Source organism: Melospiza melodia, chromosome 26 (assembly GCF_035770615.1).
Source record: "Melospiza melodia melodia isolate bMelMel2 chromosome 26, bMelMel2.pri, whole genome shotgun sequence".
Lineage (NCBI taxonomy): Eukaryota > Metazoa > Chordata > Aves > Passeriformes > Passerellidae > Melospiza > Melospiza melodia.
This window is the reverse complement of record NC_086219.1, coordinates 7,745,520-7,849,722: the sequence shown is the minus strand read 5'-3', so window position 1 is coordinate 7,849,722 and position 104,203 is coordinate 7,745,520. Positions and strand designations below refer to the sequence as shown.

At 53.4% G+C, this 104,203-nt stretch overlaps 1 protein-coding gene across 2 annotated transcripts; it reads left to right on the top strand.

Annotated features, from left to right (window-relative positions):
• Nucleotides 1-35,917: 35,917 nt before the first annotated feature.
• EPHA8 (EPH receptor A8) lies at nucleotides 35,918-91,757 on the top strand. Of its 2 annotated transcripts, none has more exons than XM_063176897.1 (17): nucleotides 35,918-36,073; nucleotides 49,219-49,283; nucleotides 58,717-59,380; nucleotides 72,086-72,241; nucleotides 74,622-74,957; nucleotides 78,650-78,774; nucleotides 78,899-79,061; nucleotides 80,174-80,270; nucleotides 80,912-80,979; nucleotides 81,450-81,575; nucleotides 82,323-82,508; nucleotides 83,117-83,178; nucleotides 83,540-83,749; nucleotides 85,710-85,859; nucleotides 87,585-87,775; nucleotides 88,754-88,909; nucleotides 90,203-91,757. In XM_063176897.1, exons 1-17 carry the CDS (start codon nucleotides 35,989-35,991, stop codon nucleotides 90,315-90,317), a joined length of 2,955 nt encoding a protein of 984 aa, XP_063032967.1. In that variant the 5' UTR covers nucleotides 35,918-35,988; the 3' UTR covers nucleotides 90,318-91,757. The 2 variants fall into 2 exon arrangements, with proteins under 2 accessions (XP_063032967.1, XP_063032966.1); XM_063176896.1 differs by having other exon boundaries at nucleotides 81,399-81,575.
• Nucleotides 91,758-104,203: the final 12,446 nt, after the last annotated feature.

Genomic DNA, 104,203 nt, shown 5'->3' with positions numbered 1-104,203 from the left:
TGGACTCTTGAGTTTTTTATAAGCCCTACTGCCCATAATCAGATTATGAAACCTTTGACTCAAATTAATGCAAACAAACGGATCATGCAGAGAGCCATAAAAATAAAGTATCATAATAAAAACCCTAAATTGAGAGCATCTTCTGTAAACAGAGCACTGTAAATACAGTGATTTGTCTCTCTGCAATGATATTTGGTGAGGTATGAAAGAGCCCCAAGAGATGGCAGGAAAACGCAGCTGTTCTCTCCTTGCAGGAGGTGAGGAAGGAGAGGAGGGATGGGAATGCAGCACAGCTCCGATGGCTCCAGGGTCAGCACAGGCTCCACTGCGCTCCTGGAATGGGAAGAGGGATCCTCCAGGATGGGTCAGATTGGAGGATCTACAGTGGGTCACTGGTGCCCCCTCCCTGCTTCAGCAGGGCCATCCCAGAGCACAGGGCGTAGGATTATGTTCACACAGCTCTGGAATGTCCCCAGGGAGGAGACTCCACAGCCTCTGCGGGCTCTACTCAGGGCTCGGCACTGCACAGAGAAGAAGTTGTGCCTCCTGTGCAGGGGGAATTCCTGGGCTCAGGCCCTGCCCGTGGCTCTGGTGCCACTGCTGGGCCTGGAGCCGAGCCTGGGCCTGCTCTGCCCCTCCCTGCACACAGGGACAGCCAGGCCTGAGGGCCCCTCTCAGCTGGGGCTCCTCTCCAGCCTGAGCAGCCCCAGCTCCCTCAGCCTTTCCTGGGCACCGAGGTGCTCCAGGCCTTCCTCATCCTCACAGCCTGAGCTGGCCCTGCTCCAGGAGCTGCTGTCCCTGCTGTGCTGAGGAGCCGGAGCTGGACACAGCACCCCAGAGGTACCTCCCAGGGCTGGGCAGAGTGGCAGGATCACTGGCTGGCCTGCTGGGAATGCTCTTCCTGATGGTCCCAGGATCCCATTGGCTCTTTGTACCCAGGTCGCTCTGCTGGGCAGAGACACCTTGTTCTCCCTGGGTCCTTCTCCACAGAGCTGCTCCAGCAGGTCCCCCCCAGCCTGGGGTGGTTGTTTCTCCCCAGGTGCAGGACCTGTATTTCCCTGTTCTCTACTTCCAGACAGTTCTTCTCTGCCCATCAACATATTAAGGTCCTTAGTTCCCCATGCTTTCCTTCCATTTTGCTCTGGCTCATTCCTCTCTCCACAATCCGATGCAGAGTGTTTAAACCAACACTGGGCCCTGATTCCCAGCTCTCTGGAGTCAGCACCTCTTCCTGGTGCCACGGAATTGTTTGCATTATTTGCAGATTTGGATGAACGTCTGAGTGACTTCTATGTGGAAAAAGGGATTTTGGTGATTACTGAATTCCCAGGCAGGGAATCTTCTGGAGATAAGAGGATGAAATGGTGCCAAACATCCTGGGAAGGCTTGTTCTGCACAGGGAACACAAAAGTTCAACATTTGTAAGGAATATGAACAGCATTTCCATGGAAGGAGATGAGGTGGAGCAACTGGAAATTTCTCTCTGGAAAAGGATGGAAGAGGGTGACAATGTCAGCTGGAAGACAATGTCAGTCCAGGGAGTCTCCTGCATTTCCCGCTGCTCATCCCCAGTCACAAATTGCCATTTAGAGCAGAGGGAACCATCCATTTCCAGCACTCCTGAGTGGACTTTCAAATCCAGGATTTTGACAATTGAACCTTCAAAAGTTGGGATTGGGTCAATTCATGGAGAGCTTCTCCCTGAGCCAAATTCCTGCTATAAAAAATGTTCACTTTTCCTGGTCTGTTGTTACTATTCCTGCTCTTGAACTTCCCTGGAAAAGCAGTTTCCCACCTAGGAAGGTGTCTTAGGTTAGAAGACGTAGCTGAGGGTGTCCATTCTATCACCATCTGTTAGAGCTGGGGCAGTTCTCTGCTGTTCATTGGGCAGTTTTAATTTATCTCTTCCACAACCAACCCTCCCTCCAGGAGATCTCTGCTGTCCGTGGCCACTGAGTGTCCTTGCATGGCTGAACAAATTCAATCATCCCATGGGGAGATGCTCTGCCCAGGGGAGGAGCCAAGCATTCCTACCTGGATCCAATCTGAGCTTTGGGACACCAGGGCAGCCTTTGCCCACTGCATTCCCAGGGGAGCAGCTTTGTGCTGCCCTGCATGGCCAGAGGAGCCCAGGCCCATCTGCAGCAGCCCTGGAGCTGCAGAGGAAAACTCCCCCCTTGTGCAGGATCCCTGCTGCAGCAGAGCCACAGCTGGCACTGCAGGAGGGCTGAGCCCCCCTGGCATGGGCTGGGACACCCCCTGACACACAGGGGGTCAAGTCCTATTCTGACTCTGTCAGTGTTGTTTTATATTATTGCATTTTTAATTTTATTTTTATTTTCTTCCCTAATAAAGAGCTCTTATTCCTACTCCCGTATCTTTGCCTGAAAGCCCCTTAATTTCAAAATTATAATAATCTGGACAGAGGGGGTTTACATTTTGAACTTCAGGGGAGGATCCTGCTTTCCTTAGCAGACACCTGTCTTTTCAAACCAAGACAGATTGGCTTTACAAGTCCTACTAAATAGTAATAAATAAAATTAGTAATAAACTTATTACTAATTTCTAATAATATAAAAATAAGAAACTTTTCAAACAATGACAAGGATGAAGTTTAAAATTATTTACATTTTTCCTCCTGAAAACTCATGTATTGATTTTTAAAAATTCTGGCTTGGGAAATTTTCGGAAAGATTTTGAACCCTTTCTCCCAGTTCTTTGAGAAGGCTCCAATCTGTGAAGGAGGATGAGGAGCATTGGGTTTCCAGCTGGGTTCCCAGAGGGAAGGGAGCTAAGGGGCTGCAGCTGCAGCCAGGGATGGCATTCTAGGGGGAAACAATGGAATTTATCCACTTATCCAGCTCTTCTGGTGGTCCATGAAGATTCAAGGCAGGTTGGACAGTCATGAAGATGTTCAAGGAGGTGTCCAAGGTCAGGTGAGACAGGGCTTGAAGCAACCTGGGATAGTGGAAGGCGGGGGTGGAAGAGGATGAGCTTTAAGGTCCCTTCCCACCCAAACCATCCCATGATTCCATAACTGAAGCATCCCAATTTCTCCTATCTTCAAGGGCAGCTCAGGAAAAAGGAGCAAATGATGCCCACAGAAACTTTGCAGCCGTGGGCTGTGAGAAGGGACCAGCACAGACTGGCATGGGAGGCATGATCTGAGAATGATTGATTCGGGAAAGGAAGGTTTGTGAAAAGAATTTCTGGTTTGGAATGATTTGGGAAGGGATGATCTTGGAAGGGAATGTTTGAGTTAGGAGGATTTGGGAAGGAATTATTAGGAAAGAAATTATTTGAGTGGGGGTGATGGTTGGGATGATTTGGGAAAGGAAGGTTTGGGAAGGGATGATTTAAGTGGGGATGGTTTGGGAAGCTTTGGCAGGGGATGATTTAGGTGGGGAGGATCTCGAAAGAAATGTTTTGGGAAGGGAAGGTTTGGACAGGGAGGATTTGAAAAAGGGATGACTTGGGTGGAAATTACTTCAGAAAGGAATAATTTGGGAAGGGAAGTTTTGGGTGGGGAGGATTTGGGAAAGGAACATTTGGGAATGGAATGTTTCTGTAGGGAGGCTGTGGGAAGGGATGATTTGGGAAGAGAATATTTCAGAAAGGGATTATTTGGGTGGCAATGATCAGGGAAGGGAAGTTTTTCATGGGGAGATTTGGGAATAAAAGGTTAGGGAATGGAATGTTTGGAAAGAGAAGATTTGAGAAGAGATTATATGGGTGGGGAGGTTTGGGAAGGCAGTGTTTGGGAAAGGGATGATATGGGTGGGAATGATTTGGGAGAGGTATGGTTTGGTAATGGAAGGTTTTGGTAGGAAGAGTGTGAGAAGGAAAGGGCTGATTTGGGCAGGTGTGGTTTGGGTGGGGATTGTTTGGGAAAGGAAGATCTGGGTAGGGATGATGTGAATAGGGATGATTTGGGTGGGAATGAGTTCAGAAGGGAGAGGTTGGAATGAAATATTTCCATAGGGAAGGTGTGGGAAGGGATGATTTGGGTGGGGATGATTTGGGAAGGCAATGTCTAGGTGTGGGGGGGGGGGGGGGTTGGGATTTAGGTGGAAATTATTTGGGAAGGGAAGTGTTTGGTAGGGAGCACTTTGGAATGGAAGGTTAGCAAATGGAATGTTTGGAAAGGGATGATTTGGGCGGGGATGATATGGATGGGGAAGTTTTGGGAGGGGAGGATTTGGGAAAGGAACATTTAGGAATGGAATGTTTCTGTAGGGAAGCTGTGGGAAGGGATGATTTGGGTGGCCAGGTTTTGGTAGGGAAGGCTTGGGAAAGAGATGATTTGGGAAGGGAATATTTCAGAAAGGGATTATTTGGGTGGGAATGATTAGGGAAGGGAAGTTTTGGGTGGGGAGGATTTGGAAATGGGAGGTTAGGGAAGGGAATGTTTGGAAAGGGATGATTTGTGTGGGGATAATATGGGTGGAGAGATTTGGGAAGGGAATGTTTGTGTCAGGAGGGTTTGGAAAAGGGAAGATTTGGGAATGGGTGGTTTTGGTAGAGAGGGTGTGGGAAGGCGTGATTTGGGAGCAGATGATCTGGGAAGGAATGGTTTGCATAGGGAGCTTTTGGGAAAGGAAGGTTTGGGAAGGGCTGATTTGGGCAGGTGTGGTTTGAGGGAATGTGGTTTGTAAAAGGAAGATCTGGGTGGGGAGGATTTGGGAAAGGTTTGTGAGAAGTTTTGGGTGGGGTGGGTTGGTGAATGGAAGTTTGGGGAATGGAATGTTTTGGTACGGAGGGTTTGGGAAAGGAATAATTTGGGTAGGAATTATTTGGAAAGTAATGATTTGGGAAGTTTTGCGTGGGGGAGGATTTGGGAAAGGAAGGTTAGGGAATGGAATGTTTGGAAAGGGATTATTTGGGTGGAGATCATATCAGTGGGGGAGGTTTGGGAAGAGATTTTTTGGGGCAGGGAGGGTTTGAGAAAGGGATGAGTTGGGTGGGAATGATTTTGGAAGGGATGACTTGGGAAGGGATGTTTTCAGGGGGGAGTATTTGGGAATAGAAGGTTTGGGAATGGAATGTTTGGAAAGGGATGATTTGGGTGAGGTGTTTTGGGAAAAGGATGATTTGGGTGGGAATTATTTGGGAAGGAAAGTTTTAGGTGGGGAGGATTTGGGAAAGGAACATTTGGGAATGGAATGTTTTGGTAGGGAGGGTATGGGCAGGGAGGATTTGGGAATGGAAGGTTTGGGAAGGGATGATCTGAGTGGGGATGATATGGGTGGGGAGGTTTGGGAAGGCCCCATGATTTCCTTTCCCACAGCCCTGGGCTGCGCACGTGTGGCAGGATGTGACCCCAGGGCCTGATCCCACATGCACAGGGCACCTGCTGCTGTACACAGCACGGCTGGGATGTGAGTGTGGGTGGCACAGCAGGGTAGGAGCCAGTCACACTGTCCCTAATCCATCCTGCTGCCTCCCTGCTTGGCAGAGAGGGCTGGCAGAGCTGTCGCTGCCTGCCAGGATGGCTGTGCTGGTTGGCCCTGTCCTCATGTGAGGGACGTGTGGTGAGAGCAGCCTCTGGCATTAGCAGGCTACTTCCAGGGCCACCGTGGTCCCCATCCCTGCAGGTGCAGTGAGGACAGGGCTGATGGCCTCACTCAGCAGTGCCAACTCCAGAACACAACGCCCTCAGCAGTGCAGGAGTGGGAAGGAGAAGTCCAAGGTACTGTTGTGTCCTGGGCTTCAGGAAATGAGGAGACGCTTGATGACACATCTGGCATTGGCACATGGTACTGGTGTGGAAGCTTCTACCTCAGGCTTTGTGTCTGCTGGATTTGATAGTGTCTTTAGAGGGATCAAGGATGCAGGGGGGTGACTGGAGCTGGACAGTTTGGAGGTTTTTCCACAGAAAATGCTGTTTTGCTAGTCTCAAAGACATTTTAAATTATCTTGGGAAAAAATACTTCTTTAGAAAGAATGTGGGATTCAGGAGGTTCCAGATTTCTAACATGAACCATTTGGAAGCCATAAGATTGGAGAAGATCAGAATCTCTTTGTTCAGACCTGGTCTGTGCTTCAAAAAGTAAAACTGATTCCTCTGCTCCTGCCTGGAGATGCAAAACTCCTTCACAGTCATTCACGTGCCTGTGGGCACTGTGGTGTTTGCTGGGCCCTTTGCAGATGTTGTTTCTGTTTCTGGAAGGAGAACAGTGACCCAGTTCCAGTGAGAAGAGTTGGGGTGTTCTGCACCAGCCTGTCTGTGCAGCACCAGAGTCTGCACCAGTGTTTCCAAACTCTGCTCCAGCCTCTCCAAACTCTGCTCACTCACATTTGTGTGTTGTTTATCTCTTGAATGGAAAAAGAAGATATATGTAGTTTTCTTTTTTATGTGCCCCCTCATTAAGATAATGCTGAGCAGGAGAGCAGACCCTGCAGTGCTGTCAGCCTTCCTCACAGGGACCCAGCCCAAAGAACGTGCAGCTCTGGAAGCTTGCTGCGAGGCCATCCATCACCCACACCCAACTGTCCCATGCAGACAAAGCGCCAGAGCCCAGCAGAAAGAGGAGAGAGGGGTTCCCTCAGCCCATCACAGACCGAGCCACTCCTACCATTAATCCTTCCAGAGTGTGGCTCCTTTCTCTCATAAGGGCCTTGAATTGAATCAGGGCAGATTTAGAATAAATACAAGGGAGGAGCTCCTGGCTGTGAGGGTGGTGAGGCCTTGCCTCAGGTTGCCCAGAGAAACTGTGGCTGCCCTGGATCCCTGGAATGTCCAAGGCCAGGATGGACAGGGCTGGGAGCACCTGGGACGGTGGAAGGTGTCCCTGCCATGGCAGGGATGGGACTGATGAGCCTTAAGGTTCCTTCTGAGGTTCCTGTGATTCTTGGGCAGCATTGAAAAGATCTTGGTTTCCTACTTACCTGTCTGCATTCATGGGCAGTGACTCATTTTCTGTCTCCCCATCTGCCTCAGTGGACCCTGGATTATTCACCACCAGGCACAAAGGCAGATGACAAAACAAAAGGATGATAAAGCTGTTCATGAGCACTTGAAACTGTGTTTGCCTCTCTGACAGATCTTTCTTTGGGCAAGACATTGAGGGGATGCTCTGCAGTTTGTGTGTGTTGGTGCGAATGTCCCCTTGGAGCAGCAGATAATCTCCACCAGCCTGCAGAAATTCAGATTAGTTCTTCCTTCCCCACAGGACTAAGACCAGATCCCTGCCCTGAAAACAGCTCATGACCTGGAGTTCTCCCCCTGTATCCATCCTGCACAACAGCCTTTGTGCCCTGCCCCTGGGGACAGCCAGCAGCAGAGGCCCAGTTGGCAAAGACCTCTGGCAGTGGCTTTGGCCATGCAGAATGAGGACACAACGACCAACACAACAGGCAGTGACTGGGGCCATGGTCTGTAAGGTGGGATAAGCAAGATCCCGAGGTGAGACATTACCCTGGAATCCCCACTGCTTCCCAAAGGGTGTTAAAGCCAGTTTGTTGTCACTTCTGCTGGGGCTGGTACATTGACCAACATCCCATGTCCCTTCTGTCACACACAAGGGCTTCTGCTCATGCCACTTGGACACTGCTAGGTGCCGAGGGCAAGTGGAAAGGTTCATGCTGGAAATGGCATTAAATAAATCCTTTTCCCAATGCAGTCTCCAACTGAAGTTTTACATCACTTTTGATCTTACCAAAAGGTAAAACAAGCAGGTTTAAAAGGGGAAGCGTCAAGATGACTTCAGATGGGAGCCCTGTTGGATGTTGTCATGCAGGTCCCTGGACTGATATGTGTCTGTGTCTGGGACATGAGTTCTCCACTCCCCTCCTCCAGCTCACTTCTCCTGTGATCCCATGGGAAACAATCCTGTCCATCTTAGGGGCTTTTCAAAACCCCTCAGGAAATACCCCAAGAAGAGCCTCTCACCACACACAAGGCTCTCTGGGCTCAGAAAAGGGATATTTTGGGAGCTGATGCCCAGGCTGGTGGGACCCTGTCGGCTCTTGCAATGCCCACAGGCTGGAAACCTGACCAGGGCTTGAGACTCAAGGACTGCTCTGTGTGTCACCGCCTCTTGGTTTGTTACAGCAGAAAATGGTGACATTTAAAGCCTTTCTCCCTAAGAGGAAGAGGAGCACACAACGAGAAGTTGATGAGGCCGGCCGTGCCCTGCAGGCTCTGGGCTCTGCCCTTCCCTGCCATCCTCTCTGCTCCCCATCCACACCACACCTGCACGGCTGGGCTGGGGCTGTTGGCCTGCACAGGAGCAGCGGGGCAGCAGCTGCTGCTCTGGGGGCAGGGAGCAGCTGGAAGGAACGATCCCCCATCCTCCCGGTCCTCCCAATCCTGCCGATCCTCCCAGTACTCTCCATCCTCCCAGTGTCGCAAACATTTCTTCACAGAAATCCTTTCTTTCGGATTTCTGTGTCTTCTGGAGGCCAGAGGCCTCAGAAGAGAATGTAAACAATTATTATCAGCTGCTGTGGAATGTAACAGGGGTTTTCTTGATTGGCTCATTTTCTATGTTTATAATTAAGGGGCAATCACAAAGTGTATGCCAGGGACTCAGTCCTTGGGCACAACTTTGTTGTGGATTCTTTCTAGCTATTCTTAGCTGGCCTAGCAGCTCTGCAAACCTCTCTATATTCTATTTAGCATAGTTATAATGTATTCTATATCATATATAATAAATTCAGCCTTATGATTCAAGAAACAAGATTCACCGTCTCTCTCTCACCACCAGCGACCCACTCAGGCGCAGTAATACTCCCAGTGCTCCCGATCTTCCTGATCCTCCCGATCCTCTTCATCCTCCCCATCCTCCCGATCCCCCCGGTCCTCCCGTGGCTGGGGCAGATCCCCTGTGCTCCCTTCTCCCCTCCCACTGCAGCCACGCTCCGAGCCAAGCGCTGCAGGGGTAGCAGAGAGGAGCTCAGCAGGTCCTGATGGGGTTTGGTGCTGCCGTGAGCAATGGAGGTATCAGCCCAGGTGGGCAGGAGGCTGCTGCCCTTTCCCCAGGCACACTCTTGGTGGCCTTGCTGGTGCCTGTGGAGGGATGAAGAGCTGCTGGGGTGAAAGCAAAGCAGTTGGAGCCTACAGTAATCCAGATTCTGGCATTTTAGAGAGGGCAATTAACAGTCCAGAGCTGAAGAAGTTTTGTTTCTGTCATGGCTTTCTGGCCATCCTACTACTCCTCCTGATAGCTGAGTGGCAGGATTTCTGGGGAAATGCAAGGGGTTGAGATGAGATCCTGAAAACCAGGATTGGAGGTTTGAATTTCCAGCTCAGGCAGTACCCTGCAGGAGGTGACAGGGATGTGATCCCACCAGTTGCAGACCAACTGGCCACCTGCTTATCAAAGCTAGGGAGGCTTAGGCTGGATATCAGGAAAAGGCTCTTCCCCCAGATGGTGGTCAGGCACTGCCCAGGCTCCCCAAGGAATGGTCACAGCCCCAAGGCTGCCAGAGCTCCAGAAACATTGGACAATGCTCTCAGGGACAGGGTGGGTTTGTTGGGGAGTCTGTGGAGGACCAGGGGTTTGACTTTGATGGTGCTGGTGGGTCCCTTCCAGCTCAGGATATTCTATGATTCCATAATTCTGTGACACTATGAGAAGCAGCCATGGTGGATGTTCCCAGTGATCCCTGGGCACTGCTGTTCCTTCCAAGTTGGAGGTTGGTGACCTTGGCCAAACTGCAGTTGCTGCTTCAAGCCTCCCGCCATGCAGGGGATTTGGGGCTGCATGTCAGAAACACACACTCAGAACCCTGGCACTGGCTTCCCTGCGTGCCTGGGATGCTGGAATGCTGGGCTATGTCACAGCATAGGCTGCATGACCTTCAGAGTCCCCATCCCACCCAACACTTCAGTGTTCAGCCCAGTCAAGGCTGGGAAATGCGGTTAAATGCCATAAACTAGCCAAGGTGTTGGAGAAAAACTTTCTCACTCTGCACCCTAATGGTGTATTTGCTAGATTGGATCTGTGCCTCCTTGTGCCTCTTTGTCAGAAATCCAGGGAAAATCACAGTAAGGAGCTAACAATTTGGAGGACAGGCTTAGCCATGGACTGTGTGACCTTTCTGAAAAACCCTCAGCAAAAGCCCCTGCTCAGCCTGTGCCAAGTGAGCTGGTGACAGCAGGAGCTCCTCCGCCTGGGGGTTGGTGCAATTTGCATTGGCTCAGGAAAATGTCACAGGTTACATGCTCTGGGGCAAGTTCTGTTCTGTCTCCGGCAGTTCAGGGGGGAATTGGCCACACTCTCCACCTCTGACCTGCTCCCAACCCATCTCAGAGCCCTGTGAAATCTGCAGCCAATAGCTCTTGGCTCGAAGACATTCTGTGTCAAGACACCAGAGTGTGACTAGTGCCACTCTAAATCCCATCACATCAGCCTGGGAATGAAAGAAGCTGCTCTATCCAACAGCAACTGTCTGCCTAAGGATTCAGAGTGATGGGGAAACCTCTGCTCAGAGATTCAGGGCAGGCAAAGGAAACGATATGTTCTGGGCTGGTGGAGCTGGGGAAAGAAGGAGCAGTGGCTGGCTGCCTCCTGAAGAGAAAGAATGCTGTGGGAGGGGAGAGTGGTGTGGTGCAGGGCCCGGGAAATGAGAAGGGGGCTGGTACTCATCCTAAAAATCAGTATTTCTGGGCAAATCCTTGTTGGACTGGGTTGGAGCAGGTTGACAGACCAATTTTGTCTGTGTTGGAAAAAATCTGCTAATGGCAGCTGTTCTTGGAGCCACTGCCCACCATCCCACTGTATCCAGTTCACTGGTTTCCCATGTCTCAGGGGAGTCCCACCACAATCTGTGGCTCACAAGGGCCATGAATGCCTGCACTCACCTCCAACAGGCGCCTTTGGGGTGCAAGGCACCTGGGGTTCAGGTGAGGAGCAGCCACTGCTGGGACTGATCCTCTTTTTCAGGGCCAGGTTATCTGAGGAGGTCTGCCTGGAGCTCCTGCTGGTGCTGGTGCAGCTTCCCAAGCGTGGCCTGGGGTTCTCCAGAGCCCTTCCTTGGGGTTCAGCTACCTCTGGGACAGCAGGATGCTGGCTCCAGTCTGTCTGGAAGGTGCTGGAATAAAGCACAGTGTAGAAGAAGCCTGGGGAGGGAACTGTCCCTGCTTTGTGGGACTGATCGCGGCCCTGCGTCCCCTGTGATGAGCTGCAGGTCCTGAGCCCCACATCAGCTCTGGCCAACGCCAGGCCCTGCTCTGGGGCTGGAGAGGAGCCCTGTGCCCTGGGTGTCAGTTTGGCTCCTCTAACGAGGCAGCTCTCCCTGGCATGGTGCTGTGCTGTGGGGCTGGGAGGGCACAGACACGGGGACAGAGCTGACCTGGCTTCTGTAAGCACCAGCCTGGCCCCTGAATGGCAGCTGTGAAAGACTGGCTCATTTACACTAATGCAGTAAGAGCCCCGTCTGAGTGCGGGCTTTGTGTGGGAGCAAACTGCCTCTGCTCCCTGGAAAGGCAGCATTATGCTGCTCTCTCACTCCAATATGCTAATACACCAACTCCCTGCAATTTCATTTTCAACAGGGACTAATTTAAAAGAAATGACCAGCCTGACAGTGGACTTCAAAGATATCTTTTGATGAGTTTTAGCAGCTTCAGCAAAACTCTAATTTGAATTTCAGTGGCTGCCATGTGATTTTCTCTGTGACAGTTAAGAGAGATGATAGTGCCAGCTCCATCTGTCATTGGAGCCTCTTCTCTTCCCTCTTTTCACTGATTTGTTACAGAGTGGGGGAAAGGAGAGAGGGGAAAAGTTGAAAGAGAGGGTGGCTAAATTCTGGTGCTCTTATGCAGAGGCATACAAAGGGGAGATGTGGAACCGGTGCTGAGAAGTGATGGGAGCAGCTGGGCAGCATCACTGACACCACAGACAGGACCCCAGCACAGGTAACACCCCAGCACAGGCAGCACCCTGCTTGCACAGGCAGTCTGCAGCTCCAGGGTTTGACAAGAGGGTGCACTGGCTCAGGCATTCTGGGTAAAACTGATAATGGAACAGGAATACTTTCACAAGGAAATTAGCAAGTGTTTTCTGTCCTAGCTGGGCACTCGGGCTGGCAGCCCAGTCAAGGTGAAGCCCCCTGGGTGCTGCAATCCCCTTTGTGTTAAATACATTTCATTCAGGGTTGCAGCATTGGACAGCAGCTGGAATCATGGCCGGGACTGGGACAACGTGTCACCCAGTCCCTGTGCTGTGAGACAGGACAGAGCATCACCAGGCAATGGGGGCCGTGCAGGGCCTGTCCCCATCTCCTCCTGTGTCAGTCCTGCACCCCAGCACCATGCACCACCAGCTAAAATCATGGCTGTGCCTCCCGGGTGGATGCAGCACAGCTCCTGCTCCCCCTCGCATGTCTGGAGCTGCCTGTTATGGTTGTCACCTGTGATTTCATGCTGCCTTTTACATCTTTAGCTTCCCTTGTCAGAGACAGCTTCATTGCTGGCTGCCCTGGGACCTGGGGAGTCCTCTCACGCTGAGCTGGCAGCTCTGGGGGCAGAGGCACCGCAGCCTTTTGTTCCCTGGGACCCGCATTTGCATCCCCCTTGTGATGCCTGTGCACAGAGCCAAGGCCGGGCATGTTCAGGGCCACTCCCAGCGTTTGAGCTCGCCCTTCTCTCACAGGGAAGCCCTGGCCCGGATGACAGGAGCCACCTGGGGCAACTCTGGCTGCCCAGGGCATGCGGGCAGCATGGGAGTGGCTGTCAATCCCACTGTAAGCCCCAGGCAAGCGGCAGGACCTGCTCAGCTCATGTAAAATCTGGGATTAGAGACCTCTGCAAGTGCCCCTGTTCCCAGTTACAGCTGCTCCCAGAGACCTAGGCCAGGAGTCACGCTAGCAAAGCCTTGTTTTTCTCTGGTGCCCTGCATTGTTGGCTGGTCCCTGGGAATGGGATGATCACAGCCTGGGTTTCTCAGTGCTCACTGGTGACACCCTGAAGCCAGGCTGGGTCCCTGCCCTGCAGAAGAGCCTGGAGAAGGAAAGGATCCCCATGCACCCATCCCATCAGTGTATTGCCCATGCACTCTGGAGCAGTGCATTCCCACACCTCTGGGAGCCCAGCACCACAGGGGTCAGTGCTGGGAGATGTCTGTGTGAGACATGGTTTGCTGCCAGGGTGGGCAGGAGGACCCTGAAAGCTGGAGATAGTAACTCTCTGCAGACCCTGGATGCAAAAGGCGCTGGAGATGTGATGAGAATAATAGAATCATGGAATATTCTGAGGTGGAACGGACCCAGAAAGATCACTGAGTCCAAATCCTGGTCCTGTATGAAAACCCCAAGAATCCCACCCTTGCCTGAGAGCATTGTCCAAATGCTCCTGGAGCTCTGGCAGCCTTGGGGCCATGACCATTCCCTGGGGAGCCTGGGCAGTGCCCAACCACCCTTGACTGGGGTCAGCTGCACGAGTGCCATGCCAACTTCGAGGGGTGTTTGCATCGTGTGGGAACATGACACAGCAAGGAATGAGACAGAAGCAACAAGGAAACCCTGCAAAAAGGAGGTGTCCTGAATGGCACCTTCAAGGCCAATAAAGGGCTGTATCCTGCCCCTGCCAAACCTGGGAGTGTTTGGACCAGGACTGCCAGTCCCAATGATGGAGGCAATGGCATTCCCCTGTGTTTCTGAGCATTCCCTCTTTTGGCATAGTAGAGCTACTCCTGCTGACGATAGCTCATGGATACAGCGCTCACCCATTGCCACCCTCGGGCAGTACCCCAGGAGGACACGCAGGTGGGGACCCCTACAGCATATCCCTGCTGCTCCCACTGTGCCCTGCTGCACAGAGCTGGGGCCAGTTGCCATCTGAGCCCGTGTGACAGTGCTGCCAAGGCTCCCTGGTGGGGACCCAGCTCTCAGAGTTAGCCTCTGCTCTGAAAGCCTCTGTGAAATCACTCCGACGTTAGGCACTTCCTAATAAAGCTGTCACAGACACCCCCATTATCTCCCGGCTCAGCCCCCTGCCCTCTGTTTAACCAGATAATCTGCTTTTTAAAAATACCTTTTCCTCTGGCTCAGTGGAAGCTCAGGTCTGTCCCAGTTCCTTGTCACTGAGGCGCACTGAGGAATTATCAGCACGCAGAGCTTTTATTTTCCTTTGTCATTGTGTGATACTGAAAAGTCTATTTTGTGGCTAATTATGCTGGCATCTGCGTGCCTCCCTTGGCGTGCATCTGAGCCTGTCCCTGCTGCAGTGGAACAGCCTGTGTGGGGAGGCTTCTCTTCCATTAGACATGCAGAGATCAGACCTGAAATTTGTCCCAGACCTATGCACAATGCTGATGCTCCAGCCTTACACATCCTTTTGTCCTCGACCCTTGGAAATCCCAATTTCTCTCCCACAGCCTGGAGGATGAGTGGGTTTTCTCTCAAGCAGCAAGGTCTGCCACCAGACGGTGGCTCTGGGATGTGTCAGGATGTGAGAACGTTCCTGGGATCAGGTTGCAAATGTCACTGCAGCATCTTGGTCATTCTGTCCTGTCCGCCATCCTGGCCGTGTCCCCGGCTGTCCCCACCAGCAGCCAGTGCCTAGGAGGCCTTGGGGGTCTGGGCAGAGCCAGTGTGGCCCCACTCCAGTTGCCCAGGGTCTCAAGCTGGTACCCAAGTGGGACAGTGCTGCTGCAGATGCCTCTGCAGATGTCACTGTCCCTTAGGCTCACCCCAAGGGCCATAGTGAGACTCTGTTCCCCTTCCCCACTGTGCCCAGCCCAGATAACTTGCCCATGATGATTGCAGCCTCAGACATCGAGGACAGCTGGGGACAAACAGCACAAAGGCTGTTCCCACCTTGTGGAGGAGCACCAGGCTCTCTGATCACCTGTGAAGTGCCAGGACGCTGCCCACTGTAAGGTCTGCCCTTCAGAAAGGCTCCCTCATCCCAGCAAGCCCTCGGCCAGGGAGGCCCCTCCCTGGGCTGTCCTCAAGGCTGGCAATTCCTCTGTGTGTTGGACAGTTGGTGGTGGCCTTTCCTTGCCTGGCCTGGCTCTACAGGAAATGGGCTGGGTGGAAAGGCTTCACCTGTGCTTTCAGTCTTGAATTTTGCTGAGAGTAGGGCAGTGGAAGGAGAAGCCACCCTGAGCCACACCATTCCAGGCTCTGCTGGTGGTGCTGGTCAGACTCGGTGTGACACCTGGTCATCATCTGGAAACCACACATAAAAACCACTTGGCCACGAATGGGCAGATTGCAAAGCCCAGCTGCCATTGCTAATGCCTTGGTTAGTCACAGGGGAACTGGTGTAAAGCATTTCATGACACCCTAGGGGCCAGGAAAATGATGTATCAGCCTGGAGAAGAGGCTGATTTCTATTCCAGGACTGAGCTCCCCTCTCCTGGGAGGATGATGTCTCTAATCCAGCTCACCTTGCTGAGACAGAGCACCTGTAACACCCATGGCCCTCCCAGAGCTGGGGGCAGCCCCAGCTGTAATTACCCAAGTTCACACCAACGTGTCTGGGGTTAAATTGCTGCTTTGGAGAGCTACTGGGGCAACACCAGGATTTGTGTCAGATAAGAAGTGTGACATTGTTTTGCAGAATAAAAAAGAGCCTTATCAGGAGTGTACCAGCCCAAGTGTTGTTCAGCTCTCTGAGCAGCTGGCTCTGGGAGTGGGCAGTGGCTGCAAGGGCTGGATGGGCTGGATGCTGGGTCCCAGCTGGCAGAGGCCCTGCCTGCACTGGGTCCCTGCTCTGCTCTCTTGGCTATGAGGGAGAGGCTGAGCCATGCAGTGAGAGCCTGGCCTGTTGTTTGCATGGGGCTGGCAGCTCTGTGATGGCTGGGACAGGACCACAGCACACATGACCCACAGCTGGAAATGCCTCCAAGCCACTGCATCCCTCTGAAGGATGGCCATAGTGCCATGCTCCTGATATCCAGGAGCAAACTGGTCAGGAATCATGGGGAGGTACATGGGGCATCTTCCTATAGCACCATGAGAGGATGAAAAGAAGGAAGTTAAAGACAGCAGTGCAACAGCTGAGAGGAAGATCATCTGAAGCTGGGAACAGGACCCTCAGATGTGTTTCCAATGCCCCTGCACTGAGACAGGGCCTGGGAACAGAGAGCAATGAGCTCTCACCAGGGGACTGTATCGCCACTAAAAGGGAAGAAATGAGTTTTTCCACATGCATTAAGACAAGACACACCATCGTGAGGGCAGATGTTCCACACACTCAGAAATGCACAGAGAACTGCGGCGTCTTCGTGTCTCATCACAGTGGATACAGCAGAAAGTGAAATCATGAAAATGATAATGGGTGGAGAGCGATTTCCACATGAGAAGAGAGGAGAAAGGAGCTATTTAGTTTGAGAAGGGACGAATGAAAGGGTGAGATGGATAGAATAATGAATGGGACAGGGGAGATGCATCCACCAGCCACTCTCAACAAGGCAAGAGGTGCCTGGGGAGCTGAAAGGGCCCTTCTTGCAAATGGATGCAGGAAGGAGCTTTCTCCAGGTTCAAGCGATCTGTCTGTGCAATCTGGGGCTGCAGGGTTCAAGTGACCTGTGGGATCCAAGGCAGCAGGAAGCAGAGGACAAAGTACCAGCTCATTTCTGCCTGCAGTGTCTCCATGTCTTTCTACCTTCTCACCAGCACTGAGCAAGGCAGGATCTCTGTTCTGCTCTGTCTCCTTCCCCAAATGGCAGAGATGCCCAGCAGCTCCCAGTGTGGTGTTTCCCTCTAGTGTCACAGCAAGCAGATTGTGGCTGTGGCCACTCATAGGCACAAAGAATGTGGTGGTGACCACAGGGCCCTGGCACACTGCAAATGAGTCAGCCAGGCATGAAATCCAGTGCTGGGCACCAAATGAGTTATGAAATGACTGTGTACTGCAGACACAGTGGGCACACCCATGGGGATTGGAGTGCCCGTGTCCCAGCTGCAGTATTGCCAGGTGCTGCACCCCAAGGCAGGGAGTACAAGTTGAGGCAAGCTCAAAGACAATTCCCTGCTGAGTCCTGGCCACTCAGTGCATGTATGACTGGGCAAGGAGCTCTGGAAACTGGGAAATGCTGCCTGAGATGTAGCTGGGCACTCCAGAGTAAAGGTGGGGGCAGAGGGGGAGATGGCTGTGGGGGAGCTGCATTGCACAGAGTCTCAGAGGTGCGTGTGATGTGGAAATTGGTATTCAGAGGATCCCTGTAGTATTTAGGAACAGTCAGAAGGGAGTTTTCCAGCCAGAATGAATGAGGAAGGAAAGCAGCATTAATACTGTCTTTTCTATGCTGCTTTTGTCCCCTTTCTCCAGGGTCAGACAGCAATGTGCCTTCTGCGGCTTCCCATGGATGAAGAGTTGCTCTGTCCTTTTCCTGTGGAGATGGGAGCTGCTGCTCCCTGTGTCCTGTCCCTGGGCACTGCTCTGCCAGGCACACTGGGCACACTGGGAGCTGGCGGAGGAGCCACTCACAGCCCTGTGCTCCTGACCCTGCCAGCTGACAGTGACAGCAGAAGGGGGATGCTGGGGACAGTGACATGGTGCATGTTGCTCCCACAGAGCTGTGTTAGGATCATTTGGGGTGTTTTTCCTGGGTCTGCTGACGTGACAGTCCAAAAGGCTCTGCTGCCACCACAAGGTTCTTTCCACACTGCTTCCATCCCAGTCGGTGTTCCCTGCTGGAGACCACCTGTGTCCCAGCCTCACCATCCCTGTTTGGGCCAGATGGAGCAGGTGGGGAAGGAAAAGACCCCAAGGCTCCTCACTGCATCCACATGGCACCCCAAAGGTCTTCAGAGCCACACTCTAGCAATCAGCACTGCCCTGTCTCACCTCTGTGCCAAGCATCTGCCCTGCCCCACGGTCTGGCTGTGTGGGGATGACAGGCTGGGCAGCTGCAGGTGGTGGCAGGGGCAGGTTCCCACCAGCAGCCCTCCAGCAGCTGGGAATGATGCTGGCACAGGGTCTGGAGTGAGCTGTGGAGAAGCCTGCTGCTGCTGCTGCCTTCAGAGCTGTGTCCTCCCAGGATGTGGTGGCTGGGTCAGAGTTCAGCTTTGCTGCCAAGTCTGGGAATAGCACCTTTAAATCAACACCTGGAACCAGTCCAGAATGATACTGGCTTCTTTCTCTCTTCTTTTTTTTTTTCTCTTTCTCTCCTTCAGCATTTCTCACAAAGCAGAAAGACAGAAAAAGCATCTGTAAGGGTTAAAAAAGGTGTGGATGTGGTGCTTAGGGACATGGGTTAGTGTTGGATCTGGCAGTGCTGGGTTAACAGCTGGACTTGATGATCTTAGAGAGCTTTCCCAACCCCAGTGATTGTATTATTCTGTGACTGTAAGTTGGTTTTGGGGTGAATTGAGTGATTTTTGCTGTTTCAGCATGCAGCAGATCTTGGGCTCATACGCCTGAGGAGAAAGGAAACATAGGCATGGATCTGATTGAGTTTTAAAAGTCATGGACTTTGCAGACGCCTTGCAGAGGCAGGACACAGCCAGGAAGTGGCACACAGCTCACAAGGGGATCCATCTCATCACCAGGGATCCATTGCACCATCAGGGATGCGCGGCCTTCCCAGCCCCAGCCCGCAGCAGGTTACCCGAGGGGATCTGTGCTGGTGCTCCTCACTGGTGACCCCCGCGTGCTCCTCTGGATCCACCAAGCCCAGCCAGTGTGCAGGACTCCTGCCAGACCCTGTTCTGCAGGGTCAGCTGGGAGGGCAGCGTCCAGCACATCCCTGCACTTTCCATCTGGGAGTGCCTGCGCTTCCCCATGCTGACAGGGTAATTGCAATATTGTCATGACATGTAGCAGATCAAAGACTTGGTGCAGGGGAGGTGGCAATGGTGGTAAGAATGACATGCAGTTTGCATTTAGAAAGCACTTAAAAGGCAATTATCCAGAGCTGGGAGCCCTGGCCAGAGAGTGTGGCTCATGTATTTTAATGTGGATTTCAAAGAGATGAAGATTGGTGCCCAGCAGGAGGCCTGGCAGTGCAGGCAGCTGTGTGCAGCTTGCTGCAGGCCAGGCTGCACTGCAGTGGCCTGGCAGGGAGCTGCAGGCACCGGCAGCTGCGCTGAGCCTGCTCCTGATGCTCTGCTGCAACCACACATCCCTCCTCTTCCTCTCCCTGCAGGGCCATCCTGCAGCTGAGAGAACAGGACGTGAGGAGGAGGAGGGACTCTGGCATTGATGCCAGGCATCACTGCTTTGGAACAGCTCCTTGTTCGTGGAGAGGGAGGTAGGGCTGTCTGTGCAGGGCCAGGAGATTTCCACGATCCTTGTGGACTCCTCCCACTTCAGGATATTCTATTCTATTCTATTCTATTCTATTCTATTCTATTCTATTCTATTCTATTCTATTCTATTCTATTCTATTCTATTCTATTCTATTCTATTCTATTCTATTCTATTCTATTCCATTCTATTCCATTCCATTCCATTCTATTCTATTCTATTCTATTCTATTCTATTCTATTCTATTCTATTCTATTCTATTCTATTCTATTCTATTCTATTCCATTCCATTCCATTCCATTCCATTCCATTCCTATTTTTATTTCTATTTCTGTTCTGTTCATTTCCATTCTAGATGGGCTCTGGTTGCTACAGCCAGCTACATCAATACTGGCTTTCCTGCTCTGGCCCAGGGGCCCAGGGCCTCCCTTGTGCCAGCCACTGACCATGCTGCTGATCAGGGGGGTCTCAGCCTCTCCTCTTTGCTAATCCAAGGCAGCTGCAGCTTTGATAAGCTGAGCATATAAAAAGGAGGAAATGAGAATTTTTGCACAGGCAGTCAGTGACAGAACATGTGTGTGTGTGTGTGTGTGTGTGTGTGTGTGTGTGTGTGTGTGTACACAGTTTTAAACTAATTGAGGACTTGTTTTGATTGGGTGTTAGGAGGAAATTCCTCCCTGTGAGGGTGGTGAGGCCCTGGCACGGGTTACCCAGAGAAGGTGTAACCACACTCCTGGCAGTGCCCAAGGCCAGGCTGGACCGTGCTAGGAGCAACCTGGGATAGTGGAAGGTGTCCCTGCCCATGGCAGGGGGTGGAATGAGATGAGATTTAAGGTCCTTTCCAACCCAAACCATTCTGGGGTTCTCTGATCCCTCCCCAATGGATGAGGTGCCTCCCATGCCTCTCTGTGATGCACAGTCCTGCTGAGGGCTGCCCTGAGCCAGCCAGACTCCCTCGCTCCTTCCCAGGCCCTCATTCCTGCCCCACTGGGCTGGGAGGGAAGGGCCCCTGCAGCTCCATCCCTGCTTAGCAGTGGGCATTGCTGATGGAAAAGAGAGACCTCCCAGGGCACGCAGCTGGTTCCCTGTTTTCTATTTAGAATCATAGAATCATTTAGGTTGGAAAAGACCTTTAAGATCATTGAGTCCAACCCGCACCACCAGGTTTACCATTAAACCATATCCTCAAATGCCCCATCAATATGTTATTTAACAATTCCATGGATGGTGATTCCACCTTTGCCATGGCAGCCTGTTCCAATATCTGAACACCCTCTCAGTGAAGAAACTTTTCCTAATATCCAATCTAAACCTCCCCTTGCACAGCTTGAGCCACTTCATCCTGTTCTGTCCCTGTTCCCTGGGAGCAGAGCCCACCCCCCCGGCTGTCCCCTCCTGTCAGGAGCTGTGCAGAGCCACAAGGGCCCCCTGAGCCTCCTTTTCTCCAGGAGCTCCCTCAGCTGCTCCTGGTGTCCCAGGCCCTTCCCCAGCTCCGTTCCCTTCTCTGGACACACTCCAGCCCCTCAGGGTCTTTCCTGTGATGAGGAGCCCAGAACTGACTCCAGGATTTGAGGTGGGGCCTCACCAGTGCCCAGCACAGGGGACAGTCACTGCCCTGGTCCTGCTTTGCCTTGGCCCCTTGCCCACCTGGGCACACACTGGCTCATGTTGGGCACCCCCAGGTCCTTTTCTGCCCAGCAGCTTTCCAGACTTTTCTGCATGCCTGGAGCACTGCCTGGGTTTGGTGTGACCCGAGTTCAGGACCTGGCACTTGGCCTTGTGCAGTTGGCCTCGGCCCATCACTGCAGCCTGTCCTGATACCTCTGCAGAGCCTTCCTGCCCTCCAGCAGATCCTACTCCTCTTGGTGTTGTGAGTAAACTTATAGAGGGTACACTCAATCTTCTCATCCAAATCATTGGTAAAGATGTTAGACAGGACTGGACCCACTACTGAGCCCTGGGGAACACCACTTTGGGACAGCTGGGATCTCCCATCTGCTGACAAATGATGGAATGTGGCTTGATAAGCACTTCCACCAGATCCCTCACATTGCATCTGACTCCACAGACATGTGTGTGAATCTCTCTGGTGTGGTTTGCTGACCATTAACCCTTTTATAATGGTGGGTGTCATTCTGCTCCCTGGCCCTGTCTTCTAGCTCAGGGGGAACAGGCTTAGACAGAGTAAACAGGTAAAGCAGCAATCAATAAATTATCACTTCTAATTATCATAGAACTCCAGAATGGTTTGGGTTGGAAATGGAAGGGACCTAAAAGCCCATCCAGTTCCATCCCTTGCCATGTGCAGGGACAATTTCCACTGTCCCAGGCTGCTCCAAGCCCCATCCAACCTGGCCTTGGACATTTCCAGGGATCCAGGGGCAGCCACAGCTGCTCTGGGCACCCTGTGCCAGGGCCTCACTACCCTCACATGGAATGATTTCTTCCCATTATCTAATATAACCCTTCCCTCTCTCAGTTTAACCAAGTTGAACTTCTTCATTGCTGGGTGGAGCAGCAAAAAGCACAAGGAACATCCCCTAAGCCAAGCTGGAGACCTGTCATAGTGCAGGGAGCACTCCACCAAGGCTCCCAGCCCCTGGGCCACCCCAAGGGTGGGCAGACAGCAGTTCCCCAGAGCAAACCTGTCAGTGGTGAGTGCTGAGCTGGACTTCAGCATCTGCATGTGAGGAGGCAAAGGACAGGACGAGGGCGAGCGGGTGCAGGCGGCATCGCAGCACGGCTCGGTTCGGGCTGGCACCTTTGGGCAGGTGCCTCATCCCTCTGCAGGGCCAGATGGAACTTCACTGAGTGCAGGAATATCCGGGCGTGTCTGCCGGCATCAGCCGGGCCCGTGCTGCAGCCTGATGTGCTGCTGACAGCGCTGCCCTCACTGCGGGCTCTGTCCGTCTGTCCGCCAGCCCATCCCCGGGCTCTGCCTTTGACAGGTCTGCCAGGGAAGGTCTGACAGCCATTCCAGGGCAAGGGGCCGTCTCCCTGCGGTGCTTGGAACCCCTGCCAGGTGCCCCACCTGGCTGAGTGTGTGCCCTGCTGAGAGCTGAGCTCCAGCACCCCGAGAGCCCGAGCACACCCAGCGGCGGCGACCGCCCAGCATCGGGTCCTCCAGCATCAGCTCCCCCAGCATCAGCTCCCCCAGCATGGGCTTCCCCAGCATGGGCTCCCCCAGCATGGGCTCCCCCAGCATGGGCTCCCCAGCATCAGCTCCCCCAGCATCAGCTCCCCCAGCATCAGCTCCCCCAACATCACCTCCCCAGCATCAGCTTCCCCAGCATGGGCTCCCCCAGCATTGCCTCCCCCAACATGGGCTCCCCCAGCATGGGCTCCCCCAGCATGGGCTCCCCAGCATCACCTCCCCAGCATGGGCTCCCCCAGCATCAGCTCCCCCAACATCAGCTCCCCCAGCATGGGCTCCCCCAGCATGGGCTCCCCAGCATGGGCTCCCCCAGCATGGGCTCCCCCAGCATCAGCTCCCCCAGCATGGGCTCCCCCAGCATGGGCTCCCCAGCATGGGCTGCCCCAGCATCAGCTCCCCCAACATCACCTCCCCAGCATCACCTCCCCAGCATCAGCTCCCCCAACATCACCTCCCCAGCATCAGCTCCCCAGCATGGGCTCCCCCAGCATCAGCTCCCCCAGCATGGGCTCCCCCAGCATCGGCTCCCCCAGCATCGGCTCCTCCGCCCTCTGGAAACGCTGCTCTGAGCTGCGGGGGTGCTGCTCGGCCTCCCCAGGCTTGGACAATCTGGCAGTTGTCTGCAAAGAGCCCCAGCAGCCCCTGTCCTGGCTGCCCAGCACCTGCTGGAGCAGGCAATGCCTTGAGGGAAGTTCAACGGCTTTGTGCCAGAGTGGGACGGGCTGAAGATACAACAGCTACAGGGATATTAATTCTGATTTCAGATCACAATTCTGACTCCAGTTTAAGCTGTTTGCTCTGTGTTGCTGTTCCCATGAACAGTAGTACCTACTGCAGTGCCCTCACACTGCCCTGGGATGATAACTGGGACATCAGCTCTCCTGCAGGGAAGGAGATGTGGTTAGTGGATCCAGCAGAGTCATGTAGAGAGTACCTGGCCCGGTCCTTAACTTCACCCATTGATTTTGGAAACTTTTCCTTGGTGGTGTGTATGTCTTATCCACATTCACCAAACTATTTAGGCAGGAGAAGTGTTCTAGCTTAAGTTTAGGTTTGTCTCCTCACAGACGTCCACTGAAGAAATTGTTCCCTCTGTGGGAGACCCTGAGACCCTGGTGCCAGGCTGGAGCCCATCCTTTAGGACATTTATGCCACTCCTGGATGTAGGTTTTCCTCATCTCCTCATTTCTGCTGCATGGGAAGTACTCACAGTGTCTTGGGAGTGGATAAAATAATTTTCCAACCCTATGGGGCAGGACAAGGGCATTCCATGTAATGTGTATGTGGAAAATCTTGAGACAGGACATCTGCTGGGCTTTAAGACAAGGCAAGGCAAGACTTGGGGAGTAAACCTGCAAGCAAAGGAGAGAACAGGACCCAGGTCTCTATCTGCTGTGCAAAGGCAGTTCTGTCCTCTCTGTACCCTTCTCTCCTCTTCAGTCATTTTATTTAATAACTTCTGGAACAACAGCCTTTTCTTGTGGGTAGAGGAAAAATATGGTCTGGAAATCTTCAACATTGATCATGTTATGGATGGTCTGCTGTGCAAGACTGAGCTTCCCAGTCAAGCAGGAAGATAAGGTTTTTATTTGGCTGGTTAGAGTGTGGTACAGTTCACTCTCGTGTGCCTCAGCTCTGGAAGCAACATTTTGAATGGGATTTTGGCCCCACAAACCCAGCTTGATTGGTGCAATCCACCTTCCCAGTTCAAGGCACCTGCAATACTGCCAAGATGGGCCGGTGTCTTCTGGAACTTGGGAAAAGCAGAGAAGCCACAAATTCTACTCTTTCTAAGGTGTGATCCTAACTCCAGAGTGGTCTTCTGCGTTTGGTTTCCACATCTGACCCTCCAGGGACCTTGTTGGGACAAAATCTATCTCTCCAAGCCCTGCAGAAGGATGAGCTGCTGCACGAGGCTCTGTGTTCAAGGCTCACATCTGCCCAAGGGGTCCAGCCATGCACCATCTGTGAAGGGCTGGAGCACAGTCTGGAGATGCTGAGGGTGGGGGTTGCATCCTCTTGGGCAGAGGGAGGTGTGACTCTTGTGTCCCCCAGCACTGGTGAGTTTGCTGGTCACTATGCCTGCAGTGTTTGTTCTCCTGACCTGCTGCTGTGTCCTGGGCTCCATGGGAGGATGCTGCAGTTCCCTGGCATGGGAAGAGAGCTTCAAGCAGCTTTCTCACAGCTACTGGAAGTAGAAGGTTGTGGTGAAAACAAAGGTGTCAAGGCCTTATTTTTGACACTGGCTGGTTCTGAAGCATTTGATTTCTCTGGTAGCATTCATCTGACTGAGGCTGAGGAAGCTAATTACAGGAGTGTGGCACAGAAACCCGAGGCATGTGGGAACACCATGGGAAAAAATGAAACATATAAAAGACATGCTTTAATCAAAGAGGACTGAAAGAGAGGGAAATCTCAGAAGAGCCGGTGACTGATGTGTGGCTGGAGAACTGGCAACTGAGAGGGAGGCAGAGGCAGTGAGCAAGGTGTGGTTGCAGAGCTAAAGCTGGGGCACAGCAATTAGAATTTTCCAGGCAGAAGTCACCCTGTCCAGAGTGACACCTTTGAAGGGTGAGCAGTGTGGAACCTTCATAAACCGCTGAAAACACTTGACACCACCAGAGTGACCCGTGGCGGAGATGAGAGCAGATCTGAGAGCAGGGATGAAGCCAGCACAGCCCCTGAAGGCTGCATGGGCTCTGATAAGCACCCAAAGCAAAGCACCTGCACCTGGGAGAGGCAGCCAATGCAAGAGCCTGTGAGCACCAGCAGATGCACAGGGAGGATAAAGACGAAATTGCCCATGCTATTAGCTCAGATGAGTTCTTCAAAGCAGTGAGGGAAAGAGCTGCTGCAGAAGGCAAACGGACTCTAAATATCCAGGTCAAGGCAACTGGCTTTACTTTGAATACAGATATTTGAGAGCTAAACAGAAAGTACCTCTACAAAAGGAGCCACTCTGAGAGTGGTGAAGAGACTCGTCTCTGCTGTGTGTGAACATCACCTGAGTGTGCCACTGACCAGATAAGAACCTATTTCTGCTAACATCAGCATCTGAGTGCTGTAACTGGAGGACCAAAGGAATTGAATGTGTTAGGGACTGTCCTCCTGCATAGCCAGGTGACGGAAACACGGGGCATGGAGTCTACTGCAAAGCTCTCAGTGGCTGGATTGGGATGAGAGACCCTCAGGGCACGACACGGTCAGAAGTGCAACTGACAGCAGAGCTGCCTTCAAAGGGAGCCTATTGCTAAATTAGGGCACCTCAAGACCCCCGGACACGGTGGGAAGGAGAATTACTATGCTGTTGAGAAATATTTTCAATGAGAGCTTAGAAAGAAGGCATGGGCCTAGGGGTGCTGCCTTGGTGCACTGAGTGCCTAAGCAGGAGACAGTCTTGCCTTGTGGGCAGACCAAAGCCTTGGATGGCTCTGGCCAGTGCCTGGTGCCCCATGGGACCTCACACAGCACAACAGGGCCTGTGCCAGGGTTGCCGCCAGTGAGTGAGGAGGTTTGCTGCAGTGTGCTTGGGATGGGGTACTGGAGAGGAGAACAGCCATGTGGAAAGCTGGAGTGACTAAATCAACTCTGGAGCTCTGTTCATTTTGCCTTATGGAGCGACTGTTTCCAAAGATAGAATGGGAAAAAATGTATATATTTAAAAGTTAGAGACAGCTTGCTGTCAGTCAGAGCAAGAGGAAGATGACTAGGGAGTGTCTGTCCTTCTTATTCCTGGGCATTTCATCTCAGGCCTTGCAATATCTGGAGTTTTAAGACATTCTTATCTGAAGTCACTTGACTTCTATTTAGCCCAAATTCCCCAAACCAGGGGAGAAATAAACTTCCCCCATGCTGCAGGCTAGGAAAATCTCACAATGTTTGAAAACATGGCATGGGGAAAAGTGCTGCCAGAATCTGGCATTGTGACCCCTTGCTTCTGACTTGGCTGCTGCTCCAAACGCCTTCAGCTGAGCAGGCAGCAATACAACACAGTTTGGTGGAGCCCTTGAAGTGTGTCCAGGGGCAGAGCTGGTCTCTGATGCTGGAGCTGTGGTGTGACCCAGCAGTGGTGGCAGGTTTGGTGCTGAGGAGGCCGTGGGGTGGCAGGTTTGGTGCTCAGGAGGCCATGGGGTGGCAGGTTTGGGGGTGAGGGGGCAGTGGGGTGGCAGGTTTGGACTGAGGAGGCCGTGGGGTGGCAGGTTTGGGGGTGAGGAGGCCGTGGGGTGGCAGGTTTGGTGCTGAGGGGCCCGTGGGGTGGCAGATTTGGGGTGAGGAGGCTGTGGGGTGGCAGGTTTGGTGCTCAGGAGGCCGTGGGGTGGCAGGTTTGGGGGTGAGGGGGCAGTGGGGTGGCAGGTTTGGTGCTCAGGAGGCCGTGGGGTGGCAGGTTTGGGGGTGAGGAGGCCGTGGGGTGGCAGATTTGGGGTGAGGGGGCAGTGGGGTGGCAGATTTGGGTGTGAGGAGGCCGTGGGGTGGCAGATTTGGGGTGAGAAGGCTGTGGGGTGGCAGATTTGGGTGTGAGGAGTCTGTGGGGTGGCAGGTTTGGTGCTGAGGAGGCCATGGGGTGGCAGGTTTGGTGCTGAGGAGTCTGTGGGGTGGCAGGTTTGGTGCTGAGGAGGCCGTGGGGTGGCAGGTTTGGGGGTGAGGAGGCTGTGGGGTGGCAGGTTTGGGGGTGAGGAGGCCGTGGGGTGGCAGGTTTGGTGCTGAGGAGTCTGTGGGGTGGCAGGTTTGGTGCTGAGGAGGCCATGGGGTGGCAGGTTTGGGGGTGAGGAGGCCGTGGGGTGCAGCTGGTGGTGCCAGATGCTGCCAGCCTTGGTTCCTGTGGCTGCTCAGCTGCTCCTGGCTCCCCAGTGCAGCTGGGGCTGCTTGCACTGACCCCTGGGAGCAGCAAGCAGCTTCCTGCTGGCCTGAGCAGCGAGATCCAGAGGAGACTGTGGCCTCTGCCCTGCCCTGGTCACACTCGGTGCTTCTGGGGGGCAGCAGGGGCTCAGCTCCAGGCTGAAGGCTGGGCTTTGTCCACATCTGAGTCCCAGACCTGAGTCCTCACAGTGTGAAATACAGGTGTCCTCCCTTACCCTTTTCCACCTTCTGTTAAAACACAGGTTATATTCTGGACAATTTCCAAGTGAGTCTGTTAATTATTTCCTGAGACAGTATTAATCGAACACACTTTCTTTCTGAAAGTTCAATTTGTTTTTTCATCTTCTTCTTGAACTGATGAAGGGCTTTTCACTGACCCCTCACACCCCACAGGGAGTTAAATCTCAGTGACATGAGGTGGAGGGGTGGATGTTTGAAGAAATTAGGCTGCAATTCTGAAAGGTTACCCAAGGTAACCTGGTTATTTATAACTGCAATAGCCAGGGCTGGGTGCATAGCTCCAGTTCTTCCTAAGTATTCCTGCATCCAACATCCTACAAGAGGAAATGCTACTGGGCAGGAGGCTGGCTTCACACTGCATACACAGAGACCTGTGCTGGGTAATAAACAGGCCCAGGTGGTGCCATGGTCCCTGCTACACCTGAACTTTGTCATTGGACAGAGCAAATATTAAACCTAAGGCTGCAGCTGGGGATCCCAGGATGTGTAACCAAAACTGGAGGGGAAAATTGTGGTTTTGGACTGTCCTTTACCATTGCCAGCCCCACCTTTGCATGCTGGTGGCCTCTTCCCAAATCCTCTGAAGTAGCAGACAGCACAGACAGAGCTCTGGGAAAGCACAGCCCAGGTAAGCAGGACCTGGGTACCACTCTGTAGGAGCAGCTCCTGCCTGACCAATACCTCCCTCTGCACAGGGAAACCCTGCCTGGGCTCTGAAGTGGCTGTGGGTGTTCCCATATGTTTTGCTATTGTTTCCCCATTACTCATCCCATTTTAAATGCAGCTTTGTTTGGTTATTTTTGTAGCATCCAAATTATTTTTGGACAGCATCTCATTGTCAGCTTTCAAAAGGATTATGTCTGGGTCTACCCAGCTCTGTAATTAAGTCTCTTTGAAATTTCCACTTCCAGCAGAAACAATGTGCTTGAAGTGAAGCTGACAGTTTCAACAGCATCAGAGCATTCTCTTGGCTATGCAAGGGTCGCCCGAGATGGGGCTGGAGGTATTTTCTGCCTGTCTTGTGTCTTTCCCCCTCAGTACCAGTGATTTGGGGCCAGAGTTCTTTAGCTTGGGATTGCAGAGACTGGGAATGCCAGAGGGTGACTCTGTCTATAATGTACTTCCAACGCAGGGCTGCAGGACTCTAGAGGTGGCTGGTGCTGTTGTCCTGCTTTCCTTTCCATCTCATGACAGTGTCTGAAGAATTTTGGTCAAGAAACCAGAAGAAGAAGCAACTTTGGGAGTGCCCCGTTTGATCCTGTGGAGGATTTGTATCCCATGGCACAAATATCAGGAGTTTTGGGTGCCTTGGAGAACATTTGTCTCATTGCTGCTGGAAGGAGCCTGATGGTGCAGGCAGGGTGAGCTTGAGCTGGGAGCAAAGCAACCTCTGAGCAACTCAGTCTAGGGGAAGGTGTCCCTGCCCATGGCAGGGGATTGGAACAAGATGAGCTTTAAGGTCCCTCCCAACCCAAACTGCTCTGGGATTCTCTGGAAGCAGTGGCCAGCTCTGTGAACAGAGGGGGCGGCGATGGGTGGCAGGGGATGGGGATGGAGGTGCCACAGCCATCTGGCAGGCACAAAGCTGTTCATCTGTCCATGTGGGATAAAGCCTCAGAGACAGGACAGAACAAACCATGCACATGAAAAGAAAGAGCAAGGACAGAAGGGAGTGAAGATAAGTGTGGAATAAATTGGGAGAAAAGACACACAAGCTGGGTCCAAAGATGCAAGAGGGATGGCCCAGAGCAGGGTGATGCCAGGGTCCTGTGTGGGAGGGGTAGTGAGCTGGGTTGCAGATTCCAGCTGTCCTGCAGGGACCCTGTGTTTTCCCAAAGCCTGAGCATTTCAAACCACCTGCTTAGCCCACAAAGCCATTCCCTTTGGCAATGTCGGAGCTGCTGGGCTCTGGAGACTGGGGTTAAACACATGCCTGGGCTTGTGGCAGCCCCTGTTTTATTAGCTCCAGCTGATTTCTGTTTGTTTGTACCAGCCCTTCTCTGGAGAGCTCTGGGGCTGTCCCTGTGTCCCTTTCTTTTCCAAATGCATGTACACTGGATGGGGGTTGCCTGCCTTCTTCCACAGCTGCTGTCTCTCACAAATGCCATGGGCAGCCTTGTTATTTTCAGGTGCTGTCAAGCCCCAGCTCCTGGAGGCCTGTGGTTATAGCAGCAGAGCCTTTGGCCTCTATGACCATTCAGAGCAGAGCCAGGGGCATGCCAAGGTTAGAAACTGGAAGGCAAAGAAAAGATATTAAGAGTGCTGAGGTGTACTTGTGGCACTTGTGCCATTTTAGCACCTAATTCATGGCCTTTGTTTTGTGATGTGTCTTTGAAGTGGTTGGACTTGATTGTGTTGTCCCTCTGCTCCTTCAGCCAGCAAAGCATCATTGGGCTGTTGGCAGAGAAATCCAGAGGCTGTCGCAGCCCTGCCTGGGTGTCAGAGCTGCAGTTTTGGCTGGAGCTCCTGCAAGTGCTCAGCTGGCCATGCCAGCATTGCAGACAGGCTTGAGACCCTCTGCAGAGCACCCCAGCCCCTCTGCTGTGGCCCTGTGTGCCCCAGCCCTGCTGCTGACCCGTGCTGTAGCGCAGCGTGCTGCCGTGGCTCCCTCCAACATTCCCATGGCAATGTCCCCATTTGGGAAGCTGAGGGATGGTCTCTGGGGTCATTACAGCACTGTGTGTCCCCAGAGTGGGGCAGAGGTGCTCCCCAGGCCTCCCTTCAGGCACGACACAGAAGCATTTTTCTCCCTGCTTGGAATGTCTGGGGATCACCAGGACTCAATGCCAGATACATTTCAAGGGTGCAGCCCATTCCCTCACCATGCCTCAGGTGATGCTTCCACCTTGGGCCTGGGGCTGTTGGGGCGATTTCACTTGGTTTAAACTTCTGACTGCTCATCCCCATCTCCTCTCAGGACCAGACTGCCTTGCCAAGGCATGAGCTAACATCTCCTTTTGGGCAATAGGAACACGGTGGGACTGGGATGTGCAGGGACCCAACCCATGATCCCTGGGAGACTCTTGCTGTGCATCTCTGTACAGCCTCAGTCCCTAACAGCTCCAAAGCCACTGTGTGCCCATGTTAGACAGCAGAGACTTAGCTCCACTTCAGCCAGACACAGAATAGGCAAGAAGGCAAGTGCAACCCTGGTGCTCTTGGATAAAAGGACTAATGCTGTTAATATCCAGCAATCAGAATTTCTTAGAGAGAGAACAGTGCTGCATCACCTTCCCTCCTGCTCATCCTCTGCTTGTTTAATGAAAATCAGAGACAGCCCTTAAAGAGCTGCTTAGCATTTCAATACATTTAATATCCTCACTGATAAGGGAACGATGGATATTACCAAAAGACCTTTCTTAAACTCTCCCCTTCTGCAGCTGGTTCTCCTGGCTTGTGTTTGTCTCAATTCCAGTTCCAAACTGTCTCTTTCAATGAGGAAAAAATTATGATGAAATTATTTTTTTTTAATATAAAGGATATTAATGCACAGCATTTCTGATAATGACAAGGAGAGGCATGCCCAGCCTCCCCAGCCTTGACCTGAATTAATTGTGTGCTGATTGCTCAGCTGGCCAGTGGTTCCCACAGTCGTACCTCATCACGAGTGATGCCAAGGGCTGGCCCTCTCTGCTGGCATTAATGGAACAACTTGGGCACCTGCTTGTGATAATGAGGAGGGAGCAGCACCCTCCACCTGGCTGTGCAGAAGGACTGGAGGCGATCTTCAGCCATGGATCTCATGAAAGGTCCTGGCTGAATGGCTGCTCCCCCGGGTAGGAGGCCAGGCAATGATGGGAATACCCGTGAACCCCAGGGAGGACTGGGCAAGCAGGGAAGGCACCTGGCTGAAAAAGGATCTTGGCACATTAGGAAAAGTACAACCCCAAGGCACTGGAAAGGGAAAAAAGCCTGAGTCTGCCCAGGAGGCAGGGAGGAGGTGAGACATGGTCCCTGTGATCCTCACCTCAGCCTTGCAGCTGAGCAATCTGTCCCAGCCCTGACACAGCACAAGGAATTACAGTGATTTAGCACCCAGATTGCTTCAGGTGAATTGTTACATGCACGTAGAGAACTTGTCAGCATGTTTGTGCAGCAGATGCCAGTTTAAAGGGTTGTCCACTGGCATCCTAACATGGGGCACACTGGAGCTCCCTGAGAATTCCTGCTGACAGCTCAGGCTGAGGCAGCAAATGTAAACTGGGGGATGCTACAGCCACCAGAAGTGCAGAGGGGGATGTCCCACCTGCATGGGGCCAGCACCCCCCTTCTGTCCTGGGACCTCTGGGGCTCTGCTGTGGAGCCAGAATGGAGGGCTCAGGATAGGGGGGGAGGCAGTATGAATCTGACTTCTTAAACCTCAGGTTTTAAAGTTCCTTGGATTCAGGGCTGTTGCCTGGTCAAGACATGGATGGAGCATACTTTAAGGCTATTTGGGTGGAGAAAGTCCCCCAGGAGTCCTGTCCCCCTACTGACAACAATCAGTGCTTTTCTGGGAAGATCCTGGACCTCTGTGCAGTGTTGTTACTGCTCAGGGACATACACAGCTCGTCCTGGTCCTTCTGCAGACACTGATGAGCGGGAAGAGCACTGGGTCTGGGTGAGGGCACCATGTCCCATCCTGTCTCCTCCTCCTCAGGAAGGGATGTACAGCTGGGGACAGATGGATGAAGAGGTGTCAGGGGTTATGGAGACCTGCACCACAGCTCTGTCTCTGCCCTGAGCATCTCCTTCTCTTGCAGGGCTTGGAGTCCTGGCTCTGCTGGTGTCCCAGCACAGAGTGACATGGGTGTGGAGATGGCCCTGTTCCCTCGATGACTGCCAGTAGTGCCTCCACCAGCCTTAACCCTAAGGCACGTGGTCCTGCACATGCTACAGGAGAGCACAAGTGCCTGGACATGCTGGAACACCACAGGCAGGGCTGCCCTCCTCAGTCCAGGCACAGATTTGCTCTTTCAAGGCTGCAATGGGGAATCTCTGGGTACAAAGCTGGATGCAAAGGGCAGCAACCACTCAGGTTAGAGCTACCGAGTTACCCAGGAGGCTGTGGCCTCGCTGGTGAATGCACAGTGACGTGGGAGCTGCTGAAAGGGGGTGAATCCAGGCCTGCTTCCCTCCCTTGCTGATCTGTCTGTCTGAGCTGCACTCTCCTCTCTCTGCTGCATCTATAAATATCCTCCCCATCTCAGTGACAGCCAGGTGCAGGACCATGGCTGAGGGACGTGGCCAGAGACTCATCAAGGAGAGGAGGCAGCAGCACTCAGCAAGAAGGGGGAGGCAGCTGGGCTCAGGCCAGAGGTAGCTGAATGGGAGCCTGGGGACAGCTGCAGGTGGGGACAGGGATCCTGGTGTGATGCCCTCCATGCTTCTGTTCCCTGCTCTCTTTGGGGTTCCTGGGACGCCTTGTGACCACCCCTTGTGGCTGCACATGGATCCTGGCGTGGAAGGGGTCTGCATTCCCAGCCAGGAGCATCCCAAAAGTGTTTGATCCTGTACCAGCTCCAGCACCCCTGACAGTGCCCAGCCTCGATGCACATGCACTGATTACGCACTCAAGGCACATCCTGACCACGAAACCAAGTGTCCAGGGAAAGCAGAACGTCTGTCCCTACCCCCACAGCCCTTGTGTGCCCAGTTTGTGTGCACTGTGTTGTGGTACAGACCTCACACTGACTGCACCCACTTCTGCTTGCAGGCATCCCACAACACCCATCCCCTCTCCCCAGAGCTGACAGTGTAGCTGAGAGGCCTCCCATGCCCTCGCAGGGATTTCAGGGCATTTCTGGCTCCTGCAAAGCTGCTCTACAGTGTGTGACAGCCAGCACAGCTTCTCTGCAGTGCTGGAGCACAGCAAACCCACACCTGGGGGGACATGCAACAGCTGCTGGCTCTTGGCCCCTCTGCAAGTCCCAGAGGACCCACAGTCCTGTCACACGTGGGGCTGGGAGGGCACAGGGGACTGGAGAGCCCATGTGGGCAGCTGGGATGTGCTGAAGGTCTGCAGGGTTGGGGGAATGGCACTGGGAGTGGAATCACTCAGTGCTGGAAGGCCAAAGCTGGCTTCTGCCTCCCCAGAGCTTTATCCAGAGTTTGGGACTGAGATCACAGAATCATAGAATTGTTTGTCTTGGAAGGGACCTTAAAGACCATCTCATTCCACCCCATATCCAACAGACCACGTTGCTCCAAGCCCTACCCAGCCTGGCCTTGAACATTCCCAGGGATGGGACAGCCACAGCTGCTCTGGGCACCCTGTGCCAAGGCCTCACCACACTCACAGGGAGGAATTTCTTCCCAATACCCCATCCATCCCTGCCCTGTATGAGTGTGAAGCCATTTCCCATTATCACTCCATCCCTTGTCCAAAGTCCATTTTCTGGAGCCCCTTTAGGCCCTGGAAGGGGCTATAAGGACTCCCCAGAACTTTCTCTTCTCCAGATGAGCACCAGAGCTGGAGGTAGATCTCCAGGGGGGTTTCAAAAGAGCCAGGCAGATGGTGGCAGTGTGAATATCATCCCTCTGGAATGCCTGGCTCTGCTTGGGCACTCTGGGACAGGGAGCTGAATGATCCAGCACTGAGCTGTGACAAGCCCTTTCAGCAAATGGAAATGTCTGGGTCAGAGTAGCAATGTGATAGCTGGCACAAAATTTGCTTTCCCACCAGCTGCAGGGGTGCACCTACTGTGGCATCCTGGGGGGCTTCGTGGTGGCTTGCTGTGATTTGGAGGCCATCAGCCCTGACCTTTGCTCTGAGGTCCACTGCAAAGTGCCCTGTGTAGCTGTACCTGTCACCTGAGAGCCCCCTCGGCCTCTGCCAGCTGCCCTGGCAGTGTCTGGTGTCCCCTGAGGCACGGCTGTGTCCCTGCCTGAGCACTCTGCGAGCCCATCCTGTGATCCTGCTGATGACAGGATCTCTCCAGCACTGTCTCTGCACTGCCTGCTTCCCAGGCAGGCAGGGTACACAGCCTGGAGGGACCCGAGGTTCTGTGCTGTTCCCAGCTCCTGGTGATGAGTGGTGCAGACACATCCCCACAGGTACAGCCCTCATCCATTCTGAGTGAGAAATCACTGCCATTACACACTGGGAGGCGGGCAGGGAGCTCCCCTCACTCCTCCATGCAGAAAGCTGCACCATGGGGTGCCCCAGCATGGGCTCTAGCATCGCCAGGGAACATACAGGGTGCACAGAGTGGCATGGAGGGTGTGCAGCACCCCTCTCCTTCCCTGTCCCCACTGGGCAAATCTCTGTTTCCCGTGACAGGCGACAGAAGAGATGCCTATGCTGCCCTGTGTGCCTTGCCCAGGGGTGGCTCCTGGGGCAGGGTAGAGCTGCAGTCACAATGCACTGGCCACGAGTGCATGAAGGAGCAAATGAGTCACTGCACGTGGCGTGGATGGGAGTCAGCATCTGTGGTTACCACGGGCAGGTATTAATGATTGTTCAGCATTTAGGTGGGGAAGCAGTGGTGGCTGTAGGGGGTCTGTTGACAGATGTCGAGTGTTTAATGCTGAGAAAGGTACTCACCTGGCTTGGCAATTCTGGTGGCTCCAAGCAAGAGGGATGCAGAGGCTGTGGGAAGGATGCTTTGTGTTCCTTAGGTAATCCCAGGAGCCTGTCCCAGGACACCCTTGCTCAGTGCCCAGCCTTTCTGCCTTGGCACAATTGCTGTGTCTTCCTAAACTGCTTCGGAGAGGGTTGACCCTCCGTCAGGTGACAGCAAAGAGTGCATTGTGAGCCCCGTGTGCTGTCCCCTGCTCCCAGTGCCACAGGTCAATTGCGAGCAGAGTGTCTGTCCCACAAGGATGTGGCACGGAAAGCATCGGGATGGGGGTGAAGGGCAGCAGTTACAAGGGGTTTTCCTCTCCTTGCACACCGAGACGGACGGGTAACCCCATCCCCTTCACACCTGACCCCGGCCGAGCGCAGGGCTCCCCTCAGCGCCGCAAGTTTGTGTCTGGCGGCGGCGGGTGAGGAGAGCGGAGCGGGACGGGGGCACACGGGGCAGGGGGGGCTGTGGGAGCAGAGCGAGGCCGGGGAGATGCGGGACAGCGGGGGCTGTAGGAGCTGCCCGAGGCCGGGGGACACACGGGGCAGCGGGGGCTATGGGAGATGCGGGGCAGCGGGGGCTGTGGGAGCAGCCCGAGGCCGGGGGGCACACGGGGCAGCGGGGGCTGTGGGAGATGCGGGACAGCGGGGGCTGTGGGAGCTGCCCGAGGCCGGGGAGATGCGAGACAGCGGGGGCTCTCGGAGCTGCCCGAGGCCGGGGATGCGGGACAGCGGGGGCTGTGGGAGCTGCCCGAGGCCGGGGGTGCGGGACAGCGGGCAGCGGGAGCCCGGGCCAGCCCGGCTCCGGGCACAGAGCGCGTGTGGCGTGGGAAGGGGGGCTCGCTGCAGAGCCCACCCAGCCCATTGGCTTGCGAGCGGTGACGGGCAGGCTGCTCCCTCCCTGCCGCCCGCCCGTGTGGCTGCGAGCAATGTGCGCAAAGTGCCTTTGCATTGCCGGCCACTGCCGGAGCTCCGGGCAGAGGCAGCTCGCTCGCAGAGGTGCTGGGACAACCGAGGTGGCCCTGCGCTGGTGGCCCCCGCCGGACCATGGCATGGGCACAGGGGGATCTGACATCCTCGCTCTCCATCGTCATAACCTTGGCTGCCTGCCTCTCGGCCACCACCAGCGAAGGTAGGAACCGGGGTGGCCCTGGAGTGACGGGGCAGTGTTAGGGGCACCCGCGGGATCGCTGTGGCTGTTCGGATGAGCCCACATGGGCTCAGCCCTGCCGGGCTTTGCTTCTCTGTGCTCCCAGGGGAGTGCAGCTCCAGGTTCTTCCTGCCTGCCTGAGTTTGCTAATCCTGGAGCTTTTGCATCAGAGGAAAAACTTCGGAGCCGGTCAGGAGAACCTGACTCTGCAGCAATGCCGGCAGCCCTGCCTTCCTCCTGTGCCCGGGCTCTGCTGCAGCATGCAGGGGTGGCTGCAGAGAGGACAGGGACACCGGCTCCAGCTCAGCCATGGCGATCCCCATCCCTGGAGCTGGCAGCAGCGGGGCTGGGCGCGTTGGCCGAGCAGCGTGGGCTGTGATGGAGCGGGTGGGTGGGCACAGGAAGGTGTGCGGAGGATGAGGGGAGCTGGAAAGAGCATTCAGGTGGGAAACTTCTCGTGAGAGAAAGGGCTGGAAACTTCTGAAGTAGGAAGCAGGGATGCAGCTGAGGATCCTCTCCCGACATCTTGGAGTCAGCCACGTCAGGCCTGCTCTCTCCAGCCGGCCACTTTACCCAGCTGCCGGCTGCCCTCATCCCCGGGCCTCGTCCGTGTCCCTTCTCCAGTATTCCAGGCCCCTCTGGCTTTCGGCAGTGCTGCTCCTGCCACCCACCCGCTTGCCTGTCTCCCTCTGTGCTGGCAGCGGCGGCACGGCTGCTTCCCAGGTCTGCTGATCTTCATCGCCAGGGATCTGCTGTTCCCGCTCCCGAGCGTGTCCTTGGCACCGGCAGCAGCATCCTTCCTGCCTTCTGCTGTGCTTGAGAACCACGGCCAGCACGGCACAGGCTCTGCAGCGAGCCCCGGGGCCGGTGTCCCTGCCCCATGGAGGTGGTGGCATCTCTCCCTTCTCCTGCCCCAGCATCTCTGCCATCCTTCCAGCACACTGGGGCCCAAGGGCTGCCACCCCTGTGCCTCGTGCACTTTGAAGAACCCTGCTGGGTTGGGTCCTTGTGCTTACTGCCATCATCCAACACCCACCAGCATTTTCCTCACTTTTCCCCAATTTCCAGCTATTTGCTGGTCCTAGCTCTGTTTTCTGCCAAATGCCTACTTCCTGGCCTTCTTCCTGCTCCTTTTCCCATCTGCTTTGCTGCCCACACAGGGGGATGCATTAGGGTCTCACTGCTGGGGATGGGCTGTGACGGTGCAGAATGGGGCCCCAGCACCCCGACACTCCCAGCCCTTGCTTGGTCTTTGCTCTGGGATGCAGCAGCTGCCCTCTGCCCCATGCCCCGGGCAGGGAGTGGTGCAGGATGCTGCCTGTGCAGTGCCAGGCTCTCAGTGCTGCAGCCCCGCAAAGCCAAACAGCCCTGCCCGGACTTGGCACACGCTGGGCTCTGACAAGTGAGGCAAGGGCCTCCTTGCTGTACTCTACGGAGGAGATCCTGGATGCTGAGTTGGGCTTTGTGGTGTCTGCATGGATGGCCAGGCTCTGCACTGCTGTCTGCCTGTCGCCAGCTGGGACAGACCTGGCTTTCCCACAAGATTCGTTGGAAAAGAAGGCTATCCTCAATCACAGCCTTGGTCAGGAGGTTGCACAGGGCTGGGGATGTGCTGGGCTCTGGGGCAGACCGAGCAGTCTGGATCTCAATTAGACCAGACAGGAGGCACTGAATGGCATCAAGAAAAGGTGTGGGAGCCTGCAGAAAGCTGGTGGTGCTCCATCCACCACCACGATGATGCTCATGGATCCTGGGGCTCTGCTGTGCCCTGGCATGGAGCACTCAGTGCCAGCCAGGTCCGCAGCACAAGCACTGGAGCTGGGCTGTGGCTGTGGCTCTGCCGGTCCCCAGTGCGCCAGGGTTGGGCTGGGAGCCGCGTCCGCGCTGGATCAGCTGTGGTGGCGGTCGTTGAGCACCCCGGCGTGGGATGGGACTGGAAATGTGGGAGACGCCGCAGAGCAGAGCCCAGCCTTGGTGCATGCCACCCTCCAATTGTGCCAGGCTTGGCTGCCCCGTCCCAGAGCGTGTGGCGGCTACGGGCACGGCGTGAGGGTGTAGCCTGTTTGCCCATGAGCTCTGCCTGCTCCCACAGCCTCTCCGTGCCCTGCATTTCTGGCTGTGCTGCCGAGCAAACCCGGTGCTGGTTTGGGAACCACAAGGTAGAAAATTACAACCACAAAGCAAATTTCAGGCCACGGTGTGCTACACTCTGCATGCATGTATTGGGAGGCAGTTGGTGCATAAAAACATGTATTAACCTGTTTAAAAAAACAGCTTCAACCCTAGGTTTTTTTCCTTGCCAAGAGCTCCCAGTGCCTTTCTCTTTCCTGAAATATTTGTTCCAAGAAGTTTTAAGCTTATATTTTTTATTCCTTTCAGCCTTGTGTACAGGCGTGTGTGAGAAATAAGAGGAAAAGGGAATCGCTATTCCATGGGAAATCCCCCATTTCAGCACAGCAGCCATTGCGAAATGCATTGAAAGCCAAAACTCAGATTTTGTTTTAAAGAGGGGTAAAAATTTGCAGGATGTGGAAGATTTTTATTTGGAGTACTGAAAAAAGAATTGTCTGAAATTATTAAATTGCTTTAGAGCAGGGAGGTAGAAAAATTATTTTCAATATATATGATATTTCAATATAAGATATATCAATAATATGAAGTATGAGAGACTAAAAATATTTACACTATTGCAGACTGAGTTGCATAGGTGAAAATATTAAAGCAGGTATTTTATATTATAGCACAAATTGAAGTCAAACAATAAAATACAAAATATCTTTGTTAAATTGGAAGAAAATCAGACAAGCAGAAATCACCACATTTGGAACTTGGGTGGGGGGTAACAAAATTGTATTTTCTGTCAAAAAATGGCACTTCAAATGCTGCTGCTGGGGGTTTGCTCCCTCCCAGGTGGTGCCCCCAGCTCAGCTCTGCCCTCCTTCCATGAGACGGGTGACCTTCCTCCCCATCACAACATGGACCCCGTGGCCCGCGGGAGAGCTTGGAGAGCTCCATGTGGGGACCTGGTGAAGCAGGGGAGGGGGATTTGGGGACATTTCCCCCAGCTTTTGGGGGCACATCGCGCTGGCTGAGGCAAACAGCAGGTGATGGGGACGGGGTGATGTACAGGGGAGGACGCTGAGCCGAGGAGAGGATGCTCATCTTTTCCTTGTACCACAGTGATGGGGTTTTGTTCCTCCACTCAACAGGGATGGGGTGCGGGAAGGCACCAGAATCCTTGGGAAAACCCAGCCGCTCACTGCGCTGCTGAAACGGGGGCCACAGGAAGGGTTCATGGGGGTCTCCCCCGCTAATCTCTCTTTGTAATCTCATTAATTGCCCCTCTGCTCAAACAGAAAAAAAGGTAAAAACTAATCTGCATGTTTATTCAATGCTTCTTTCCTACTTCTCTGCAGCAATGCCAAAGTCGGGGCTGCGGGAAAAGCAAGACATTGAAAGGGAGAGGAAATCGCCTTTTCCGTTTTAAAAAGGCTGTGGGGGTCTGTGCTCCTCTCTGAGGATAGGAAACAAGAGTGTTTAAGCTTATAGACTTTTGATGATGGGGGATGGAGAAGCATTGGTTTAAAACAGGGAGCTGGTTTAGGCTACATTAGTGAAAAAAAAAATCTGGGGGTGTTTAATTTTTTGATTGCTCCCAAAATGCTGATATAAAGCAAATATTTGTATAATTTTAGGTAGGCTTACAGGGATATGTTTCTGGTGCCATCTTCATTTCCATCCCTCTTGTATTAATAGCTTATAAAACTTCTGGAAAATCAACCTCCAAAATTTGCAGAAAAATAACACACCTGTGTACGAAACACACCTACTTTGGCAGGTTTTTCATTCTCCTTGAATTCTCGTTTCCTGAAATTGCAAGGGGTTGTTTCCAGTGACAATAAATGAGCACCCATTTTGGTGATGGTGGAAATGGATCTGATAAAGCCAAATTTAAGTACAACTGAAAACCTGATGAATTGCTTCGGAGAGGAAAGAATTCCTTATTTTTTCGATTGCTGAAAGGTGGTTAGCAAAATATTTTGCTCAAAAAAAAAAACCTCAACAAGCCAAAAGATGCTCGGGAAGAGTGGAAGCTCATCCCACACATGCCAGGTCAGTGCTGGGTGCCGGCGGCAGGGCTCGGGGAGCACAGGTTTTCTGGAGACATCCCGCCACCTCCGCTCTTTGTTCTGCTCGGGTCCTGTGTTCTGCCTGTCCCTGCTGGCCTCGCTGGCAGTCTTCGGTGCTGCCTTTATCTCCAGGGGCACATCCATTCATATGATAACTCTATTCATACCCTGACAGTTTTTGATAGTTCATTCTTCTAACCCAGCCTGTTTGCGTGGCCAACACTCAAAATGATTCCTCTGTCACAGAGGCGATTAACCCCTTCAGCCTTACCAGTCCCAAAGGCAGTAGTCAGATAATGCACTTGTATTACCTTCAAAATAAACAAAACCCCCCGTCCTGCCCGTGTCGGTGCGCGATACTCGGTGTCATAAATAACTGTGTAAAGGATGGAACTCCTTGATGGATCAGATGCAGGCACACCAATAAAGCCTAAGGATGGAACTCCTTGATGGATCAGATCCAGGCACACCAATAAAGCCTAATGAAGTGTATTTGGCCCAGGGATAGCGGCCAGAAGAGTATTCACCGTTTATCTGAAAACATCGGCAAAGGCAGTGCTGCTTTTAATAATCCCTTCCAAGGGCTTGTCAGCCCCAGCCTTTAAAAATCAGGCCCCTCATTCCCTAATACAAATTTCCCTGGCTTCACCTTCCAGCCGTTTGTTCTTGTTGGGTTTTCCTGCAGGATTAGAGAGCCCGTCTTTTTCAGCGGTGAAAGTGGTAAACTCAACCCATGCACCTCGCAGCCCTTGTGGGCACGAACAGATTGGGCTCTGCAGGTTCCCTTCTGTGATTTTTCTTTACCTCCAGCCCTGGTTATCATAGTTTTGCCTACGGTATCTTCTGCTCTATGTCCAGTTTCTCCTATTTAAAATGCTTGTTTACCACATTAGTGAGTGACAACAGTGCTGGCTGCAGCTGGATAGATGAATCCATCCCAGCTCCATCCCAGCATCAACGATGCCGCAAGTTCCTGGGTCTTTCCTTGGATGAAATACCTTCTGTATTATGCACCTTCCATGCAATTATTAAAGACTTTTGTGATATTTAATTACCAGTGGTATGAGATATTCAGCCTGTCCTCTCAAAGGTAGTTAGTATTGGTATTTTTGTCTGTGAAAATGTTCCATTTTAGAAAGCTATTTTTAAGAGAGCAAAGGCAAAAGCCTTTAAAAGAAATTATCTTGCTTTTAAAATGTCATTGGGGTACAAACAGCTCAGCACAGTTTAGGGTGGCCAACTGGTGCGAGAGCAAAGATGTCCTCAGAGAAATTAGGGAAAAAGCATACGACAGCCTGAAAAACTGCCATGCAAAGCCCCTCCAGATAATCCAGATAAGCGAGCACATTTGTAAAACCCACGTTTCCCTAATGAGGATTCCAGAGAGGATAACACTCAAAGCTTTACCAGAACTGCAGGGACACAGGGATCGGTGGGAAGGGCAGAATGGCATTTTCAGGGTGCTGCAAGGTTTGCCCTGGCTCTGATATGGGCACAGATCTCCAGTGCCAGGTTTGCCTGGGTGGCATGGGAAGAAGTGGCAGTATGGAATAAGAAATCTTCCAGATCCCAAACAGGCAGGAGATAACTGAGGGGGCACGCAGCTTATGTGTGGGGAGTGAGATAGTCTGGGAAAAGGACTTGGGACAGTGTTAGCAGCATACGTGGCATGAGCTTCAATGTCCAAAAAATGCAGCAGAGGTTGGAAAACTTGGTGATTAAAGCTGAAAATGCATTTGTGTCTATTTTATTATACCAAACGGATGTGAGAAAAGAGAAGAAGGAGTCAGGACTAGTGTGAGGACACTGGGACAAACCCCTCTGGACACAACTCCCCTCTCTTGGACTCTGTACCACAGAGGTATTTCTGACTGCAAGCAGAAGACGTTTATCTTGTGTTAGAAAACTCCTGTGTAATTTTTAAAGGCTGTCACAATATTGCATTACTGGTACCATGAGGTGTTCAGGCTGTCCCTGTACCTGAACTGCAGCTCAGAGGGAGGGCACAGGTCCATTACCAGTTCCTCAAGCTTCTGGCTTTGGTCAAGGATGCCAGGAGCCACTCTCTGGTGGTGTGGGAGTTGAATAGATCTGTTCTCACAGGGCTTTAGCCAGATGAGATATCAAGGGGTGGCTGTGCCTGGCATGGGCTCCTCTCTGCTCAGGGACAGGGCCGTGTCGTTGTGCTGTCCCTCAGGCTGGGGACGTTGTGGAAGGAAAGACACGTGTGACTCCCAGATGGCCAAATCCAGACCTGGGGGCACCAGCTGTGCCTCCTCCAGGGCCACAGGGACCCCAGTTCTCCATCCCCAGCCTCACTGCAGTCTTGCTTCTTCCCCTGTTCACTTTGGTTGTTTCCATGGAATTTCTTGAATCCCTGACCTTTCTCACACCCCTATCCCCAGGGCCTTCCCACCTCTTCCTCTGGCTTCTGCCCTGAGTTACAGCGAGCCCAGTCACCCCTAGAGCCTGAAATAGTTCCTTTCCCACCAGCTGCAGGACCAGGGACATGGGAGTGTGGGGTCACCCTCACTCAGAGCCCTGTCCAGCCCCACATGCTCATCCTCGAGCGCTGGGACAGCCCGGGGTGTCCTGACATTTCCAGTTTCAGCTTGCACTGGAACCAGTGAATGCCACAGTGCCAGGCTGTACACCTGTACTGGGGCTGGGTACACACCTGAACTGGGGCTGGGTACACACCTGAACTGGGGCTGCACACCTGAACTGGAGATGGGTACACACCTGTACTGGGGCTGCACACCTGAACTGGGGCTGCACACCTGAACTGGAGATGGGTACACACCTGAACTGGGGCTGGGTACACACCTGTACTGGGGCTGCACACCTGAACTGGGGCTGGGTACACACCTGAACTGGAGATGGGTACACACCTGTACTGGGGATGGCTGCACACCTGTACTGGGGCTGGGTACACACCTGTACTGGGGCTGCACACCTGAACTGGGGCTGGGTACACACCTGAACTGGAGATGGGTACACACCTGTACTGGGGATGGCTGCACACCTGTACTGGGGCTGGGTACACACCTGTACTGGGGCTGCACACCTGAACTGGGGATGGGTACACAGCTGTACTGGGGATGGCTGCACACCTGTACTGGGGCTGGGTACACACCTGTACTGGGGCTGGGTACACACCTGTACCAGGGGTGCACACCTGTACTGGGGATGGCTGCACACCTGTACTGCGATGCACACCAGTACTGTAACACCCTGCCCAGTGGTGGGGAGTGTGTTTAATTTGGGTCTCCTACACCAGCACGCCCAGTTCTCCCTGTCTGTCCCCCTGCACACAAGCATTGGGAGTCTCTAAGCCAGGAGGATACATGACCATTTTACATCTCTATTTTCTCACCTGTAGTTTTGAGAGGGAACATCTTTTTGTTGTTCGGCTTTTGATGTGCCTTTTTCTTTTTTTTTTTCTGGGAAGAAAAAATCTGCCCTATAATTTCAAGGGTTTTAGCCTTAGAAATACTTTATTCAGGGTGTTTTGTTTGGTTTCATTTTTTGCATTATTTCACAACACCTCAGTCCTACCACGGGTAGGTAAGGTGCTCTTGCACTGCACATTATCTTACATGATATCATGCAGGGGCTGGAAGGATCAGGTTGATAATTTTATTTTTAAAACCTGAACTGAGGCTTTTTGTTAGCACTGATTGAACAAACAAGCTTTCTTCCTACATCAAAGTATCTCCTGCTCTGGGTATAGTGAAAAGGGGTGACCCTCTGGGCAGTCCTTATGGGCATTGCCGCTCCTGATGCATTACAAAATGATATAAAATTAAATGCAGAAAGTTCACAGCAACAATCTGGAGGTCTGAGAAGAAATCCTGAAATGGGAATTAGGGCACAGCCAAAAAGCAGCACTGCTTTCATTTGAAAATGTTTCTTTTTAGCTTGATGGGTTGGTTTTTGGTGTTTCTTTTTGGTGTTTATTTTTTATTTCTTTGGTTTGTTTGGTATTTTTCTTCTCTGGTTTTTTTTTTCCTTTCCTTTCCTTTCCTTTCATTTCATTTTATTTTATTTTATTTTATTTTATTTTATTTTATTTTATTTTATTTTATTTTATTTTATTTTGCTTTGTTTTATTATGTTTTCCAGCCTGATTCTGGCATTTCCAGAAGTGTGGAAATCCAAAATTCCTGCCAGATTTGATGATATTTCCTGGATCTACCCGCACTGCTTTTCTAAACTCCTTCTCTGGGCAGCCGAGGCCGGTGGGTGCCGAGGGCAGCCCCATCCCCGCTGTGTCCTGAGTATGTGCAGCCTTGTGGATGAGCAGCTGCCTGCAGGAAAATCCTGCCTGAATCCGGCTGCTGGTCTGGCAGAGCAGCAACCCAGTGCTGGCCAGGATCTGTGGGGAGCATCCCTGCACAAGCTCCCGAAAGGAGGGATCTGATCTGCCCTCCAGGCAGGCTGCTCCTCCCTCTGAGCCCTCCCCGTTGGGGAATAAATGGCTATTTTTCATTCCTTAAAGATAAATACTGTCCCAGGGATCAGGAGGCTGAAAGCAAAGCTTCCCATCTTGTCCTCTCACCATGTTCCAAGGCCAGTAAGACTTGACTTTGTGTCTCAGCTTTGCCTCCTGATTTGGAAAGGTCACAGCTGCCTGTTCAGCTGGCCCCTGCATTAAGTGGTGGGACACAAACAGCTGACCCACCCTGGCCCCACCAAGTTCTGCCCCAGATTACAAGGAATGAATGCCACTGGCTCTTGTTCCCCTCCTCTCAGGAAGCCTTTTGCTGCCTCTCTTCCCCCTGTGGATAACCATCCCTGTGTCATTCCCCCATGAAGAGGGGCTGGGGCTGTGGGGCTGCTGCGGGCTGTGCAGAGTTGTGGAGCTGAGCCTGCTGGTCTTTGGGTAGTGGGGAGCAGCCAAGCTGTGCTGGTAAGAGTTTAATTATCGATGCAAAAGGCATTGTTGCATGGCGGGGGGGGGAGCCTTGCTGTGAATCTTGGGAGGCCTTTGAAGTTGTGATGGAGAGGAACTGAAGCCCAAGGGAACAGGGCTGCTCCCAGTGACCCTTCCTCCCCACGCCTGCGCTACAAAGCCCCTGCCTAAGAGGGAGATGGTGGAGTAATTAGAGGGAGGACCACAGTGAGTTAACAATTAGTGAGGGTGCTCAGAGCCCTCTTTGGTCCCCCACTGTTTTTCCAGAGGCTGGGACTCAGCACATCCACCAGTGTGTCACCCCCAGGCTTGTTCCACCACCCCACCATGAACCCGGGGTGGGCTGAGGATGCACAAGCTCCCCTAGGTACCAGAAGCCCATTCCTGAGCCCAGGATGCTTGGATGTGAGATTCCAGTGTGCCCCCACATCTGTTTGTAGGGATGCAATACATCCCTGCAGGAGCTGTGGCCAGCAGTGAAAGTGTTGGGAAGGGTATGTAAGCACTCACTCTTTATAGATGATATAGATATATATGATACAGATATAAACATAAATATTGATATAAATATAGAGATAAGCTAGAGATATACAGATGATATAGATGTAGATATAAATATAGATATGGATATAAATGTATAGATAAGAGAGAAATGTACAGATGACATTGATATAGATATAGATGATATAGGCATATATGATACAGATATAAATATAGATATTGGTATAAATATATAGATAAGATAGAGATATACAGATGATATATAGATATAGATGATATAGATATAGATATAGATGATATAGATATAGATATAGATATAGATATAGATATAGATATAGATATAGATATAGATATAGATATAGATATAGATATAGATATAGATATAGATATAGATATAGATATAGATAGATATAGAAATAGATATAGATACAGATATATGGCAAGAGATACATGGTCCCAAGTAAAACTCACATCCTCTGCATGCTAGTCCCACTCTCAGGTCCCTCACTTATCCCAGGCAGGATATAGGATTTGGTAGATACGGGTATGGAAATGGATACAGATATAGATCCAACAGCAGAGATATAGGTATAAATACAATATATACATAGATCATATACTGATTTGCACACTTTGACTCCTGCCTAGTCTGCCTAGGCTGCAATGTCCACTGCTCATGCACCATTGCACGATGCAACTTTATGCAGCATGAGGGTCCGCCCTACGTGAGCCTCTGTCTGCAGACCCCAGTTGTGCTGGGAAACGACCTGCTCTCTCCTAGGTGCTTACATTTGAATGGGCAATCAGGCTTGACAGCTTTTCCACCAGGGCGAGAATTTCCCCTGACACCTCCTGGTGTTTTGGCTCAATACCCGAGGCAAGGCCAAGGCACAGAATGGGGAAATGACAAAATGGTGCTGAGAAAAACAAAATGGAGCTCACGGTTTGAGACTGATACGTGCAGACAGTCCATAGCATCAAAGAGAATTGCCCAGCTGTAGGAGAGAGGTCTCCCAAACCAGCACATTTTCTGAAAAAATGTTTGAGCTGAAAGGGGTCCTTTGTGGTGGCCTTGCTCACTCTGCGGCTTCGCAGGGGGCTCAGAGCATCGGCCCCGAGGGGCAGCGCGGCCGGGGGCTCGCTGCACGGGGCACAGCGGGCACTGGGGGTGGCAGCTGCCCTTGGAGCTGGGCCGTAACCTGGGCTGGAACCTGGGCTGGAACCAGCTGGGTTTTGGGAGAGCGTTGGTGTCCTCATATAGGAGCGTGTCACGGTGCTGCTGGATGGACACTGGGATCCAGTGGGTGGGCTCTCCATGAGTTAACAGGAGCTCTAGGACACACAGTGCCTTTGTGTTTGTGCAGTGCTTGCTGTGTGGGCTTAAAATGCAGGGCTCTGAGCACTTGGCTGAAGTGAGGGAGTAAAAGAAACTTATCCCTCTTCCTGCAAAGAGGAATCTGACGATGGGTGGGATGCAAGCTGGCATAGGTTGTCTGGGAACCAAAGCAACTGAAAGGAGAAGACTCCTTCAGGTCATGACAACATCTCTGTGAGACTGGGTGATGACCATATGGTCAGGGTGGTGGGATGAGGTGTAGCAAGCTGGCTCCAGGTCCCACAGGCTGTTGGCAGACAAGTCTGGGGTACACCCACTGTATGCTCTCAGCATCATTCCTCACAATGCGATGATCCCGCTGGACCCCAGCTCATGCAGGCTCCTCCTGCTGCTTGCAGAGCAGGGGGAGGCAGCCACATCCATTGCTGAGCATCCCAGCGTGGGAAAGAGGGTGCAGAGACCACGGTGGGGGGGAGAGAGGGTCTGCCAAAGCTGTCCCCTCCGTGCAACCTGCCTGCTGAGGGTCACCAGGACTGTGGTCCTGCACTGTGAACAGGGAAACTCCCAAGCCTGGGCTCCTGCTGGGTGAATTACCCAGGGAAAATAGGCAGAAAATCTTCAGATTAACAATAACAAATAAAAATGGATTTGAGATCTCTGAGGTAATTACTCTGTGCTGAGGGCAAGGGGCCTCTTTAGCAGTGGGAGCAGTGCTGCGCAGGGAGTGGAGGGGCTTGGCCTGCTGTTGGGCCAATGGAACCACACAAGAAACCCTGGAAATTCTTTCAAATTGTTCTGCTAACATTAATAAATGCCTCAAAAGCTCCTAATCTGCTCTGTCAGGAGCATGACGTCCGGGTGTTTCACAGCCAGCTCACGTCTCTGCTCCTCTCTCCTCCCCTCTCCTTCCCTGCCTGGTAATAGTAAATGAAAGTGGCACCCGTTCCTCAGGCTACAGAGAGCAGCCTCATGCTGAGTCCAGGCTCTGCAGGGACTGGAGCCACTGTCCTGATATGCCCTGTCCCTGCTGTGACGAGCTGGTCCTGGCAACAAGAGCACCATCCCTCCTGAGCCCGGGGCCAGCCCAGCCCTGGTGCTGCAGAGGGATGCTGTGACCAGGTGCCTCCAGGTCCACTTTGGTGCTCCTCAAGGGTGAGGAAAGGCAGCCAGCAAGGATGAAGCTTCCTGTGGCATTGACCTCACTGGGTGGCTCCAGGATAAAGGGAATGGGGAAAGCTGGAGGCACTGGGGGTCCCTGTGGGAGTCTGGTGCTCTTGGGGGGTGTTGAGGCATCAGGGTCCTGGTGCCCACTGCTCCAAGGGTCAAGGCACCTTGCTGGCAGCCTCCCCCAAGCCTCCATCCCTCTGGGTCTGCACCATGGAGCTGGGGCTCCTTCCCCAGGTGCTGAGCAACTCGAGCTTATCAGGCAAGGCAAGGCTGTCCTCTGCTTGATGCTGTGGGGTCTGACCATGGGGCTCAGATGGCTCAGAGGCAGCAGTTCCATGGCACCCTGCTTTCCTCCACTGCTGCCACTGCACAGGTTTCCACAGGAAGCTTCTGAGCACACTGGAAGGCATCCTCACCTCTCCTACCACGCAATCTGCTCCCCTCTTCCTGCAGTTTGCCTCTGTCTCCTCTTTAAGTCGGGCTCCTGGTGGTGGCAGGGATTTGGAGGGGCCGGCTTTGATGGACTTCTCCAGTGGGGTGTCAGCCAGGACCATGGGGAGTCTCTTTGTGCTGGAGCTGGGCACTGCAGTGTGCAATTACAGCAGCTGCTGGAGTGCAGACTTCAAACCAGGGATGCTGAGAGGGAGCTGTGCCTAAAGGGCTTCCAGAGGAGAAGGGTCCAGCTGAGAAATGATGCTCCAGTTGCATCAGTCTTGGCCCACGGTGGGACTGGTGGACAACCTCATGCTGGGAGTTTGTTTCCACAACCCTTCCTTGCTCTGCATTCCCTCCAGCCTGCTCTTTGCAGCTTCCTCTCCCCCAAAGGTCACACTGCTCTCAGTGCTGGGGCCAGGACTCAACTCTATCCTGAACCACCAGCTCTGGGGAGCATCCCTTATTGCCATCCCCAAGCTCCATACCTGCCTCATATCCAGCCAGGTTATCCCTGAAGGAAGATTGATGGATGGGGGGCATTTTCAAGGAAATGGCGAGTGAAGAGGGCTTCTTCATGGTGGCTCTGTTCCTTGGGGATGGGGACAAAGCTTTCTAACACAGCTTTTACTCCTGTGTTTTCCAGTGAACTTGCTAGACACATCAACAATCCTGGGAGACTGGGGCTGGATGACTTATCCCTCACATGGGGTAAGTATGAAGAGACTGTTGGCAGGGGGACCCCAGTGGGCTGGGTCACCATGGGTCACTGTGGCAGGAGTTAGGGGATGAGTAGGGAATGGACATCTCAGCCCCAAGTCAGTGCTGATGAGGCAAACAGACCATGTCTGTTGGGAAAATGCCAGCCTGATAGACTGGCAGAGGGATACAGCTGTTTGGGAAATGCCATTTCACCTTCCGTGTGCCCTGGTAAGGACCAGGCCGTCACCAGGTCCTGAACTCTGAAGGGACTCAAGAGCTGGGACATGCTAAGAAGTGTCTCATTCCTCACTGCACTGTGAGCATCAGGGGGAACAGCCCCAAATGACCAGGAAGGTCCCAACCAGCCGGAATCCAAGGAGTTTCTGTGAGCACTGGGCAAGAGGGGCAGGGCAGCCTCCCCTGTGGATGGCATCCTACAGCAGTGGGGGTGCAGAGGAGGGATGGTGGCTGGTGACCTCACCCCCAGCCTGCCATCTCCACCAGCTGGATCCTTCCCACACTCTCCCTTCATTTGCATTTCCATGCCCAGGTTTTCCTGACACAGTAGCTTTCTGGAAATAGTAAGTTCCAGATGTCAGGGTGACCTGGCTGGAAGGATTTTTCTCATTCATTTAGTGAACAGAAACAATCCCATAAATACCCACAGGACCAACTGCAAGGCACAGTGGGGCTTTCTGCAGGCACAAAACGTGCAAAATTGGGGTGCCTACCTGGCTGTTGCTGCTGTGTTGATTTTTCATGTCCATTCTTTTTATCCTCTCTCTGAACTAAATGGTCCTAATCTTTTCAATTCCACCTCCCACAGAAATCTTCCCAGGTCTCTAATAATTTTCATTGATCTGTTGCTTGAGACTTTCAGTCCCTGCACTGCTTGAGCAGGAGTGATCAGAACAGTGAATTCATAATAATACCAATGATCAGATTTCTATCAGACTTTATCATATATGTAAATATATTAAATTGTTAACTCAAGTCTAATTTTAGCAGTTAGTTGTTGCAATGATGAGTATCCTGGGAATGTAAGAGATTGAGAGGTACAAGGTCAGAGGGGACTGTGGAACTAATGTGATGTGATCTCCTGCATAAATACGGGCCTTCAGACCTGTCAATTCATTCAGCTCTGAGAGCAGCACAGCTTTGAGGAAAAAACATCCTTGGCTGCAAAATTGCTGGTGCTGGTAAATGCTGCGGGTCCTGTGGCGAGGCTGTTAACGTGCCCCCGTTAAAAGCGATTGCTGCGAGGGTTTGCCTGCCCCTGGTCTGCAGCCAGGGGACTTTCCTCTGCCTCTGCCTGCATGAGGCAGATGCTGTCCTGCTCATGGCTGCCCTTGGCTGTCACTGCTGTCCTGTCACTAATCAGCTGTCATCTCATCCCAGCCCCGCTGCCAGATTGTGGCATCCTGGAGGAGCTTGACACACATTCGGGGCTTCCTCTGCTCTCCTGCAAGGGAGAATGTTTTTGGGATTTTCTGGGAAACAGGGCTGTTTTCCATTGTCCACATCTGTCCTTAACCCCTGCCCATGGTCAGGCCACAGCTGCCTGCAGACTGCCCAGGATTGTCCTTCTGGGTGCCCAGCCCTTGGTCCCGGTCAGGAGTGCAGGTGGAATCCATTGCATCACCGAGGTGCCTTGGTGAGGGTGAATCCCCTGGGCTGGCTGTGCTGGGCAGGGCCTTGCACTCCCAAAGCAGACAAAAGGATTGAGCCTACGGGAGCCTCATTCTCAGCGCACCAGGGACTTCCTTGGCCAGCTAAGGTGCAGTATCCTGTGCAGGACACTGACAAATCCAGCGATGAATCCAGAGCCCCACCCCATTTGGACTGTCAGCTGTGACTGCACGGTGACCACAGGGGCTGGGGCTGAGTCTCAGGGCTCTCTGCAGCAGATGCCCAGCAGTCCTTCACCAGCAGCTCTTGAACACCAGTACATCTGAGTTCTCCGCCTTATTGGTGATGTTTATTAAAAATAAATAATAATATAATGAATAATCTATATAATAAATTAAATGATATGTAATAAATTAAACAGTAAGGAAATTTTAAAAAGAGTAAATAAATATAACAAAGAATAAAACAAAATTATAGTACTGGATGCCAAAAAAGTAAAAGAAAACCGAAAAGGCTCACAACATTAAATGCTGTGTACCACCCAACACCAGAGCCACCTCTTGGCCATGCTGCTGAGTCCTACAGGACCTTAGTCAGGCGTGGGGTAACTCCACTGTGCACTTACCCTGTGCTTATGCCCAAATTTTGGCCCTGTTACCGACAGGATGACCACATACCTATGTGGAAACTGTCTTGAACACCCTCAACTTTTCATATATTTTTCCAGCTGGATGTTTTAATGGCTCCTCTAAACACCGGTCTGGACCATGGTTTTTCCTCCATGGGCCATTGTATCACTAATCTCTGGAAACCCCATCTCACTCCTTTCCCTCCCTGCTGGTCCTTCACCTCCAGGCCCTTTCTGAGTAGGAAATTTGCTCTGGGATCTGTTTGCTGTCACCAGGAGCTGCATTGGGGTGCTGGTGTCTCAGGGGAGCTGGGGTAGGATCCCTGCTGGCAGTGCCAATGCTTTGGCTCTGAGCAGATGCAGCCCCCACAGTGCAGTTCAGGCTTAGGTGGGAGAGATCTGGTGTGATCCCTGCACTAAGGAAGGAACTCCCTTTGCTGGTCACCATCTGTGCCCAGTGCTTTGGGTGTCCCTGGGGCTGTCCCTGTCCCTGCCCCGTGCTGTAGCTTTGGGCTGGGGTTGTATAGAGGCATTGTACTGTGAAGCCAGATTTTCGTGGAGGTTTATTTTTACTGCCATTTCCTTAATTTAGATAGTCTAGCTGAAAGATTGATGGCAGTGGCCCCCCATTCCTGCTGCCTCCCAGCTGTCCTGCCTGAGCCACGGTGCAGGATTTCCCCACAGTGTGTCAGCTCCGTCCGTGGGCAGACACAGACAGCATCCTCTGCCAAGGGTCCAGCACTGCTGGCTGGAGTCATGTTCCTTGTGCTGTACCCACACCTCCATTCCACCAGGGCCACCACATGGGTGTGACAGACAGTAGCAGGTGGGTAGCTCTGCCTGGGTCTTCTCATGGCACTAAGCAGCACAGAGCCTTGGTCCCCAGCCTGAGGAACTTCTGAAGAAGATTTGTGTCTGCTGTTTCACTGCCTAGTGCCCTATGGCTCGCCCTGTGGCACCTGCAGGTCCTGTCACACCTGGGGATCCAGAGGAAAGGCAGCAGCTTCAGAGGCTTCATCCTCTGGCCGGGAGATCCCAGAGCCACCTGCACAGCCAAGGCAAAACCAGACGGGCACCATTCATCACACCTGTGGGCAAGGTGAACTTCTTCCCTCACTGGAAGGTTCCTTCCCTGTCTGGCTTTGCCAGGGCCAGCAAGAGCAGAGGAGCAGGAGCTGGGAGCAGTGGGCACAGTGAGGGTCAGCAGTGCCGTGGGCCCTGGGGAATGTCAGGCCATCAGGGAGCCGTGCCTGGCCTGTTTTGACATTTTCTCTTGACAGACAATTAACTGAGGGGTAATTGGCTGTAATTGCTGCTCAGGGGTTTAATTGCATCCCCCCCCTCACCTCCACCCCAGAGACACGTGCAGGAAGCAGAGGGGTCACCGGGAGCATCCCTGTCCCGCAGGCTGCGGCTCCTCTCAATTATAACTTCAAAGGGCTCCCAGGAGCTTTGCAGCTCGCTCCTTTCCCAGAACAATTCCCTTTGCATTGAAAATTAAACTCTTATCGGTGTGGTCAACCCCTTCCCTTGCCATGCCTCCTGTATCCCAGTTCTCCCCAGCCAAACGCCCCAGTGCCCCAGTGCCCTTCTCTCCCTTCTCCTGGCTGGGCACGTGACCTGCTGGATCAGAGGGAGCTGATCGGCCCTGCTGCAAATTGCCTTTCTACTGACTAATTAAAACACTGATGAGATAAGTCAACATATTATTAATAATTATTGTATCGTCTACTTTGATTTACAAAGTCAAACAGGAAATTATTTTGTTCAGACACAGGGCATCTAAGGAGCTTGAATGATGCCTTGCAAAAGCTAATTAGAATGGGAGCACCTTGAGTGCTGGAGGAAGGCCCCCCACGCTGCCCATGACCTCCCCATCCACTCCCACCAGCACCTTCTGTGGTGGCCCCACAGTTTCCCTCTTGCAGCAGGGGCTGGGGTCAGCCCAGAGAGCTGCTGGGCATTGCCACCCAGGCAGCTGCCCCAACATCTGTCACAGAGTCATGGACTGTCCTGAGCTGGGAGAAGCCACAAGGGTCATCAAGTCCAACTCCTGGCCCTGTACAGTCCCACCTGGCATGCTCCATGTTGGCTTTGTTGATGGGAATGAGGAAAGAACTTCAGAGGGCTTTGGATCTCCCCATCCCTGCTCCTTTGCTCCTCAGAAAGGGATGCATCCTGAAGCCCCTGGGCACAGTCAGCCAAGGGTGCTCCTCCTTCATCCTACATACCCAGAGAGAACCCTGTCAGAAACGCACCAGATCTGCTGAAACCCCCAGCTGAAAGCACAGACACTCCCAGCAGTATTTGTGCATTAAGAATGGGGATTTCAGCCCTGGGACTGAGCTATTTGCAGAGCCATGCCTACACACCAGGAGACTTTTTTTTTGCCTGGGTCTGATCCTGCAGCCAGCAGCCAGTTCATGGCTGGGATGATCCTCATGTGTCGTGAAGCAAGGTCTCCCTTTGCCCCAAGCTCACTCTGTAAAATCCCATCCCCCGTGTGAGCTGTGCTGTGTCCTTGCTATCCCACCCCCCTTCAGGTTCATCTCTTCTCAGACCACCAAGAGATATTGGGGCTCTCCCGTGTGCCTAGGCCATGTCTCTGCTCTCCTTCACTTTGATGTCCCTGTTGTATTTCTTGGGTTTCTCTTCCAAGCTGGAGCCTCTACCTGGGTCCAAAGTACCAGCAAGTTACAGCTCAGGCTATGGTGAAATTAATTTTCTTTGGGGAAAAAAAAAAGTGTAGGAAAGGAACATTAGAAAATAAAGATTTAGACTGGTAATTGAGATAAAAGCTCATCTCCCAGTGCTTGTTCAGTAAATCCTGGGTTATTGCTAATTCCCCAGATGCTGGTCACTAGCAGTAGTTAATCACCTGCAGTGAAGCTCAGGGTAGTTAACTGCCTGACAAATCCCTCCTTAGGCACAGCAGTGACTGATTTCATGGGGATTATCTCCATTAAGGCCTCCCATCTAATGATTTATAGCTTCAATAACAGCCTTCTCTTTTTTTCCTCTCCCAGTGACAATGGTGTGAGAAGGTGCCATGGCGTGCTGGGAAGGAAAGTGCTGGATGTCTCAGTGGCCACAAAAGCTTTGCTATGCCAGGCAGACCTGGCATCCCTCCTGGAAGCTGTCCCAGGGCTGGGGACACTCATTCCTTTGCACTCTGAGGATGGTGGGAGGCTGAGCTGCTGCCAGGGGGACACAGCCTCTCCTCTGCTCCTCCTTCTTCTCCTCTGCTGTGCCACACAGGCCCTGGGAGACTTATAAGACCTTACTCAGCTGCCCAGATATCTGGTGTTTGGATCTCTTGCCTTTCATAATCTGGCAAATATTTTATAACTGGTGTTGACTTTAATTTAAACGATTAGGCAAACTCCTGAATGCAGATGCAATCGCATCCTCCCCAGCGCGCGCGCTCACCGCGTTAATTATGATGTCCTCATTTCCATCTCGCTGGGGGATCTTATCACAATGGTGGGGCCCAGCTGATCTTTGGTTCAAAAAACCATCTCAGCCCATGAACGGAGAGCCAGCAGTGCCTGGGGTGTGCATGCTGCCTGCGTTCCTGAACCAGCGGTGCCCAGTGTCACGGAGGTCCCCTCCTGCCCACAGAGCCTGGAACTAAGGTGAGACAGAAAAACCCCTCCAGTCATGGGCATTCCTGAAGCAGGTCCTTTCATCTCCCTTCCGGTACCTAAAAGGGCCTACAGGAGGGTTGGAGAGGGACTTTTTGCGAGGCTAAGCAGTGATGGCTTTAAGCTGAGGGAAGGTATATTTAGAATGGAAATTGGAAAAAAATTCTTCCCTGTGAGGGTGGGCAGGCCCTGGCACAGGGTGCCCAGAGCAGCTGTGGCTGCCCCATCCCTGGAAGTGTCTAAGGCCAGGCTGGGCAGGGCTTGGAGCAGCCTGGGATAGTGGAAGGTGTCCCTGCCATGGCAGGGGGTTGGAACAAGATGATCACTTCCAATCCAAATAATTTCTTGGATTCTGTGATCCCAAAGGCCCTGTAACTCCTGGGACCTGGTAGGGCCTATGGGACCTTGGTTGAGCTGTGACATGCTGGGAGATGAACCTGTGGCATGTGAACCACGAGCTCAGGTAGCCTGCCTGCCCCATTCTTAGTGCACTTTCCCTGCAGGCCAGGTGTGGCATTTTGGCTGGTCTCAGACTGGGATCCCAAGGGACCGTGGGACAGAACTGACAGTGCAGCTGCTGTGCAAAACAGCACAAAGTTTGAAACAGTGATGGTGCATGTGCAAACTCTCCAAATTCACCCCAGAGGCTGGAGGTGTGGCTGACACTGACTGTTGCTGGTACTTGGAGGTGAGCATTTATCTCCTGCTCTGTCAACAGGGAGGATGCTGCCTGCTCTGGGACTGCCACATGGGGACTGCCATGTGGGGACGTGGCATAGGGAGCTCCATCTCCTCTGCCAGATTTAGGAGAGAATGTCTGGAGACCAAAACCAACCAGATGAGCTGGATCCAGAGCATTTTGGTGCTCACAATGACCTCATCTTTCCCTTGCCAGACCCTCGCAGAGAGCCCTGCCCGCCCGGGCAGTGCCGAAGGGGGATGGCTGTGCATTGTGGGGACATCCCTGCTCACCCCCACAGCTCTGCCCTCACACTGTGTGGCTCCTCCCGTGCACAGCTCTGCTTCCCTTCCCCCGGGGAACTCAGCAGGGAAAAGACAGGAAACAGATGTTGTGTTAATTTGTGCTCAATTAATTTCGACAGCGGCTTCCACCCCCTCGGAAGCGCCGCAGCAGCAGCCGGAGCGCCCCTGGGAGTGGGACTGGGGCTGCTCTGCTCTGCAGCACTGCCAGGGCTGGCACACACTGCCAGGGGCTGGCACACACTGCCAGGGCCCCTGTGCAGCAGGGCAGGGTCCTGGGTGGCACAGCACCTTTGACAGGCTCATCCCTGGGCTGCTGCCCTCCTCCCTCTGGCCAAGCTGACCTGTAGCCTGGCCCTTTTCCACGTTGTCCACCTGAGTACTGGAGTGCAGGGCATATTCCCAGTGATCCCAGGACAAACCCGGGCTTTTCTGGGAATTCAGAAGGCAATTTTTTTAAATGTATCACAAAACATTTTTTTTCCCTGGGATTTGATTTTGACCCCCTTTGCCAGCATATTCCCCTTAAAATGAGCTTCCATTGTAGTTTGCCCCTGGAGCTGCTGCCTTTTCCATGTTACTTTAGGCTCTTTAGGACAGAGAAGCAGGGTTTTCTCCTAAATGCAGGAGAGAACTGAAGATGCTGGAGAAAACTGGAGATGTACATGAGTGCAGTGAGTGCTCTGATCACCCTCACACGAGCAGAAGGCATGACAACACGTCCCCAGGATTGCAGGTCAGGGAGGTCAAACAGGGAAGGACATTCCCATCTGAGAGGGGAGAAGGGAGTGGACTGCTTTACAGGTATCACTGATACCTCTTTCCTGTATCTCTTATGTTCTGGAGGTGTGCTGCCCTCTCCTAGCTGTGCCCTGTCCCTGCACTGCTGGCAGCACCCAGCGAGGCTGGCGGGTGCAGGTCCCAGGGATCTGCATCCTTGTCAGCTCCCACACCACCAGGGAGAAGGCTGCAGCTCACCTTCTTGGAGCAGAGCATCCTTCTCTCGGGACTGCTGGTTTGTGTCTAATGAAACACAAGTCACCACTCGCATAAGAAAACACCATTTTTGCCCTGTCAGAGCAAGCCTAGAGGTTTAATTTAAAGTACTTAAAATCCTGCCTAAAAGATTTGTTTTCCTGCTCTGTGCAGCATGGCTGGGGATTTACCTGACTCCCCCAGCTCCCACAGACAGCTCGGTACACACAGGTGCCCAGGTGGGGCTGCTCCCTGCCAGCTTCCAGGCACAGCCAGGACCCCGGGAAGGTGCTGCAGGGGGATGCTGAGGCTGGGGGTAGAAAGGTGATGATCATTTGGAAGGCAAAGGAGCAGGAGTGCCAGAGCCTTCCCCACTTTCTGCAGCATTGCCTCTGAGACTGTCCCTTACGGCTGAGCTTGGGCATAGGGGTGGGACTTCAAAGCCTGTTTCTAAGTTTGGGGAAAAGCCACATGGTTTGAAGTTCTCCTCTGCTCCTCTTTCTCCTCTCTTTCTCTCCTAAGAATTCAGGGGTCCCTGGCCCATCCATGGGGGTATGATTGGAGTACCTGGTTTGAGCAGAAATGTGAGCTAAAGAGGTGGTGAGAAGCCCCCAGTGCAGTGTGTCCTGGTGAGGCATGTGGGGAGAGTGGAGAGGGAGACACCAGGCAAGACTGAGCCTCCAGAAGTGTCATGTAGCTCTCAACAGCTAAGTTCTACTTGTTCCTCGCCTCTGGAACTCATATCCAAAATGTCACTACTTCTTCTCACTTCCTATCACTTAAACCCATGTAGCATCCCTCCCTTGTGTGACGCCCATGTCCCTGTCCCTCTAAACTCATCCAGACCACCCTCCATTGCAATCCTGCTTGCTGCAACCTGCTTTTGCCAGTATCCCTTCCCCAGGTTTGCCCTGCAGCCACAAGTATATGGAATTTTCACCCTGGAGCTGTCAAGCCATGAACATTCTGGTTCCCAGAGCCAGCCCTGATCCAGCCTCTCAGCTGTGGGCACTGTGGGCTCACACTGAGGAGCCACACTGGCACCACCTTGCAGGGAAGAAGAGACCTCTGAGCCCCCATGACTCCACATTTCTTGCTGACAGTGCTGTGCTCAGTACAGGCTTCCCCTTCACCCTCTGGTATCCACCCAGAAACTCCTTCTCCAGATGGAAAGCACCCAGTTTAGTTTGTGCATGGGCAGTGCACGAGCCAGTGGAGATGCAGGTGAGCACAAGGCAGGTGGTTCCTGCTGCTGCTGGGAATGACAGGCTGAGCACCAAGGAAAGGTGCTCGCAGACATGACCTGGAGGGTTTGAGCCCTCCCAAACACACATTGCCATCAGCTTCTGCCAGGACCTCAGGTAGTGTTCCTTTCTCCAAGCAGGGCTGCACCTCCCACAGTGCTACACCTGGGTGTCACTGCCCAGATTAGTGCAGCTAATGAGTACTCCTCATTTCCCTTTGCTCTGGCAGCAGTGACCTCCCATCCAGACACAGCAGCAGAGATGGCACACACCCCTGCATGCTGCCTGCTCCCCCAGGGGTTGGGAGCGTCTGGAATGACCCGTTTTTCTCTGTCCTGCAGTGGGATTCAATCAATGAAATGGATGAGTTTTTCAGCCCCATCCACACCTACCAGGTGTGTAACGTCATGACCCCCAACCAGAACAACTGGCTCCGGACCAACTGGGTACAGCGGGACGGGGCGCGGCGCGTGTACGCAGAGATCAAATTCACGCTGAGGGACTGCAACAGCATGCCAGGCGTGCTGGGCACCTGCAAGGAGACCTTCAACCTCTACTACATGGAGTCCGACCGGGACCTGGGCACCAGCACCCGCGAGAGCCAGTTCCTCAAGATCGACACCATCGCTGCAGACGAGAGCTTCACCAACGTGGACCTGGGCGTGCGGCGCCTGAAGCTCAACACGGAGGTGCGGGGCGTGGGGCCGCTGAGCAAGAGGGGCTTCTACCTGGCCTTCCAGGACATCGGCGCCTGCATCGCCATCGTCTCGGTGCGCGTGTACTACAAGAAGTGCCCAGCCACCGTGAGGAACCTGGCGTCCTTCTCCGAGGCCGTGACCGGGGCAGACTCGTCCTCCCTGGTGGAAGTGCGGGGAGAGTGCGTGGGCCATTCCGAGGAGAGGGACACCCCCAAGATGTACTGCAGTGCCGAGGGAGAGTGGCTGGTGCCCATCGGGAAGTGTGTGTGCAGCGCTGGCTATGAGGAGCAGCGTGATTCCTGCATGGGTGAGTGCCTGCAAGGGAAGGGGTGCCTGCAAGGGGCTCTTGCCTCTTTGGGGAAGGGCTGACGACAGAAGCCTGCTCACAGAAACTGGGACAGCCAGTCTCTGTGGAGGCCCAGGGCTGTCCATGCCTTTGCTGGCTGGCTTCATGCTTCCAAGTATGTGGCTGGTATGACTGACAAACTCCCTGGGAGTTCCTGTGGCTCTGACAGGTCCTGGTGCACAGGGCAGGGCTTTGGGATGGGGACTGGCTGGCAGCAGACAGGGGCTGCTCTGGTTCCATCTTTCTGTACCATCGAGCACTGGCCCAGAGATCCCAGCTCAGTGCCCCCAGCAGCTCTGACTGGTGCTGAGATCTCTGGTGTGCTCCAGCAAGGCACTACTTGGCCTCTCCAAAACACCCACTGCTGGAATGGGTTTAAAAGCGAGAAAAGCAAAAAGGAAAACACTGAGCTTTCATGGAGCAAGGTCGTTGCCTCCATCTCTCACCTCCCAGGGCTGCTGCAGAGCCCCTCATGCAGGGTGTGGGGAGCCTTCCCAGGGGCCCTCAGTGCCACTGGGCAGCTTTGAGCTGCCAACTGAACAAACTGTGATAAGGAACTGGGGTGACCAGCAGCAGCACAGGGATGTGTGCATACAGAGCACGGGCTCCCCAGGAGAGCCCTCCACACAGATTTGTTTGCTCTCTGTTTCTTCATGGGATGTGTGGAGGGGGAGCAGCACAAATATGAGTGCGGGGCCTTTGTTTGAGTTTCGTGGTAACGTCAAGTTAGGGAGGCTTGGCTCAAGGTCAGGACGTCCAACACCAGGCTGGAATGGATCCAGGGGCTGCTGGGACCCACGCTGGCTCCTGCAGGTCTCCAGTTACAGAGTGGGAAGGATGGGCAGAATAAATGCTTTTATTTGAAACTCCTTCTGTCTGTGACAGTCGATTTGAAAGTTGTCCTGGGATAGATCTAATAACTCAGGAAAGGTCTTCCATCATGTTAAAGAGTGGGTGCAAGATGTATGTGGGGCCGTGTACTGAGAGTCCTATGTATTGGATAAGTGGGTCCTAGCTATTCTAAATGAGTTACAGCTGCAAAGTCCTTAGTTGGGCAGCAGCTGTGGCTCATTTAGAATAGCTAGGACCCACTTATCCAATACATAGGACTCTCACTACAGGGCCAGGCGTGTGCTGCTGCAGGATGAGACACTGGCGTGGGCCTCCTGGTTGGCTGTGCCAGCCCCACCACTACAAGGAGCTGCACGTTGGCTCAGACAGACAAAGCAGCCCTTCCTGCTGCTCCGTTCCAGCAGGGCTGTGCTGCACACTCTGCCCCGGGACATCCCCGCCCCAAAGGCAGGAGGCTGAGCAAGGCTGTGGCATTGGTGCTGGGCTCTGCCTGCCTCATTTTCATGTGATTCCTTGGATAGGTTTGCTCTCTCCTGCAGAGCCCCTTCTCTGCCCTCCTGCCTGTTTCTGGTGGGATTGCTCCTACCACGGGCATGGCACCGGAGGAAGTGTGGTCCAGCAGGTGACCCCAGGTGGCTCCACAGACGGACTCAGACCCAGTAATGCTCTCTGGTAAAACTCTCCAAGCCTTGTGGCATCAGAAACAGGACAGAAATGTCACTGGGCTTTCTCTGACATGGGTGTTGTCTCACTCTCCTGCCTTCCCTGTACCATTTTTCTGGCTCCAGCACAGTTTGATGACCCAACATCAAGTGAACAGGGGCTCCTTTGCTGCATCTCCTTTGCTGGGGCAGCAGGACGTGTATTTACACATGAAGGCAAACAGATGCAAATCTCTGATCTTGTGCCTGATTGGGGCAGAGTTCATTTTTCAGGCTGAAAAGTGCCCTTTGGGGATGATTTATAAGCCCAGCAGATCTGTTGGAGTTGGAAATTAGCCGTTTTAATTGTCAGGCGGATAAAAGCAGGATTCCAGTGGCTGTCGCCCCAGCAATTTTTCATTCTCGGTCACAGGGATGAGATGGTATAAATCACTCCTTGTGGCCCTAATAATCTTTCTATAAATATCAGGGAAATTCATTTTTTGCTTGGGGAGAGGAGGTGTGGAGGGGGAGAAATTAGAGAAGATACTTTGCCTCTATGGCAGTGTTTAAAATATGATTCCAAATTAATTTCCTTCTGCCTTTCACAGCCAGACGCCTTATTTGTCAAAGCTAAAGATATTTGAACAGTGGAGGTTTCTTCCCCTCCTCTTTAACATTCATTTTCCTAAGGGCCTGCCAGAGTGATGGAAGACAGCTCAGGAAACCAGACCACAGCCAGGGCTGTTCCCAGCCCTTCAGAGGAGAAGTAAGGCAGTGCCCCAGACCTGGGAGGGAAGGGGTGAGGTGGGACATGGTGAATGATGTGTAGGAACATTGGGAACTTCTTTGCCTTTCACCCCCATTACAGAGTTGTAGAATCCCAGACTTGTTTGGGTTGAACGAGATCTTAAAGCTTATCCTGTTCCACCATCTGCCATGGGCAGGGACATCTTCCACTTGACCAGGTTGCTCCAAGCCCTGTCCAGCCTGGCCTTGTAGGGATGGGGCTTGGCTGTCATCTATCATGTTGGATCCTTCTGCCCTTTTTTGGGGCAGGGGGATGGTGGCTGGGGTCTCTTGTTCCTGCACTCATCCCAGCAGGATCCACATTTTGCCTTGCTCTGATGTCCTGCTGTTTGCAATAAGGATGTGAGGGGCAGTTTCCATGGGATTGAGGGGGGCAGATCTCAGCCCAGGGGCACTGGGATTGTCTGAGGATGCCAGCTGGCTTGGCATTGAATCACAGCCCCCAGAATCAGACACACCAGACATTTGTCCCCAGATCTGTGCCTAATGCCTCTGCCAGATTCCTCTCCAGAGAACCCCCTTCCCCAGCTGGGACTGGGCACATGTGCTACAGCACCTTACTGGACAGAAATGGGATTTGAGCTGGAATTCCTACATCTGTTGATGACATCCTGGGGTCTGCCAGCTCCTAACATTCCCAACATTTAGCCCCACAGTATCTTGTGCCACAGCCACCCCAAGGATAAAACTCCTCCTGGCACAGCACAGCCCGCTTGTTTTTCCCTCTCTTTTCAAGGTTCTGAAGGACTTTTCTTCCCTCGCCCCCTAACCCACAGCCTCGGGCTGCTCTTTCCTCCTTGAAATGCCACAGTCCACACACAACACATTAACACCTCTTACACACAGCAAATAGCAACTGCTCTGCCTAAACAGCAGAATAAGCAAGAGCAGGAGGGAAAGGGATCTGTCCCAGCAATTTATCAGATAAGGAGACAATCAGCATAATTCGCCTTATTGATATGCAACTGCTGTGCAGGACACATAGATACCCATTTCAATAAGGTCAGTGCGATTGGAGGGATGGGAAAGGGGAGCCTGTTTGTGCTTCTGTGGCCCGGGAAAGGCACATAATCCACCTCCCCAAAGGCTGAGAGCTGGGCCATTGGTACCCTGTCCTGTGTGTGGATGGATGGATGGATGGATGGATGGATGGATGGATGGATGGATGGATGGATGGATGGATGGATACGGAGGGTCAGGCAGGTGAGGGCAGTGGCTCTTCAGCCACAGCCCTCTACCAGCCTTGGTCAGCCCCTCTTGGGGAGGGCTGTCAGGCTCCTGAGCCACCAAGACCTTGGGTTTTGGTGGTGGTCCTTGGTGGATAGACCTTGGTCCTTGGACCATGTAAATCCATGGTCCTTGCATCACAGTCCCCCTTTTGAGTTAAGTCCCAGTTATTTCTTGGGCTGTATCTCTCGCCAGCTATCAGTGAGCAAAACTTCAAGTTGGGCTAAAATCTGTTGAGCTGCTCACAGGTTGTACATGCAGAGGGAGTTTGTTTGCAGCAGCAGCAGCAGCAGCAGCAGTGCCATGGCCACAGATCATGGTGCTGCTCTCTGGGAGCTGACACAAACCCATCCAGCATCCAGTCATGGGGGACCCCCAGGAGCACAGAATCTCCCAGGAAGGGTTTTTGTTAATAATCAAGTGGAACAGAGGGCAGGCCCCCTTTCCTGTTGTCAGAGTGGGTGGATGAGCCTTTGGCAGAAATGCCACTCCCAAAGAGCTTCTTTGTTGAATATCCATGGCTTTCAGGAGCTGTTCAGACATTTCTGCCTGAAGTTTGGAAACAGACATCTTATCCTCTGGGTGTTCTGGTTGCTCTGGCTGCTTTCCCTCTGTTCTTGGGACCTTCCGTTTGGAAAATGGTGATGAGGGAGCAGGAACTGAGCAATTCCTAATTCCTGCTCCAGCAGCCTGTTTGTACACGAGGATGGGTGTTTGCAGCCTGAGTGAGAACAGCCACCAAACACAGGTCTGATGTGTGTGGCTGAACGAGGATCTGGCCCTGGGTTAGACTGTACCCAGCTCTGCTTCAGCAAGAAAATGGCCTTTTTCCTCTGGGCAAAGGAGAGGGACACTGCCACTGCTGGGACCCTTCCCCTCCAGCCCCCAAAATGAAGGAGAGGTGGGAACAGACGAAGGACTGCTGAGCTCTCTCGTGCCTCCTGTGATACACAGCTGGTGGAAATGGATCTGGAGAGTCTGGTTAGCAATCTGGAAGCCAGTTAATTTTTTCCAGTTGGTGGGATTCATGCTGATGAACCAATCAGCAGATTTAATGTACCTTAAAACTTCCTTGTGGGCAACTTTAATCGAGCAATTAAAGCACCACGGCATTGCTAATTAAGAGGAGAAAATACCCAGCTTGGTAATCATGTGCTTGTGAATACAGTTTTGTATCCTTGGACATTTATGAAGGAAGTCCCACAGCTGGTGGGGCAAGGGGGGTGCAGAGCTGTGTGAAAGGAGGGGAAACCCTTTCCAGCTGCACCCCAAAGCCTGGGACAGGGGCAGGGAAAGCCCTGGAAACACCTGAGGAGAAGCGTGCCAGGAGAAGGCACTGGATGGGGATTGGAGCAGCCTGGTCTACTGGAAGGTGTCCCAGCCATAGGTGGAATGAGATGGGCTTTAAGGTCCCTTCCAATCCAAACCATTTGGTGATTCCATGATTCTATGAGAATATCCCGTTATGGCAGTTCCAAGCAAACATCTTGGATGATGTTTCAGTTTTCTTGGTGTGGATTTCAAGAGGAATTTCTGTGCAAGTCCCAGCACACACATGGCAGGCCCAAGCCACAGCCTTACCTGCCTGCAGCATCCTCTGCCTGCTGTACCTGGTACCCAGAGCTGGTGGCACCAATGCCCCAGGTGTCCCACACAGAGGGGCTCTGCCATGAGTGTACCAAGACAAAGCTTCCAAGGCCAGGAGCAGAAACAGTTCCAAAGTGGTGCTGTGGGAGTTATGCAAAAGTCCTTTCTGTGATGCCAGACAACACAATCAAAAAAAGTTGGTGACTCACAAGATTTTTATTGTGGTTTGCAAGGCCATCAGCTGCTCTGTAAAATACAGGGAATACTTACTGGTGAGATCATGTCACCTCCTGGTTATCCCAAAGCGAAGGAAGGAAGGAAGGAAGGAAGGAAGGAAGGAAGGAAGGAAGGAAGGAAGGAAGGAAGGAAGGAAGGAAGGAAGGAAGGAAGGAAGGAAGGAAGGAAGGAAGGAAGGAAGGAAGGAAGGAAGGAAGGAAGGAAGGAAGGAAGGAAGGAAGGAAGGAAGGAAGGAAGGAAGGAAGGAAGGAAGGAAGGAAGGAAGGAAGGAAGGAAGGAAGGAAGGAAGGAAGGAAGGAAGGAAGGAAGGAAGGAAGGAAGGAAGGAAGGAAGGAAGGAAGGAAGGAAGGAAGGAAGGAGCCAGTTTGTCTTCCAAGACACATAAGCTGTGACTATCTAGGAGCACAGAATCATGGAAAGGTTTGGGGGCTGGAAGGGACCTTAAAACTCATCTCCTTCCAAGCCCCTGCCATGGCAGGGACACCTTCCACTGTCCCAGGTGCTCCCAACCCTGTCCAACCCAGCCTTGGGCACTGCCAGGGATCCAGGGGCTGCCCCAGCTGCTCTGGGAAATCTGTGCCAGGGCCTGCCCACCCTCACAGGGAACAATTTCTCCCAATATGCCATCTAAACCTGCTCTCTTTCTTTTTTTCATTAAGAAAGACTTCTTCCTGTAGAGGCTTATCCAGCCTCGGGGGGACCCTTGGGTTCACACTTGTCTCATACCAGGAGCTCCAGCTCACTGTCACAGAGCCCAGGGGTGCTGGGCTGTGTGTGTGGCTAATTCAGCCCAGTGAGATCTCTGGAGAAGGCAGGAGGCAGGACAGAGTGATCCCAGGATCCCCAGCATCACTCCCACCTCTAAAATGCAGTGGCTAATTGCATTTGCTTGGAAAACAAAACAAAGCAGAACCCCAACATCCCTTTACTTATTTCTCTGCTAAGGAACAAACAAAAAGGATGGAGCTGCCTGCAGAGCACCACTGTATTTCACCAACACAACAATATAGGGTTTGTCCTTGGCTGAATATTTTGTGTGCCACTTTTCCTCTGAGTTTTCTGTGTTTCGGTGCTGACAGAAATGAAGTGTGAGAATGATAGTGAGCTGGAGTTCAGGGTAGTGATGGGGATTAATCAAATTTTATTTGTGCTTAGCAGGTCTCTGTGTCCCTCTGAGAAGTGGTGAGGAGCAGCTGGGCTATGATGGATGAGGACATTCACCAGTTTGGGAATGTGGATTTTCAGGGGATTTTTATTTTGAACTCTTCCATAAAACTTGGCTGCCTTTGGGTGATGAACACAGGCTGTTCCTCTGGATTTCCAGTGTGCAGGTTCCTGGGAAGCTGTTGTTGGGGAGTTAGGACACAGAACACAAGAAAGACCTGGAATTTTGCACCAGTCCTTGCACTGGGGATAGTGTAACACACTGAGGGGCAGGAATCTCAAATTCTCCACCAGCAAGTTCAGAGGCTTGGTGAGACTGCCTTGCATGGAGAAGATTCTCCTCATCCCACAGAGCAGGAGGGCCCTGCCAGAAACTTGTTCTGCCCTTGGCAGGAGCTCCAGATGCCACTTATGTCACTGTTTGTGTCAGGGCTTCTTCCCCTTCTGAAAACTGCTGCTGCTGCTGCCACTTCTGCAGGAAGGAGAAAGATCCCGAGGCTGGTGGAGCCCAGCAGAGGAGTGAGGGCTGTGCTGGCCCTGCAGGTCTGGGCACCCTCATCTCACAGCTCAGCCCCTCGACACATCCACAGCCATGGGGATGCCATGCCGTGCCCCCCAAACTGCCCTGCAGCTCCTGCCAGGGATGGGATGGAGCTCTTGGTGTCCTCTGTGTCCTTTCCTCTTCCTTGCCTTGCCATGGACACAGAGTTAGCTCCAGCACTGTCACCTGCAGGTGTGACACCCCTTCCTCTCGACTGTGCTTTCTGCGTTTGCTTCTGGCCTGGTGAAATCCGTGGGGTTTTTCAGAAGCTTTGGATACTTCTGCCTAAAACTCTTTGACAAGACTGACTTTGGGAAACAGCTTTCCTCTAATTCTGGCACTAGGCTGCCTGTTTCCATGCTACTCCAGCAAGCTGTAGCCTTTCCCTGGATAAGCTTTATAAAAAAGCCTTTGCTCTGAGCATGTCAGGGTGTCTCACCTACACAAATCTTCACAGCCTCACCTCCACTCCCACAGGAGATGTCTGCACCAGGCAGCAGAGCAGCACTCAGAGCAAACTGGGACTTGGGTGTTTCCTGCTTTTATTTTGCTTTTTTTTTTTTTAAGATGTGGGAAAGAGAAGAGTGTAAGGTGTGTGCCCAACAGTACTAAAATCAGGCTGAATGGGCGTGTGAGCAGTCTGTGTAGCAGAAGGTGGAAGGGGAGCTGGATGATCTTTGAGGTCCCTTCCAAACCAAACCTCTCTGGGATTCTGGAATTCTGTGCTAGAGGTGTGGCTCTGAGTGATTCTGTGACTCTGAGACCTGCTGATTTTTCTATGGCAGCATCATGTAGATTTCCAGTTTGGGATGCAACCAGTCTGTACAACTGCAGTTCCAGTTTTCCCAGCACTACAAGTGCAATTACTCCACTTGGAAGACCAGGACCCTCCTAAATACAGCTTGTTCTGGTGGCAGTGAAATCCGGGTATCACCAAGAAGGATGCAGGGTGTCCCTTGCTGTGTGTGCCATTTGCTGGGAGCCCCAAGCACAGGGTCCTTCTGGCTTTGCAAAGCTTTCATGGGTAAAAAATTCCTCCTGTTTCCCCCTCTGAAAGACTCAGGGGTACAGTGGAGTGTGAAGTGGGTTAATTGTGGGAAGGAGGGCCAAGAAGTGGGGAAGTGATGTGAGGTGGAGTCTGGGGCAGCAGGAGACAAGTTCAGGGGTGTGTGGTGGTGAGATGGGTTGTGTTGGGGATGGGAAGATCTGTGAGCAGTGCAAAGGGGCTCCAGGGTGGGAGTGGGGCTGTGGACAGGCCAGTGTGGTGCTCAGGGCTGAGGCAGAGTGGAGACAAGCAGCACAAGGAGGGTCTGTGAGCCCCAGCAGGCCCTGGGGCCAGGCATGACCTCTGCTCCAGGAGATCACTGAGAGCTCCAGCCCAGCCAGGCCCCCAAACTCCCTGCAGGCCACAGAGCCTGGGCTGACCTGGATTGCAGGGAAACAGGAGCACAGCCCTGCTAAAACAGAAGATTTTGGGCAGTGAGGCAAATGTGTCATTTTAAGACATGACTGAGAATAACTGGCTTCTGTTTCAGTGTCTGTGTCATATGGGAGCTGAGATTTGAGGCATCATGCTGAAACTGGATTGAAAGGAGGCTGGGATTTTCTGTGCTGGCTTGTGCAGCCTGGGGGGCTCTGGGACTGGTGCCTGTCTCTGGCTGTCACAGTGGCTGTGACACCTTTATTTCCATCTCTATCTCTTCTCAGCATGGCCAAAGGGAGACACATGGCTGCTCTTCTGCTGCTTGCAGATGCCCAGATCTGTTGAAGGGTCAGGAAGGGTGGCACCAGTGTCACAGGGCTGCCCCATGTCACCCTCAGCCATGCCCTCACCGTGCCCAGAGCTCCTGGGCAGAGGACAGAGCCAGGAGAGGCTGACATGAGGGCAGTGCTGGCATTTGCAGCCCTGCTGGAGCAGCCCTTGGTGGTCCCACCAGGGCCACCTGCAGAACTCTGCTTCCAGGCAGCACTTGAGAGGGAGAGGAGCAGCTCATTCCCTGCTAGCGGATCCCTGACAGCTCCATCCATCACCTCTGAGCTCTGCCAGCTCATTAGCAGATGTTGTCCTGTCCCCAGAGGATGGAGGGGGAGTGAAACAAATGGACCGAACTCCAGATGGCTGGCAGGGCCCTCCACGTTCCCTGTTCCTGAGACAAACCTGCTGCTGCGGGGTCCTTTGGGCCGGTGACACATGCCAGTGGGGCTGGTGGGCTGGGCAGACAGGCAAGGTGGGCAGGGCAGGGCAGGGAATCAGTGCAAGCCCCATGGGATAGACCCAGACGGGTCTGCAGTGATCACGGGGGACTCACCTGTGCAGTACAGGGCTGGAGATGTGCTCTGCCCACGTTCAGCACCGGGTTTGTCGGCTCTGCTGGTGACACCAGGATCACCCAGGGGTCTGGGCTGCAGGGAGAATGCAGGTGTACAAGTCCTGGGCTGAGTGGCAGGTGAAGGGCTGCTCCTGTCCCACTGTGCATGTGAGACCAAACTGCAGGGACAGGCAGCTGGGGCTGGCACCGGGACATGGCAGCACTTCTGGTGGCTCACAAAGAGGCAGGACCTGAGATCCTCAGATTCAGAGCAAGGATGTCAACTCCATAAAATAATAGGAGTAAAAGATACCCTCACCTTCCCCAGGGCTCCAGGGAGGGCACTTCTGGCAGGTGGCCATCGTTGGCTGCCGTGAAAGCAGCAGAACAACCACTCTGCACCTCTCTGCTGGCTGGCTGCAGACTTGGGAGGCTTCTGTGTGTGCCACAACCACGGCTGTGGAGCCCAGTGTGTTTCAGACCTGGTGCATTTGATTGAATTTTTCCTACTGGTCACGGCTCTGCTGTTTGCTCTTCCCAGAGCTAACCTGGGACGTCCTGGCCTTCCACAAGTCACTGGCATGGCATGAGAGAGCTCAGTCCAGAGCAGGACATGCCTGGCATCCTGTACTGAAGGTGTCTCATACTGTGTGCAGGCTGGAGCTGGTGCCCTCTCCTGTGAAGGCTTTGCACATGTCCTGCTCCCCTCAGAGGTGGGCACTGACCCCCTGAGCAGTGCCTGTCCCAGCACCAGGTGCTCCCCAGCCCTCCCTGCCTGCTCACGCTGTCCATGTGCTGGGAACTGGCTCCTGATGGCTCTGCCCTGGTGCACAAATTCACCTGTAATTTGTCATTTAGTATAATTTTCCCCTTGAGTGCATCTAAAATAATTGTGACTCGTTGCTACAGGTAATTAATGGGTTTTTTACAGCATTAAATGCTAAGTGATTACAATTGCTCTGTGCAAATCTGCTGTGCTTCGTGTTCCCATCCTTCCTGCTGCCTGCCTTTTCCTGCCTGAGGTAGCACTGATTTCTCTGCCCTTAATTAAATAGTGGTGGAGGGAAGCACTCCAGTGCCTCTGGAGCCACAAGTGGCTGCTTGCTGCATGGGTGGAGGTGATGGTTTGCAGGTCTAAGGGACATTCACAAGTTAAAGGCAGCAGTTCCTGTCCTGCACCTGCCCAGCACCAGCTGGGGCTGTCCCATTGCTCAGCTCCCATCTGTGCTCATGCAGTGTTTTCATCCTTTCCCACACGGGAAAACTGGGAAATTTTCTTTCTTATGATTTATTTTGGGAGTTTGGTGGGGTTTTTCCCACCACTTGCTGCCTCCCAGCCTTGTCCCCACATGAGAACAGGATGTATCCATGCTCACATAATGCAGACTGGAGGTGCTGCATCAGGGGGCACTTGGCAAGGGCAGAGTCCCTGAATCTCTTGGCATCCTCGGGACCAGTCAGCACCAGAGCCTGCCAAATGTCTCGGGCTGTCCTTGGGAGGACATGAAATCCCCTGAAAATCTGCATCCCCCGTGTTGTCTCCTCTCCTGATGCCCTTGAGGGGGTGAAAGGTGCCAGAAGAGCTGGGGAACAAAACCAGCCCTAAGCTGCTGCAATTTGACATCTGCCTTCCCTTGCATCCCCAGTTTTGGGCATTTCTGCTCCTTGCCCTGATGCCCTTTGGGGAGTGCAGAAGCAGAAATTTAGGAACAAAGTCTGGAACTGCTGGCCTTTGCTGTACCAAGGTGTGACACCAGCCTGTGCCACCACCTCTGGCACATGCAGCACGTGTCCGTCCTGCCAGTGGTATCACTCCTGAGCATTTGGTGTGAAAGTGCCACAGAAACTGCAGACAGAGCCCAGAGAGGGACCAGCAAGTGCTCCCCACACCAGGGATACATGACTGGAGCACTGCCTTCAGCTGCCATTGCTAGAGTGGCTCAGTTATAAAAAGGCCCTTGTGTCACTGGACGGTGTGTGAGAGGTGGAATGTGCTGGTAGCATCAGTCCAGGGAGATCTGAGGCAAGGAAAGGAGTGCTATTAATAAGAAAACAAATCAGCACCTTGAAACAGAACAAACAGCATGGAGGGACACAGCCCACTGAGGATGCTGGATCGCAAAAAAAAAAACCCTTTTGCATGGCTGAAAGCAAAGATTGAGGCTTGTATGCAAATCTGGCCGCTGGAGGTAAAGATGAGAAAATGAAGGTATTACTACCTCAGTGGGAAAAAACCGAGATGAGTCAGAGTCAGGAATAATCCTTGAATCACTAGAACTGGTCCTAAAAGTGCCTCATGAGTACAGGGACCCAGACGGAGCCTGCTTTCCCTTATTTGCAATCTGAGTCTGCAGGAGAGGGCAGATCCTTCCACCCCCAGACAGATACCTGACATGCCACATGTCGCTCTTGAAGAAATCGATTTTTAACGAGAGACAAGCTGTTTGTTTGTGTGACAGATGATCTACCTGAGGGGCTGCTGGGAGAAGGGGTAGGATGAAGCAGAGCAATGGGTGTGGGATGAGCTCCTGCGTCAGGAGGAGGCAGAGGAACTGCAGGCAGGTTGTACTGTCAGAAAAAAAACTTTTTTCCAAGGCTGTCTCATTGGGCCTGAGTGTCCCTCTGCCTCCAGAGGGAGGGCAGCAGGCGTGCAGTGCCTTTTTGCTGTGCTATGCAACAAGAGAGGCTCTTTCCCCATCCTTTTGTGTAAGAAAACTCATTGCTCTGTGTGGCAGCTCCCCAGGGTCTTGCAGAGGAACATGTAACATGTCCCAGTTGTGGAGATTTAATTTCTGAAACTTCCCACATAGATGCTTTTGGGAACCTGGGCATAGCCAGTGTTTGTGGCAACCCTCATGAAGTGTGGACTGTGTTGTAAATTTGCCCCATAAATGGTATTTTGGAGTGGTTGCCAATAGATTTCCAGTGCTTCCATGGTTTGATCCTTGCAATGGTCTCTGTCCTGAGGGCAGACAGTGTGGACAGCAGGCACAGGGGCAACAATACTTGGAGCTTTGCAGGCAGCTCCTGAACAGCAGAGGCACCCAAGTTTGCTTGTGAAGCAGTGGGGAACGGGTGTTGGGATGGCAGTAAGTGCAGCTGGGGGAACAGAAGCTTCCACAGAGCCGAGTTTCCAGACGAGCAGCTGGAGGGGACTCGCCCAGGTGCAGGGGAGAAAGGCTGGTTTGCTGTGCACTGCGTGAGAGCAGAGCTGAGCTTTGTGCTGCTGGGATCGGCTGAGCCGTGGGATGCTCCTCATCCAGGCACATCCCTGTGACCTGTGCCCCTCTCCCTGCAGCCTGCCAGCTGGGATTTTACAAATCAGCCCCTGGGGACCAGCTGTGCGCCAAATGTCCCCTGCACAGCCACTCGGAGAGCCGGGCAGCTCGTGTGTGCCACTGTGACAGCAGCTTCTACCGCGCCGTGCAGGACCCGCCCTCGGCCGCCTGCACACGTGAGTACCCCTGAGTATCGCCTGAGTATCGCCTGAGTACCCCCTGAGTATCCCCTGAGTACCTCCCGAGTATCCCCTGAGTATCCCGAGTATCGCCTGAGTATCGCCTGAGTATCGCCTGAGTATCCCCTGAGTACCCCCTGAGTACCTCCCGAGTATCCCCTGAGTATCCCCTGAGTACCCCCTGAGTATCCCCTGAGTATCCCCTGAGTACCCCCTGAGTATCCCCTGAGTACCTCCTGAGTATCCCCTGAGTACCCCCTGAGTATCTCCTGAGTACCTCCCGAGTATCCCCTGAGTACCCCCTGAGTATCTCCTGAGTATCCCCTGAGTACCCCCTGAGTATCCCCTGAGTATCACCTGAGTATCCCCCGAGTACCCCCTGAGTATCACCTGAGTATTCCCTGAGTACTCCCTGAACACCCCGAGTATCCCCCGAGTACCCCCTGAGTATCACCTGAGTATTCCCTGAGTACCCCCTGAGTACCCCCTGAACACCCCGAGTATCCCCCGAGTAGCCCCCTGAGTATCCCCTGAACACCCCTGGCTGTCCTGTGCCCACTGTGCTGCCCTGGGGCAGTGTCACATCCTCGGCTGGTGCTCCTGCCTGAGCCCCCTTGTACCTGCTGCCCAAGGTGCTCCACCAGCCCTACAACCCCGAGCATCTCTGTGGCGTGTGAGCTGAGAGCCCTCCTTAGCTGCACTCCCTCGCTGCCTCTGTGCCAGCCCTCTCCTGCTGCTCTCCAAACGCAGCTGGCCAGGCTCAGAGAGTCACACAATCATTAAGGTTGGAAAAGCCTCTGTGTGTGTCAAGTCCATCCATCAGCCCAGCACCACCACCATGCTCACCCCTAAACCGTGCCCCCAAGGGCCACATCCACACATTTTTTTGAACACTTCCAGGGATGGTAACTCCACCTTTTCCCTGGACAGCGTGTTCCAATGCCTGACCATCCTTTCTAGAAGGCAATTTTCCTTTCTAGAAGGCAATACCCAATCTAACCCTCTTGCGGCACAGCCTGAGGCCATTTCCTCCTATCCTGTCACTTCTTACCTGGGAGAAGTGATTGACCCCACCCCAGCTTTCCCTTCCCAGAAGTGCACGGGGTGGTCAGACACCCCTGGGAAGCCGTGGGGTCCGTGCAAGTGTTGCTGTGCTCTCCTCCTCTGTGGGTGACACCAGGGTTTGTCATACTCAGCTTTGCAATATGCTGCTTTGAGGGGCCCAGTGCTATTAAAAGGGGACAAGGACATCCCAGGGGGGGGTTGTCCTTTCTGCAGTTGGCCCAGAAGGACAGACAGGTGTGGCATTGCTAGCTGAGGCCAGGGTGAAGGAGGGATAAGCAGCACCTGACTTGTGTTTCCCTAAGGAATATCCACCCAAGTTTATTAATCTGCCAAGGAAATGTGAGTTCACCTTTCCCTTTAGGTGAGCATATCCAGCTCATCAACTGTGGCTCTCCCCAAAAAACTTCATGCCTCACCATTGCTTCCTGCTTCCCCCAGAGCTAACAGCAGCTCTTACTGTCTGGCATTTGGCATCCTGATCCTGACTCTTTTACCTCCAGGGCATTTCACCCTGTGCCCTGCCTGTTTCTTTGCTGTCTTGTGTCCAGCACATTCGCTGCTCTGGGCAGTTCTCTGTCCCTTGCAGCAGTGTTTGTGAGCTCAGGTCCTGCTGCCCAAGGCACATCTCCATTTGACGGGGTCTCTGGTGCTGAGATGACCCCGAGGTGTCATAAAGTCTCTTTTTCCCAGCCCTGAGAACAAAGAAGAAGACAGGATTCCTTGGCTCTCGTTCTCAAGGTTGTTTTTTTTCCTTATCTATAACATTCCTTCTCTGACCTGCTGAAGACTGTCTGGCAGGTTGGGTTGAGGCACACTGACTGCCCTCAGGCCGGTGTTATCTTTTTATCCAAAAAACTACATGTACTTTATTTACAATAATTTTCCAATACCTATCACCTATGTTAGACAGTCTGTCTCTACTCTAAACCAATCAAAAAGTGTCACCATCACAGCAGAAGATGGAGGCTAGGAAGAAGAAAGAAAAAGACAGAACACGCCCAGATTCCTCCATCTTGCCTCTTGAACTCCATTTCTAAAACCCCAAAATTCTACTTTTCCACCCTGTGGTAAATTCACTATCATTCTACTCAAACTCTTGTGGCTTGTACATCTTCATACAAAGTTGGGAGTTTTTTCCATGTGCTAGAATACAAGGCACAGGTGCCAAGGTCTCTGAGCACCTGCCAGGGTCTGGAGTCCTCCAGGGCAGCCAGAGGAATGTCCTGGGTTCCGAAATCCATTGGTCCCACGCTCCACCGTTTCCAATGCTCCAGCAGCCCTCGCCCTGCCTGAATCCCTGCCTGTCTTGCAGGGCCGCCCTCAGCTCCGGTGAACCTGATCTCCAGCGTGAATGGCACCTCGGTGACGCTGGAGTGGGGCCCGCCGCTGGACAAGGGCGGCCGCGCGGACGTGGTGTACAACGTGCGCTGCCGGCGCTGCGCGGGCGCCGCGGGGCCGTGCGAGGCCTGCGGCAGCAGCATCCGCTTCGTGCCGCAGCAGATGCGCCTGGTGCAGGGAGCGCTCACCGTCACCAACCTGCTGGCGCACACCAACTACTCCTTCTGGGTGGAGGCCGTCAACGGCGTCTCCGACCTCAGCCTGGAGTCCAGGAGAGCCGCGGTGGCCAACATCACGACAAACCAGGCAGGTAGGAGGAGCAGACCCACCCCCAGACCCGGCCTGCGCGGGCGATGCTGATGTTTCTCCAGCATTGCTCCAGGCAGTGTCTGCAGGAGCCAGAACCTGCTCCAGCAGCGAAGGGCTGGTTTGGTGATGGGCTTGGGACAGCCGAGAAATGGGACCCATGTCCTTTATGCTGCTGGAGGTGGGTTCAGGGAACTGGAATGGGCTGGGGATAAATTGCTGCCCAAGGTAACTCTTTACCCTTCTCTGCTTCTGCTTCATGGGATCCTTTTCCCTTCTCCATTCCCCTCACTTCAGCTTGCAGACACTGTTGGTGGCTCCATTTCTGCAAGAGACAGGATACACAGAGAACACTTGTTTATTGACAGGAACACTAAGGGGAGTATGACTGTTTCAGGCTGATCCTCCAGCCTTTTGTCCCTTCCCAAAGGGCCAGGCAGCAGTTCATACTTTGCTCTTATCTTACACCAATGCCATGCATGTCTCACCTTTGCAAATCCCTCACTGCAAAATGATCTTTCCTCAGGAAATTCCTCTGAGCAGTGCTGTAGCCCAGGTAAGACAGGACTTTGTTCCGTGGCATTTTTCCATGGAGCACACTGTCAGCAGAAAGATCAGGGCAGGGACTGACCCTCCTTGTCAGTCCTCCCAGTTTGAAATGAGCCCACAAGAACTTCCCGTGATGCTGAGCCCCTTCTGGTCTCATGGCAGGGGTATCAGTGGGAGAAACTTGGGAGCCTTGCTGGTTAGTTCATGGCTGGCATGAGAACAGGTCCCTTTGTCACTAATGCCAGCCTGTAGCACTTCTGCAGCATGTGGAAATGGCTCAGTCCTGCTGGCTTGATCCCTCACAATCCCTCCAAGTGCTGATGAGCTGCCTCAGCCTGATGTCTCAGACGGATATGCTCTCAGGAAGTGCTGAGTATTCCTATTTTGACCATTCAGCTGCAAAATGGATTCTGAGCAGGTGCTGTGAAAGCAGCGGGGTTGGGAATTCAGTAGTTCAGCTTCTGTGCTCCAGCTGCTGCATGTGACAGAGCCCCCTGCCCTCCAGGTGGCTGAGGGACCCCAACACTGCACGAGGGAACCTCCTGGCTGCTGTTACCCTTGCCCCCAGCCCCAATGGCTGAGGCAGTGCAGCACAGATTCCCTGGGCTGTTTGGAGGAAAGGCATTGCCCATGCTCCTGCAGTTTAACTGATTCGCACCACTCCACCCTGTCCCATCTCCCCATCTGGTACAGGGTGCTCTGTACCAGCAGCATTTTCTGCTTCTCAGAGGAGCCTTCCCCAATGAGCTAAAATTGCTGCTGCAGTCCCTGTGGCCTCTTTTGGTCTCTGTGCTGCTCTGGTGACACCCCTGCACTGCAGCCATGGCCACTGCAGCTCTGTCTTCCCCAGAGCTGCCACATCCCATTTTTCACCTGACAACGAAGCTCACAAGTGGGGCCCGAAACCTTCCCATGAGTCAGACCCTATGGCTGCACCCGGCCATCACAGCACCCACCACACTCTGGGGAACTCCCAGTGGTTATTTTCCCAGTAGGAAAAGAGGCTGGTGAGTTGGTTCCTTCAACTGTGACAGCTACAGTTCAGGCATGCCTACAGGTACAAGAACAGAGTCACAGGCTCCCAGCTCAGGACTGGGAAGATGACAAATATCTCAGGGCAGCAGAGCACCCCCAGGCACTTTTAGACTGCTGCTCAGACCCTGACCACACTTAGCATTTTCCCTTTCCCTCTTCCTCTGCCCTTCTCTCTTTACCACAGGTAGAACAAGAGGGGACTGTGCAGTAGGGATCTCCTGTTGTGAGCCGCTGGCCCGTTGCCAGTGGCGCGAGAGGCAGCGGTGCCCGACCTTCCAGAAAGGTCTCCAGTAATGGAGCTGCTCGCTCGGTGGCACAGGCACACACACACAACACAGTCACAGGCACACACACACACTGAGTCACTCCAGCACACACACACATCGTCACAGGCACAGTCACACACACACAACCGTTGCAGCACACACACAGTCCCTCCAGCACACACACACAATCACTCCAGCACACAAACACCATCACTGCAGCACACACACAGTCCCTCCAGCACACACACACAATCACTCCAGCACACAAACACCATCAATGCAGCACACACACAGTCACTCCAGCACGCACACACACACAATCATTGCAGCACACATGCAGTCACTCCAGCACACACACACAGTCACAGGCACATGCACACACAGTCCCTCCAGCGCACACACACAATCACTGCAGCACACACGCAGTCACTCCAGCACACACACACACACAATCATTGCAGCACACACACAGTCACTGCAGCACACACACCATCACAGGCACAGTCACACAAGCATTGCAGCACGCACACACAGTCACAGGCACACACACACACACTGAGTCACTCCAGCACACACACACACACACACACACACACTGTCACATCACAGGCACAGTCACACAAACAGTCACTGCAGCACACACACAGAGTCACAGGCACACGCACACACAGTCCCTCCAGCACGCACACACCATCACTGCAGCACACACACACACAATCACTCCAGCACACACACACAGAGTCACGCCAGCACACGTGTGCACGCACACACGCACACACGCGCACACACACACACACACACACACACACACAGTCACACCATCACAGGCACACTCACACACCATCACTGCAGCACACACACACACAATCACTCCAGCACACACACATAGAGTCACGCCAGCACACATGCGCACGCACACACGCACACACACCCACACACACACACACACAGTCACACCATCACAGGCACAGTCACACACCATCACTGCAGCACACACACACACAGTCACTGCAGCACACACTTCAGGTAGCTCTTGTAGAATCACCAATGACAAAGAAGTGGAAAGGGTCTTTGTATAGAGCTCTGAGGAGGAGATTTATTCCAGCCATGCATGAAAGGGTCCAGGGACAAAGATAAAAGAACAGTGAAGGGTCCAGGTTTAAATATGAGGGAGGCCGAGCAGAGCATCAGGGCCAATGGGCTGAGGGCTCAGGGCAGTACGGAGGCAGGACAAGGGGTAGCAGCCAATAGGGTAAAGGGGGCAGGACACTGTGGCCATAGGGGGTCAATGGGTCAGCAGGGAAGGGAGAACACTCTAGGGCATATGCATATAAGGAAAAAGGGGTGGAGAGGCCAACCAGGGAGGTAGAACTGGGGCATATTTGCATACACAGCAAAGCATCCTGGGAGAGGCTTTGCTCAGTTGCCTTGAACAGAGATTTTTCTGACTTAGGGTCTCTCCACCCAAGGACCTGTAATGGACCCTTTTTGTGTAGGCCCAGCAGCCTCCACACTCTCCATGACCTGCAACCACACTGGTCCTTCTCCTTTCTGGCTCCAGATGACAACAAATCACCCATGTCCCCTCCTGCCTGTGCTGGGACAATTCCATCCTCTCCCATCTTCTCAGAGCTGCCTTACTCCATGGGAAAGAGACTGATGCAGCCAAAACAAGGAAAAGCCTGTTTGCAATCCCCATCACAGCCCTCATCTCCACATGGCTTTAATTAAACCAGAAACCTGGTTTAAGCCTGGGGTCCTGCCTGGGGCTCTGGTTCCACCCTTCTCTGTTGCTGTCTCCTGCTGCCCCTCTCAGCAGGCACCTAACCCCCTGTCTGGTCCCCAGCCCCATCACAGGTGGTGGTGGTGCATCAGGAGAGCACAGGCCAGAACAGTGTCACCTTGCTGTGGCAAGAGCCGGACCAGCCCAACGGCATCATCCTGGAGTATGAGATCAAGTACTATGAGAAGGTAACACTGAGCTTGTTTCTCAGGGAGCCCCCTGCTATCAGCCAGCCTTGCACAAGGGCTTCTTTGGAAGACCACGTGGTTGCCGTGCTAATGCAGAGAAGGTTTTGTTGTTGATTTTCTCCAGGACAAGGAAATGCAGAGCTACTCAACTCTGAAATCCAAGAGCACCACTGCCACCATCTCTGGGCTCAAGCCTGCAACCCGCTACATTTTCCAGGTGCGGGCTCGCACCTCTGCTGGCTGCGGGAGGTTCAGTCAGACTGTGGAGGTGGAAACAGGGAAGCCAGGTGAGTGTGCGGACATGTGGGGTGTGGGAAGTGTGGGGCAGGGAGCCTGGGGCCTGTTGATGCCTTTCCCTGTTGTATTTATATTTCTAGACTCCCAGCTCTTGGCTGTCCTGTCTTCTATCATGTCGGGGTCACCACTTGTTGTATTCATATTTCTAGAGTCCCATACCTTCTCTGGCTGGTTTTCTCACACACAACTCTTCACAGCAGTGTTGTTGTTGCTTTTCAGCCAGGGCTCCTCTCCAGCTCTCCCTGGCTGACCCACCCCCTTTTATCCCAGCTACCTCCATGGGCTACAGCTGCCGCCCAATTAAGGACATCACACCTGCAGCCCATTTACAATAACTAGAATTGGGGAAGGGTCACTTATACAATACAGAGATCTTTTACTGCAATACATACATTTACTCAGGCCCCTATACTTCTCCATGGCCACTGTTCCTCTGCCACACAGGGAGGGGACCTGAAGGCACATCCCCCCAGTGTTTCAGCTTGCAGGGATTGCTACAGGTTACATTCCTGACATGTTTGGAACAAGAGGAAACAGACTCAAGTTGAAACGGGGTTCAGGTTGGACAATAGGAAATATTTCTTCACTGAAAGAAGATACTGGAGCAGGCTGCCCAGGACAGTGGTAGAGTCACCATGCCTGGAAGTGCTCACTCAATCTGTTGATATGGCACCTGGGGACATGTTTAAGTGATGGCCTTGGCCATGCTGGGTTAATGGTTGCACTCAATGATCCTAGAGGTCTTTTCCAACCTTAATGATTCTGTGATTCTATGCTTATACATCAGAAAGTAGAGGGAGGAAGGATGGAACAGTTAGGGCAGGGAAGACCTGGAGAGGTCCTGAGGCTCCAGTCTCCTCTCTGTACTGTTTTGCTGTGTCACCATGGCTTTCTCAGATCTCTCCTTGATTTCCCCATATGTAAACAGTCCCTGTACACTGGGAGAGGCTCAAAACTGGGAATAGGTGGGACAGTGCTTCATCTTTGAAGACCATTACCGCAATGCCAGCCCAAGGCTTGTCTTTGACGACCATGGGGTGGGTATGTGCCTGAGCTCAGCAGTGAATTCCAGCCCAGTCCCTTCCTACCCTGCTTTTTCCAGTGTCTCTCCGGTACGACACGATGACGATTGTCTGGATCTGTCTGTCACTCATCACTGGCCTTGTCACCTTGCTGCTGGTTCTGATCTGCAAGAAGAGGTAAGAGTTTTGTTGAGGCTAGTGAGGCTTCCTGGAGGTCTCCAGCAGGGACAGGAGGGAGGGGAGAACTTGGGCACAACTTTTCTCCTTTCAGTTTGTCCAGAGCATCTATAGGTCCAGGGTTAATAAGCAGCCAAGAGACTTCTTTTAAGGGTCACCACTTTCCCTGAGGCAGAGCCAGTCTTCAGATCTTCTCCTCATGCCAGCAGGCTGAATAGTAATAAATCAGTGTGTACATTATAATGTATGATATACGGAATGTCAGTAGCACGAGCAATAGCAATACCAGTACCAGAACCACTACCAGTACAAGAGCTGACTGGATGGACTGGTGGGTAGGTCAGGGGTGGAGAGATCTTTTCTACAGCAGACAGATCCAAGGGAGACTGTGTGCTTTGTATGAGCATGCTGAGCCAGGCACATGAAGCACACTTGCTTTTAGCACTGCCAAGCCTTGGAGAGCACCTGGAGAGCGCCCAAGTGTCCGTGTAGTGAGATGCAGGGATGCAGCTGGTGGATGGCCAAGTGTTTTCTCTGCCTGCCCACAGCCCCAGCATGCACTGCCTTCCACCCTGCTTTTGGAATGCTTGTGGGGGTGACGGATGGGGGCTTCTCTTCTGACCCTTGTCCTCCTGTGGCAGGCACTGTGGGTACAGCAAGGCTTTCCAGGACTCTGATGAGGAGAAGATGCATTATCAGAATGGGCAAGGTAGGGCACTCTCTGGGAAGAACTCCAGCCCCATGGATGGACAGAGATGGACTGTTACCCCCTGACAGAGCTGTGGTTTCCAGGGGGAAGGGTTTTGTATCTTGCCTCCTTCTGGGAACCTGTCTTAGGAGACTTGAGTGATCTGATCCCAGGGGCATCCTGGTAATGGGGTTTGAAATGTTGACCATTGTGCACTGAGTGTGCAGCAGGATCATCCCAGAGAGCAGCAGGCCAGGGGCAGGAGTGGGGGAGTGGGACAATCATGTGGAGAACACCTGGGCAGCCAGGCCCTGAACTGCTCTGGGGACCCTGCCGCACCAAAGCGTGACTTAGGGTTCCTTGTGCTGCATCTCCATGGCTCCTCAGCCTGCCCTGCCCCTGCCCACCCTCTGCCCTGTGGCTGGTGTCCCTCCTCCCAGCAGGGCTGCCTGAGAGTGCTGATCTCCTCTCTCCACTTTGCAACCCGGCAGTGAAGTTCCCCGAGTCCAAGTTCTATGTGGACCCCCACACATACGAGGACCCCTGCCAAGCTGTGCATGAGTTCACCCGTGAAATAGAGGCCTCCCGGATCAAGATTGAGAAGGTCATCGGGTCTGGTGAGTGCTGGTGCCCAGCTGCCCCTTTGCTTGGCGTCTGCTCAGGGAAATCCATGCTCTGAGGCTGAGCTGTGCTCCTGGCCCACTGGGATCAGAGCCGTGCTCAGCAGGGCTTCATCTGCTCCTGAGCCTTGTGAGATCAAAACCTTGGACAGAGTGGGGGTTTGCGGGAGTGAAATAAACCCTTTGGAGCAGCCTGGTGCGGGAGCTTGCTCGTCAGCAGGTGTGGGGCTGGTGGCTCAGGCTGACACAGCAGATGGCTCAGCCTGTCCCCATGGGTGTCCCAGCATGCACCCATGAAAAAACCTGGGTGACAAGATGCAAATGAAATTGCAAGCAAAATGGCACATTTTCAGAACAAAAGGGAATTTTGCATAGGAACAGGGACTTTCTGAGAAACACAGTGCAGAGCTGGAGCTGGAACTTCATCAGCAGCACCCTGAGGGCCGAACCCAGAGGAATGATGCCACTGTAATCACTGCCCTTGGCCCATTGCCTTCAGTGACAGGCACCAGAGAGAGGTGGTTTCAGATGTTCCCACCCTCCCTGAGCTAGAAACAAGAGCTTATCAATCCTTTCAGAGGATTGAATCCTGGAGGGGTTGGAGGGGATTGAAATCCAGACTGAAACCCAGAGGGACTGAGGCATGCTGTGAGTATGCTGACAGGCTGGATGATTCCTGGTGTTGGTGGGTGAGCACAAGAAGCTGAGGAGCTCTCCATGCTCCCACTTTCCCTTGCCTTGCAGGGGAGTCTGGAGAGGTGTGCTACGGCCGCCTGAAGCTGCCAGGGAAGAGGGAGATTCCCGTGGCCATCAAAGCACTGAAGGCTGGCTACACAGAGAAGCAGAGACGGGACTTCCTGAGCGAGGCCAGCATCATGGCACAGTTCGACCACCCCAACGTCATCCACCTGGAGGGGGTGGTCACCAGGAGTACGTGGCTGGCAGGGGAGGGAGTGTATGGCAGAGCAGAGCTGGGATGCATCTCCCTGTGGGCAGCCTGGGAGATGTGGGTCAGGGCTCACTTTGGGTGCACTCCAGCTTTCACTGCCCCAGTGGCTTTTCAGATTTGTGCATTTACCTGGGACAGCCATGCCGTTGCCTTCTCTTCCAGAACAAAGTTCCCCATGGCAGTTCCACACCGTGCTCTGCAGCGTGCTCCAGATCATTGTTGGTTTGGGAGATGTCCTACTCAAAGGCATTTATTTTAAAGGCTGCCTGTACTGAATCATAATTTGAAGTCTTCCTCCAAAAAGGCACATTCTGATGCAAAGGCTCACACTAATGGCATGCAAATTTCAGCAGGGTAACAAAACTGACCTAGCCATGTCAGTAGCACCTGGAGGGAGGGATACCTGTCTGGGTTGTTGCCATATCCCCGTCATTGGGCCAGTCCTGCCCACTGCAGTGGTGACACCAGTCTGAGGGGCTGCAGAAGACCCACAGACCTGAATTCATGTCTCTCCAAGTGAAAACCTGGCACTGGGCTTCTTGGAGGAAGGTGACTTCTCTGCTAACTTGACCTCCCTTGTCTTCTGCAGGCAAATTGGTAATGATTGTTACTGAATACATGGAGAACGGCTCGCTAGACACCTTCCTCAGGGTAAGGAGTGAGTTTGTATTTACATTCACTGCACATCCCCTGGGGTTGGTTCCTGCTCCTCAGCCTCAGAGCCAGTGAAACCCCTGTTTTAGAGAGAGCTGTGGGTGCTGGGCCCTCACCTCTCCAGCAGACACAGGCTCCAGGCATTGTGTCTGGCTCCATGAAGTGACACTGCAAAAGCTGAGCACGTGTCACAGGCACTGCGAGGGCAGGAAGTGGGCAGGGGCACAAGCAGGAGGCAGTGGGCTCAGAGGATATGCAAAGCCAAAGATGAGAGGCACTGGAGGCTGTTTTAATGACAGGAGCACCAACAGGATGGTGGTGAGCACCACAAGCGAACTCTGGGTTATTTCCTTTCCAGAAACACGACGGGCAATTCACCATCATCCAGCTGGTGGGGATGCTGCGGGGCATTGGGGCAGGCATGAGGTACCTGTCTGACCTGGGCTACGTGCACCGGGACCTGGCTGCCCGCAACATCCTGGTCAACAGCAACCTGGTGTGCAAGGTGTCTGACTTCGGCCTCTCCCGCATCCTGGAGGACGACCCCGACGCTGCCTACACCACCACGGTGGGTGGCTCACAGGGCTGGTCCCTGCTGCCCCAGACACATGGAAAAGTCAGAGATTCTCAAGTGAGAATAGGTAGGGCAGGAATGGCAGTGTCACTTCCTGCTGATATCTGAGCCAACAGTTCAAACCCAAAGAGCTCCTGAGCCTTAAAGCAGTGTCCTTCGCACAGGGACATCCCAGAACTGAGTGTGCAGTGAACAAGGAGCAGCAGGACGGCAGGACAGGGAGTTATCAAACATCCCCAGCCAACTGCTCCCATGGGTGTGTGTGGCCTCTTTGTGCCCACTGGAGTCCTTCCCTAGGCTCTGTAGCTCCATCCACTCCACAGTTGTCCTAGAGCCCTCGATCCATAGCGGGGTGTTCTGGTCTACCCTTCAACACTGTGGCCACACACTGGTTTTCCCATGTGACTGTGCCTCATTCATGGATGTGGGAAAGGTGGGAATTGATTTTGCAACCTGTGGTTTTATTTCATGCAGGACACTTTTGTCTGCGAAGCCCTGTTGAGATTTTTCTGGCCAACCTGGCAGCTCTGTTTCTTGATGTCCACCTCCATGGGAGGTCATTAGGAGCAAAATGAAATACATTTTCATGAAATACATAGAATATGTTAAATAAATCAAGCTCTCTTTACTCTTCTCTAGCCATGAAAAGAATTAGTGTGCTCCCCTGGAACACATCTGGTAGACAGACTGTTCCTGATGGAGGCCAGTTTGGCGCTGTAGCAGAGGAGTCTGAGCATCATATCTCAGAAGGACCAAGACTAAGAAGCAGAAAGAGCTTCAGGCTCCTTTGGGGTGGCTGATGTTGAGCATGTCCCAGAGCAGCTGTAGCTCTGAGGGATGAGTGCACCATGGCCCAGTCTAAAGAACGTGGCCTTTCATGGTCTTTGCATGGCTTCAGCAAAGTGGAGAAGCTGAGCCAGAGGGGCTCCCTCTGTGTGTGTGTCTATGCATTCATCTGCTCCTTCTGGTATCTCAGGAAACCGCATGTCATTCCAGATAATTTCACTTTGGGCAAGGTTCCTGCTGCTTGGTTTCTGGTGCTTTGAGGTACCTTGGTGCAGTGAAACCCACCAGAGGTGGTTGCTCTGGAGGAAGATTGGATAGTGCATAGTGTGGGCAGAGCTGAACCCCAAGGATGCGGTGCCAGAGTCAGATCTCTGATGAGGTCTCAGTCAGGGTACCCCACAAACGCGGTTTCTTTTGTGTTCAGAAACTTGTATTCCTCCTGTGTTGTCTTCAACATGCTCAGGATATTGCTTCACCCAAGGAACTCTCCCAAAAGACACATTGTTCATCCTCAGTTCTTATCAAGGCATGTGCCTGAGCAGGCAGGACTCAGTTGGGTGGAGGCAGCTCTCCCTACACAGGCGTCCCTCAATGGTGGTGGCACATCATTCCTGTGCCAGGGCTCTGGAAGCCCACCCAATGTCCCCTACGCTGCACCTTTCCTCTTCAGATGGCTGGCAACCGCACTTCCAACTTAAAAGCATTCTTAGTCCATATATTGCCGATTTTTGCCAGCATGGTCCTTGAATTGAATGCATCTGCCTTTTCAGTCCTTGCCTGTCAAAGTGGGGAAGGACAGGGAGCACATCCCATCACTCTCCCTGTCTGCTCAGATCGGGCTCTCTGCTTGCACACAGAGTCAGCTCTGTGCTTGTGTGCTCTGGTAGCCCAGGGCTCCTCTTCATCACTTTGAATTCCTTGTCTCTTGAGCACCGGGGAACCAAATTGTGCATGAAGACCTTGTAAAAGAGCACAGTGTTCTCCTTGCTCTGCTGGAAACACCTTGAAGTTGTCCTTCACATACCCCTCTGGGCTTCTTTTGGGCAGATTCCCTCCTCAGTCCTTTTTAGAAGATGCCACCCCAGCTTGTCCAAGAGCTGTCCCAGCTGAAGAGCTCGGGATGCTGAGCCCTGCCCGCTCTGAGCCCCCACTGTCACTCCTTTTCCAGGGGGGGAAGATCCCGATCCGCTGGACGGCTCCCGAGGCCATCGCGTACCGCAAGTTCTCCTCGGCCAGCGACGTGTGGAGCTACGGCATCGTCATGTGGGAGGTGCTGGCCTACGGCGAGCGGCCCTACTGGAACATGACCAACCGCGACGTGAGTGCCGCCAGCTGCCCCTCCTGCCCTCCCAGCCGGCCTGGGGCTGGCAGCAGGGCCCAAGGATCAGCTCTTGCCTCTCTAAACATCCCCCAGGGCCGTGCACAGGGTGCATGTCCCCTCTGTGCCGACAGCACTCCATCCCTGCACTGCACAGCCTTTGCCTTTGCGGCCCTGTGGCACCCAGGAGTGACCAGAGCTCATATATGGACCTACCTGCTGGCCCTTCCCAATCCTGCCTCATTCTGGGGACACTGACTTAAGTTCCCAGTACAGATACAGGCAGGGAGATCGCTGCCACACTGGCTGTGTGCTCTGTGGCTGTCTGCAATCCTGCCTTTCTGCTGGCTGGAGAGAGCCAGCTCATGTTGTGCCACATTTCCCAGTCCCTGGGAGGGGTCAGGGCTTCCTAGGATCACTGCAGCCCCACTGGACCAGCCTGCCAGTTCCACTGCTGGGCATCCATCCCTTCCACTGTCCGAATGAGGCTGCTGAGAGCCTCAGCCTAGCACCACCCAGCTGGAGGCTTTGGGCTTGTCTGAGTTGGGTGGAACCATTCTCACCTCAAGAGTAGCATAAAATCTGAAGGAAAATGTAGGTTATAATCCTGACCACAACCTGAGGGCAAAATTTTCAAGAGGAGGCAGTAAAATGAGTATTTTGGCTCTGCAGAACTCACAGGACTCCTTTTTTTACCTATGAGTACTACAAATGTCCCCCTGTGCTGGGAGCCTCCTCTCTTCCTATTTTTTTTTTATTTTGTGGTGGCTTTGGTGACAGTAGGGCATGAATGCAGTGGCTTACACTACCCCCTCCACAAAATTTCTTCAAGCAGCATTTCCTCCAGCCTTGCTGACCAGTGCCACACCCCAGCTGTAGAAAAACTGAGTGTGAGTGCAGCCCTCATGGCTTGTCTGCTGGAGGAAAGCTGCAATATTTTAGGCCACTGGACCACTAAACAACTCCGTTGTCATAGCACTGATTTCCTGTGTGTGTGTGATGTCCAGTAAAGGTCTCCCCTGCCTGCAGAGCAGGCTTTGCCCCCAAGCAAGGCAGGCCCATCCCTATAGCTCAGTCCCTCTTGGATACAGAGTGCCCGAATGCCCAGGCTGCTCATAGCCACTGCTGCCTTAAGCAAGCTCAGTGGATTTCAGCTCTTTAGTGATTATCAGCTCTCTTATGATTTCAGCTCTTGGCTTGCTTGCTAAGGTGCCAGAGGGCTATGGGGAGAAGCAGACGAGAGAGAAGAGAAGGAGAGGTCCTGGTGGTTCCACAGCGATGGTTTATTGAGGGGTCTGTTCCAGCAACAGCTCTTCTTCTCCTAAACGGGCTAAAACAGCCCCTTTTTATCGGGTAAAGGGGGATCCAAACTTGCCCAGTAGTAAGGGTTAGGGGAAAGTGACCTATGGGGTTACAGAGATAAGCTGGGGTCTGAGAGGCAGAAGACAGGAGTTTATTTTGCTGTCTCATCATGACTCAGCAATTCCTACTGTTAAGTCTCAGCCCTCCACGGGGTCTTAGACAATTCTATGGGGTCTGCTACAGTCCAGCCCGCTGCCAGCTCTGCACAGAGCCTGCAGGCAGCCACTCACTTGTTTAGCACGGAGCTTGTGCACATCCCTCTGCTTCCCATCCCGCGGCCCCAGCAGCTTCCATGGACCTTCCCGTCGGTGGGGCTGGAGTGGGACGGGGTGCAGCCCCACTGCAGCTGTGGCTTCCTTGCAGGTCATCACCTCGGTGGAGGAAGGCTACCGCCTGCCTGCGCCCATGGGCTGCCCCAGCCCCCTGCACCAGCTGATGCTGGACTGCTGGCAGAAGGAGCGCAGCGAGCGGCCTCGCTTCTCCCACATTGTGGGCATCCTGGACAAGCTGATCCGCAACCCCGACAGCCTCAAGTGCACAGGCACCATCAACAGGTGAGGGCTCCCAGGCGCCTGTGTGAGCAGGGCCCAATGACCTGATCCTGTTCAGAGCATGTGGGCTGCAGTTCTGACTGGCTGTAGCACCAGTGGCTGCCCTTGGGAGCATGGATGTGCACAGGGCCCATGGACAGAGGCTGTGGTGAGTAGGGAGGAACTTCCTGCACTTCATCCCCTTGCTCCCACCACAGCATCCCCATGCCAAGGCCAAGGAAGTGCAGCAGTGCCAATGCAGCAGCATCCCTGACTTTACCTGCCTGCTAGGGCTGTCTCTGTCCTGCTCTGCACGATCTGCAGATCAGCTGTGTCACAGCTGTGTGCCCACGTGGGCAGGAGAACAGTGGCATCTGGAGTAATGTGGCCAGCAGGACCAGGGCAGTGATTGCCCCCCTGTGCTGGGCACTGGTGAGGCCCCACCTTGAATCCTGGGGTCAGTTCTGGGCTCTTCATGACAAGACAAAAATGGAGGGATAGAGTGTGTTCAGAGCTGGGGAAGGGTCTGGAGCACCCTGGCTCCAGACTGAGGGAGCTGGGAGGGGCTCAGCTTGGGGAAAAGGAGGCTCAGTGGGACCTTCTGGCTCTCCACAACTCCCCAGCAGGAGGGGTCAGCCAGGCAGCAGTTGGCCTCTGGTCCAGGAATGAGGACAGGAAAAGAGAAAATGGCCTCAAGTTGTGCCACAGGAGGTTTAGGTTTGATATTAGGGAAAACTTTTTCACACAAAGGCTGGTCAGGTCCTGGCACAGGCTGCCCTGGGCAGTGGTGAAGTCATCGCCCCTGGAGGTGTGGATGTGGCACTTGGGGACACGGTTTAGTGGCAGCCCTTGCAGTGCTGAGTCAGCAGTTGGAGTTGATGATGTTAGAGGGCTTTTCCAACCTTAATGCTTTCCTGATTACATAGCTGCATTCAGGTGGCCCTACAGCCTGCTCACCTTGGACCAACGTTTCTCATCTAACCCCTTCTGTTCTGCTCCCAGGTTCACCCAGACACGCCTGGACAGGGGTCTCCTGGACCTGAGCAGCTGCCTGACTGTGGAGGACTGGCTGGACTCCATCCGCCTGGGGCACTACCGCGACAACTTCGCCATGGCTGGCTACTCCTCCCTGGGCATGGTGATGCACATGAACCTCGAGTGAGTAGCAGGGAGCCAGCAGTGCTGTCTGGGTGTGCCCAGGCCCACAGCAACTCCCCAGCCCCAAACAGTGACCTCCTGCCTCTGCTGGCTCGGCCTGGCTGGTCCCTGGGGCTGGAGAGGTATCTCCAGGCACAGGGTGGTGAGACCTGGGACAGTGTCCAAGGCTGCACTGAGCTTTGAGGGAAGGTGTGTGAGTTGTACTGAGAGGCTGTGAGCTCCAAGTCACCTCCAGTGCTCTGTGGTGGCTCTCCAATGTCACCATAGGGCCATAGGAGGTAATTCAGGTTGCAAGGTGCTCCAGGTTGGGTTGCTCACCCAGCCTCCTGGTCAGAGCAGGGTCAGGCAGGGGGTTTCTGTCTTCTTGTGCTTCTCATCTTTGTTTTCCCTGCAAAAGGCACCTCTGGACTAGAGTGTGGCTGTGCTATTCTGCACAGCTTCTCCAGGATCACTGGGAAACAACCTTAGCTGGGCATTACCTTGGAGCTTTGTCAGACCCCCATGCACAGGACTGGCTCCCTGCTCAGTGCAGCCATGAGTGAGACATCACTGGAAGGTCATTCACACATTACCAAGGGTGGGTTAAGTAGATAGAGCTGGAGAAGATCTGTCTCATCACCCTCCTGCTGTAAGGAGCTTGATTTCCCACCTGTCTAGGGAGTTTCCAAGTGGAGTATCCAAGCAGTACCAGAAAAGAAGGCAATTATGCCAGCTCCTGCCCTTATATCTGCTTACATCTCTCATCCCTTGCTGTTACCAGGAGTGACAGCCTGTTCAGCCTCTAAGGAGCCTTGTTCCCTGTCCAAAGGCAGGGAGCTGCTGGACAGGGGTTCCTGTGGCAGTGAAAGGGAAGGCAGAGAGATACAGAGAGTTGTCATGTGCATTGCTCAGGGCTGTACATGAGCCCTTTGCTCTGGGATTGAGCTGATAGGGATCCTTGTTTGTCATGCACATCAGAGAATCTTCTGAATGGGGAAGGCTCATCATCCATCCTTCTGACTGGGCTATCTGAGGGCATCTCACTAAAACTGAATCCAATTTCACAGCATTGATCTTGTCACCTGTGAGCCTGTCAGGAGTGATGCTGCTCCTGCTCCCACAGGGCTGTCACAGGAGGGCATGTCCAAGAGAATGGCAGTCTGCCTGTCCCTGGGAGAATGCCCATGGACCCTGGGCAGGACCAGCCTTGTGCTGATGTGCAGGTGGAGCAGAGCCAGGCACAGGCTGCTCCATGGTGCAGTTGTCTCCCTGGGGCCTGGCTCAGGTGTCTTTGACAGCGTCTTTGTTCTCCAGGGATGTTCGGAGTCTGGGCATCACCATGATGGGCCACCAGAAGAAGATCTTGAGCAGCATCCAGGCCATGAGATCCCAGCTGCTGAACACAAACGGCCCCAGGAGGCATCTCTGACCAAAAGCTCTGCAGAGCTGCATCAGGCACTCCTTAACACTCACCCTGGCAAAGGGGCTGCAGGGGGGTGAGCAGGAACAGGGGCGCCAGCAGCTGGAGCCCTGCCAGCATCTCTGTGATTTCAGCATTGGTGGAAATGTGGTGTTCCAGATACCTTGGGGGTCCTGCTGCATCCTTCCCCCAGGGGAAGGGGGGAGCAGCCTTCCAAGCAGGCCCATCATGATTCTGCCATTTCCCTGTGGGACTGGGGGTGTCCCCACAGCTGTGCAGGACTGGAGACAACCCCTTCACCCAGTGGGATGGACCTTCTCCTGCAGGTGCAGGAGCATCAGCCACATCAGCAATAAGCAGGAGCAGTGGGCTGGGCTTGCCGTGGCACACAGCTCCTGTGGGTCAGGCAGCTCCTGGGATCTCTGAACTGAGCAGGATCTGCACCCTGCACACAGCAGGGCCTGCCCTGCTCCCTGCACCTCCCAGCACGCTCCAGCCTGGGCCTCCCCAGCTGCATCTGCCTGAAGGTGACTCCATGGTCCACCTCCACCGAGAGCAGGAGGCCAGGGCACAGAAAACAAGGTGGCAGTGCCAGGAGCACCTGGCTCTGCCCTCGGACCATCCTGCCCAGCTGGGAGGAGAGTTGTCCAGGGCCTTCTGCCTGGAGACTCAAGAAGCCCTGGAGTGCTGCAGGACACTCTCCACCTCTTCAAGCCACCAGCACTACTCCATGGATCCAGCACAGCCCTCTAGGCAGCCCAGGCATATTTTCTAGGGCCACAAGCTCAGGTTTCTTTGCCAGCAGAATCGTCCTGGCCTCCCCCAGAAGAGAGAGGAAAGGCAGAGTGTGCTCCCATGTCACATGACAGAGGGACAGAGAAACAGCTCTGCTTTGTTCTTACACTGTCCTGGAGAGGCCCAGGAGCTGTGCCATCACCTGGCTGCCAGCGCCCAGGGCTGCTCATCACCTGCAGAGGAGGGTTCCTGGCCATGTTTCCAGCTGCAATCACAGCATCCTGTGCTGGGACAGAGGCTCTGGGCACAGGATCTCCCTGCTGGTGACCCTGGGAGAGTGGTCTGTCCTCCACAGGAGCATCTCTCTGGGTGAGCTTGCCTGGTGCTGAGCAGTGGCCTCCAGAGATGTGTGGAGCTGGTCCAAGAGGCTGAGCTGGGTGCAGAGCTGCACATGAACGGGGGAGTGGGGCAGGCTGTGGGCTGGGAGTTTCCTTTTGGTGTAAATACAATTTTCTATGGGTTTGGGAGCTGTTTTACTGAAGTAGGATGTTAGGTACACAAAATGGTCTCAAAGCACAGAAGCCTCAGTTGTGGGGCTGATCTCACTGCAAAAAACACCTGCTGGGAGCAAGGCTGGGGGTGACAGGAGGGGAGGGACACTGGGGAGGAGCCTCAGTCCCTGCAGGGTCCAGCCTGACCACAGCAGCCTGTCCTTGCCACGGCACAGCAAAGCCAGCAGCACTCCAGTGCAGGTGCTGTGGGATGTGGCCTGGGGGCTGCTCCTGCCAGGCCACAGGGGCACAGGGGGGTGGGGGGTGGGTTAAAGCCATTTCTCAGCTGCAATAATCCTGGCTAAACCAGCCTGTCCGGGGCTGGCTTGGCTGTCCATGCAGAGCACTTGTGTGCTGATGGATTCTCTGACTATGGTGGGTATTTTACTTCTTCCTATGGAAGCTTTCTGTGAGGGGGACAGATGCAATGTGTTGTTTCATTCGTATTGCACCCTGCATCCTGCACTCAGCCCTGGCACACTCCCTCCCCACAGCCAGCGTGTGATGAAGCTCAGCCGAGCCCTGCAGCACAGGGGGCTGGTGCTGGCCCTGTCCTCTCTTCCCAACATTTGGGACTCTGTCATGGACACCTGTGAGAGCAGAGGCCAGAGCAGTGCCACACCTGTGTCCTTGGGGTTTGCCGGGCAGCCCCAGCCAGGTGGGCTGCAGGATCTGAGGCTGGGAGCTGCCAGATGGCCCCTTTGCAGGTGGTTCATGAGTCAGATCCTGCAGTGTGGGGTCCCTGCGCTGCTCCTGGCTGTGGGGATGGTGGGGCAGGGTTTGCCTTTTATGTTCAGAGTGTGTGCTTCCCCCTGGACAATAAAAATCCCTCTTTCCGTGATCCATCTCCTTGCCTGTTACTGTCACTGGGCTGCACAGAGCTGTCACTATTGCAGTGAGGACAGGGGATGCCCCAGCTGCTTCAGGGGGACCAGCACTGAGATCTCAGCCAGTCACCACCCCCCCTGCTCCAGAAAGCCTCCCACAAGTGAAGGATGCCTCCCTGCTAAGCAGGAGCATCCATGGGAAGGGCCTGCAGGGAACAGCCTGGAGGATGTTTGCAGGCTCCCAGAGTGGGTGCTGTGGGCTGGAAGAGGACACCCCAAAACCAGAGTCATCGCTGTGTAGGAGCATCTCATGCAGGACATGATGCAAGAACAAGGTACCTCATGTGCAAAGGCTGCTCTCAACCTCAGGGGTGTCTTACAGGTTTCCCTAGACTCAGCCTTACCTTCTTCTGGAGATGCAGTTTTTTATTTTTTTAGAAAGAACAAAAATTAACACCAAAAAACCAAAGCAGTAAAACCTCAGCTCTCATCTCCTGAAGTCTGAGCTGAAGTGTATTGTAGGTCTGCTTGCAAAACTCTTCCTGAAGGTGTTTAGCTGTGCTCCAGCTGCCCTTCAGAGAAGGATTTACCAGCAGATGAGCTGCAGGACAAAGAAAGCCCCATTTTCAGGAAATGCCCTCTAAAAGCAAAAGGGCCCCACAGCGCAGGGTGGGGTTGGCTCTAAAGCTGTCCCTGCCTGCCCTTGTGCTCCCAGCCTTTGCCACACTTCAAGGACAGACAGTGTGACTGTTCACTGCCCCCAGCTCTGCTCCCCAGCGCAGCCATGGGGAAAGGCCAGCCCAGGGCTCTGTCCTGGCCCTGCACACTGCCAGGTTATCCTGCCAGCCCGCCCAGAGCTTCCTTCCTCACAGGCCCCCTCCCACTGCTCTCTCTGGTGCCCTTCACAGCAGCACAGGCCCCAGCTGGACAAGCTGCTCCTGCTCAGTGCCCCTGTGCTGAGGCTGAGCTTACAAGTCCTGTGCTCTGCATTCCCCTTCACCTATCCCATTTCTGCATTTACATCTCCCATCACTATAACCCTGACTCTCTCCAGACCCTTCTCCTGTGGCTGCCCCATCCCTGGAAGTGTCCAAGGCCAGGCTGGACAGGGCTTGGAGCAGCCTGGAATTATGGAAGGTGTCCCTCCCTGCCCATGGCACGTGGTGGGGAACAGGGGCTTTCAAGTCCCTTCCAACCCAAACCATTCTGTGATAAATATGGTTAGATGGAATCTCTGAAGGTCACCTCATCCCACCCCTCCGGGTGCCTGTGCAGTGCACACACCTGTGCAGGCTCTGCTCAGAGCCCCATCACATCATGCAGGCAGGGGCAGCAGCTGCATCACCCCTTGCTCGTGGTCCAGGGCTGCCACTGTGCACAGTGGGACAGCCTGGGCATGCTGGAACTGTTACTGTTCACTGAGGACACACACACACATTTCACTGCTGTATCTCAGTTATTAATAAAGCCACTGTCCACACTGTGCAAAACGTGCAAGACTTTCTTACATTTCTTAGAGCAAACCTTTGGAAGGGTGGATGATGCTGGTGCCTGGCTCCTTCCCTGGGCAGGGGCACTCAGCCAGGCTGCTGTGCATGGCTTTGTGTGGGGAGGGGCCTGGCCATCACTGCCAAAGCCTGTGGGCATCACCCAGGGCATCACCCTGCTCACAGCCTCAGGAAGATGAGGCACAGTTGTGTCATTTTTAAAGAAATTGCCAGGGAATTGCCATCCTGGCAAAGGCCCATCGCTGGAGACACTTCTCCAGGACACAGAGCCAGGTTTTCAGACCTCCTGCACTCCCATCTGGCCAGGCTGGGGCCAGGATCCTGATGGCTGAGAGAAACTGGCTCAGCAGGAAAGCCCTTGGGAAGAGGATCCTGGGGCTGGTCCAGAGGCAAAGTCTTCCATCCAAGGAGAGGTGATGGGCATCCTCTCATACACACCAGCAAATAAACCCCTTCCCGTACCAAAAGGGACCTCAGGATTTTCACACCTACTTAAACGTCCCCCAAGAGGATTTCATCCCATCTTGCACACTGGGAGCTGGTCTCTCCCTGGTCAAACAGCTTTTCTTTCCCACTCACACCAGCACTACCCCAGGCTTTCAGTAACTCCTGTGGGCAGCATTTCCCGGCTGGTTTGTGTGCCATCAGCAGGGAGCTCTGTGAGCTCCGAGTGCCTGGAGGTGGCAGTCTGGCCCTGCTGAGCCCTGCTGAGCCCTGCTGAGCCCTGCCCGGCCCTCCCCTCGCTGCCAGCCCCTGTGCAGGGTCAGACGGCTCCGGGGCTGCAGGAACAGATGGTGAACTCGGCTTCGGATTTCCTGCTACGATTCCTGTCTGATCACACACCAGCCTCCTCTGCCAAGAAGGCTGTATTCCCAAACCACCTCCTCTCCTTGCTTTTAGCACAGTCGTTTAGCATCACGTCCAAATAAATTACTCAGGATAATTTGATGTAAGATAGAAATATCAGCCCCAGCTGCTGCTTTAACTCTTGGAAGGATTATGGGTCAAGTTCTGCATGGGTTTTGAAGTGTTCTATAGGTCATATCTTGAAAGCCACCATAAAGGAACTGAGATTCCATCATAGCTCATCCCAGAATGACAGAAGTGCCTGCTCTGCCACCAGCCCAATGTCTCCCCACCTCAAGCCAGCCAGGCTTGGGGAGAGATGAGCAGGGACTGCAGCCACCCTGACTTCTGCTGCAGGCCTGGAATAGAGCAGAGGGGCAGGTCTCACATCAGGAGAGCGGGTCTCACATCTCAGAGCAGTCCCTGCTGTGACAGGAAGAAGGAGGAAGGCAATGGCCCTTCATCCCCTCTCTCCTGTGGATGTAACCTGGGACTAAGGAGCCTGGCTGAGCCTGCAGGCACGGGATGCACATCCCAGGCAGCCCCACTGCTCCTGCAGCATCCACTCCTCAGGGAGTGCTGGGGCAGCCCCACAGCCCCGCTCCTCAGGCAGCAATGTCCCAGCCCCACGGCCTGGCATGGCAGGGTCTGCTGTGCCTGTGAGCAGGATCCTCATCTCTGCACCCTCAGCACTTTGTAGGGCCCTCTTCTGAACAGGCTGTCTGTTGTAAATGATCAAATCGATAGCCAAATTTATGAAAATTGAACAATGATTTATTTGGTCAATTACAAAAAAAAATAGAATTTCGAGCAACCACCACAATCCAGACAGCGTCGTCCAACAGAGTGATGGCTTCCCCTCAAAGGTTCACACTGAGTGTTTGCAGCTCCAGTTTATATACAGTTTATTCTGCCTGAGGCAAAGATGACCACATCTTTCTATTCACTTCTTCGATTGTAAATCCACTTCCATACAAATGTTGAAATAGACGAATCCTGGTCTGCAGACAGAAGTCTAGGTACACAGGGGAAGTTTGCTTTCACATGAAATAAGTTGGTATCAGTCTCTGAGTAGTCAGGTGCAATCAGGACGTGTCTGAATCTAGTGAAATTCTTGGGACACTGCAGTTTATCATGGGCCAGGAAGGCCCTGATGTTATCTCTCAGGTACAGGAGACAACAATGGTCCAGGAAGGTCCCATTCAGACAGGCCTGATGCTATCCTGAGCTGCCAGGAATTAGCTGCAATCTGAATAGAACTCCGTTCCTGGCTGGGGAGGTTAAAACATAATTTCTACAATATTTTATACCCACACATATCTGTTTATACAGCATGAATTAACTACATTACATATCACACTGTCAAAATCTCCAGTATCCAGTCAAACAACAAAGCCTCTTCACTTTCCTGGGTGAAAACTCCTGGAAGTTGTGTTTTGGGAAACCCCAGTGCACATCTCCTGCTTATGATGGTCTGTCTAGAATAGAAGTGCAGATAATCTGCAAGTGCCAGAAAAGTTTCTGGATGCAGAGCAGGAAGTATTTCCCTACATACCATCCTACTCATTTCAGGAAGAAAAAAATAAAAAGCAAGAATTTGTTTACTGAGTTAAAAGGGCAAAGGGGTTGCACACCACATGGGAAATTTGTGGAAAGGGTAAAGGCTTTGGAACTTGTTGATCTTGAATCTCAGCCATGACAAGTTTTCTATTTTGCTAATGCTGAAAAAAGGTGAAATTGTCCCAGCACTCACTGTTGTCTGCCTGACCCCAGAGCCTTTTACTCTTAAAGATTTCTTATTACTCATCATGTCTCTAATTTCCTCCCTGCCTTCCAAACCTCCTCTCACAAAGTTGTCCTGAAAAGTGGTCCTTGCAGGGAGTGGGCAGGGGTGGCACTGAGCAGGTAACAACAGGCAATGTTCAGGTATATTCCTTCCCAAGCACAGAATGGAGCAGAGGATGGGTGAGCCAAGGACCCAAAGGAATGGCAGAAGATGTGCTTGGGGAGGTTTAGGCTGGAGATCAGGGCAAGGTTCTTCCCCCAGAGGGTGCAGGCACTGCCCAGGCTCCCCAGGGAATGGGCACAGCCCTGCCAGAGCTCCAGGAGCCTTTGGGACAGCACTCTCAGGTACAGGGTGGGATTGCTGGGGTGTCCTGGGCAGGGCCAGGAGCTGAGCTGGATGATCCCCGAGGGTCCCTCCCAACTGAGAGTGTTCCATGATTCTGTCATTCCATGATTCTGTCATTCCATGATTCTAAGGAGAGGTGAGGGATGTGGTGCAGGCCATGGGGAGCAGTGGCCTTTGTGCCTGGGCAGGAGCTGAGGGAACACAGCAGGACCAAGGCAGTTGGGGTGGATGGGCTTTGGTGGCCAACGGGACGTGAGCCTGGGGACCAGCAGGTGAGGCAACACAGGCAGGGATGTCCCAAAGCCGCCAGGTGAGCTCACACCTCAGAGCAGAGGTGATGAGAGGGAGAGGAAGGAGATGGCAGAGAGACAGGAGCAGCAGGATCACAGTCCCTGCCCAGCAGGACTGATGGCATCTCACAGCAGGAACAAGTGAAACCCCATTTAATGCCTGGGTCCTCTAAACCTGTTATCAAAAACGAGGTTCCTCATTACAATTCCTTTATTTCTCTCACATTCAGAGTTGCCAGTGAAGGGTCAGCAGCACTTATGAAATTTTCAATTCTTGCAGGTTTTGAATTTACATGTTTTTTCTGTATCTGAGCTGGAAGAAGATTATGAATAAAAGATTAAAATTGGAGGTCTCCAATCATTTAAGAGCAATGCAATGAGCATTTATTCCAGGAACAAGCAGGAGCCAACCACCACTCCGTGCATACCAAAAATTAGCAGCAAACTTCAAACAGGGCCTAAAGGAAAAGGCTGTGCTCTTTGATGTGACACTGCTGTGGTGTGGGGAGAGGTCCCCACTGCTGGGCAGCTGCAAATCTCTGGGCTCTGCAGGCTCTCAGGAGCAGAGCAGCAGCCTCCTTAACTCCAGACACTTCAGAGGAGACACAAGTCCACCAGCAGCTCCATTGCTGCAGTCCTGTCATTGAGAGGTGGAAACATTGCATGGAAGCGCCTTGCCCAGGGAGTGGAGCTCTTCAGGAGACACGGAGGGATGGGTGGTGGGAACAGGAAGGTGGATAGGACAGATTCAGGTGAAGTAGGATGTGGCTGAGGCAGGAGGAGGAGGAAAAGGAGACAAGGAGCACAGGGAAGTCAAGGTAGGCCTGAGTGGGGCAGTAGATGAAATAAGAGCCCAGGGCAAGCTGTGCCTGGTGTGGAAAAGGGCTTTTCATGAGTAGAGGCAAAAGTTTACTGAGCACAGGCTTTGCAAAGGAAACAAAAGCTCTAGTGAACTCTTTGGTGTCTCTGCTCAGAGAGATGAAAACAGGATGGGACTTGCTGGTGTGTGGCCCCTTCTCTGCCCATGGACACATTTCTGTGCATTCTCACCAAGAAAACAAACCCCAGCCCTTGCTCCTATCAATACCTGACCTTCCTCCCTGAATCCTTGCTTTTCCAGTTCCTTTCATTTATCAGTGCTCTGGTACTTCAGGGAAGGGGCACAGACGTGGTTTGTCATTGCCAGCACAGCCCCTCTCAGGCTCTGACAGGGTAAGGGACATCCAGCCTGAGGGGAGGTGTCAATCTCCTCAGTGCTGCTCCTGCCTCTGTTTCCTGGTGCTTTCTGAGCCAGAAACTGAGCTCTTGCCCCTGCATGCCTCAGCTGTGTCTGACAGTGATCAACACACACCTGTGCTTGCAGTGGGCTGGGACTGCCTGCTCAGAGAGCCCCAGGGCTGGGCTGCCAGGGAGCAGAGGAGTTGTAATCAGGAGAGGGTGGCAGGACCCCTGCATGGGACACACAGTGCTGCAGGACAGCCTGGCCTGTGACAAGGGACAGCGACACCATAAACATGATGCAGGCCAGGAGAACCTCGAGGCCCCCGTCACCAGCCCTGCCCCATCCTATGAAATTTCCAAGCAGTGAAACCTCTCTAAGCAGCAGAACCCATCGATAAATGCTGCCCATAAAGCACCTAAATGTCATCACACAGCTTTCTGAGACATTTCCCCACCTTCATCTTTTTCAGCAGCAAGGGCTTGGCCCTTCAGCAGCAGCAGCATCCTGTCCCCCAGCCTGTCCCACGTCCCCTGGGTGCACAGGCAGCAGCAGGAGGGGTGGCTGTGGGTTTGCCCGAGCTGCAGGAGAGCTGACAGCCTTGGGGCAGCAGTGCCCCTGCAGAGACACGGTGGCAGGCTCAGCCTGTGTGTGCACAGAGAAGGAATGGAGCAGGGACTGCAGGCAAAGCCTTGCTGTGCTCTGAGCCTGGAGACGCTGTCCTGGAAGAAAGCGACCACGAGATTTCTTGTAGCTCACCTGCTCTGGTTTCCATACCCTTCCCTTGCCCTGTGTTCAGCTGCTCCTGAAAGCCTTCCACCTCCTCTCCTTCAGCTTCCTCACAGCCCACTGAGGGCAGTGGGCAGGGTGGGAAAACATCTGGGGTGCTCAGGGATTCCATGGTACTCACTGGGGATGGGAGAAGGGGGAATGGTTTGAAAATTAAAGAAGGCAGGGTTAGGCAACGTGCCCACTCCTGATATTAGGAATTAGGATGTTAGACATTCTGATAGATACTAGGATGTTAGGACTAGATATTGGGAATAAATTCTCCCCTCTGAGGGTGGGCAGGCCCTGGCACAGGTGCCCAGAGCAGCTGTGGCTGCCCCTGGATCCCTGGCAGTGCCCAAGGCCAGGCTGGATGGGGCTGGGAGCAGCCTGGGACAGTGATAGGTGTCCCTGCCATGGCAGGATCTCTCCCAGTCTCAGACTCTGTTTCACCTCCCTGAGAGTGTCCTGTGAGCAGGGCAGTGCCCACGGAGGACAGCTGTGACAGGGACAATACCCTGCCTGCAAGAGGATGGCAGCACAGAGCTCCTTCCTGGCAGAAGCACAGTTGCAGCACATTTGAAATTCCCTGCACATGTATTCAGGAGGGGCCTGGGCTGGGCGGAGCTGGGTTTTGTTTTCTCTCTGCAGAGAGCCTGTCAGAGACGCCCCCCTCTGGGAGGACAGGATGGACAGACAGACGTGGCTGGGCTGAGCAATGCTCGGGGTGTGCTTTGGGAGCTCGGGGAGCTTTGATGAGCCCTCCAGAGCTGACAGCTGCCAGCTCCCTGCCCCTGCAAAGCCGTGCCTTCAGTCTGATCCTCTCCCCACCACTGACAAAACCTCACCCTCAGCCTTTGCACACCCTCGTTTCCCCTGACATGACAGCTTTGGAACAGGGACTGAGCCCTCCCGCCCACCCTGCCCTTGCTGAGAATCCACAGCTGGATCCTGTTCCATTCCAGAGCTCTGGTGCAGTCTGAAAAAACCTTTATTCTCACAGCCTGTAACTGGGACATCTCATTGTGGCCTTCCAGTATTTAAAGATGGCTTTAAAAAAAGAGGGATTTTAACTTTTTTAATGGGCAGAGAGTGACAGGACAAAGGGGGAAAACTTCAAACTGAAAGAGACTGGGTTTAAATGGCATATTGGGAAAAACTCTTCCCTGTGAGGGTGGGGAGGCCCTGGCACAGGGTGCTCAGAGAAGCTGTGGCTGCCCTGTCCTTGGAAGTGTCCAAGGCCAGGCTGGACAGGGCTGGGAGCAGCCTGGGACAGTCCAGGTGTCCTGTGCACAGCAGGGAGTGGGATGGAATAAGCTTTAAGGTATTTTCCAACCCAGACTTCTCTTTGGTTCTGTGATGCAATGGGGAGGGCCTGTGTTGAGGATCAAGCTGTCGGGGTGAAAAGAAGCAACTCAAGGATGAGCAGCACCAGGCCCAGTTCTCCAGCAGCCTGATGAAACAGCCTTGGAAGACAAGAGCTCTGTACCAGCTGATGCTCTCTAGTCCTGCATCATTTGTTTCAATTTTCCAGGTCCACCACCATGTCCTGTATTCACATCCACCACCATGTCTGTATCCACATTTACTCTTCAAGCCTCTCTACATCCCAGAGCTTTGCAAGGGCTGTTGGGGGGCTTGGGGGACACTGTGGAATTTAGGAGCAGTGGAAAGGGTACACTGGTACACAGGGTTGGCACCTAGGGCAGGTTTTCAAGGGCCAGCATCACAGCTGGGGTGACATTCCCAGTTTTCAAAGAATGTTCGGTGTCCATGGGAGGCACCTGTGCTGACTGCCCACGGATCCTGCTGTGGCTCTCTCTCCCTGTGCCTGTGTGTTTGTGTGGGTTTGGAAGCTCAAGTGTAGGACATGAGAGCAGACACGTCATGAGTTTACACTCAGTGGGAAGAGGAGGTAGGGAAGGCTCCATCTGGAGAAGCCATGCAGAAAATTGATGTATTTTTGTTTGCTTGCACTGAATCCTTCTTCTCCCTGTTGTGGTTTCAGTATCTTCCCTTGGGGCAGAGCTGGGGATGCAGGCCTGTGATGGTGGTCACAAGAGTTGCAGGTGAAGAGAGAGGCAAGAATGTTGACCTCATGTTCAGAAGGCTTGATTTATTATTTTATGATATATATACTACATTATAACTATACTAAAAAGAATAGAAGGAAAAGTCCTCAGAAGGCTAACTAAGCTAAGAATAGTAAAGAATGATAACAAAGGTTCTGTGTCTCAGCAGAGAGTGAAACCCAGCTCTGCCGTGAGTGGTCAGTAAATCCAAACATCCACAGGAGACCAATCACGGATCCACCTGTGGCATTCCACAGCAGCAGATAACCATTGTTTACACTTTGTTGCTGAAACTTCTCAGCTTCAACAGGAAAAAATCCTAAGAAAGGATTTTAATGAAAAGATGTCTGTGACACAAGCCTGCAGCTTATGGGGCCAGGACAGGTACACCCTGCCCTGGTCACCCACAGGAGGTTGGGTTTGCCCTCAGGTGAGCCCCTTGCTACATGTGGGGTTGCTGGTTCCCAGTTCCAGCCCCCTCCCTGTGCACAGGTCACAGTGTGGGATGCTGCCGGAGCCTGGAGCCTGGAGGGTTCAGTCACCTTTTCAGCCACTACCCCTGAACATTTTAGCATCCTCTGGGGCCCTGGGAGGAAGGTGAGGGATGCCACAGCCTCGTGGCAATCCCTGATGAGCCCCAGCCTCGGTGGCTGCCCCTGCCTCAATGATATCTCCCTGCTCCTGCACAGCTCTGGTACCCCTGACTGGCAAAGTTCCTGCCTCAGTGTCTTCCTGACGTAGGACTGATCTGATCTGTCTCCCCTGCCTCTGACCCACTGGCACCACAGAGCTGGGGAGAGCTGCCTGGCAGTGCCCTTGGTGCCCAAAGGAGCCGTCAGTTTTGGCTGGAAAGCTTTGGGAGCCCAGGAGGTGCCGTCTGGCTGGAAGCAGCTGCAGTCCCAGGGAGACAGCAGTCTTGTGCAGGGGTGCCCAGGTTTTTCCCTGGCACATGTCTGCACTCTACTCTTGGAGCTCACACCCCGTATCTGGCCACAGCAAGGAGCCTGGTCACCCCTGGAGCACAGCTGGAGGGCTCAGGACACACCTTGGGGAGGGCAGGACCCACCAGCTGCCACTGAACTGCAGGAGGATCTCTGCTGCGTTTTGTGCTCCTGACAGAGGCGTGGAGTAGGGGTGGGAGTAAGGCAGGGCTGGAAGGGGCTGTGATGGGTTTCTCCTCAAGCCAGCTTTTATGAGCTCTCAGAGAATCCATAACACCCGAGACAGCCCATCTACCCCAAATGGCACAAAGTCAGCAGGATGGCTTCTGAGGTAGTGTTGGAAACAGAAAAAGGTTTAATAAAAGACAAAATAACAAAGCTCTTACAGAGGAAAACTGAGCCAGAGGCAAGGGGCTCTTGCTCTTGCTAAAACACCCCACAAAAGCAATTATTTCCTTTGTTCTCTTCCTTTTCTAGTGAATTACCTAAGTGGGACCTTTTGGCCTCTGTCTAATTGGCAGCCCCAGGTCTGAAGTCCCAAAGGTCCTATGAGGTGTCTTTGTACCAAACTGGGAGAGAAACTTCTGGGCTTTTTGCCTTTTTAAGCAGACAAAGAATAATTTAGTCACTCTGTCAACAGGGGGCACGTTCCTACAGTGGTGGGATGGTTGGAATGTCCTGCAGACAACCACGGGCTCTTCTAGGCCAGCACCAGTGATATTTCCACCAGAATCAGCTGCTTCTCCACACAATCTCCATGGCATCCCTGAGCCACTGGAAGGACAGGATATGACAAGAGGAAACAACCTCAGGTTGGGCCATATCCACTTAGGTTGGATATTAGGAATAATTTCTTCCCTGAAAGGGTGGTGAGGCATTGGCACAGGTTTCCCAGGGCAGTGGTGGAGTCAGCATCCTTGGTGGGATTTAAAAGATGTGTGAATGAGGGACCTGGGGACATGATTTAGTGATAGAGTTGCTAGTGCTGGGTTAATGGTTGGACTTGGTGGTCTTAGAGGGCTTTTCCAGCCTTAATGATTCTGTAATTCTATGAAAGGCCAAAGCAGAAATACTGCTGGGAGTTGAGAACCTGGCACAGGCAAGGGAAAGGCAGCAGGCTCTCCCAGTGACAGGCTCACCAGCTGCCACCAGCTGCTGTACTGGTCTGGGCACGCTGGGGAGAGGCACCAGGAATGGGCCAAGTGGAGCTAAAATGGGACTTTCCTGTCTTGTTCCTCTGTGCCTTCTGTCAGAGCTCCAAGAGGAGTGGGGATGGCTCCCTGCCCGTTTGTCTGACTTCCAGCTTGTGTGTTCTTTAATCCTGCTTTATCTCTTCCTGCTCATCAGCCTTCCCTGCATGCCTCCCTCCACCATTCCTGCTGGCAGTTTGCAGCCAAGTCCCCCCACAGCTACTCCCTCACAGAAACTGCTCTGCTGCTGCACAGCAGAAACTTTGCAATCATAGAAACACTAAGGCTGGAAAATCCCTCTAACATCATCGAGTCCAGCCACTAAACCCAGCACTTCCAGGGCCACCACTAAACCCTGTAGCCAAGGGCCACCATCTGCAAGGTTTTTGAAAACTTTCAGGGGTGGTGACTCCACCACTGTCCTGGGCAGCCTGTGCCAATGCCTGACAGCCCTTTCAGTGAAGGAATTTTCAGTAATATCCAGCCAGAACTTCCCTTGGGAGCACAGGTACCTGGGAGCAGAGCCTGACCCCCACCTGGCTCCAAGCTCCTTTCAGGTACATGCAGAGAGTGATGAGCCCCCCTGAGCCTCCTTTTCTCTGAACTGAGTGCCCGAGCTCCCTCAGCTGTTTCTGTTCAAACCTGTGCTCCAGCCCTTCCCCAGATCCACTGCCCTGCTCTGGATATGCTCCAGCACCTCAGTGCAGCTCCTGCCATGGGCTGAGGCTCCTGCCTGCAGTCTGCCTCTCCAGCCCCCGCAGGGTCCCTGTGCCTGCTGAGGGGATCTGTGCCTCACACCCCACCTCACGTCAGCAGG

What these genes read in the sequence shown, in the direction of transcription:
- EPHA8 (XM_063176896.1), top strand. Translation starts at nt 35,989, where the DNA reads ATGGCATGGGCACAGGGGGATCTGACATCCTCGCTCTCCATCGTCATA. An exon ending in CATCACGACAAACCAGGCAG is followed by an intron (nt 74,958 to 78,649) that starts GTAGGAGGAGCA and finishes TCTGGTCCCCAG; the next exon opens with CCCCATCACAGGTGGTGGTG. An exon ending in GTTCTGATCTGCAAGAAGAG is followed by an intron (nt 80,271 to 80,911) that starts GTAAGAGTTTTG and finishes CTCCTGTGGCAG; the next exon opens with GCACTGTGGGTACAGCAAGG.